Raw genomic sequence first — 121,481 nt, 5'->3', positions numbered from 1 at the left:
CCAACAAATATTGGGGAAATGGAAGTCCCCCATTACTACTACATCATGCTTCCTTGAGACACTGGCTATTTGCTTTTCAAAAGTTTCATCCTCGTCTTCTCTTTGATTGGGTGGCCAGTAGTGGACTCCGGTCACCATGTTCCTTTTATTCTTTGCTCCATTTATTTTAACCCAGATGCTGTCGATGGGACTACCAAGCTCATCCTCTTGTATTTCTGTGCAGAGATATGTGTTTTTAACATATAGTGCAACGCCACCTCCCTTTCTGTTCCTCCTGTTCTTTTTGAACAAGTTATATCCTTCAGTTGCTGTATTCCAGTCATGAGAGCCATCCCACCAAGTCTCAGTTACACCTATCAAGTCATAATTTCCCTCCTGTATTAAGAGTTCAAGTTTGTTCTGTTTGTTTCCCATACTCTGGACATTAGTATATAGACATATGCTTCATAGTCTGGCTTTCTTCCTACATGTTTGTGAAGACTATTATTGGGTGCTATTAGAGCTGTTCTCTCCGTTGCGGTGCATGAGCCTTCGTCCATTGTTACCCCCAAATTTACATCTCCCTTCCCCATAGGATTCAGTTTAAAGCCCTCCTGATGAAGTTCTTCATGCTGTGGCCAAACACATTCTTCTCAGCCTTTGTGAGGTGCAACCCATTCCTTGCCAACTTCCTTGCCATCTTCTAGGAAGTACAGCCCATGGTCCCAGGATCCAAATCTCTCTTGTCGGCACCACCTTTGTAGCCAGTCATTCACTCAGAGTATTTTTCTTTCCCTTTCTTTCCCTCTTCTAACTACTGGAAGGATGGATGAGAAAACTATCTGGGCCCCAAAGTTCTTGAATTTCCTTCCCAAAGCTTCAAAGTCTGACGTGATTTATTTGTAGCTCCGCTTGGCGGTATTATTTGTTCCCACGTGGATGAGAAGAAAGGGATACCTGTCAGTGGGCTTTATGAGTGCAGGCAACCCTTCAGTCACGTCTCTAATCCATCCTTCTGGGAGACAGCATACCTGGCGAGTCCACGGGTCTTCGCAACATACTTGGGTTTCAATCCCACGCAGCAAGGAGTCTCCCACTACTATTACTCTTCTTGTTGTGTAGGCCTTGGTTTCATCGCCTCTGCTTGTCTGACCTTCAGCCTCTTGCTCGCTCTCATGCAGGTTCCCCTGTAATTCTTCCTCTGCAGGCTGTCCTCCACTCTCATCCTCAAGTACCTGGAAATGGTTTCATAGCTCCATTGCTTCCACTGGTGCAGAGTGGCTTCTGGTTCTTCTGCTCCTGTCACCCTTTTCCAAGGAGTATCCTTAAACAAGCCACTGTGGCTTAAACAAGCTGCCTACAATGACTGTGTAAACTGGCCCCAGAGAGTAAGGACACCCTGTTGAATGGGATGAGGGGAGGGGAAGTGATCTCCAAAACTTGGGTGGGAGGTCCCTTCCTCTCGTGGAAGGTTGGTTCCAGCCGTGAGACATTACTTTTAACTACCCAGTTATGTTAATCAGATCACAAAACCTTTCATTATATTTTAAAATTATTAATGAAAAGGGTTTTCTTTCTAAGATCCATAAAGAATACTTCCTGATGTATGAGGGGAAAGGTTGCCAGTTTGGGGGTGGGGAGGGTTTCAGGGCTCCTGTATCTTTAACAGCTGGGTTTTACTTCTCTCCAACTCCGTACCAAGAAAAAAGAACCATCAGCTGCTAAATTTCTGCTATTAAAGGTATGTAGAAGGGAGAACCCAGGCAATCTGGCAAACTAGGAGTTCTGTGTAACTTGAAAACTTAAAGTAGTTGGTCTAGTCCCTGGGGTCATGCACCTACAAAAAAGGATCAGGTTCCTTTAAAAGAAGATGGAGTTTTGGCAGATGAAGCTTCTCTCACCCCTGCGTGACAAGTTGGACCTTCCAAAATTCCACCCAATTATTACAGAGGGGTGATGCAACCTCCCCTGCTGTTTCAGTGATCCAGTTCTTACAATCAAAACAAGCCAACAATCAAAATAGGCCGAGGGTTACTAGAGGGTTATTGTCCCTTCAAACAAGCCATGCTGCTTGTTTGAGGTCAGATGGGTTCGAGTGGATTGTGAGGCTAAGGGTGCCCAGCATGCGCTACCAATTTAAGCCATGGACTTTGCTCGTGTGAACCAACCTGTGTCTCATGCCACTAAACAACCACCAGCTGCATTGGCTAAAGCATTGAATGCCCACATGCAGGGGCGGATTCATGGTAAATGGCTTGCAAGTATTTTCAGCGTTTAAATGTACAAATAAAAGGATGTATATTAGCTTAGATGTCACCTGTCCTACTGTGATGGTTCTGTATCGCACATTAACAAAGCAACATGCTTAAGAAAAGTCTGTTTCAAGCAATATGAAATGTTATCAGTAAAATCCGTCTTTGGAAAATTCCAGCTAGCAATGCCCTTTAGTAACCTGTATGCTTCTGTATTTCTCTCCTAAGTAAGGGAAGGGAATGTATGTCCTCACAAGAAGAGTTGACCCTATCTGTGAAGCTCTATACAAACTTGCTTCAAGTAGAGCTGTCAACCAGTTCAATAAAGTTTAGCTGATCAATTAGTTAAAAAGCAAATTATGAATTCACTTTAAATAAATGTGCATTTTACCCAAACCTCAATTTAAGAGGGTTTTTTTATAGGATAGTAAAGAGTGTGTAACATAACTTAAAACTAAACAAAAGGTAGCATTCATTGTTAGAAGGAAAGTTCATGTTTAATTTTTATTCCCTATTGTAACAACACAGCCACATCCTATGTATACATAGGCCAAGCTGGACATTACATGTCCTCTTCTTTTTTACTTACTGAAAGCAGCATTGGAAGATGTAATTGGTGTGAGTGGAAAAGCGGGACTTGGGCTCCTGAATTATTTCCTTACCTGCCATTTTCCCACTCTAAATTCCCCCTATAAACTCCCAATTATGGGGGGAAACATATGGGATCCCACCTCTTTTCCCCGGCTGGGAGAAAAACAGCATGGGGAGGGTGATTTTGAGGAAATAGCCATACATTGACATTATAGGGGGAATTCCTCCTAAATTTCAGAATTGAGCACATTGTTTTGTCAACAGGTAATCAGTAGCTTTAGGGGGAAAGCATCACTCTAGCTATGATAGTTTTTATAAAAATGTACTTTGAATTTAGCTGAAGACTGCAGTCCTGGAGAGAGACTAAAAACACCCCCTTATAGGCTGGCAAGCTTACGGCATCACCATTCAGCTACCCCTTCCATTGCTGCTCAGTCTACAACTGTTCAATTGAGTTTTCACTCTCTTTTCGGCTTTCCTTGGGGGCCGTCTTCACAAGGGATTTGGTGCGAAGTTACTGCAGTCTGAGTTCCTTCATGATAGATGATGTCATCACCAATCCAACCAGCCACTTCCCTCTTGAAAAGCCACACTGTCTGAAACTCCTTTTACTCTGATTTTTTTTTTACTGAAAGTGGCTCTCTGGCAGTTTTGCCACGGTGTGCCATGTCCATCCTGCATTAAATCTTGGGCGTGCCTCTATGATCTGGCAGTGACATGGTCAAGGGGGTGGGATGCACCATTCCCTCTGGTTTCCTCACTCAAAATAGTTTTTCCCATATCCCCCCTTCTGTACACATTTACTTGTAAGAAAGAAAGAAATCTCGCTCACCTGCCGTGAATCTCAGATCTCAATGCATACAGAGCCACGGTAAATCGCTAAAGTGTTAAAGCAGTTAAGGGGTTAAAGGCTAACTTTACTAATTCACCCTAAAGTGCTCTTTCGATTCTCTGTGAAATCGCTGTCTCCTATCTCGATGCTGTGCTTCTTTGATGTTCTATAGTTTCTCTGTTGTTGTGTAAAGATCTCCCACCCTGAGATCTTAATGATATAGGGCGGGATACAAAGGCTTTAAATAACAGTGGTTTTAAATAAGTCACAGTGACTTCCTGTGGTTCAAGATCTCGGGAGCTTCTTATCTCATTGCGAGCAGGGAGAAGAAAGCGTGGTAGAAAGGGTGGTGGTGAAAGCAATAATTCCACAGCAGAGGGCTGGAATGGGGCAAAATTGGGGGCCTGGGCTGTTCTTATGGGAAGCCTTCAGATGCTGCACTCCAGAATCGGAGATTTTAACTTCTCAAGGCAAGAGTGTGCACACTGGGGGAAAAGGAGGGGGGATAATGTAATAGCAGGAGGAAACTGCCAAAAACTGGATTTTAAACATATAGTATTTTCTTGCTTCATGTGTCCCTGATGGACCAAAGCCAATTCCATGAAAATTCAAGTAATCCTCCAATGAGTTTCTCATTCTGTTGTTGTGAAAATCCCCCCTTGGTAGCTCTGCTCATGCTGTTAAGGCAAGCAAGTTGAAGTCTTTTATATGGGCAGATGTGGGTTGTCTTTCTCTAGGTGCTGTTACTGTGCTGGACACCTCCCCTGTGCCTCTCCTTTCCTTGATCAATCTGCTGTCGCTTTTTAGACCACACAAAGCTTACTTTGATGCAACAGGCCTTTTGAGGACAAGCAGCTTGAGTCCTTATTTGTTGGGAGATATGATGGGGGGGGCACCGAGGACTCTGGAAGTTCTGCTGGTAAGGAAGTGAGGGGAAAGTACTGGAATAGATTTTTGCGTGGCAGGGAATGTGAGGTATACCAGTTATAAGGAATGTTGGCGGGTGAGGTGGTGGCTATGCTTTAAAAGGGAGCCTTTTGCTCTTAACTGTACGTGTGTGAAGCATGCTGCGCTCAGTGGTGAGCAATGGGCACTCTCCACATGGCCAGAAGCACTTTATTATATGGCTGGAAATAAAAATGGCTAATTATTAGACAACAAAATGAAATTCCGCATGCAGAAGGGCCCCCAGAATGTGAAGTAAATTTAGAAGGGAGGCACAAGTAAAAAACAAAATATTTCACAGCCACTGCATTAAGAGTATCCATCTCATTTATAGTAAAATGGCAACCCAATAAGAGCCCACCAGAATTTCAAGGATACCATTCCATGGGTTTAAATCAACATTGGTTCATTAGAAAACCCAGATCTATCGAGATGACTTTTCACCCCAGATAGCCGACGAACCAACTCTTTCGTAGAAGTTCTGTTTCACAAACCCCGCCACTGAATTCTTCCATGGCTTCTGCCGGCCCACTGGAGAAGAACAGCCCACCTTTTAGTTTCAACACAGGAGGATTTTTCACCCTCACCTATGTCAGGCATGGAGAAGCCTACATATAATGGAGGAGGATGGTGATGTCTATAGCCCCACCAATGTGCATGGTGCTCGCTTCACTAAGTCACATGAGGAAAAGACGGGTCCTTGCACCAAAGGGCATTCAGTCTAAATCTGTACTGGGAAAAAGGATTGGAGACAAATTCTTTATTGACAACTCTTAGCCACGGAGCCTCCAAGTCCAGAAGCAATATACCAAAAGGCTTGAGACAAAGAAATGGATACCATCGTCGTTGTTCCCTGCTTGTGAATTTCGAGAGGCACCTGGGTGGCCCTCATTGGAAGCAGAATGGTGGACTTGATGGAATCTTGTATTGAGCTGACCCAGCAAACTATAGGGATGGCGGAGAATTTCTCCCCGAAACTAAGGGGGGCTGAGCGCCAACTCGAGTGTTCGGCCCCCCCGAACAAGTTTCGGGGAGAAATCCTCTGCACCCCCCCGCACCCCCCCCCGGGATGGGACTTACCTTCCCTGAATGTCCCTCCCGGTGGCGGGTCCAGCTGGCGGTTCGTCGGGTGTTCGAGCGGGGCGGGAGCGGCAGCTGGTCTTTCGACCGGCTGCCGCCGCCACCATTGCAATCAAAGAAAAAAAAAAAAGTCCCCTGATAGGCTATGTGACGATTCACGTAGCCTATCACGGTTAGATTTGCAAAGTCAGCCGTGATAGGCTACGTGAATCGTCACGTAGCCTATCACAGGTGACTTAAAAAAAAAAAGTGTGTACGGATAATGGCGGCCCCCATAGGGAGCGCCATTCCCGTTCCTTATTTGGTCGCTGTAGTCTACGTAAATGTTTACGTAGACTACGGCGAAAATAAGGGCAACGCTATTTGCGTTGCCCTTATTTTCGCCGTAGTCTACGTAAACATTTACGTAGACTACAGCAACTAAATAAGGAACACGAATGGCGGCTCCCTATGGGGGCCACAATTCGTGTACGCGCTTTTTTTTTTTTAAAGTCACCTGTGATAGGCTACGTGACGATTCACGTAGCCTATCACGGCTGACTTTGCAGATCTAGCCGTGATAGGCTACGTGAATCGTCACGTAGCCTATCGGGGGCGTTTTTTTGTTTTTTTTTAACTTTCGCGTTCGCGGCCGGGCGAGGCGGCAAGCCTCCTCCCCGGCCTGAATTTCGGCCGGGCGAGGTGGGAAGCCTCCCCCCCAGCCTGAATTTCGGCCGGGCGAGGCGGGAAGCCTCCCCCCCCAGCCTGAACTTCGCGGGGGGAGCAGCGAAGCGCTCCCCCCCACCGCGAACAAGCTGCGAGAAAAGGTAAGTGACTTTCGTCCACCCCTAGCAAACTAAACCTTCTGGGCTTGTGAAATAGCAGCACCCAATGGCACCTCTCAGAAAACAATATATTTGGGAGTTGTAGGCATGTTTACTCAGACGTATGTCCCATTATGTTCACTGGGGCTTACCCTTAGGTGAGTGTGCACAGGACTGCAGCCTTAAACACTATTGTTAGGGGATTCTACTTTAACTTTAGGCAGTAGTGTGTCTACCCAGAAAGAAGAGGTAGCAGCAAAGGCAGGACTTTGGGCTCTTTCTAGTTCAGGTCTAATTGCATGGCTAGAGTGTTGGACTGGGACTTGTGAGACCTGGGTTCTAGTCTCCACTTGGCCATGAAGCTCACTGGGTGACTTTAGGCTAGTCACTGACTCTCCGCCTAACCTACCTCACAGGGTTGTGGTGAGGACAAAATAGAGAGGAGGACCATATAAGCTGCCCTGGGTTCCTTTCAAGAGGAAAAAGGGTGGGGTATGAATGTGATAGATAGATAGATAGATAGATAGATAGATAGATAGATAGATAGATAGAGTTAGGTAAAAACAATACCTGTTTTCACTAGCTGTGAGTTGTAGCACTCAACAAACATACTGACTTTTATCTAATTTTATTTACATTTAAAACTCCTTAAGGGTGCAATCCTATGCATGTTTAGACAGAAAAAGTCCTACAACTCCCAGTATTCCCCAGCTAGCATGGCTGGCTGGGGAATGCTTGGAGTTGTAGGACTTTTTTTCTGTCTAAACATGCACAGGACTGCACCGAAAGGTTTGTAACCAGGTCACCCATTTTAAATATAAACAGAATTGCACTCTAATTATGCATTGGGAGTGGGGGAAATGTTTGAAATTAAGCCACTGAAGTAACAAAAGTGTTTAAATTTCTTACTAACTTGTGCTCACAATGAGCTATTTTTCCATTCTGCCTGATGAAGAATCTTGTGTGAGTTAAAAGCTTGTATCATGTCATACGCTACTGGAGTGAGCGTGAGAACCTCACTGGAGTGAGCGTGAGAACAAGTACTGTACATAAGAAGCAAAACGTGACAGCATTTAAGTGGGTCATAACAAGTACTGTACAGACATTAAATGTGATTCAAAACCTTGAGAGAAGGTCCTTGTAAAAACTTACTTTACTTCTATAAAAAACCCAAACAATATTTACAAGATAACATGATATGGTAGGTGAGCGTAGAACATATATTTAATCATACAAATCGTGTTAGAGGTAACAAGCACAAACAATTTCAAAAGCTTTCTAATATGCGAAAGTTCTAAAGAGCATGCCTTTCTGAGATATATCTATATCTATATCTTACTTAAATGATCTTTCTGAGATTTCCCAATGGAGAAGAGAAGTCAATATAATGTGGAAAAGATCTTTCCTGACCCAAGAGGCAGGGAGGTTCTGGTTTGGAAGGACCTGTCTGTTTGAATTTCCTCTAGGTAATTTCCTCTATACTCTAAAATCTCAGTATTGTGGACAATCTCTAACTAGAAAAATGCTTCTGATCATTACTTATAAACAACGAAGTGTCTAAAGTTCAAACTCTGGATTATATCCAGTATTAGTCCTACTTAGAATAGACCCATTGAAATGAACAGGACTTAAATTAGAGTAACATTGGATACAACCCCATAACTTAAAAATAATGTTTTTGTCTAGGTCACATGGAGTTCAGTCTTCTACCCCCTCCATCTCAAGGAACTGCTTTGCAGTTCCAAAATTATTTTCACTGCATGAGTACGAAATGTCTTAGCATAATATAAATAAAATATTAGGGAGGCTAACTTAACCAAGTTCTTTTCATTTAAGCTCTTTTCAAAGCTGTTATTTTTTCTTCCAGAGATAGGAATGCAACAGGTAGAGGGCAGGTGAGCAAGGTCTAATCTTTGTTTTGTTTGCAAACACTGATTAGCAAAGGCTGAACTAAGAGGAAAAAGCTAGCTGAACCCAAGGCTAAGGAAAAAGCAGAGATCTGCGAGCTTTGAAAACAGTGGATATAATTCATATTTCATATCCTTTCTCTTACATTTCTCCAAGATTATAGGCAACAACCATCATCCTGTCATGAGGCAAAGCAGGCTGTTTAAGCAGCAAGAATTTTACAAAGCTCATTCTAAACAAAGTGAACTGATGGATTAAGCCGGAGTTGCAAAGACTTCTGGGATTACAATCAATCTATTCTTCCCTAATATCCTTAACAATACTAGCAAGGAATTACACTGGTACAAATAATTCCATTAGATACTTTGTTCACAAAATCAACCATTCAATCAATAAAGAGTAGCAGTTTAAAGTGGGCCCCATCCCCTCAATAAAGCAGAAGGGCAATCCATCTAACAAAGAAGGTATTGAGAGAGGGGTGTGATGGGTGTGACACCTCCCCATGGAGCAGAACCTCCTTGGCCAATCTCTGCCCACAAAATAGAGTTGCCAACTTTTTAATGGCCCTGCAGCTTTGCTTTTAACAGCAGCCTAATGCAGTTCACCTGCTTAGTATCTGCTACTTATCCATCTATTGTTAAAGGTACAGGAGGAAAAATAAAAAGATAAAACAGATGGCTACATGTCCTGCAAAGCAAGCAAGTTATGTTGTAAGGTTCCTTCTGAGTTACCAACTGTTGACTCTGCTCTGACAGCTAGTTTCTGTTACAGTGGTCCGATCTGCCGTTAAATTCCTACATTAGCAGATGATCCCCATAAATCAAGCTGCTGTTAAGAGCACAAGAGCAGTTTTTTCTGGTCAGATGACAATCCTAATTCTTACTGGAATCTTGCATTTCTGGTTTTCATAGCAATGGAAAAACAAGTTATACAAATATGCTCAAATGCAACTGTTCCTGTAAGACAAAGTGATAAGCGTGAAGGAATAATTAAGGGTGTCTCTACATTAACATCCCACAGCCCTACCAGACCATTTTGCTTCTGTTTCTCTGGCAAGGTTAGGATGGGCTCCTTTAGACGATGATGAAGGTGAGGTGGAATTGAAAATGCCCCTTTCTCTGCAGCCTTACTGGGGCTTTCTGTATTTTTCAATGAAACAGCACCATCTAGTGGCAGAATTATTGCAGTACACCAGCACTACACGCTGCAAAAATGGCAGTGGCCACCGCGGGGAGGGGGGTTTAATTCCAGCTTATCTCCAGTCTTTTTTAAGGTGGGATAACCAGGAAAAACCACTGAAGATGTCCTGGAGGTTGATGACATCGTGTGAAGGACCTGCAAACTTCTGAGAGTGGCCAATCACGAGAACGTGATAAATGCCTCCTGCAGAAATTACCTAAGGCTCTGAGATGGGAAGTTCTAATACAGATCTGGGTGTTGAAGGGGTAAATAAAATGCATGGCTCTGTTGAGAAATAATATTAGAATCTCAGTATGAACTCACCTCTAGCATGGAAAAAGAGTCAGACTAAAGATTGCTAAAAGTGTCTGTGTATCCACCAGAGTGGGTTTCACAGGGCATTGATCTAGTTGAGCCGATCTAGTTTGTTTAAAGATTTTTAGCCTGCCTTTGAGGGCACATTGCCCTCACAAGGCAGGTTACAAAAACATGAGCATACAAATTACAATTACACACAGACAGAGCATTAGCTGCAGCAACTAATAATTTTAAAGTACCAAATGCAGCCTGGAATAAAAGTGTCTTCAATTTTTTATTTAAAAACCAGCAGCGATGAGGCCATATGTATCTCCCTGGGGTTGGCATTCCAAATGTGTGGAGTCACCACTGAGAAAGTCCTGTCCCTAGTATTCACCAGCCTAATGGCTCTTGCTTGATTGGCTATAAGAATTTAAGAAGAGCCCTGCTGGATCAGACCAAGGGTCCATCTAGTCCAGCATTCTGTTCACACAGGGGCCAACCAGCTGCCTATGAGAAACCCACAAGCAGGACATAAGTGCAACAGTACCCTCCCACCCATGTTCCCCAGTAACCGATGTACATGGGCATAGTGCCTCTAACACTGGTAGCAAATAGCCATCAAGACTAGTAGCCATTGACAGCCTTCTCCTCCAGAAATTTATCTGGCCAGAGGGTAGGACCTCTAACACTGATCTGAATGCTTGCACAGAGTCATACAGGTGTAGACAGTCCTTCAGATAACATGGTCCCATACCATTTAGAGCTTTAGTTGATCCAGTTCATCTACTCATCCAAGAAATGCATATCCCATCTTTTGCTAAAGTTTCAAGGCAGCTAACAAAATCACATAATACTAGAATTAAACATTAAACACAATAAAAAATAACAATTAAATCAGCAGATAAAAACAACACTGGACCAGTGACCAAAAATATTTAAAATGGTCAATCCAGTTAAAAGCGGGGGGGGGGATACATCCCAGATATAATTAAAAGTCATCAGATGCCATTAAAAGCTAGAGAACAGGGTGGGCTGTACCTAGCACCTAAATATAGTAGAGAAAGTGCTATTACATAATAGCTTTTATGGTTTTAATTGTGCACTGCCCACACAGACTCGGCTATTGGGCAGTATAAACATGTAGATAGATAGATAGATAGATAGATAGATAGATAGACAGACAGACAGACAGACAGACAGACAGATAGATGCTGACAGGCCACTCACACTTGGACTGAATCCATGGGTGACTTTTAAGCACAGATGAAGAAGAGACAGCTACCCAGGGATAAAGATGGAAGTATAATTCTTAGAACCCCAGGGCTGGTTTGGAAGCACCCTCACCACTACTTTAATCTTTCCAGGGCTGTGCTTTAAAGAAGTACCTAGAAATTCAATCAAAATGTTGGTCAGCTTTGGAGCAAGATCCAGCTCTGGGCACTGTCAACAGGCTAGTGCCCATGATGTCACTCACTCCAAGATATCCCCACAATCCATCGAGTGGTTTTGCAACTGTTTTAAAAAATGCTCCACTTTTTAACAAGGAGAAGGGAAAAATTAATAACTAAATACATGTATATGTCACACTTTAAAAATAGTTTAAAAGAGACTTCCGGTCGGAGCCTGGCAGCATTCTGTGGAGCCTCCGTGGGATGCTATCTCGAACAGCTTTTTAAAAGGTTGAAAAACCTTTTCATCTCTCCCCTGGAATTAAAAGGGGAGGCAAGAGCAGCATCTGGATGAAGTTTTGGAAGAATAGTCCTCTGTGCGAAAAAGCAGGGGGGCTGGGCTCCGAGACTAGCCTGCCAGATCTTAATCATTGCTCAAAGTTGTTTTGAACCTCCTATCTAATTAGGAGAAATTGGGGCTGACGTGCTGCATTGTAGTTTATGGATTAAGAAATACCAACAATATTTGAGGAATGGATTAAGAAATATCAACAATATTTGAGGACCTGCAAGATCTGTTTGAAGGGAAGGATGGCTACATCAAGGAGAAAAAAGGGATCTCCGCCTACCCCCCATACCTCCCTTGGCAAAGGCTCCGAGAACCAAAGATACAGGGGAGTTACTTGCTCTGATGAAAAACTTTGTCTTCGCAATTTGCTGAACAGGCTAAGAGGTTGGATACAATTCAAAATTCCATCACCACCCTGCAAGGGGCTGTGGATTTAATCAACACTTCTTGGCAAAAAATGGAGGCGAAGTTTAAGGAGCTGCAAGATCGGGTGGCAGCGAACGAGACTGCGTCACAAGCTTTATTCAACAATTTCTCTGTCAGAATCTCTCAACTGGAGGCTTTTGCACGCAGCAAATGTATGTATTATTGGTATTAAAGATTTAGCTACTGATGTAAATTTGTCTACTTTTGTAGATAAGGTTTTGCCTGAGATACTCCCTGTGCCATCTGATTATTCACTTGATATTGAGCAGGAATTCCATGTGTCAAATGCCAAAGGGACTGGCTATACAATTATAGTCCAATTTGCAAGGATCTCCACAAAAAATTATATCCTGCGTTTGGCAAGAGAGGGCGGAAACCTTTTTTGGAAACAAGATAAAGTTATGTTATTTCCAGATTACACCAAAGAAGTTGCTGATAAAAGAAGGCAATTTAGCGAGGTGAAAAATCTGGCAAAACAAATGAACTTACAATATCACTTAAAATATCCTGCTACATTTTGCATTTTTTCTGAAGATAAGAAGTTTCTAAATCACGAAATAGCGGAGGGAGGCGTGGCTAAATGGAAAATTGCGTGAGATTTCTGTTCCAGCCCCATGAACTGGAATCTACAAACATGTTTTGTTAACTGGCTATGTTTAGTCTGTAAGATTCAGGCTAGGCCAGAGATAATTGCTCATATATATATCTGTCCTTTGTTTTCTTTCTTTTCTTTTCTTTTTTTTCTTTCTTTTTTCTTTAAATCCTTTCTTTTTAAAATGGATATGATATACTGTACTTAAATCTACTGTTTGAGGGTGTATAGAAATGTGCACACATTTATATATATCTAGTATAAAATACATTAGTGGTTTATTATTATTTATCCTTTTTAATCTCCTTCCTTTTTTTTACTATTATTATCATTATTATGAGACTGGTTAGTAAGATTTTTGGCTGGTTAAATCATTAAGCTTTACTATTATATGTTAACTGAAAGGCAATATATGGTTACTGGAAATGAATTGTAGGCCTGCTTCCTTGCTATCAGACTGATGATATGATATTGAAATGTAAGGTTGACTATTTATGCTGTATTGAATTTTAATATTGCCAGTGTTATGGGTATAATTTTTAAGTAGAATGGGATTTGAAGTTTGTAATGGAGTTTAAATTTAATCCTTTTAAATAACGTTTTTTTCATGCTTTCTTCTTCCTTCTTTTGTTTTCTTTTTTTCTCTTTTTCGTTATTGCTGTGTTCTCCTAAGAATACTGTATTGTTGGGACTTCCGGTAAGGAGCCATGTCATTCTGGCAGTGACTTGTGGAGCTCCACAGGTCGCTTCTTTCAAACAGCTGTGAAAAGGTTGAGAAACTTTTTTTCCCCCCTGGAAAATAAAGGGGAAGCTTGCAGTACCATCTGGATGAAATCTTAGAAGAACAGCTGCCTTTGTGGAGAATGCAAAGGGGCTCAAAACTAAGGTCAGTTGCTGGAGATAAACACCTACTGAAACGCTGTTTTGAAACTCTTAATTAATTAACAGAATATAAGGAGGGCATGCTCAATCTTAGATAGTATTTGGAAACTTAAACTACCAGCAAGCACCACTTGCACAGCAAAAAGCGAAAGTATGGCAGTTGTATAAACCTAACCTGAATGAAAAGCAAGGAGTTGCCGACTTTTACAAAGTGAATTTAGTTCAAGAGGTTCACTCAAAAGAAGAAAAAAGAAAGAATACTAAGACTGTTTGCATTTTGAATAAGACAATCCAACTTTCTATTTCTTTAAACCATTGTTTGAAGGTTCTAATGTTTGAATTTATATGGCTGAAAGCTATGTTTTTACCCAGTTCCCTTTATCTTCTGCATGACCTTGAGAAAACCAGGAAGCCAAAATAAATAAATCTTTGGCAGAAAGCCTGGAATAGGCTGGAACAATAACATCTGAATAAAGGAGGACTATTGCTGACACCTGTTGGATGCTAAAAGACCAGCAGCTTATGAAAAATCTTTCTTCTTTTCATGTTTTTTTTTTTAATCTCCTTTTCTCCTTTTGATACTGAGAGAGATCTCTTTTGGCAATGCAGGATCAACAACTTACTGGATATCCAGATAGACTAACTTATAAAGGAAATAATGAAGAAGATAATTGAATGAGTGCTATGAATTTGGATAAACCAGAAAAGGATATCAGAATAATGCGTAGTAGAGCAAATACCTGGGAGTTACCTACAGAACAATCAAGTAGAAATACAAAATCCAGGAAAGGTTCTCTAAAAGAGACTCCGATGGGAGCTATCAAATTATCGGTGAAAGCAACATCTATAAAGCAAGTAAGAGGTACCTGAGCAGAAGCAAGATATACAAAAGTTGGCCTTGGATGAACAAACACAGAATATTATAGATGCTATAAGCAAAGAGATGGAGGCTTTTGAACTACGCATAAAACAAAGGATGGGCACTTCTGAACAACGTATAGAACAAAGGATGGGCACCTTTGAACAACGTATGGAAAAATGGATGGAAAGGCAAGTATTGGAAGTAAAGGAGGAGATTAAAGACACAAAAGAAGAATTGAGACAAGAATTTAAGAAATTAGATGATGCATTAAATCAAAGAACAGAAGAATTTAAAATAATGACAGCATGGAAGTACTGGAAAATAATGCAGAAATTGTAACTACAGAGTTAGAACGTGAGCAGGATGCCTTAGCTTGGCTTGAGCTTAAAGACAAGGAACACTCATTATGTTTTAGAGGGGTCGTGGAAAGTTATGGCAGTGCAGAACCTGACCTCAGAACGGAATTGGTAAAGACTATAGCAGCCTTTTTGAGTAAAGAAGAGAAAACCATGGAAATGGAAATAGATCGAGTTTACAGACTGACTTCGACATGTGCAAAAACAAAAGGTCTACCCAGAGATATTATTGTCCATTTTGTAAAGAAAACTACAAGGGCTTCAATTCTCCAGAAACACTATAAAACTAAATTGAAGATGGTGGGCAAAGAGATTATCGTCATGAAAGAAATTCCTGGAAGATTTCTGAGGAAAAGGAGAGATTATACATTTTTAACAACAATCCTGAAACAGAAAAAGATCATGTTTAGATGGGAATTCCCAGAAGGTGTGGTCTTCTCTTACAGAGAACAGAGATTTAAGTTGAACTCAGTTCAAAAAGCAAGAGAGTTCCTTCGAACTTATGGAAAAGATTGGACAGACCTACAACCTGATGTACAAGAAGAGGACAGTACTCAGGGTGCCACAGGTGGAAATTAAGGAAGTACCTTAATCTTATATTTTCTAAAAAATGGATTATAAATTTTTAACTTGGAATATTAATGGGGCGAATGCTCCTCAAAAGAGAAAGAAAATATTTTACTATTTACAAAAATTGAAACAAGATATAATATGCTTACAAGAAACCCATATTAAGAAAGAAGATACCAAGTATTTAATTAATAAAAAATTAGGTGAAGAGTTTATAACTGCAAGCTGAAAAAAGAAAAATGGTGTTGTTTTCTATATTAAGCCACATTTGGGACCAGAATTGGTACTGTCAGATGAACAAGGTCGTTTTGTGGGAGTTAAAATTATACTGAATGGTGTATCAACGTTGATTTTAGGGGTTTATGCACCTAATGACCAAAAAGCAGAATTTTATGAGGATCTCTTATCCAAACTCATGGATCTAACTTTTGACAGTTGGTGTTTAATGGGAGATTGGAATGGGGTAATGGATAGAATATCAGAGAAAAAAAATAAAGCATAATCAAGGGAAATTACCTAAAACTTTTTTTGAACTGATGGACAATTTGGCTTTAGTAGATGTATGGAGAGATAAAAATGGAAACTCAAAAGAATATACATATTTTTCAGAAAGACGTAAATCTTTTTCAAGGATTGATATCATTTTGACAACTAAAGAGCTTGCCACAAAGATTGGCAAAATACAAGTTCTGCCAAGATCATTTTCGGACCATAACCCTATATCTATGTCATTTGTGAAAAGAAGCACTACTTTTAGATGGAGATTGAATGAAATATTTCAGAATAAAAGTATTGTGGATAACACTAAAAAGAAATTAAGAGAATTTTTTGAATTAAATCTGGACAAGGGAACAAATATCCGAATAGTATGGGATGCAAGTAAGGCCTATATGAGAGGTTATTTTATACAACAAAACATGCAACTGAAAAAGAAAAGAGAAGAGAAGGTACAAAATATTCTAAAACAGATAAAGGGGAAGGAAGAATTCCTAATGAAAAAAACAGGAAAGGCAAGTGTCTTACGACAGATTAAAATTACTCCAACAACAATTGTCGATGTTAACAGTCCAGGATATGCAAAAAAAATTAAGCTTTGTAAAACAAATTTTGAATTTGCTGAATTATTTTTGAAATTTTTGAATTATAGACAGTTGGCCTATAAACTCAGAAAGGAAAAAGAAAACAATTGTGAAAATAAGCGAAAGCGGATTAGAATTAACCGATAATGTGGCAATTCAGGAAGCCTTTTATCAATATTACTCAAATTTATATAAAGGACAGGATATCTCACCAGAATTAATGGATAAATATATTCATAAACAAAATTTACCAAAAATTACTAAGGAACAAAAACAAATGATGAATGGCCCAATAAGAGCAAATGAAATGGTGGAAGCAATAAAAAAATTAAATTGGGAAAAACTCCAGGACCAGATGGAATATCAGGATTATATTATAAGAAGTGTGAAGAAGAAATTTTACAACTGTTGAAAAATATGAACAATATTTTAGAAAAGTGGGAGATACCGGAAATATGGAAAACAGCATATATAACATTAATACCTAAAGAAGGACAGGAGTTAACCTCGACAAAAAACTACAGACCAATCTCATTATTAAACAATGATTATAAGATATTTGCAACAATTTTGGCAGAAAGGCTCAAGAAAATATTGCAGGAGTTTGTATATGAGGACCAAAGTGGTTTCTTACCAAGGAGACAGATGAGAGATAATGTAAAAACGGTCTTGAATGTGGAATATTGGGAAAAACATCCAGAAAAACAAGCTGCTCTGATCTTTTTAGATGCAGAGAAAGCATTTGATAATCTCAACTGGAAATTTTTAATTAAGACTTTAGAAGAACTGGACTTCGGAGAAAACTTTATAAAATCGGTGAAATCAGCATATACCAATCAAAAGGTTCAAATAATTATAAATGGGGATCTGACTAAACCTTGTGAGATACAAAGAGGGACAAGACAAGGTTGCCCATTGTTACCGCTACTGTTTAGACTGGTTTTAGAATTACTGAACAGAGATATAAGACAAGATGATCGAATTACAGGAATAAAGATTAAAAAGGAGAAATATAAACTGAGGGCTTTTGCAGATGACCTGGTGTTTATGTTGGAAGAACCTTTAAAGGGAATTGAAATGTTAATGAAAAAATTAAAATAATTTGGAGCAGTGGCAGGGTTAAAGCTAATAAACAGAAAACAAAAATTTTAACAAAGAATATGAATGTTCAAGAAAAAAAAAGTTGATGGAGACGGCTGGTTTCCAAACTGAAAAGAAAGTAAAATATTTGGGAGTCCTTTTGAAAAATATGAATGGTATGCTTTTTCAAAATAACTATGTTAAAGTGTGGAATGCAATTAAACAAAACCTATTAAAATGGGAGAAATTACAACTATCACGTTTGGGAAGAATTGCAATGATCAAAATGAATGTATTACCTACCTAGAATGTTATTTTTGTTTCAAATGATACCTATTATTACATTGGATTTACCTTTTAAGCAGTGGCAGAGAGATATAACGAAGTTTATATGGCAAGCAAAAAACCAAGAGTTAAAATAAAAATTTTACAAGATGCAAAGGAAAGAGGTGGTTTGGGATTACCAGATTTTAAAACCTATTTTTCTGCCTGCTGCTTGATGTGGATGAAGGAATGGGTGATGTTGAAAAATAGAAGCCTTTTAGAACTAGAAGGGCATGAATTGAGATATGGGTGGCATGGTTATTTGTGGTACGATTAAACAAAAGTGAATGTAGATTTTAATAATCACCATATAAGAAGGGCTGTACTAAGAATTTGGAATAAATATAAATTAAGGTTCTATCAAAAAATACCATGTTGGATATCTTCACAAGAAGCAATGCATAGAAGAGAATTTGATAGTACGCATAAATGGATAAGATATAATGATTTACTGGAACTGTCACAAGTTAAAATCAAGGGAAAGCTCATTGGAAGAAGGTCATGTCTGCCAATGGTTTGCATATTTGCAAATTAAAGGTTTAAAATAGATGAGAAAAATTGTGGATTTGAACAAACAGAATCTGAGTTTGAAACAGCACTGTGTACAAATGATGAACATGTTATTGCTAAACTGTATAAATTACTGTTAAGGTATGAGACAGAGGATGAACAAGTAAAAGATTGTATGATAAAATGGGCACAAAATGTTGGTCATAATATATCAATGGAAGCGTGGGAAAATATGTGGGAAAAAGGTTTAAATTTTACTTTATGTACAAGTCTTAAAGATAATTTTTATAAGATGATGTATAGATGGTATATGTCACCGTTTAAATTGTCTAACTGTATAAAGGTGTTTCTGGAAAATGTTGGAAATGTGAAGACCAAGAGGGAACGTTTTATCATTTATGGTGGACTTGTAAAAAAGCTAAAACATTGTGGAGATGAATACAGTCTTTAGCTCAAAGAATATTAAAGACTACTATAGAACTAAAGCCAAAAACTTTTTTATTGGGACTAACAGATAAAAACGTAAAAGAGAAGGAGGGAACCCTCTTTCTCTACATGACAACGGCTGCAAGGTTATTGTATGCACAAAAGTGGAAGAATGAAACAATACCAACCGTGAGCGAGTGGATCATGAAAATGATGGAGCTGGCAGAGATGGCAAAACTTACTATTATAATGAAAGAAGGGTCAACAACTAAATTTATGTTAAATTGGAAACCTTTTATAGAATTTATACAAGAAATAGAGAAAAATGATATCCATGTATGTGGATTTTGAACTTTGAGATGGTTGATTCTCTTTTTGTTGTTGTTGTTAAAATTAGGAGAAAGGAGATAATGTCTATGAACTCAATGTATGATATACAACTAAGACAAGAACTAGGGAATAATAATAATAAGCATTTGTTGTGTAAGGGGAGCCAAAGGTAGATATCTTACAAACTTAAGATATATTTTAGTGTATGTATGTTGTTGTGTTGTTGTTGTGTTTTGTTTCTTTAAATAATAATAATAATAATAATAATAATAATGGAAATAAAAGAATACTGTATTGTTGGGAAACTGTAGTTACTGATTAGGTTGTTGGTACTGTTTATTTCCCCTTCATGGATCACTGCCTTGTTGTGGCGAAGGGGCTTGCGTAACTCAGTGAAGCCATAAGCTATGCCGTGCAGGGCCACCCAAGACGGACAGGTCATGGCAGAGAGTTCTGACAAAATGTGGTCCACTGGAGAAGGAAATGGCAACCCACTCCAGTATTCTTGCCAAGAAAACCCCATGAAACGTATCACAAGGCTAAAAGAGATGACGCCGGAAGATGAGCCCCTCAGGTCGGAAGGTGTCCAATATACTACTGGGGAAGAGCAGAGGGTATTTCCAAGTAGCGCCAGAAAGAGTGAAGCGGCTGGGCCAAACCCGAAAGGACACTCAGCTGTGGATGTGTCTGGTGGTGAAAAGAAAATCCGATGCTGTAAAGAACAATATTGTTTAGGAACCTGGAATGTCAGATCAATGAATCAAGGTAAGCTGGAGGTGGTCAAACATGAGATGGCAAGACTGAACATCGACATCTTGGGAATCAGCGAACTCAAATGGACAGGCATGGGCGAATTTAATTCAGGTGACCATCATATCTACTATTGTGGGCAAGAATCCCTTAGAAGAAATGGAGTAGCACTCATAGTCAACAAAAGGGTGGGAAAAGCAGTACTGGGGTACAATCTTAAAAATGATAGAATGATCTCAGTACGAATCCAAGGCAAACCATTCAACATCACAGTAATTCAAGTCTATGCCCCAACCACTGAGGCCGAAGAAGCTGAGGTTGATCGGTTCTATGAAGACCTACAACACCTTCTAGAACTAACACCAAAAAAAGATGTCCTCTTCATCATAGGGGATTGGAATGCTAAAGTAGGAAGTCAAGAAATCACCGGGATAACAGGCAGGCATGGCCTTGGTGTACAAAATGAAGCAGGACAAAAGCTAATAGAGTTTTGCCAAGAGAACATGCTGATCATAGCAAACACTCTTTTCCAACAGCACAAGAGGCGACTCTACACATGGATGTCACCAGATGGTCAATATCGAAATCAGATTGATTATGTCCTTTGCAGCCAAAGATGGAGAAGCTCCATACAGTCAGTAAAAACAAGACCTGGAGCTGACTGTGGCTCAGATCATGAGCTGCTTCTTGCAAAATTTCGGCTTAAATTGAAGAACGTCGGGAAAACCACTAAACCGTTCAGGTATGACCTAAATCATATCCCTGATGAATATACAGTGGAGGTGAGGAATAGATTTCAGGGATTAGACCTGATAGACAGAGTGCCTGAGGAACTATGGACGGAGGTCCGTAACATTGTTCAGGAGGCAGCAACGAAATCCATCCCAAAGAAAAAGAAATGCAAGAAAGCAAAGTGGCTGTCTGATGAGGCTTTACAAGTAGCTGAGGAAAGAAGGGAAGCGAAAAGCAAGGGAGAAAGGGGAAGATATACCCAACTGAATGCAGAGTTCCAGAGAATAGCAAGGAGAGACAAGAAGGCCTTCTTAAATGAACAATGCAAAGAAATCGAGGAAAACAACAGAATGGGAAAGACTAGAGATCTCTTCAAGAAAATTGGAGATCTCAAGGGAACGTTTTGTGCAAAGACGGGCATGATAAAGGACAAAGAAGGCAGGGACCTAACAGAAGCAGATGAGATGAAGAAGAGGTGGCAAGAATACACAGAAGAACTATACAGGAAAGATCTGAATGTCCCTGATAGCCATGATAGTGCGGTCACTGAACTTGAGCCGGACATCCTCGAGAGTGAAGTCAAGTGGGCCTTAGGAAGCATTAGTAACAACAAAGCTAGCAGAGATGACAGTATTCCAGCCGAGCTATTTAAAATCCTAAAAGATGATGCTGTTAAAGTGCTGCATTCAATATGCCAACAAATCTGGAACACTCAACAGTGGCCACAAGACTGGAAAAGGTCAGTTTACATTCCAATTCCAAAGAAGGGCAACGCCAAAGAGTGTTCAAACTACCGCACACTTGCGCTCATTTCACATGCCAGCAACGTTATGCTCAAAATCCTACAAGCTAGGCTTCAGCAGTATGCGAACCGAGAACTACTGGAAGTACAAGCTGGGTTTAGAAGAGGCAGAGGAACTAGAGATCAAATCGCCAACATTCGCTGCATCATGGAGAAAGCAAGAGAATTCCAGAAAAACGTCTATTTCTGCTTCATTGACTACGCTAAAGCCTTTGATTGTGTGGATCACAACAAACTGTGGCAAATTCTTAAAGTGATGGGAGTACCAGACCACCTTACCTGTCTCCTGAGAAACCTGTACGAGGGTCAAGAAGCAACAGTAAGAACCGGACATGGAACAACCGATTGGTTCAAAATTGGGAAAGGAGTACGACAAGGCTGCATATTGTCACCCTGCTTATTTAACTTATATGCAGAGTACATCATGAGAAATGCCGGGTTGGATGAATCAGAGGTCGGAATTAAGATTGCTGGGAGAATTATCAACAACCTCCGATATGCAGACGATACCACCCTAATGGCAGAAAGCGAAGAGGATCTAAAGAGCCTCTTGTTGAGGGTGAAAGAGGAGAGTGCAAAAGCTGGTTTGAAACTCAACATTAAAATAACGAAGATCATGGCATGTGGCCCCATCACTTCCTGGCATATAGAAGGGGAAGAAATGGAAGCAGTGACAGATTTTACTTTCTTGGGCTCCAAGATCACCGCAGACGGTGACTGTAGCCATGAAATTAAAAGACGCTTGCTCCTTGGGAGGAAAGCTATGGCCAACCTAGACAGCATAGTAAGAAGCAGAGACATCACCTTGCCGACAAAGGTCCGTCTAATCAAAGCTATGGTTTTCCCAGTAGTAATGTATGGCTGTGAGAGCTGGACTATAAGGAAGGCTGAGCGCCGAAGAATTGATGCTTTCGAACTGTGGTGCTGGAGAAGACTCTTACGAGTCCCCTGGACTGCAAGGAGGTCAAATCAGTCCATCCTAAAGGAAATCAACCCTGAGTGCTCATTGGAAGGACAGATAATGAAGCTGAAGCTCCAATATTTTGGCCACCTAATGCGAAGAGAAAACTCCCTGGAAAAGACCCTGATGCTGGGAAAGACTGAAGGCAAAAGGAGAAGGGGATGGCAGAGGATGAGATGGCTAGATAGCATCACGGATGCAATGAATATGAACTTGAGCACGATCCGGGAGAGAGCGCAGGACAGGAAGGCCTGGCGTGCTATGGTCCATGGGGTCACGAAGAGTCGGACACGACTGAACGACTGAACAACAACAACTGTTTATTTCATTTATAACAATAAAACATTGAATAAAAAGTATTTAAAAAATAGTTTAAAAGAAAAGCTAGGAAGTCTGCCAAAAGCACTGGGTGTGAGGGGCAGGGAGAGGCCAGAATGATGATGAACTCAGCGTTCAACTTGGTAGAATACATGCCTGTTACGTCAATTACAGCAAAGGGGAGAAGTCAACTGGACATCTCCCCACCCCATTCACGCTCCATATTACTCATATGCAAGTCCAGGGAGATAAGACTATAAGATGATCCCAGTTGGCGCAGACCCAAGATCCACTGAGTCCGGCCAGGTGGTTCTGGGAACCCCAAATGCATGGGGGAACCCAACCCCCCCCTGTCAATCATCTACCCTTTGGTATCAGAAACGTATCACTTCTGTTCAGCGGCTCATCCAGTACTCCGCCTAGCAGGCCACAACCCCTTCCAACCCCTTCGGGCTACAGCTGCAACAGAGTGCCGCCTTAGCCTCCCACCTGCACAGACTTCCAGAGCAAGTCCCCTTTCAGACCCCCTACCCACGTTTACTCCCCGACGCGGGAGGCCGTTTGCACGCTCCAGAGAGGACGGGCCCCGTCTGAGGGGGGCGCCCTTGCCCGGGGCGCGACACGCTCTCCCGCTGCCCCCTCCAGCGGGGCGGCCATGCTAGGCTGTCGCGGCGAGAACGACGAGATTTCTGGCAGCTTAAAGCGACCGCCCGTCGCCGTGACAGGAGCCTGTGCGGGCGCGCCCCTACACGGGCGTCCCGCGGTGCCTGTCTCACACGGGGCTTTGCCAGGCTGCCGACACCGGCCTGACCGCGAAGGGCAGACGGGAGAAGCGAGGCAAGCGGGGCTCCGCCACCGCGGGCGCCCCGAGGGAAGCAGAGGCGGGGCCCGTCTCCGCGGCGCAGGCGGCTTCCGGGAGCGTTTCCTCGCCAGCGTCAGCCGGCGCCGGAGCGCGCAGACGAGCGCCGCCTCTCCGCGCCGAGGCATTCGGCAGCCCGGGCAACCCCGGCGGGAGGCAGATAGGGCGCGAGGCCGCCGTTCCGCGGCGGGCGGACTCCGCATTTCAGGGCCGGCGGGGGCACAGCCGTCGCCAGCGGGAGGCCGGCGGGTCGGGGTGCGCGGCTGGCCCAGGCGCGCGCGGGGCCATGGCGCGCCGAGCTGCGCTGCTGTGTCTCTGCCTGTGTTGTGCCTGGACGCGCACCCAGGGGCAGGCGAGGCGGGGCGGGCCCCGGGAGCGCAGGGAGGCAGCGCCGGGCTGGGCCCTGCTGCGCGAGCACTACGAGAGACTGGAGAGCCACCTGGGCGCCGTGAGGGCCCTCTCCAGCAGCTGTTGGCACTTCGTGGCCTGCCGGTTCGGGCAGGAGCACTGCGAGGAGGAGGAGGAGGAGGAGGAGATGGCGGTGATGCAGGAGCGGGAAGGAGGAGGCAGCCGAGTCATTCTGGAACAGCAAGGTAAGGCGCCGGCAGGTCTTCCCCAAGAGCTGCTTGTGCAGAGCTCGCACCCATTCCAAGAGACGGCTCCTGCTTCATAGAATTCCGCGGAGTTCCTTGAACAGTGCCCGGTGGTGTGTTCTGGCAGATCTCTCTCTTCGCTTGGGGCCGCCTGTTAAGGCTGCAGTCCTGTACACCAGCGTTGTCCAACTTGGTGCTCTCCAGATGTGTTGGATGACAGCTCCCAGCGTACTGGATGGGAATGACAGGCGTCAGAGTCCAACACATCTGGACAGCACCATGTTGGGGAAGACACTTACCAAAGACTTCTGACTTGTGAGTAAATATGCAGAGAACTGCACTGCGTGGGTTGGATCCAGGATCCGCCTTCCACGAGAGGAAGGTCCCTGCTTGTGGAAGGTCCCATCACCCAGTTTGGGAGGATTTCTCCCTCCTCTACCACAGCTCACCCCATTCAGCTCTCCTGACTCTGTGTAGCACTTTTTGGGGGTGGGGGGGCTGCTGTGGGAAGGAGGGGCAGGGAAGTCCACTTCCACCAGCCCAGTTGATCCATCTTAAATCTGGATCCAACCCCATGTCTGTGTCCATCTGTACAGATTATATTTTTGAGCCTTGATTCAGATTATATTTCTGAGTGTTGCTAGCAGCGGGTGGATCATTGTTTCTGTTTGTGTTTTTTGTGACATTTTATAATTGTGATGGTGCATTTGGTATTATTTTACATATATTGCATATTGCACTAATTTTAGTATTATATATTACACTGGGCATTTTAACAGACAGACAATGAATCAATATTAGAAACAAACTGTTACTTAATTTGTCCTTTGAACAGGATCATGCCTGCCTCTAAGAAGTGGCCAGCAGAAACTGATTAAATGAGCAAGTAAATATGCTCCCTAGACTTCAGCAGGCTTTTACTATATAGTATAACTTCTCTGCTATTTTAATATATGCTTAATGACAAATACATACATACATACGGTTTATCCATGATTTTTGTAATGCTTTGCATGTTGCCTTGCATGTTGCATCTGTTACAGAAAGAAATGTAACAGGGAGAGCAATCCTAGACAATGTTTGGGGTCCATAGGATTTTTTGGATTCCTGGGTCCAAGGCCAGGACAGCGGCCCGACCTTGGACCCAGATTTCTGAGCCCCTCGTAGCTGGCGCGGAGAGAACCGTGCCAGCAGCCTCCACGAGCTTGCAATCGTGAGCTCGGAGAGGAGGAAAAGCAGGCATGGGGAAGGGAGGATATCTGTGCTATCCCCAGCCTTCGTCCCTCCTCATCCCCGAAGCCTCAGTGATTCCTAGTAGCACAAAGGGAAGGAGGCAGGGAAGAAGACAGCTAGAGCTGCTATAGGAGCATTGGTTGCTTTGGCCAAGCCAGTTTGTGACCCAGTTTTTCCAGCAGTGTAATGGGAATATTAATAGCCACCGCTGTGAAGCTGTTGTGTAAGGACGAATAAGAAAGGGGGGGGGGAAGCACAACCTTGTTGAGCCATGGGCAGAGGGGTAGCTCACTTTTTTCTTTTCTAATCACAGCCCACTTTCTTCTAGGGTGGAGTTTGCCTGTCATGAGCAAGCTTGTCTCCAGCTGGTACTGCAGCTTTGGCAAGTGCTGTGTGACAGGGGACTGCAGAGTGACCAACAACATCACAGGTGAAGACTCTGCTTCCCAGAGGACTCATTATAACTCCCCCAGCTTGCAGCACCCCCACTGAGGGCTCTAGCACACCTGCGAGACTTTGGGCGCTGGGGTTTTGTTTTGCAAAATACTATTTTTCTCTAAAAGACCACACTCTCAACTGCCACTGCCTCCCCCGCAGTGCAGAGCCCTTCTGGGTGCTCAGGAAAGCCCAGCTCTCTCCCTTTGGGAGTCCATCCCATCATCAACCCCACACACTGAAGTCGCCCTCTATCACTTTGTCAACAAAAACCACTCTTCCTCCACTTGGGAGCCAGAACTTTCAATAATAACAAGAGCTGGATGTACTGGGATGGAGCCATAAGGCAATCCTGTTTATTTGGGTCCGTCTGTGGGGCCCTTTATACCGGGGGTGGGCAGGAAGTAGAGCTCCTGATGTTTTAGACTTCATCTCCCAGCATTCCTGATCACTGGCCATACCGGCAGAGGCTTCTGGGAGTTGAAGTCCCAAAGAACTGCAGCTCTACTTTCTGCCCACCCCTGCTTTACACCAGGCAATCTGGTGCTCTCCATATGTTTTGAACTGCAACTCCCATCATCCTGAGCCAGCATAGCCAAAGGTCAGGGATTGTGGGAATTGTAGTCCAAAATCACCGAGACATTTTTAAATATGGTAAGCAGTATATAAGTCTATTAAATAATAATTTTTAAACCATCTGGAAGGCACCGGCTTGCCTTCCCCTGCTTTAAATGTTCCTCCAGCTTTTCCATGACCATCTGCTGCATAGTCCAGATGGCATTTCAATGGGGCAAAGCCACAGAATGAGCACTCCATCGGGGCAGCATCTGAAAATAATGGGAGCTACTGTCCCACGCATCTGGAGGGCACGAGGTTGGGGAAGACCAGTATAAGATATTGGAGGTATAAGGACAACCCTCTCAATGTTGGACCCATATCCACCCTCTGGCAGCCAGGAAGTTTTGAAAACGGAGTCCTGTCCAGGTAGGGGTTATTAATAATCTCAGTTCAGGGAAGTTAAGTTACTGAGGGGGTCCACGCCCAAGGTTCAGCTCCTTACTTAAAACTGCCAAATTGATCAGGGTATATGTTCCTTAAGGTGCAATCCTATGCATGTTTAGACAGGAAAAAAGTCCCAACAACTCCCAGCATTCCCCAGCCAGCACAGCTGGGAGTTGTTGGAATTTTTCCTGTCTAAACATGCATAGGATAGCGCCCTTGGCAACTTCTGCCCTTACTTTTGGGGAGAGTGAACCCTCCAGGTTCAAGCACACCTGGATTACCATCTGTCTCCTACATCCTAATAGGTTGGTTTTCAGCCCAGGCATGGTACTAAGCATTGCCTCTGTGGCTTTGGCCAACAATTGTGCAGTTGCACCCTGTCTCATTCGATCTTTCTGAGGACTAAAACATGAAGGCTGCAGTCCAGCTAAAGTCAGACCCAACTAAGTCCCATTGAAATCAATGGAGCAACTTAATAATGAACTTTCGGTCCTGTTCCTTTCCATGGGACCAAGTCACAACTAACTTCAGTTGGATGGGGCTGAACAAGAAAGCAGCAACTCTCAGATCAAGCCTGTCGTGGCCTTGCCCCATCGATAGAACTGGACAGAGATCCCTTTGAATAGTTCAAGTTCTTTGCAGCGCAAATAAATAAATCAAGCAGAGGACCTGGCATGATACGAAGCAGAGCTGCTTACAGCCTGCACGTTTATATATATATATATATATATATATATATATATATATATATATTCTCTTTCTCTCTTAAACTTCTCCAACAAGGCAACGCAAATTCTGTGACAAAGCAAGCTGAATTCTGCAGCCTAGATGAACCATGCACATTTGCCTGACCTGCTCGTAATTTATTCTGCTTCTGCAAATCTTTGGGAAGGTCAAGAGACTACACAGGGCACTGAAGCACCAGCCAAAGTCCCTGTTTGCTGCAGTGTCACTGGGCATTGCTCACCCACATAAAACATGCATAGCCATAAGGGCTAGAAACTTTCTGAAGGAAGAATGAATGCTAAGATGCTTTGGAAACTGGATTCTGGAGCCACCCCTACACTTCGTGGCTTTTCAGTGCTTCCACACCAGCCCCACATACATGCCCACAGAGCCCTGATCTTAGGGGATGAATTTCGAGCAGTGACCCCTTCCTCCACTGTGTTTGTTCTCTTAGCTCCAAAGTGACAGGCAAGTGATCCCCCCCGTTGCCCCCCCCCCACTAGGGTTGGAGCTGGACCTGAGCAGGAGACTCCATGGACAACACCTGGCAAAAGACGTTGTGCTGAAGGCCATTCAAGGCTTCCTGGAGACCCCACAGCCCGAGAAAGCGCTGGCCCTTTCCTTCCACGGCTGGTCTGGCACGGGCAAGAACTTTGCGGCCCGGATAATAGCAGAACACCTTTACCGGGACGGCCTGAAGAGTGACTGCGTCAAAGTCTTCATCTCACAATTTCACTTCCCCTATTCCAAATACGTGGACATATACAAGGTGAGGGGATGGGAATGGGGGGTTCAGGAGGAGAACAAATCACTATGCCAAGTGAGCTAGAAACCCCCTGGTGCGCATCGTTGCTTTGGGGTTTCCCAGTGATGAGGGAGTGCCCATCTCTGCTTCTTAACATCTTGCAATTTGCAGCCAGAGGTCCGTGGTACAATTCTAGCCTTCCTGGGTATCATGCAGCCTCCCTCAACCTGGGGCCCTCCAGATGCGTTGGACTACAGATCTCATCATTCCAAGCCAGCGTGGTCGCTGGACGGGCCCAGGTTGGGGGAGACTGGTATGATGCAATGTTATCCCCCAAATCTCGCCATCCCCCAAATCCATATTCATTTGATGTCTGCAGTGCTGCTCTCCAGCCTGAGCCCTGGGGGCAGGCCAAGCTTGAAGGAAAAACCCACATGACTAGGGTGTCATCTGTTCTGCCTCGCTATGTACTGGCTTCTGCCTGCTCTGCATATCTTTTCCTTCTTCATATTTAAGGGGCTGTTAGAAGCCAGATGTGTCAGCCAGGTGTCCAAGCGCAGCGTCAATCCCGACTTGCAGGGTGGGAAGCAGGGGCAGCTCTGGTCCATAAAGATCCCACCTCTCTGACCGGGCCCCCCGTCCAGCAGCGTTCCAATTCCAAATGTCTTTACTTGGCAATGGGCTTGGGACAGGATTGGGATTCTGTTTATGTCCACCCTACTACCTCCCTCCTTCCCTCTCCCCCCAAGACTGTGCTCAGGGACTTTAACATCCACACCAAGGCCACCATGACTGGGGCAGCACTGGATCCTCATGGTCGCCATGACACTCATGAGTCTGTCCTAGGTTATATCTGGCCCGATCCATGAGGCAGGAGGTGTTTGGAACTTGGTTTTATGTCCTGATTGCAGGGAGGGTGGTCTGTGGGTGTGGGAGTCAATAGTGATTCCCTTGTCATGGGCAGATCGCTGTCTGGTCACGTTTGGACTGCTTGCTGCCTCTGCACAGGTGGGGGACCGTGCTTAACGGTCTGTCCTCAAAGCCTTGTGCGTCCAGATGGTTTCCTGGCATCTCTGGGGGATTTTCCCACAGACACGACCGGTGGTCCTGCTGAGATCCGGGTCTCCCTGTGGTATGCTGGGCCATCAATACCATCTCTCCCACGTGACTTTCCCCAATTCCAGAGCTGTCTCAGCACCTAGGAAATCAGAGGATCTGAGGGCAACGAAACAGTTGGATTGACAAATGGGGAGCAAGGGGTGGAAGATGCAAGGACGGTTTGATTAAACACAGCCTAGAGCCCGTTATAAGGCCTATGCTGTGATGGTGGCCAAGGACGTTTACTTCACTGCCACCACCACCGCTGCATCTGTACAATGTTGGCTGGTGGAGGTCTGGCTGGAAGGATGCTGGGAGTCCTAGGACTTCTCTCTAAACTTGCCTAGGCATGTACCCTTAGGCTGGTTTACCAGCTGCGACCCTATCTGGAGAAAGAGGATGTGGCTTCAGTTACACACATCCTGGTTACATCCAGACGAGATTACTGTGACGCTCTCCACATGAGACTGCCTTGAAAGACAGTTCAAGAACTTCATGCTGGTCCAGAAGGCAGCTGCCAGGATGCTTATTGGAGCCAGATGTTCAGAAAACACTATACACTAATTCCAGACCAGTTGCATTGGCTGCCTATTCATTTCCAGGCTCAATTTAAAGGTCTTGACCTTTAAAACCCTGGACACTTTGGCACCAGGTTACTTAAAGGACAACCTCCACCCATGTGAACCTGCTCATGGCCTGTGGTCAGCTTCAGAGGCCCTGCTCTCTGGTCTGACACTAAGAACCATCAGATTGGCAGGTACCTGGAACAGGGCCTTTTCTGTGGTGGGCCAGCATCTGTAGAACACCCTTCCCAGTACATGCGCATCCCCCACCCCCGCCAGCTCACTGGCAGCTTTTTAAAAAACTGTTTTGTTCTGCTTAGCTTACTATTGATGGGTTTATGCTGGCTTTGTGTTTCTGCCGCTGTTTTAGTTGTTGAATTGAGTGGCTTGTTTTTAAAGTTTTTGCTGTCCGAGATGCTGCATGTATTAGTTGTTGTAAGCCACCTTATGAGGTTGTCCCCTAAAAAGCAGGACATCAAACTATTAAATAAATCTCCTGCGGTGCAACTCATGCCAGTTTCCTTCGGCCTCTCAGGTCGAGCTGGCAAAACAGATCAGCGAGATGGTGCAACTCTGCGAACAGCCATTGTTCATCTTTGATGAGGCAGAGAAGCTTCATGCCAGCCTCCTTGATGCCCTAAAACCCTATGTGGATCACTATGACAGCATCGACACAGTGGATTACCGGCGGTCCATCTTCTTATTCCTTAGGTAAGCTTTATTTGTATTTGGGGGATCAAAGAATAAATGGAGGATTGTCTTTTCCAGATGCTCTTGAGAGTATTAAAAGGCTGTGAGTTTGGGAAGGAGCAGCTCTTGGCCAGCGCAAAAATATGTGCAAGAAAATCTAGAAATGCATCTAGACTTCCATAAGTTAGGACACAATCCTGGGTACGTTTAGACAGAAAAAAAGTCCTACAATTCCCAGCATTTCCTAAGGCCTGCGCCCTTCGCATCCGATTGCGGTTTCTAGGAAGTGACACACCTTTCTTGCCGCTTCCATGAGTAGTTTCTGGGCTGCCCTCTCCTTTCACCTGGCGTGCAAGGGGGCAGTAATAAGGATATTGAAGCCCATAATTTTGGGAGCTACCATCCATCACATCTGGAGAGCAACAAGTCAGGATGGCTGGTGTACAGCAATCCAGAATGTCCAACCTTTTTTTTGTCTAGGCCTAAGTAAGCACAGCGCTTTCTAGGCCTGATAGTTTAACCATGCCATGTATCACACGCTCTGTCCACCTCTGTGACATTCCATCACCCTGGCTGCATCCCTCAGTGCTGGGATGTGGTGCAATGTGTCAAGGTGCAAGTAAAGCACCCTTGGTTCAAATCTCACCTCAGCCATACACCCATGAAAACAAACTTAGGCAAACAACTATTTTCTCAGACTCAGCACACCAATCTCCAATATGGGGGTAATAATCTGACCTCCTTTACAAGGTGGCTGCAAGGATACATATGGCATGCTTCAAACCGTTGAAACAGGTTCAAGTATTTTGTTAGTATTAAGGTAGCTGTAACTTTTTGCAAGCTAGTCCTTTTCCCCTAATCCTGGGCTCTATGATAAAATCCAATGTAAATCCTACTTAGAGTAGACCCATTGAAATGAATAGGACAAGTTAGCCATGATTAATTTTTTAATGTTTGTGAACCTCCCAGAGAGCTTTGGCTATTGGGCAGCATATAAATAAAAATAAGTATGGCTTATCTTGGATTCTACCTCTCTACTAGGCTTCTTGTGGTCCCCAGGGTGGTGAGAGGACTCCTAAAACGATGGAATAGGACAGGCTTCCCCAACCTGGTGCCCTCCAGATGTTCTGGACATCAACTCCTATCCGCCCCAGTCAACCTGGTCAAGGAGTTGTAGTCCAAAACATCTGGAGCGCACCAGTTTGGGGGAGGCTGGAATAGGGTATGCCTCCTACTCCAAGCGTGAAGTTAGGGAAAGTCTAGGAGCTTTGCCCCAATGGTGCCATGAAAAAGGCGGGGCAGGTTGTGTGATGAAGTTATTTTCACTGAGAACCCTCAATCCTGTTGGCCAAACACAGAAATAATGTTCTTTCTCCCCACCCAGTAACACTGGTGGCAATATCATCAATGAGGTGGCCCTAGATTTCTGGCGAGCCGGTCGATCCAGAGAGGAAATCACGCTGGAGTATTTAGAGCAGCACCTGAGGACAGAGCTGCTGGAAACCACAGGTGAGAGGGTTATTGTTCTGACATAGTATGCAATACTGCAAGCCTTTGGGAGCAGAGGGGGTGTCGGTCCAGAAATTCTGTAAGGACTGCTTCTCACATCATTCATATTTCCCCATACAGACTGCATTGTGTAGCTGTATCAAAACCCTTATTTTAAAAACACATGTTTAAAAACACCCTGCTTCATACATTGTGATGTGTGCACATGATGTGCCCTGTCCTGCCAGTTTCAAAATTGCCTGCTGTAGGGAGAAGAGGTATCGTTCTTCAAGGAACATGTCAAAAGTACACATCTAAGTACAAAATGTAAAATAAAAACACTTTAGTTAGGTCCACTCCACAGAAAGCAAGGAGTGGACAAGAGAACTGGACAAGGTTCTTTGTCAATAATGGTAAATCTGTTCTTAGAGGATGCGTTGCATCCAATCTTATCCATCCACCAGTGGAACATTCCCCCCCCCCCATCTGCTCCAGAGAGTTGGGGGTCTCTCTGGACTAAATTTGGAGGGAACTTGGGGGACTGTTTGGGAGGTCCTATCGCATGAGCAGAGGTCTGCTGGATTTCACCCAATGTGTGAAATGGCCCATCTCACATACAGGTTAAGTGGTCCTTGCTGAAAATGCCTAATGTATGAATTCTCAGCGGGGGAGCTGTTTGTCTGTTACAGCATAACAAAGAATCTTGCAGCACTTTGAAGACTAATTTGTTATGGCATATTATGGCACTATTACAAGAGCCCACTTCAGCAAATGCATGGAGTGTTATCCTGAGCTGCTGGTATATATACAGATGTTCTAGTGGGGTTGTGGAGGAAAGCAAACTGTGAGGTCAGAGGGAAATGAAATGCAGACTTTACAGACCATGATTACTACATTGTTCACCGTGGCCACAGTTGTTTGTGATGGCACAGACATCCTGCCTTGGTAAGCCAATTAACACATGCAGTGTTAATAATGTAATTATCGCTGGCTGTGCTTTCTGCATTTCATTTCCCTCTGACCTGTTTATTCCTCCCTCCCTCCCTCCATCTACCCACTGCTTAGGATAACACTTCATGCAACTGATGGAGTGGACTCTTGTTCATGAAAGCTTATGCTGTAAGAAATGTATTGCTCTTTAAGGTTCTGCAAGACCCTTTGTTGTTCTCCTAACATATGAAGCATCTCTATCAGGCAACATAATTGTATTTTCTGACATTCATCCTTTGTTGCCATTATCTCTCCTTATCTAGGAGAGAGAGGAGATCTGTATCATGCATACCTTATACTTTTTTTTCTTCTTCCAGAAGCCGGTTATGCCCACAACCACCTTCTAGAAGAGAACCTCATAGACTTTCTGGTACCTTTCCTGCCCCTGGAGTACCGCCATGTGAAGCTGTGTGCTCGGGATGCTTTCCTAGCCCGGGACCTTCAGTTCACTGAGAAGGTGCTGGATGAGGTCGCAAGAATGATGGTGTTTGTTCCCAAGGAGGAGAAACTATTCTCTGCCCAGGGTTGCAAGTCAGTCTCACAACGTATAAACTACTTTCTCCCCTGATGTCCTGAGGGTTTGGCTGCACAAAGGACTGCAACACAGCCTACTCTATTTCCTCTTGTACAAGGGCCAGGTACCTTGTAACATTTAATTGCACTGCAACTGGATATTAAACTTCCCTGCCATGTGGGGGCTGCTGGGCTGGAAAAAAGTGAGAAAGTTGAAGTCTACAATTGGAGGATACTGAAGAACTTGCATCAGAAAAGTGGAGGCATTATCAAGAAGCAAACACTATGTAGCTGGAATCTACATTAATGGTACTGCTGAAGAGGCAGAAGTGCAATTTTAGAAGATAAAATGGGACTTTTGAGCTAATCCTTCTCATCCTTAGCACTGAGCAGGTAACTAGGTTGTTCGTGGTGGGAGAAACTCCCAACTGTACGAAGAGTAAGACTTCTTCATTTTGTCTTCAGGACTGAAATTGCTTTGAGCAGTTGTTTGAAAGTATAAATGACTTTGTGCTATGCTCCTTCAGGGAGTGACTGAACAAGGAGCATTGGCTTGCAATACAAGCTACTTCCTCTTCCAGAATCCTTGTACTGAGATTAGGCATGAATAAGGTATCTTGCACCCAACCTGGAGGCATGGTACTAGGCGTTGTTTTCAAGGACTTAAGATCCTGCTTTTAAATGACACAGGGGCACTGCTGAATACGCTGGAAAACTACAGTCGCTTGCTGCTTTCCTGAGCATATGGACCCTGTGAAGAATGCACATGTGCAATTCTTGATTACAATTTTTCTGCCAAGGAGTTTAAACGCAGAAGGCTATGCTAGTTTACTCAAGGTATGTATGTTGGGTGTGCATGGGGAGAACTGGTAAGAAAAGCAGTGGAGGCTGGTGGTACCAATTTCAGTAAGGTTGTGAAACCATTCTGGTTTTCAGTCAGAACCAGCCAGAATGCTAAAGAAGCTGTCCAAGGTACTGAACCCCACTCTCAAAATAGGTTCAGCACCTTGGATAGCTCCTTTAGAGTTCTGGCTGGTCCGGACTGAAACCCAGAGTGGAGTCACAGCCCCATTGACATCAGAGCCACTGGTCTCCATTGAACAAAAGCCAAAATTGCATGATCCGGCTCCATGCACTTCCAACTCAGCACTGAACTTAAGCAATAAGCTTACAGTCAACACAAGATAACAGCAAGCGCTGTTTGCAGGAGCCAGTGTTTGCTGGTATTGCACACCAACATGGCACAGTTACCCACTCCAAGAGGCAGCACAGCCCCCCCACTGGCCAGATGCACCTGCCGCTCAGCCTCCCGGACATGAGGGTAGGGTTTACTTAGGGCAGGGGTGGGGAACATGTGGGCCCTCTGGATGTTGCTGGACTGCAACTCCCATCACCCTGGACAGCCTGGTAGTGGTGAGGCATGATGGGAGTTGCAGTCCAGCATCTGGAGGGACACACATTTCCCATCCCTGGCTTAGGGCTTCTGTACATAGGCCTGAACTGTGCAATTGTTTGCAGAATTCAATGTATGTTAATGAGCACACAGTTCAAGCTGCTGCCCAAAGGCCCTGCACAAATATTAACCCATGCGTGGATGTCCAGCAGGCCTGGAGGCAGGACAGACATCCCCAGCAAGTGGGGCTGGCGCAACCCCACTTCACCATACACGTTGCATTAATCCAAATTCGGACTCAGTGCTATAGGACGCAGCTGTCAGCAACTAGGCCTTTTGTTCTCGAATTCTGAAGATGATACCTCACTCATCTCAAAATGTGACAAGGTAGGAAATCATGCACCATCTGTATGTAGGTATCAGTTGCACGTGCTGTGAAGTCATGACCCGTTGTTTCTCCATATTCTCATCTGTGTAACATCTAATGAAGTACATGCATGTGCAACTACAACTTGCAATGATCTCCATCTGAGTTGCAGATGACTTTCTCCAAAGAGGTACCTTAGAATGGCGGTAGAGAGAACCTAGGCCACAGCTAAAAAGGGTAGTCTAGAGATTCACTAGCTCTATTTGCTTATCACATTTCATTACTGCTAGCGAGAGAAAATACTACAAGGTTGTATTTACCATCTAGGTTTTCCTGCCAAATGATAAAGCATGTGGGACCAAGGCTAAAACATCCACAACTGGGGAGGGGAGAAAGAACAAAACTGCACATGCAGAGCAATCACACTCTGACCTGTAGGTCAAGGACACCTTCCAACATAACTCTGGTGTTCAATACCACACCCAGAAGTGTGATCAGCTGCTGGGCCATTGAACACATGGACGTCTGGCACAGATTTGTGCCGGAAAACCTCAAATGAAAAATAAGAGTGACTTGGCAACCTGGCAAAGTTCCACTATTGCAGACTATGGCTGAAGGGGCACTGTTGGGTAGAGTTCCACCAATGTGATGATGTGGACAGACTTGGATTAGAGAAACCTGGATTCAAATCCTGTTAAGCTCACAGGCAGGCCTCCACTCACAGGCATCCTTCACAGGTTTGCTGCAAGGATAAATGGGATCATTTATGCCATTTATAACTGGGACGATGCCATTTGTGCTGTCCTGAGCTTGCTTGAGGTGCAGCAAAATACGAGCATGATACATAAGCAGCACTGCCTTGAGAGAAGGTCCTCTTGGTAAAATGATAAAATTGTTAACTGCATAGCACAGGCTTTTGGGGAGAATAGGCAGGCAAATTACATTATATGACAACTGAAACCCTAACAGGGATTGGGGCTTAACAAGGCCTAAAGCACCACCACCTTTTGCACACAAACTCCGGAGATGACCCATATACATACGACTTTGTATATATATAAGCTTTGTGTCAAATGTGATGTGACTAAGCACTTAAAAAAGGGTATTTGGACCTGGTAATTTAATGAACAGGATAGACAGAAACTTGGCAGAAGGGCAATTGGTGAGAAAATAGTGCAGGGGGAAGGTCTGATAAGGGCCCTACAGCTGCTTTTTGAAGAGAGGCACGGGCCAGTCCCAAGCACGAGAATTAAAACTATGCTTAAAGTCACATCTAGCTGACCCCCCTCAAGAGTGATTTACTTAGGGTTCTTAGGTAGTCTAGGCTTAAACATGCTTACATTCAACAATGTAAAGCACTGTGACTTTTCAGATCATTCTCCAGGCCCTTTCCTCAGGACTCAGTATATATAATCTCATTTGTATAGTGATTTCAAGTGTTCAAAGACCTTCACATTATCTTGCTGTAACCCTTACAACAACCCTGTAAGATGGGCAAGCATTACTGCCCTTATATTGTAAATGGAGGACAGGCTGAGAGATTGTAGCTTCCCTAAGACCATCTACTAAGTTGATGGCAGAGGTGAGATTTTTAACAGAGATATCATTTGTAGCTCAGTTGCTTAGTTACAAGATTATACCAGCCTTGCCTTTTGGCTTTTATCATTCTTGTAGCTCTGCAGAACCAATTTCAATTTCTGAATGGCTTCCTGAATGTGAACTGGCCTTTTGAGATCATGGCATCCAAAATGGAAAAAAATATTATTCCACAATATCCCAAGAGCACTGTTACTTCCTCAGGTTTGAACAGCTTGGTTAGTAAGATCCAACAAAGGTATTAGCCTTATATACTCCCAACCCATTTTCCCCATGTTTTTATTATCCATTCTGACCCCATAAATACATCTCAGCTATATTACTGCTGAGCTAGCCCATTTTAATATAGGTTTAAACTTTACATTTTTTCTTAAATGTCACCCCCCCAAAGCATCATGTGTCAAAGCTTATTTGCCAATAAAATATTGCAACTTTTATTTAAAACAAAATGCAAATTGGCAAAAATCTTTGTGGAACAACAGGCAGGGGCACCATCTCTAAGGGCCCTTTATTTACATCAAGTTAACACTGTTTGCAGTTCACAGTCAGGCAATAGTGAGAATTTAAATTAGAAAAAACCAAATATATTACAACAAATAAAAAACAAAACAATTGACAACACTGGTAGTGTGGGGTTTGTGTGTGATCAGCGTGATTTCAGTTCCAATTTTCTCCTCAGTGACTTCAACTAACAGATTGCCAGGTTGATTAGAATCCTTAAACCATCTTTTCCCCCTCTCCTCCCACCCGCCTCCCTGGAAGCCTCCCCCTTGCACCACACACTCTTGAGGCCTTTTGTCCTAGGCAACTGCAGAGAAATTAGGCGTTCCTAACATGCTACCCTTATGGAATCCAGGAAAAGGCCACATTTTCATCTCACGAGCATTACTCAAAACCAGTTGCGCAGAAGCCAACTGTATACAGTACTGAGTTGGGAACAGGTGGCAAAAAGTGAGCATCTTAGGCATTTCCCAAGACTGTACTTTGAATCACAGCTGTGCCTCACATGAAGGACGAGAAACGGGTATTTGCTAGTTGTTTGGGGACTCTGTGCTCCAACGGTGGAGCCGTTTGAGATGGATTTGGTCAGTATGCTCAATTACTGCTTAAGGCCAGTTTGCTAAATCAGCAAAATCAAGTGGTAAAGCATTTCCTAGACTGTGCCACTGAGGTGACAAGGAGGGGGGTTGCATATTCTTTCAGGTTAAAAGAAAGAAAGAAATAGCACGTCAGAAAGGCTAAGTTGAACCCATTTCTCAAAAACCTGAGTTTTGTATGTTGATAGAATTTTTGATGATCCCCAACATGCATCCTAAAGTGGTAACAGTATGGGAGAAACTTTACTGTTAGATTCCACTATACGTAAGAAATGGACCCAGCTACTGTAGGAGTAACTTCCTTTTTTCACATTGGATGGAGGAGTTAAGGGAATAATTAAGCCCCTCCCTTTTTTGACAAACACTCAAGGAGAGTTTTGAGTAAGTGAGCAACGATTTGACACCACCGATGCCCCTGTTCAGCCAGCCTCAGATTCTGCATAAACCCTGCTGCCTTCCAGGCAATAACCTGTTTGGAATGACTTCCAAGCTTAGTGCTTTGATTATTTACTACCAACAGTAGGTTTTAGAAATCTGGAACTTCCTACTCATTAAACAGTCCACAGGCAGCGTGCATGTGTCATCGCATGCTGGTGCAACATGGAAACCTTCCTAGAGAACATATACATTATCTACAACCCTACTATAAGGCCAGAGGCATCAGGGAAATATTCCTGCAAACTGCAATCCTTAATGCAAGGAGCAAGACAGTGCTCCCCACTTTACAAGTCCACAGGCTCAAGAATCTCCCCTGCTTGGCTGAGGCCTCCTGTGGATTCTATGTAGCTGTCTGCTTCTCAGACCAGCTTGTTTTTTCGTAACATGAACTTGCATTTTTTTGTGGATAACAGGGAGGTTGATTTAAGGACCAAATTTCAGTGCCACAGTTCTCCCCCCCCCCAATTTAAAAATGCAAGCATGTGGGTGCAGCAGCCTCCCTCCCACTAACTGTAATTAAAAGTGCAGCAAATCTATTTTGAACTGTATACAAGTTGTGCAAGGAAGTACTTGAAACAATGTACTGGGACTGGTTCACTCTTTACATTTACAAGGGTATCTGGCCACAGGGATCATGTAGAAAGAGAAACCCAAGTGTGAATGGCATGATTTCCCTACAAACTCTGGAGTCAGTAGTAAAGCAATCCATGCGGACAAGACACACGCATGTTGCACTGTTACACTGATCCAGGAGCACAGTTCTCTCACAAAAGATTCCTCAAATGCTAAGCTGTGATTTCATTCCCCTCCCCATGAACTATACTAGCTTCCTGCAAAGACAGTGCAAATGGTTCCTAATCACAGTTTCGTTTCTTGTACAAGGACTTCACCTTTCTTTATACACAGCCTATGATTTTAGCAGGGTGCTGCTGCCATTCATGCTGTATGCACAATCTCTCCTTCCTGCCAGACCTCACAGTCCCTCAATATTTGAGCCATTCGAGTATAATGAATCCAACTACCAAGACTGCAGTTAGAGGACAGCCAAGAATCAAAGCCAATCAAGGACGTGGGGGGAAAGACACAACTGGTTCCTGAAAAAGGCTTGGGATAAAAAAGTTTATCTTTCTCTACACTGAACTGCCCTGGTGTGGTTTATTCAGAGGGATTCAATACCACCAGGGAGACCCCCAAAATGCTTCTGGCTGGAAGGAAAATAGCCATGGCCGCGAATCCCAGGGTCACTCATGATAAACTCATTCTGAAAAGCCAAAGTACGGATCTGAGAGGTTTAACATTTTCACTCAAAGTAGACAAGAGTGGCTGAACTACAAAAGTGCAGAATGGCAGAGAAATGATCCTGCCCCTTACACCCCTGCAGCAAGAAAACTGACAACGGAGGAAGGAATCAAAGTGGAAGATCAAACAGGCTTTAAAAACAAGAGAAAACCAAAGGGTTAAGACAAGGCTTTAGTCTCTGTGCTATTTGGAGATGAGCAGCCTTGAGCACTATCTTCCATCTGGTGATAAATAGTGTACTTTTGGGAAACACATCGTTGAAAAATAGCTTGGTTCCATCCTGTTTCAACCACAGTTAAAATACCTTCTAGAACTACATCTAGACATGGTACGAAGTTCAAAATGGTGCATTGCCAGAAGTACATCTATGCTATGCCTTTCATTCCAGTTAAGGAAAGGTAGCTCTTAAAATGGATGCTGGTCTCTCGCTTTGCTGTAAACCTCTCAAGAAAGCTCCAAGATGGCAGTCTCCAATCTTATGCAAAAACATAAAAGTGGCCCTGCTTTTGAGTGACTGGTGCTCAAAAGGATTTAATGCAACCCAAAGTGCATCTCCTTCAAAATTGCCTCACTTCACATATCACCTGAGGTAGGGAACACAACTTTGTGCCTTCAAAGAATAGTTTATGTAGGACCAAGATAATAAGGACATGAAAGGAAATGCTGAGATGATGCCTGCATGCTCCAACCAGAGCTCTGCACTGGACCTGCAGACAACCTTGTCAACAAGTGGCTGTAGAAAATGATGCAGCAGTACTTCTAGTTTCCATTAGCAGGCTCTCTAAAGTTTAACACAGAATGACTGTGATTATGTAGGGAATGGAAGAATTAGCATCCACCCCTTGCAAGTGGGGGGGATGACACACCCAAAACATCCCAGTGAAGACTGAGCATGCTTAGTGGCCACGGAATGCAATACTAATTGTTTGAGGGTGCGGGGAATGGAGGGACTGGAATCCTGAAGAGGGGGCACTCCACACTGCAGCATTTTGTTGCAGGTCACACGTGTCTCTGTTCAATGGCTAATTTCTCCCACTCTTCTCTCTCCCAAATCCTAGAGGAACATTTCCACTAACAAGAGATGAACAGAGAACCAACTGAGAGAGAAACATGGCTGCTGGCACTTCCCTGTGTGTTTGCCTAAAATCCCTTCTAGGATTTTGTCTGTCTCCAGGGGAGATATCAGTGTTCTCAAGATTCAGAACATGGTTTACCCATGGCTACTTTTCACAATGAATATAATGTGTAGACAGGCTCTTAATCTCACTTTCTTTGCTTTGGGCTCACTCAGCCTGAACTTTGAAGCAAACTGGTCCCTTTCATTTTCCCACCACCATGCATCCATTAAAGCAGCAAGAGTAATTTGTCAGAGTTATTGTCATTCTAGTTCCCCAATAAATCCTGGGAGAAGTTGCTACCCCGCTCCACCGAAGAGAAAGCACCAGAGCATGACAATTTCACATCCTTCTCCCAACACTGAGGGCTCCATATAAAAACAAGCAACACAGCATTAAATTTTTAACTCTCAACACTTTAAATTAAAAAAACTGCCAAGTTTAAAAAGTTTAAGGTGCACAGCAAATCAGACCCTGAAAAAAATTAGACCAAAGCTGCTAACAAAGGATGAGAAGGTACTGACAAATGGGCAGGGCCAAATGGGCTGATTTTTTTAGTGTGGGGGCAGAAGATCTACGTATCTTCCCCCTTCCCACCAAGTACATCCTGGGAAGATGCATAGTCAAGAGCATAAGTGAGGCTTGTATTCATTTGGTTGATTTCTCTGAGGATGAATTCCCTTCCCATACCTAAGAAATATACATTACTTATCAGGGCAAATCCAGTTTCTCTCAGCCTTTCAATACAGTGACCTCAGCAAGGACTGAGTGACGGGAAAAATCTCTGTACAGTATACCAGACAACAGTGAGGTTTCATGTTCTTGCATTTCTTAGAGATGTCTCATGAAAAGCTGCACGCTGCAGACTTTATACATACTATTTAAGTTAAGTCTAACAGGTAGATATGTAGATATTATTTAAATCTGTGGATTTCCTCATGGGAGGGTGAAGAATCGCAGAAGACAGGATGGGCAATCGAAGTCTGCTCTGCACACTTACCTGGCTACAATGGCTTGCATGATGGAGTGGGCATCCCACTATCTCCACAGCTCAAATAATCCTGGTTCACATGTCATAACAACCCATGGTTAACAAACTGTGGGTTGTTGAAAATCAAGTGGGAGCAAGCAAGCGGCATCCTGCTAACTGGCTGCTTCCACTTAGCATCTGGATTATAGAACAACCCAGGAACCCCCTGTTCCTGGGTTGTTTCTGTGACATCTGAACTTGAAATGCTGGGTTGTTGGGAGAGTCAACAACCCATAGCTCTGGGTTTGGACATCACGATAACCCAGGAATAGAGCATCCCTGGGTTGTTTATTGAAGTGGGAGAGGCTGGGCAGCCAGGCTCACTCTCATTTCATTTTCAACATCCCACGGTTTCTTAACCATGGGTTGTTGCAGTGTGTGAACTGGGCCAGAGTGTCATATTATTGCTGGAGCTCCATGTAGATGCCCCACTTTTTTCTGATCAAAAAGAATGGGGGCAACTGCAAACTGGGTATCTGCAGCATGCAAAGCTATCTCCATGATGGGAAAAGGGAGCATGTATACGCCTCCACTATGTCAAGACTGACACTGCCATGGTCTGAACTGAACCCCAAACATGCTAGGATCTTTCACACCTTACCCTTTCAAGTGTGCAATGGGGGGTGGGGGGGCTTTCTTCTACCCTATTGGATTTTTTCCTTCCAGTAATGCTATATATGCAGGGCATTTCCTGGAAAACCAAACCATGCCTTGAAATTCTGAATAGGACAAAACTTCTAGGTCTGAATATGAATGGTATAGTAATATCACTGACTAGGTACTCTAGGAGCTCATTTGTAACCCTAGCAGCAGACATTATGGCCTCAGGTCTCTGGTTCCCTCAAAAAGTAGCTGGATTAGGGTCAGCATATTATTTTTTAAAGGAATGTAGAGAGCAGCAGCAGCATTCTGCAATGCCTTTAATCCAAGGTGGCCCCTCAAGGTTTATCAAAAGAGAAGGAGCCAATGTTGTACCAAAGTTCAAAAACAGACATCATTTAAGAGCTTTTGGACACATGCTGGTAAATTTGTGCTACATCCCCAAGCGACTCAAGTGATTCCCAGGTGAGATACCCCTGCTACACTACCAAAATGGTGATGATAGCCAGTTGAGGGGGGTGATCGTGTGAAATCCAGTGGCAAGTCTGCCCAACCATCACTTAAGAAGCTGTGAAGGAGTGGATGTGTGGGTGGTAAAAGACGCGGGGAGGATGACAAAAGGGATGCGTTTCAAATATCAGCTCAGTTTTTGCATCTCTGATTGCAGCAGCAAAACACACTACAGAAGTTCTACCAGGTGGACTAATGCACCACTTCCTGCAGCTCCAATCGTCATTTTAATACAATGGACCTTCCCCGAAACTAATCATCTTCTTGGGAAGGTTAATCAACCCCAGTTCCAATGGAGCCTCTGAAACTTTCTGCCATGGTCTCAGGAGGTCAAAACACGCAGTAGTGCAGAAAAGGAACCCCCACCCCCTCTCCAATAATTCTGGTCAACTGGATAGCATCACAGAGAAGAGCAGGACCTTCCCAAAACAATTCTTCTACCTCCTGGAAGCGGAATGAAAGCACAAGCTCCCCTTTTGTTGATGTATTTACTGGCTAGGGTGAATTCTTGACATTCTGCCCTTCTCAGCTGCAACTATATGACCCCTATAAAACTTGGCTTCCCTCCCATCTGCCCCATGTACTGAGATGAACCTGTAAACATGAGAGCTCAGTGATCTGAGGTACTTCACATAAAACTTACTCAAGTATCAGTCTTTCCATTCAAAAGCATCAATGTAGGAGGAAAAAAAACAACGGAAGAAGTTATCTTGACCCTTCTCCCTCCACTCTGTGTACATTTTTTCCTCCTAACCAGATGATTTGACAGTAGCTACCTCTGGACAACATCACTGATTTCTTGAACACAAGACAATAAGTTATTAAGTACAGGATTTGCTCCAGGCACGCTAGCAGCTGTTGAGGACACCTGCAGCTCCTGCAGGCTGAGTTCCAGTTTGCTCACAGCTTCCCGGAAAGCAAACTTGTTGCGTGTTTGGGGGATGCAGTCCACATAGCCTGAGCAGTAATCTAATAGTTGGTGCCCCGTGTCCACCAGCTGGCTGTTTGTGGTGGGCTCTGCAATGGCACTCGAGAGGAGGTCCGCACACTCCAGCAGCGCCTCTTTGCTGATTTTGTCTGCTGAGATTCTCTCCGCTGTCTGTTTGGTCTTTCTCAGCGCTACTTTGGCTCCTGCTGTGCCATTTGCTATTTTGGCAGGTGAGGTGGAAGACAATGACAGAGGCACTTGAGGTGGAGGCATTATGGGCCTTCCGACTTTTCCACCGGCAGGTGCTGCCACTGCCTTTTTGTTGCCCTCACCAGCTTCTTGCCCATGCTGTACCAATGCTCCGTTATTCAATTCATCTGTTGTGTCTGAGCACGTGGGAGCCTGATGTAGCAGCCTCATGACTGGTGGTGGTGGTGGTGGAGCACACTTTGGTTTTATGCGTCTGGGCCTGTCCCTGTCACTGGAAGCAGTGACCTGATGCTCAGATAAGAGCTTGAACCGATTCCCCTGAGAGTCTGTGCCAATGAGCTGCACGTCGGCTGGAGTATGCTTTAGAGTGGGCGAGATGAGGACGGGCACTTTGTGGTTATGAGTGGTTGGAAGTATTGCTGCAGCCTTGGCTGGAGAAGGCCAGCCTGGCTTTTCTTCACCTTCTGCCGACGACCCTTGACGTGTACTACTGTTCTTCTCTTTGCTCTTCAGGCTTGCTGTTGCTGTTGGCCCCTGAAGGTCCTTCTCTGAAACAGCTGCCTCCACGGAAGGGGCCCTGAGAGGAGCAGCTGTGGCACCTCTTGGCAGAAGTTTGGCTTTTGGTCTGTCTCTGGTCAGAGTAGGGACTTCTTCACACCTTTTAGGGAGCAAGTCGCTGGGCTTGATTGTGTTCTCCTCTGGCTGAGAGGAGGTGGACACTGTCCTTTCCAGCTGGACTTTTGACCTGTGGCAATTTCGGGGAAGGGTCATGGCCATTCTCTCCTGCTCAGGAAGGCCTGAGGACATGGAAGATGTAGAGTTGGACCGGGGGAAAGGCTTTGCAGCTTCTTCACCAACAGTGGTCCGCCCAGCGCGCAAACCCAGTGTCTTTTTAATCAGGCGTGGGGTGAAGAAGCCTGTGATGCCTGACCACCCGCTGCCAGTGCTTGTGCCTCCACTACTGCTAGTGCCACCACTGCCACCATCATCGCCACAGAAGTTCCGCTGTGCAAAGCCTCCCACATAGCACTTGGATGAGCAAAGGTTTCCATCCTGCTGGGAAGGGGTAAACGAAAATCCATCAATATGCTGCAAAGGACCAACTGCTGAAAAGTTACCTGTCAACTCATATTTCTTATGAGGCTGATTTTCCATCTCGCGGAAGGAGCTGCTGCGTTTTGGAGGTGTGGGGGCATTTTTCTTCTTCATAAAAGAGCTAAAGAAACCACCTTTTCTGTCTCTGGTAAAGGTTGTCTCTCTGGGGTCTTCTAACAAGCCACTGGGTGACTTGTCTCTCTGCTTGCGAGGTAGTGCTGGGGATCCACTGGTCTGCTGTGTGCTTCTGATAAAACCTAAAAAGAGAGGGAGAATATACACTTTCCACCATGTTGCCAGGTATTTATAAAGCCTGGAATTGTGACTCTACAAAGCTATGCAAAGCAACTTGTCTACCCTGTGTGGGATTATTGCAGAGAGTTGCTTAAGGTGTCACTAGACAGAAATAGGATCTATCACCATTTTAAAGAAGTTACTAACAGCTGCAGGCCCCCATGTTGGGGGGAGGGGTTTTAACCCTTTCTCTCATGTTCTTTTCCCAATTAAAATCCTATCCTCAATGGAAAAATTGCAGGCACACATATGATACTGTCACTCTTCTGCCATGGGGCAGTTAGCAGTTTGGGGAACTATACTGATAGCCCCAACCTCTGGGATGTGAGGCAGCTTCACCTCTTCCATCTGCTTCAAAGACTGCAATCCACTTACATTGTTCTCAGTCAACCCCACTGAGTTCTACAGAGCAGCGTCAGCCCCCCTCTGCACCTTCCTTAGATTCCATTTCTTAGTCTGCATTCCTTACCCGGCATGTACTGATACATGTTCATTTCACCCATTTTGTGGTGGACTACATATATAAGGCAACTTTTCCAGCACCTATACTTACGTTGCTCAAAGTCCTCATATTTAGAGGGGAAAAGCAAACCAACTTTTCCACTCTGAGAAAAAGTTTTTAACTTCCTACATTACCCAAGAGAGTAATTTAAGAGCTTCTTCCTGTATTACATTTGTAATTTAAACAGCAAAATTTGCTTGCTGTGAACGTTATCCTATTTTGCCCATGTTAATTCCACATGTGCTTTCAAACAGTGTCAATAAGTATGGAGTGCTCATCATGGCTCTTCTTTGGCATTCTGCTCTCCTTGTGTGGGTGAAGAGAGGAGGGCGACACAACAATGAAGCTTGCTCTAACCAGCCACTCACATGCCAGGAATAAGAGTGTGAGCTCAACTGCAGCTCTTAGCTCTCTTTAAGCTTTCTTCACCTGTTCTTTCATCATCGTGGCCCGCTTAAAATGGTCCAACCTGTAAGCTGAGTAGCTGGTATATGTCTGCTTCTTTCTTCCACAAAGGGCAGTATTCAGGGGTATCCATCCATCGGTGGAATAGATACCACCAGCAGAACACATTCCCCCTGCAGCACCCTATGTCCCCACCCCCACCCCAAATCTGCTCCAGAAGGTAGGGGACCCTCCAGAGCAGATCTGAGGGCACAGGGGTGTAGGGAGGTGGAGAGGAGAGAAAGGGGAACTCTGCTCATATGATGTTGGATGTCCCTCAATGGAAGAATTAGTCCCAAGAGGAAGAGTGAGGTGCCGCCAGTCCTTTCTTTAAGACACAGCCTTCCAGGGGCCAGATCCTGGACCACTGGAGATCTCATTTATCAAGATGTAGTACTCATAAAGCCTCAGATTTGTTATACCCAGCATACCTGGTGCAGAGCTGGAAGCAGAATGCTCTACAGTCTCCTGGGCTCCTTCAATATTCTCTTTGTTTTCTGCTTGTTTTTTCAAGGTCCTGGTCTTGGAAGGAAGCATGGGTAATCGGGGCAAATATGGAACTATGGATGAAGAGGATGCTGTCCTTCCAAGTTCTTCTGCCACTTCTGTAAGAAACATCGAGGGAATAGTTGGAACAGAGAGCAGCAAGGGAAGAGGAAAGTAGATCTGGGTATTAATGAGAGGCACTGCACAAGGGAAGAAGAAACATCACTGAGAAATTCAGTGAGACCATGAAGATATTATATGCAAGTATATAAAGGGATCAGGTTTAAGGGTTTCAAAATGCCAAAACAGGAAAAAAAAGCTACTGTAGGAGACAAGAGCTAGGCGCACATCCAGAACTAGGCACTGACAAGAGGCCAAGGAGTTCCAAGGTATGCCTTTTATGGAAGCAAGCAATTCCTTGCCTGAGATAAGAAATCAGAGGGGATGACAAACGAAGATGGAAGCAGAAGTGGAAGGAAATATGGGCTACTCATGTTTCTAGCTCTTGTGCCAGGGGATAGGGGAAATGGAAATGTCTTCTCTGGGGAGATGCACATTCTGTCCACAGGCGGGAGAACATGCATATTGCCCACAGGGGCTTTGTTCTTCTCTCCCCACCCCCCACTTTGCACAAGACCCAGAAGTTTGGGGAGCAGCAGCAAAAATAACTTTAGCTTCCTCCTTGTTGCTCCTGTGTTTTCTACAAAGCTAACCAGAATACAACTGAGGCGAGACACTATGATGTCACTGTGTACATAATTACTGATACTGTTTTTAAAGAAATCCATACCTATTTTGGATGCACAATTTGTTTTTAAATAAAGCAGCACTAAAGAAAGCAAGAAAGACCTACTGCAAAGTCCCAACACACTCTTCAGTAGGCAAGCAGTGAGGGTGGCTACATTTCAGAGGCTTTTTCAGGATAAGACTCCTTTTAATGGATTCCATTGCATCTGCTGCTTTAAATTTAACTAATTGCATTAGAGATAGTTTCTTCTTGTTTGTAAGCTCCCTTGATTAAATTTTATATAGAAATATGGGATAAAAACATTAGAAATATTAAGTGACCTATATGTCATAAGATATATAAATTTTGTAACCACCTGTAAAATCCACAGAAGGTCCAAATATTGTGCTTTTCATACTGGCCTGGTTCGCACAATCGCAAGCTGGTTAACAAGCCATGGTGGCTTGTTAACCACCCTGTGCGTGCCAGGGGGATTAACATAATTACCCACGGCTGAACGGCTTGTCATCTCATGTGGACCCAGCCAGGGTGGCTTGTTACCCACAGCAATAACAGTAAACTATAACAGTTCAGATGTGACAGTAAACCATGGTTTGGTTTTATGAGCATGAGCAGGCGCAGACCTCAGGTTCACATGCTTCCTGCCCTTTGCACATGAGGGAAGTTTAAACATGAGTTTAAAAGCTTCTGGTCATACTTGTGGACAAACTGCAGGTTCCTGGTCCATTCAAATACTGGAAACCGATTTGTTCAAATCATAGTCAGTTCAATCAAAACAGGATCAAATTGTGGTTTAATGTCCTGGTTAGTGAACTGTGGTTTGAATAAGGCACAGTTTCTCATATTCAGATGTATCAGGAAACTGCTGTTGCTTTAAAGTTTCTGTTCACATCTGCTCTCGCATACACGGGAAAAGTGGGATGAGTGTGAAGGCCTGAGGCTTGTGTCTGCTCATCCTCATAATGCCACACCACAGCTTACTGTTAGGCCGGAACCAGGCCAAAGTCTGGCATCCACGTTTTCCAGTAGAAATTCACTGATCTATCTGAAGGAAGTCACCCCAGTATTTTCATCTGTTAGAAAGGTGAGCAACCCCACCCCACCCCCCCAAAAGCCAGCGTATTTTCAGTAGTGTTTCTACTGGAAAGTAAAGAGTTTATAGAATGCTGGAAGCAAGATAACAAAAAGCACTCCCACCTTCAGAGATGCTGGAATCATGGAACATGGTTTCAAAGGCTTGGTGAGTCTCAGCAAATGAAGGCCTGTCTAGGGGATTCCATTTCCAGCCTACAGCACGAAAGAAGCAGAAAAAAGAATATTACCACCTCCCGCATTGCAGGAGGAGGAAAACTGCACGCCAGCAATGCACAACATCGGTATCTCCATTCACACTGTCCCTGTTAAAGAGCAAGAGCGGCTTCCACTGTTACTTTTTAGTGGCAAGGTTTTTAACATCCATGTCATGATCTATCACTTCTGTTTAGAATGCAGAGTCCTTAGAATGGTTAAATGAACATTTACAATGAGCCTAGGTGTATCAGACAAAGGGTTCATCTGATTCAGCATTCAATTTTGGCCAGCCAGATGTCTCTGGAAAATCCAAAAGCAGGAGCTGAAGGCATCCATCCTCTCCTCGTTTGTCCCCAGCATCTGGTATTCAGAGGCATGTCCATCAAGTTGAAGATTCCACTTAGTTATCATGGAGAATATCTAAACCTGTATTTATTTTATTTTATTTATTTCATTTCTATACCGCCCAATAGCCGAAGCTCTCTGGGCGGTTCACAAAAACTGTATATCTAAACCTGTATTTATTTTATTTTATTTATTTCATTTCTATACCGCCCAATAGCCGAAGCTCTCTGGGCGGTTCACAAAAACTAAAACCAAACAACACACAATAAAACAATTTAAAATATATAGAACATTGAAACCACAATATAACAATACAACCACAATAAAACCTAGCAGCAGTACAGGAGTTTAAAATACAGATTTAAAACAGCAAAGATAAAAGTTTAGAAAGCTAAAATGCCTGGGAAAATAAAAAGGTCTTCACCTGGCGCTGAAAGGAGTACAATGTAGGCGCCAGGCGAACCTCACTAGGGAGCTCATTCCAGAGCCGGGGTGCCACAACAGAAAAAGCCCTCTTCCTAGTAGCCACCCGCCTCACTTCCTTTGACAGGGGCTCACGGAGAAGGGCCGCTGATGATGATCTTAAGGTCCGGGCAGGCACATATGGGAGGAGGCGATCCTTCAGGTAACCTGGCCCCAAGCTGTTAAGGGCTTTGAATGTTAACACCAGCACTTTGAATCGGGCCCGGAAATGGACTGGCAGCCAGTGCAGCTGGAAAAGTACTGGCGTAATATGAGCTCGCAGGCCAGTCCCTGTTAACAATCTTGCTGCCCTATTTTGGACCAGCTGAAGTTTCCGGACCGTTTTCAAAGGCAGCCCCACGTATAACGCACTGCAGTAATCCAGACGAGAAGTTATCAGAGCATGGATAACTGTAGCTAGGCTATCTCTGTCCAGATAAGGGCGTAGTTGGTATACCAGCCTCAGCTGATAAAAAGTGCTCCGTGCCACTGAGTTCACCTGTGCCTCAAGTGACAGTTCTGGATCCAAGAGCACCCCCAAACTACGAACCTGATCCTTTAGGGGGCGCGCAACCCCCTCCAGAACAGGTTGAATATCACCTAGCCGGGCAGACGAACCACCCACTAACAGTACCTCCGTCTTGTCTGGATTGAGTTTCAGTTTATTAGCCCTCATCCAGTCCATTACCGTGCCCAGGCACTGGTTCAGAACAGCCACTGCCTCCACTGGGTTTGATGAGAAAGAGAGGTAGAGCTGGGTGTCATCCGCATATTGATGGCACCTCAGCCCACACCTCCGGATAACCTCCCCCAGCGGTTTCATGTAGATGTTAAACAGCATGGGGGATAAAATAGAGCCCTGTGGAACCCCATGGCACAATTGCCATGGCACAGAGCAATAATCCCCCAGCACCACCTTCTGGAATCGGCCATCCAAGTAGGAGCGGAACCACTGTAGTGCAGTGCCTCCAACTCCCAACCCAGACAACCTATCCAGAAGGATACCATGGTCGATGATTTAAAGCCATGTAAGTTAGTGGCTGGTTGGTGGCAATGAATTCCGTAAGTTATTTACTGCATAACACAGTACATTTTTTTGTTTGTTTTGAACTTACTGTACATCAACTTCATTAGTTTCTACTATTAGGACCAAAGAGGGATAAAAACATCTCCTCCTCTCTGTACCATTCATTCATAATTTTTAGTCATTTTCCTTCTGAACTAAAAAGGCCAAGTTCTTTAGCTCTGCTTTGTAGGGAAGGTATTCCTATCTCCTGGTCATTTTAGTTGTTCTTTTCTGTACCTATTTCAGTGTCCTAGCTTTTGAGATGGAGCAACTAGAACCATATCCAACTTTTGAACATGGCTACACCAGAGACTTATATAATGGCTTTACAACCTAACCACAGTCATTCATGCTTTAGGAACTTCCTGACTTTTAAAATCATTTTAACATGCTCTGCATGGGGATATCCTTAAAGTGTCTGAAAATTTCAACTGGTGCGAAATGCTGCCACCACGCTGCTGTCTGGAGCAAGGCAGCTTGAACTATCACCCCAGTGCTATTCAATCTGCTCTGGTTATTACTTATTCATTTCTGGGATCAATTTTAAAGTGTTGGGGGGTTTGCCTTTAAAACCCTAAATGGCTCTGGGTCTGGGAACATAAAAAACTGCCTTTCTCCTGATTTTCCTCCCTGAGTTCATTATTCAATATCTGCTTCAGATTCTTTAACCAACTGAGTTATGGCAAGGATCTATAAAAGCGGGACCTTTTTGATTGTGGCGTCAATCCTGTCGAATGTCTTTCTAGTCCCAAGACTGAAAACATTTTAGATGCCAAATTAAGATGTGACTTTTCAGAGGGGCCTTTGGAATGGGCTGAGGGCTGTTTCCTCTTCTGCTCTTTGTACTGGGATATTTTCCTTCTTTTTCAATCTGCTGTTGCTTTATTTTTGAAGATATAAATGTTTATTTTGCTGTGTTGTGGTGTTTTCTTTACTATTTTTATTATTTGTGATTATATTTTTTATTACAATGCAATTTTAGACTGGGTTGTAAGTCATGTGGGTTTGGGGTTTTTCTTTAAGAGAAGGGTCTATTTCACAATAAATAAATATTGTACTTGACATTTGCAATCTCTTCCTAATAATTCCAGACCCTGAATTTGCACTTTGCACTATTGTGACACACAGAGATGTTTTCACTGTGCTTTCCACTATGACCTAATACCCTTTTTGTATAGTCACAGCCAATGTAGACTCAATCAGCATATATGTGAAGTTGGGCTTTATTTTGTCCCAACAGGCATCACTTTGCACTTACTAACATTGAATCTCATCTACGATTTTGTTGTCAGTTTAGACAGATCCTGTAAGAGCTTATCAAACTCTTATGATTTTACTCCCCTATGTCTGGCATCATCTGCAAACCTGACACATCCAGTACTGGTCTTTACGATCCTTTCTATTTTCATCCATTATGAAAACTGGATTGGAAGTTGTTAAGAATGATGGCCTGTTTTCCACCATAAGGTTAGGCCAGGTGGTCATGTCTGATGTAACCACCTGGGACTGTGTGTACCTAGAGGCTCCTCAGCCCTTCGCTCAAGGCCAGGCGCGGTCCCTGCGAACTGGGAAGTGCTAATAGCTGGAGTTGGTGGGGAGGTCCAGCCTCTTGGAGGCCAGGGCAGTCCACCCAGGGGCTGAGCCAATGGTTGAAGGAAAATCTGCCCTAGGTTGCCAGGGCTGGGCTTTAAAAGAGGGGTGAGGTAGAGGCATGGTGTCTACCTTCGTCCTGGTGGTCCTGGACCTGCAGATGGATGGTTGCTATCCAGGAAGATCCATACTTATGTATGTAAGGATAGGCCAGGTAGATTTATTATTTTGCTTGGGTGTGTGTTCACGAAGCTTTCTGTATACAGTTAAGTGATTTGGCTTTGTACACTTACTGTAACTTGCTACTTCCAGTCTTTCCTTTCCCTCTACCCCTTTATTCTGAACTTAATAAACCTTTACCCAACCTTTAGTTGGTGTGGTCTCTCTGCATAACCTCAGTGCTAATTTCAGTGCCTCTTGGCTTAAGAGGGTGGCTACTGGGTATTTTGGGGGGCTGGAAGGCCAGGTTTGGCCAGTCCTATTTTTGGGATTGGGTCCTGAGCAGTCCTACCTTGCAGGGAGGTTGGGGCCGGTCCTGGTGGATCCTTCACAGAAGTTATAAATATCATCTCTAAATTGGCAATAGAAATAAAACTGTCTCACCTTCCTATAAACTGTTTGACTTAAAAGTCACCATCATATCAGCACTGAACAGCCTTTTCAGTTGCTTCTAAATGTAGGCTCCTGCTTGGGAAATGATGCCAGTAATATTACTGAACACCAAAATACACAGAACACCAAAAAAAGAAGTAAATAATGCCTCAGAATTCAAAGCAGATGAAGAATCCTGGTATTCCGTAAATTGGATAATCGTGCACAACTCTGCATGCTCAGTTTCAGGAACTCATTTTGGTTACTGTTTGTTTAATTTGTGTAACTTCAAGGTTACGGAATGGGTGGGAGCAGAACAATCATACACTGATTGGGGGGTGAGGCAGGAGAGAATAAGAGACTGATTAGGGAAAGGGAAAATTACTTCATGCTCCACCATCTGACCAATGGAATCCTTATGAAGCCCCTTGTTTCAATGGGTTGAATCCAAGAGTTGCAGAAGTGGAAGGCTGCTTGTGCAAGCACCCCCTTCTCCCCAGTGAAGCCTCTGCACTCCCCCCAAAAGATTCTCCAGAGGGTTAGATGACTGCCCAGTTTTCAGCAATTCCCCCACCCACTGCAGCCCATACTATTTAAGAGCCCCCCCCCAATCTTCTGAAGAGATTTTGGCTTTTGGGAGGGCTCAGGGGCCTGCAGTGGAGAGGCAGGAATGCTCCCTTGCATGGCTTTCCACTCTTGCAACTTCAGATCCAGTCTCATGGTTTTAACAGGAACATGGTTTCCTTTATCACCATGAGGTCATGATATGAACGGCAATCCTCTGGATTCTGTTCAAGCTGTTCAGTTAGGCAACATGAAGATTTCCACAAACCCCTGAGTAGAAGTCAGGGTCTATGGACCACTCCATCTGTTGCTTCTGTTATATTCTTTACAGAGGATGTCAACTGGTAACAGGTCTCTAGAAACTGTTTTGTGGATAGGGAACTGGTTGCATGCCAACAGGCTTATTATCATCAAATGCCAGTTTGATATGGCCACAAGGCCTCCATCTCCTACTGTGCACTCCCTTGCTATCACCCAGTTTTGAGTTTTGCTTCCAAAAGTAGAAATGCGAACACGATACTCACAAGCTCTCATGAGCTCATAGACCTTCGGTGGGCAACCTTCAGGCTGTTCCATCCGGTAACCTTTCTCCAGCAGATCATAAACCTGAGAGAGGTCAATGCCAGGATAGGGTGACATCCCGTAAGTGGCAATCTCCCACAACAACACTCCAAAGGCTGCAAGTTAAACAAGATTACTTTTAGCCAGGCCCTTCTTCACCACCTGTACCCAAATATTTCCTCTTTTTGAAGGCAATATTTAACTACTATTTATAAGGGGGAACCAAAATAAAACGCTGGGGAAGATTTGTAGGTTTGGGCAGGTATGTTTTTTGGGATGTGCCAAACTAACTAAGCTGGAACATATGTTCTTGAGCCTTGTTCTACTAACAGGGCAGAAGGGCAAAAATGAGGCCGTACAGCAGAGACAGCCACCTGGCCACAAGGCAATTTTATCTAGGCCCTGGTGGACAAAGCTTTATCAAGATGTGATAGAAAGTTTGCCAGCTCACAAGGTAAAACATGTTTTCACAACATACTTCAGTGTTACATTACTCTTTGGGTTCTACATAGCCCCAACTATGCCAAAGTGCATGTGCACCATAACTGAAAAAGACAGGATGCTTATGTGCAACTGTAGTTCTTCAAGTGGTCATCTGTGCATTCACGCATATGGGCTCTTCACCTGCATGCAGCCTCAATTCGGGAAACTTCTATAGCTGAGGAACGCTTCTGGCAGGAACTCTCCCCCACCAGCCTACTGTGCATGTCCTAGAGGGTTCCTGCCCGTACCCTCAGTTCCTTGAGACGGCCTAAGGTGGCCTCAGATCTGAGGGTAACACTACACCTCAGTACCAACACTGACACCGACATTGAAGCAAGGACGGTAGGTTGGTTGTGTGAATGTGCAGATCACCACTTGAAGAAGTACAGTTACAGGTAAGCAACCTGTCTTTCTTCTTTGTGGTCTCTGTACATCACACATATGGGAGATTAATAAGCTGACTTACCAGCAGTGGGTTGGTGCTCTATTGCAGGATCGATGACAAAATGGCTCGCCCAAAAGCATAGTCTGAACAAGCTCAAATGTCAAGCTTATAGTGTTTCACAAAGGTTGAGGGTTTTGACCATGTTACGGCCTTGCACAAATCCAGCAGTGGTACACCCTTTCCAATGGCTGTAGGTGTCACCATCCCTTGCATTGAATGCACCTGAACCTGTGTCGGGCTCCAGACCAAAAAGCTCATACACTAATTGTATTGTCTGAACTATCCACGAGGCTAATCTCTGAGACAATACTGAAAGGCCTGTCCTAGGTCCTCCGTAACATACAAAGAGGTGTTGGGTTTTACAAAAAGGTGCAGTTCTTGACTTGTAAAAGACTAATGCCCTCCAAACATCTAGAGCATACACTCTTATCTCCAATTCTGATGTAGGTGCTAGGAAAAAAGTTGCACTGGTTAACATGAAAATCCGATATCACTTTAGGTAGAAAAGCAGTATCTGGCCGCAGCACAACTTTGTCCTTACGAAATATTAGATAAGGTGAGTCAACACATAGAGCACAGATTTCGCCAGACCTTCTTGAAGATGCGATAGCCACAAGGGAAGTGACCTTCCAAGAAAGCAAAGAACAACCATAGTAAGCAGCTTGAATGGGTTCGATGTCAGAGGCTGAAGCACAACAGAAAGACTCCGTTGTGGTGTCAGCGCCAGTGCTAGTGGAAGAAGGTTCTTTAATCCTTGCAAAAATTGATGAACGAGGGGATGGGTAGAGGCAGGGAAACCCTGCACTGGACCTCTAGAAGCTGAAATCGCTGCTAAATAGACTCTTAGTGTTGAGTATTTCAGGCCCTTTTCAAAAAGGTAGTGTAGAATCAGAAAAATATAATTAACTGACCATAAGACCGGATTGAAGCCATTGGCTGCAGGAAATTTAACAAATGCAGTCCATTTACTAGCAAAAGATAATCTTGTAGCCAGTTTCCTTGCCACTTCCAAAACTGCTTGAACTCCTGATGGTATTGACAGACGCCTACTCACTACTGAATCCTCCACATTGTCAACTTCAGGGCTGATAGATCCAGATGCCGAATCTGACCTTGGTCCCAAGACAGCAGGTCTGGTTTCAACGGCGGACAAAGAAACTCTCCTCTGGACAGCTGTAGCAGAGTGGTAAACTACGCCTGTCTCAGCCACCACAGGGCAATTCGAATGCAGTCAGTGCGATCCTCTCTTATTTTCATGAGCACCCTTGGTAGAAGGGGAAATGGAGAAAAAAGATAAAACAGGTCTCCTTGCCACTGTAGGAGAAAGGTATCTCCTAGGGATGAGCAACCCACTCCTGCTCTTGTGCAGAATCTCCTGCACACCACGTTCAGCAGTGCTGCAAACAAGTCCACGGACAGGCAACCCCACCTTTGAAATAGCTGGCGAAGGATCACAGGAGACATCTGCCACTCATGAGAGGACCAGTACATATGGCTCAGTGAGTTCGCTAATACACTGTCCATGCCTGCAATATGCAGAGCAGTCAACTGGATTTTCCCCAGAATGGCCCAGTTGAAAATATCCATCGTCAGATCCACCGATCTGGAAGAATGTGTGCCCCGTTTGCTGAAGTGTACAGTTGTCTGTAAGAATTTGGATGTGTCTGCCATGTATGTACACCTTGAATGCTCAAAGAGCTTTAGATACTGCCAGTAACTCCAGGAAATTTATTTGGTGCTGTCTCTCCTCCCAAGAACAGAAAGCCACAATGAGCTCCCCATCCCAGCAGAGAAGCATCTGTTGCCAGTACCCAGGACAGAGACAGTTGAACAAAGGGAACGCCTTGACACAGATTTTTCAGGACCATCCACCACAGAAGAGTATGGGTGATGCTGTCCAGAACCGTGATCTGCAAACATACAGAATCAGAGGTTCCATTGAAGGTTCAAAGAAGCCAATTTTGCAGCGGTCTCATCAGTAGTCACACCAGGAGACCACGGATACTGTTGCTGCCTTATGTCCCAGGAGTTGTTGGATCATATGTGCAGTAGTATGACAGTGTTGATACAGAGTCTCGGCAAGAGTGGTCAGAGGCGTCGCCCAGGCCGAAGGGAAGTAAGCGCAACCGGTTCTAGAATCCAAAACTGCTCCTCTGAATCGGATTATTTGGGTCAGTAACAGCACTGATTTATCGTCATTCACATAGAGGCCTAATGCCCTCAGAAGATTCAGGACAAGCATAATGGCATGATTCAGAGATTCGTTGGAAGCCAAGACAATGAGCCAATCATTCAGGTACGGGTAGATCTTGATACCTTTGAGTCGGAGGTAAGCACATACTACCACCATGCATTTGGTAAAAACTCTTGGGGCAATTACTAGTCTGAACAGGAGCACTTACAACTGGAACACTTCGGTACTGATGACAAAGTGAAGGAACCTCTGGAAGGACGTCTCAATTACAATGTGGAAATAAGCATCCTTGAGATTCATGGCTGCAAACCAGATGCCCCTTTGAAGGAATAGAAGAATTGTTCCTAAAGTGGTCATTCTGAATCTCCTGGGAGTAATACAGGCATTCAGGTTTCTGAGGTCCAGTATAGGATGAACTCCTCCATCACATTTGGGAACTGTGAAATACTCGGGCGGGGGGGGGGAGCTGTCTGCTTGCTGGTATGGTATAACTTGCTAAATAGCTCCTTTATGAAGAAGAGAATCCATCTCTAAGCATAGAACTTCCGAGATGTCACGTGAACAGTATCCACAGGAAGGAGGACATTGAATTCTATTTAGCCATGACGGATGATGTACAGGACCCAAGAATCTGGTGTTATTACAGTCCTGACTGGTAGAAAACGAGAGAGGAGAATTCCGAAGATGGAGGATTGGGAAGGGGACAAGCTACGAGAACAGGTAAGTCAAAGCCGGTGTTTTGATGCCAGGTCAGTCTTTCCACGACTCTGATGAAACCTTAAGGAAGAGAATTGCTTCCTCTGCTGCTGTTGAGGCTGGTACCGAGGAGACTGATCTATAGTCTGCTGCAAGGGGTATGGCTGCTGCTGTCTGAACCACAGACAAGGCTTGTAAGATGGCTGTTGTTGTTGTCATCGTCGTCCCAGAACCATTTTCTTCACCGCGGATTTTGCCTTTGAATAGAATCCATTTGCTCGTCTGTTTTGGCATTAAATAGCCATTCTCCATCAAATGGTAGATCTTCTATTCTTGAGCACACCTCCGGAGTCAAGCCAGCCGATCATAGCCACGCATGGCTATCTATGCACGGCTTAAAGCAATCACCCCAACCAATCGGCCTGGTGACGAGCTGTGTTGATCTGCTGCCTTGAAAGCTTGACAGCCTCCACCTGAAACACCTTTGCCAGTTCCCTTGGATCATCCAGGAAGTAGTCAACACAGGGAACTCATCTTCTCCAACAGAAATAATTGGTAATGGGACATATTGGCTTGATAGTTTGCCACCCGCAGTCCTAATGCTGTCGAAGAATACATTCTTCGACCCAGAAAATCCAGTCTGTGCCCCTGTTTATCCACAGGGGATGCATGAACTTTCTGAGATCATCTTTGTGCAGCCTCAACTACAGCAGAGTTGGGTCGTGGATGGGAGAAAAGAAAACTGGCATCCTTCTCCTGGGCATGATGCATAGATTTGAGTCTCTTCGAAGGGCACCATTGATGACTGTGCCTTCCAAGATTGTTGAACTGTTTGAAGTAGAGTAGGAAAGAAGGGTATTGCCACTGGAGCAGATGCTTTGGAGTGCACTGCATCAAATACAGGGTCTTGTATACACTCAGCAGGTTGTTGGGCTTCAATGCCCAAAGACGACACCATCCTCAATACCTGGTCAGTGAAGCACCCCATATCCTCAGATAGAGAGGCTCTACCCCAAGTTCCCATGGTGTCAACGGGGGACAAGATCAAAGGTGGCATCGAAGAGTATGATGACAAGTCAGATTGGTAGTCATCTGTAGAATTGGGGGACAAGTCAGGGTGAACTGCCGCCTCAGTTCCAGGCTCTCCTGTTGTCACAGGCGAAGGTGGCAACAGAAGGTGGCAACAGAATTGTGATTCCTGCTCAGAATTTGGTATATCTTTTGATGGCTGCTGGTTCTTCACCAAAGAAGCCGAACGAGAAGGAACCAATAGCAATGGAAGGAAAACATCATTCAATGGTGGATGAGACAGTAATGCTGATGGGTGGGACAATAACGAAGCAAAGTCACTCCCAAGTATCTGGTACAGTAGTAATACAGACCTCAGTCCCAGCACTGATCATAGCGGTAGGATCTCTGAGGTGGAAGAGACCATTCAGAACAATGATCTCATTCCTGAGTTGGTGATCGGACCTATCCCTATATTGTCACTCATACTCAGTGTCTCTTCCTCTACGTGCTGATCTGGTCAACTCCAGTGATCGATTCCTGCAGTCCTCAATACCGAGGCGATAGCGCTTGTTCATCCGAACAGTTGGGGCTACCAAGGGCTCGAGGTGGAGACCGATCTCATATCTCACCTTCAGACACAGAAGTTGCTGAAACTGTTTCCATAGCCAGGGCAGCAGCCGACACTGATGGCGCCATCAATATAGGAGAATTCAATAAAGGAGGTGGTGCTGGAACCACAGGCTTTGACACTTGCTCCAATGTTTTCTTGGGTAATTCTTTTTCTTTTTTTAAACTCTCTGAAAAAGGTTTGGGATTTTTTGCCTTTTGGGGGAGCTTTTTAGCCACTGAGAGCATTAAGGGGTGCTCAGGAGTTGGTGGGTCCACTCGGCCCATGTCTAGAACCGAAGGGCAGGGCAAAGGTTTAGAAGAGGACATCATGGAAGACTCAGATGGCTTCTCTCTAACTTGTGGGTTTGGCTCCTTCTGCATTTCCACTGCTGCCAAAGCCTTTTTCCAAACCTCTGTTTTGAGCCTATCTACTCTATTCCTCTTCGCTTGTTTTGTGAAGGACTGACAAAGCAGTCAGGTTTTAAGACATGGGACTTCCCTAGGCAAAAGATACAAAGGGAGTGACCATCTATCTGTTTGTGGCAATTTACTGCCATATCGTACACATTTGTGGAATGGGGCCTTTAAGATCATATGCCTGTGATCTGTGATTACAAAGAAAACTAAACTACCAAAACTAACTAATTTAATTATATTTTTTTAGGAAAAGGAAAAAATCAACACAGATAAGAACAATGAAAAGAAAAGCCTCAGCACTCTTATTTCTCTAAACACTTTGGATAAAGTTCCCAACGAGGCAACTGACTAGGCAGCCGAAAGAGAACTGAGGGAATGGGCGGGAACCCACTGAGACATGCTCAGTAGGATGGTAGGGGAGGGTTCCCGCCAAAAGCGTTCCTCAGCTATAGAAGTTTCCCGAACTGAGGCTCCGCGCAGGCGCAGAGCCCATATGTATGAATGCACAGAGACCATGAAGAAGAAGTTCTTAATTGTAGATGGCACCAGCAGTACTCTTCAACCTCATTGTACGTGAGGTGGCCACTTTATGGGGTAAAATACATTTCTAGCTCCTGAACCACTGATTAGAGCTGATCCTGGGAATACAAAAATTGGTCAACCCTGACTTACAGTCTAGATTTACATGCATACAGTGACTGTACACAAGGAGGTTTGTTTTCTCCCTTCTTACCCCAAACATCTGATTTGATTGAGAATGTGTTGTAGGCCAGACTCTCAGGGGCTGTCCACTTGATAGGAAACTTTGCTCCAGCATGAGCTGTGTATGTGTCTCCAGTCATCAGTCTGCTTAATCCAAAGTCAGCCACTTTCACCACATGATTTTCTCCAACCAAACAATTGCGGGCAGCTAGATCCCTGTGTAAGCAAAGTTACTGCAGAATTACAATTGCTGGTGCCATCAGGATTTAGTCTAAACTTCTAATCCCAGATAAATATGTGGGCTGTCTTGACTAAAGACGCTGTATGATTTTACAGTTCAATATTGGACTGCCATCTGGGTTCATAGCCACATTTTTAGCCACTGTGGCTCTGGAAATATGACATGCAATGGTTGATCAATGTGTCAGAACTTAGAGAAGACAGCTTTGGTTCCAGGCATAGCTATCCCCCCCCCCCCCCACACACACACACACACTCTCTCTCTCTCTCTCTCTCTCTTTTATAATATCCAGGGATATATCCTTATCATGTTCAATATGGTCTTACCTAATCAAACCACTTTTGTCACTCAAAATGAAAAGAGGCTGTTTGTGCAAACTGAATGCTATCAATTTGTATGTTGTATTTTCAGTGCAGAATCCAGGACTGGGGAGGGGAGTTACAGACTGTAACCTGTGCAATGTCTATATTTATGTACAATTGTTTCAGAACTGTTTTAGCTTCTTCTGCCCCTACAGCATAGCTCTAAAGCATGGTAATGAAGTTGTACCCTAGTTAACACTGCCACCTTTCACATGGAATACTTTTAATCTGGAAGCCAGATTCCAGCTGAACATCAGGAAAAACTTCCTGACTGTTAGAGCAATATGACAATGGAACCAACTCCCTAGGGAGGTGGTGGACTCTCACACACCGGAGGCATTCAAGACGAGGCTGGACAGCCATCTGCCAGGGATGCTTTGACTTGGATTCCTGCACTGAGCAGGGGGTTGGACTTGATGGTCTTATAGGCCCCTTCCAACCCTAGTATTCTAGGATTCTATGATAAGTGCACTGTAATCATGGAAGTGGAATTAAGTGGAAAGTGACAGGAAAATTTTATTAGCTTCTAGTTACTACTCAATAGCCAATGACAGTAGTCATTGAACACAATAAATATTGTTATTTGCTCCTTTGAGATTTAAGCAGGGAACTGCAAATATAAGGTACTTGAATCCTATTTTATTCTGGCCTAAAGTGGTTTAGCTTCCAAAATTCATGCCTTTTACATGTGCCTGAAAGGGATATAATTTCGATGACAAACAAAAGTCTAGTACAACAGAAGAATGTATCCATCAACAGAGGCCCTTTCAAAGTACAAACTGTAATTATTCTTCTCCTCTGAGGGACTCTTAAATAGCCAAGCAAGTACAGCTGAAATGCAGCTCTTTGGGCAAAAACATGTGCAAATCAATTCATGGGAGAGGCAGATCTTGATGGCAGAGCCATGTGTTATTCTGCACTAAAATATACCATGAATGGTGCACCAATAATGCACTCCGTGTAAGTCAATCAAGGGGGATGTGCTTGATTTTACTGTAGCATCCTACCAAGGTTTATATTTCTGTACAAGGATTTGGCCCCTTCATGGATCACTGCCTTGTTGTGGCGAAGGGGCTTGCGTAACTCAGTGAAGCCATAAGTTTTGCCGTGCAGGGCCACCCAAGACGGACAGGTCATGGCGGAGAGTTCTGACAAAATGTGGTCCACTGGAGAAGGAAATGGCAACCCACTCCAGCATTCCTGCCAAGAAAACCCCATGGAACCTATCACAAGGCTAAAAGATATGACGCCGGAAGATGAGCCCCTCAGGTCAGAAGGTGTCCAATATACTACTGAGGAAGAGCAGAAGGCATTTCCAAGTAGCGCCAGAAAGAGTGAAGCGGCTGGGCCAAACCCGAAAGGACACTCAGCTGTGGATGTGTCTGGCGGTGAAAAGAAAGTCCGATGCTGTAAAGAACAATATTGTTTAGGAACCTGGAATGTAAAATCAATGAATCCACGTAAGCTGGAGGTGGTCAAACATGAGATGGCAAGATTGAACATCGACATCTTGGGAATCAGCGAACTAAAATGGACAGGCATGGGCGAATTTAATTCAGGTGACCATCATATCGACCACTGTGAACAAGAATCCCTTAGAAGAAATGGAGTAGCACTCATAGTCAACAAAAGGGTGGGAAAAGCAGTACTGGGGTACAATCTCAAAAATGATAGAATGATCTCAGTACGAATCCAAGGCAAACCATTCAACATCACAGTAATTCAAGTCTATGCCCCAACCACTGAGGCTGAAGAAGCTGAGGTTGATTGGTTCTATGAAGACCTACAACACCTTCTAGAACTAACACAAAAAAAAAAGATGTCTTCCATCATAGGGGATTGGAATGCTAAAGTAGGAAGTCAAGAAATCACCGGGATAACAGGCAAGCATGGCCTTGGTGTACAAAATGAAGCAGGACAAAGGCTAATAGACTTTTGGCAAGAGAACACGCTGATCATAGCAAACACTCTTTTCCAACAGCACAAGAGGCAACTCTACACGTGGACATCACCAGATGGTCAATATCGAAATCAGATTGATTATGTCCTTTGCAGCCAAAGATGGAGAAGTTCTATACAGTCAGTCAAAACAAGGCCTGGAGCTGACTGTGGCTCAGATCATGAGCTTCTTGTTGCAAAATTTCGGCTTAAACTGAAGAACGTAGGGAAAACCACTAAACCATTCAGGTATGACCTAAATCATATCCCTGATGAATATACAGTGGAGGTGAGGAATAGATTTCAGGGATTAGACTAGATAGACAGAGTGCCTGAGGAACTATGGACGGAGGTCTGTAACGTTGTTCAGGAGGCAGCAACTAAATCCATCCCAAAGAAAAAGAAATGCACGAAAGCAAAGTGGCTGTCTGATGAGGCTTTACAAATAGCTGAGGAAAGAAGGGAAGTGAAAAGCAAGGGAGAAAGGGGAAGATATATCCAACTGAATGCGGAGTTCCAGAGAACAGCAAGGAGAGACAAGAAGGCCTTCTTAAATGAACAATGCAAAGAAAATCGAGGAAAACAACAGAATGGGAAAGACTAGAGATCTCTTCAAGAAAATCGGAGATCTGAAGGGAACGTTTTGTGCAAAGACGGGCATGATAAAGGACAAAGAAGGCAGGGACCTAACAGAAGCAGATGAGATTAAGAAGAGGTGGAAAGAATACACAGAAGAACTATACAGGAAAGATCTGAATGTCCCTGATAGCCATGATAGTGCGGTCACTGAACTTGAGCCGGACATCCTCGAGAGTGAAGTCAAGTGGGCCTTAGGAAGCATTAGTAACAACAAAGCTAGCGGAGATGACAGTATTCCAGCCGAGCTATTTAAAATCCTAAAAGATGATGCTGTTAAAGTGCTGCACTCAATATGCCAACAAATTTCGAACACTCAACAGTGGCCACAAGACTGGAAAAGGTCAGTTTACATTCCAATCCCAAAGAAGGGCAATGCCAAAGAGTGTTCAAACTACCACACAATTGCGCTCATTTCACATGCCAGCAACGTTATGCTCAAAATCCTACAAGCTAGGCTTCAGCAGTATGTGAACCGAGAACTACGGGAAGTACAAGTGAGGTTTCGAAGAGGCAGAGGAACGAGAGATCAAATCGCCAACATTCGCTGGATCATAGAGAAAGCAAGAGAATTCCAGAAAAATGTCTATTTCTGCTTCATTGACTACGCTAAAGCCTTTGATTGTGTGGATCACAACAAACTGTGGCAAATTCTTAAAGAGATGGGAGTACCAGATCACCTTATCTGTCTCCTGAGAAACCTGTACGAGGGTCAAGAAGCACCAATAAGAACCGGACATGGAACAACCAGTTGGTTCAAAATTGGAAAAGGAGTACAACAAGGCTGCATATTGCCCTGCTTTTTTAATTTATATGCAGAGTACATCATGAGAAACGCCAGGTTGGACGAATCACAGGTCGGAATTAAGATTGCTGGGAGAATTATCAACAACCTCAGATACGCAGACGATACCACCCTAATGGCAGAAAGCAAAGAGGACCTCAAGAGCCTCTTGTTGAGGGTGAAAGAGGAGAGTGCAAAAGCTGGTTTGAAACTCAACATTAAAAAAACTCAGATCATGGCATCTGGCCCCAACACTTCCTGGCATATAGAAGGGGAAGAAATGGAAGCAGTGACAGATTTTATTTTCTTGGGCTCCAAGATCACCGCAGACAGTGACTGTAGCCATGAAATTAAAAGACGCTTGCTCCTTGGGAGGAAAGCTATGGCCAACCTAGACAGCATAGTAAGAAGCAGAGACATCACCTTGCCGACAAAGGTCCGTCTAATCAAAGCTATGGTTTTCCCAGTAGTAATGTATGGCTGTGAGAGCTGGACTATAAGGAAGGCTGAGCGCCGAAGAATTGATGCTTTCGAACTGTGGTGCTGGAGAAGACTCTTACGAGTCCCCTGGACTGCAAGGAGGTCAAATCAGTCCATCGTAAAGGAAATCAACCCTGACTGCTCATTGGAAGGTCAGATACTGAAGCTCAAATATTTTGGCCACCTAACGCGAAGAGAACACTCACTGGAAAAGACCCTGATGCTGGGAAAGACTGAAGGCAAAAGGAGAAGGGGACGGCAGAGGATGAGATGGCTAGATAGCATCACTGATGCAATGAATATGAACTTGAGCACACTCCGGGAGACAGCGGAGGACCGGAAGGCCTGGCGTGCTATGTTCCATGGGGTCACAATGAGTCGGACACGACTTAATGACTCAACAACAACAACACCAACAAGGATTTGGGTTACAGAACATAATTGAGAAAAAAAGTAGGACATGGAAATTGCAGTTGAATGGCCTACAGGATTTTTGCTAGGGTTGCAGGATGAGGGGAAGAGCTGGTATGATAACTAGAGAGACAGGTAGGTGTGCAAGATAAAATTTTGTTATTCTCTGTTACTACTGGAAGTGTTCTCCTGACTTTTCTGAGCCTGCACATATTTAACACATGATGTTTTCAAACTTTTCCTCAGATGACACAGGAAAGAACTTTTTATTTTCCCCTCAAATAAAAGGTAAGAGCCCATAATTGTGTACAAAGCCTGCAGAATATATTCAGCTTTTTCTAATAACATAGAAAGATCCCTGATGATTCAGACCAAAGGAGTATGTAGACTAGCATTCTGTTCCCACAGTGGCCAAGCTGATGCCTATGAAAACTCCACAAGCAGGACATAAGCACTTAGCACCCTCCCGCTCCTGTTCCCCAGGGACTAGCAATGAAAGGCATACTGCCTCTGACACTGAAGATAATGCACAGACATAGATAGCTTTGTGTCAGCTGTTCTCTCTAAGGTAATTTAACTGCAGCAATACCACTGAGATCTCACCAAATGTAGAACACCTTGCAACAGCTCTGCTTAAAAGCCCATAATCAAATCTTATCAAAGTTTCTCACCCTTCAGGGTAATGCAATGCACCCCCCCACACACACACACACACCCCACACACACACACACTCTCTCCCACCCTTCTTCTATAGAAGTCAAGATATTCTGCTGACCTGTGGATGAAGTTTTTCTTCTCCAGGTACTCCATAGCAGAGGATATCTGGGTAGCCATATACAGTAGGACAACAGCAGTCACCTCCTCTCGATTGCACTCCCTCAGATAGTCCAACAGGTTACCAAAGGGCATGTATTCAGTCACTATATAAAAAGGGGGCTCCAGAGTGCACACACCTGGCAGGAGGACAGTGGGATCTGGTAAGGTTTAAGTCTTATTCTAGGTACAGTCTTCAAATGCAATCCAAGCAGAGACTCCCCCAAATAATGGCATGCCAGACATCATTACAATCAGGTGGGGAAAATGTTTGCTCTCTCAATAAGACAACAGGGCCCATTCTTTACATCTTTCCCCAGTGGCATATGGAAGGATTTCCAAACAGGCATGTGGACACGCAAGGAGGCTTTATCCAGAATCAAACCTCTCTCCACTTAAAGAAAAGGAACTGATATTACGCTGAGCGTGGCTTTCCTATTCAGTGTCCATGAAGTGCCTCCAATTCAGGATTACAACTGCAGTGCAGGAAAAAACAGCTCCTGTCTTTTCTTCATTTTGTTGCAGGGATACCCTCGTAACTTACATTCACAATGACCTCTACAACCAATGACTGCAACACATCCAAGACTCTCCACTAAATCACACAGATATCATAAAATCAGAATTACATGAAAACAAATTTTTATGTTGCAAGTGGGATAAATGTAATACCCAACTCAATGACTAATTAAAATTTATCGCAGCAGCAGAAGACCCAGATAAAGACCAACACTTTCATTATTATATTTAACATTTATAGAGCAAGTCAAAATGTTGAAAGGTTTTCACATACATTTGTAGGAATCCTTATAATAGCTCCACGAAGTAGGCCAGTATTATCTCTATACTGCAGAGGTGGGGCTGACAGAGACTAGCCCAAGGCCATCTCTAGAGCTCACAGTAGAAGTGAAATTTGAACTGAGCACCTTGGTTCACACTTCATTCCTGTAGCCACTACAAGGAATTACATTCACTTCAACAGTGAAAAAAAAAACCTCGAGGCAGACAGGAAAAAGATCCAGCAAAGGGTGGGGGGCATAGCTTAGTGGTAATTTCAGACCCCAGCAGCTCAAGTTATATAGAGGACTGGGAAAGACATAAAAACATAAGAAGAGCCATGCTGGATCAGACCAAGGGTCCATCTAGTCCAGCATTCTGTTCACACAGGGGCCAACCAGCTGTCTACCAGGGACCCACAAGCAGGGCATGAGCGCAACGGAACCCTCCCACCCATGTTCCACAGCAACTGGTGTACATAGGCTCACTGCTTCTGGTACTGGAGGTAGCACATGGCATTGAACTCTTGGAGAATCACTTCCAGTCAGAAGAGACAACAGTGGGCAAGGTGAACTATGAGTCTAAGTATGAGACAGCTTCCAATACTTCCTTCAGGCTTTATGGTTCTATCTGACATCCATTCACCCTGTGAGGGACTACATACAACTGCCTGGTATTACTGGCTGGGGAGAAATTAGCGATTAGCTGTCCTAAATCATGGACAAGTCACTATAACTTAGCCCCTGTTCTCCATTTATAAAGTGGGAATAATAGTGACCTCTCTTATGGTTTTATGACAAGCTGGACTGTAAAACGCTTTACATATTAGCACAATTACACAATCACTGAATAACCACAGCTCCAGAACAGACCACTGTGTCTCAGTGAAGACAAAACGCCTTTGCCCAGCAGTGGAATGTGACATACAAGCCCTGCCATTAGTGTATTTCATAAGGGGTGCAGTATTGGTTGAAGTCACTGAAGTTATTTGCATTCCCAACTTTAAAAAAAAAATTTGCCTCACCACAGCCATGCAAATCCCAAGCACAGTAACAGACATTATCAACGGTATACAACGTAATGTATCAAAATACTGAGAAGCATTCAGACTATGTAGGAGCAACCATCGACTATGCATGCCAACATTAACAAAAGCAAAACAGAGCAAGCTGCCAAGCCTGTTTCACTTGAGCCTTGTTTCAATAGATTTTATTTCCTCTAAAACACCCCTTTCCAGCACTTAAATGCCTATTTATGTCCTATTCTGTGTCAGAATTAGTACAGGATTTGTTCAGAATTGGTCTTAGGGAGGTAAGGTTCCCAGAAAGCATCAAGAAAACACTAAACATCTCCATGAAAAGGCTGGGACACTCATTCATTTGAGGCTTTGGGAGAGCAAGGCCCTACACCCTCAAAGCAACTTAGGAAAGCAAGCAGCCTGTAAAAATAAGGTGTTATCCCACTGGTTCCAAACACAGCCACCACTTCTAGGTAGATGGCATTGTGTGCGCACATCACAGTAATTCAAGTCTATGCCCCAACCACTGAGGCCAAAGAAGCTGAGGTTGATCAGTTCTGTGAAGACCTACAACACCTTCTAGAACTAACACCAAAAAAGATGTCCTTTTCATCATAGGGGATTGGAATGCTAAAGTAGGAAGTCAAGAAATCACCGGGATAACAGGCAAGCATGGCCTTGGTGTACAAAATGAAGCAGGACAAAGGCGAATAGAGTTTTGCCAAGAGATCACGCTGATCATAGCAAACACTCTTTTCCAACAGCACAGAGTGGGCGCTATTGAGTGAGAGCTGGACTATAAGGAAGGCTGAGCACTGAAGAATCGATGCTTTCAAACTGTGGTGCTGGAGAAGACTCTTATGAGTCCCCTGGACTGCAAGGAGGTCAAATCAGTCCATCCTAAAGGAAATCAACCCTGACTGCTCATTGGAAGGTCAGATACTGAAGCTGAAGCTCAAATATTTTGGCCACCTAACGTGAAGAGAAAACTCACTGGAAAAGACCCTGATGCTGGGAAAGATCGAAGGCAAAAGGAGAAGGGGATGGCAGAGGATGAGATGGCTAGATAGCATCACCGATGCAATGAATATGAATTTGAGCACACTCCGGGAGAGAGCAGAGGACAGGAAGGCCTGGCGTGCTATGGTCCATGGGGTCACGAAGAGTCGGACACGACTTAATGACTGAACAACAACAACAACAACAAGATGAACCCATCATCTAGAAACAAAATGATTTCTAGTTCTCACTGCTACAAAGGAAAGTGGGAATACATAGTAGCTATATGTATCTAATTTATCTAACTTCTGTATCCCATATATTTCTCCTTTATCCACAATCTGTTTTTTCCAAAACAGCATTCCCTCTTAAAAAAAATTCAAATCCTCAACATCTATCATCAGAAGAAAGTATGAAAAGTAAATGTAAATACCAAGTTCATGCAGATTGCAGCTACGGGGCAGAATTCAAGACTCCTTGACTTTAATGCATTTTAAATTAAATTTGCTGAAGCTCTTTGTTCTAGGCAGTTGTCAACTAAGAGATGAGCTCTAAGCCTACATTTTATTTAGTTATAGCATTTTTATCCCACTTTTCAGCCAAAAAGGCTCCCAGAGCAGCTTACAAAGGTAAGTAGTAAGACAGTCCCTGCCTGCAGGCTTACAATCTACAAGACATGACACAAAAGGAAAAGGGATTGGGAGGGAGGAGGAAAAAAAGAAAATTCAGTTGCTAGATTTTTAGTTGCAAAGTTTAGCAAGTCATGGAGTTGGATCTAAGCAAGTGAAAGAACAGCTGCTTCCTCTTAAGTCCTCAGGAGTGGCAGTTGGTAGCAGGAGGGAGGGGGGCTTTCAGCTGGAGCTGTGACCAGGCACAAGAAGGGTGCATAACTGCTGCTTCCTCTCCCTCTGTAGAATTTAAACCATGGTGAACAAGCAGGATGACTGCCTGTACTGCCTCTAGACCTGCTGATGTCTACATGCTGAGCATAACACTTGCACAGGGCCCATATTCACAGAAGTCCAACCTGTGTCGATCTAGACTGTGAGGTGGTTAACTTGCATAAAATTCAGGAAACAACAGCATAGTTGGGGCCTCTGTGCATTTTGCTTTAGGTGCATAGGGTCGATGTAAACACTACGTCCTGTGTGGCAGGCCTGGAAATAAGCCAATCATGCCCAGTGGACAAGAGAGGCAGGCACAATCTCACCATATGCAGGCTCTACACACTTAAGAGCTTTGTCTGAACTCGCCCAAAGTAAATAAAACTTGGATGCCATACCCCAACTGCTCTTGGAGTGCAGTTTTGAGTGCAACAGTATTACTGTAAACAAGTATAATTTTGAAACAGAGAGCAACACAAAAACACTGTGGTTGAGTTGATGCACTCACCTAATAACTGCACCAAGTTTGGATGCTTGATTTCCTTCATAACAGAAGCTTCTTTCAAGAACTCCTCCACCTCCATAGTATCTTCCTGAAAGTGTGATAAGACATCCCTCCTCTTAATAACCAAAACTAATTTAAACTGAAACTAGGGAGTCCAATTTAACAGTATTTGCAAAAATAATTGTAGAGCTGTAAAGTACAGCCAGTTAAGTATCCTATTTGACACTACCGCTAGTGTAAATTACATTGCACTAGCATAAGCAACCTCTAGTACAACATCAATCGTGTTTGCTGGTGCCAGGAAACTCATCACGCCAGCAAACACCACTGGTGACTTACATTAGTGCAACATAATTCACATTAGCAGCAGTGTCGAATAGGATGCTGCCCTCTCATTCCTTCCCCAAATAAAAAGGAGTTTAACTCAAAAGGAAAGAGTGTGATTCAAGCTTCCGATCACAATTTTTACTAGCCTGACCCACCAGGCTATACCCAGGCTGGGATAATTTAGAAGTGCAAGGTGCAACTTCCGAATTGATGCATGGGAGCGTATTTTGCTGCTTCATGTGTTGAGGTTTATCAGATCTACGAAGGGTAACTTGAGCACTTTACTATAAAGAGAGCACGTGATAGAGAAGGGTTTGTATCCAACTCCTCCAGCCCTTGTTTTCTTGACTACCAACTACATGATGTGCAAGGAAGTACTTACATGCGGTGGGAAGATCAGGTTTTAGGCATCACCACCACTGCCATCATGACTTTCTGGACCTTTGTAAGTACATAAAGAGTCCTGCTGGATTAGACTAAAAGTCAATCTAGTCCAGAATCCTATTTTCAGCAGTGGCCAGCCAGCTGCTTCCAGGAGGCCCACAACCAGGCACACAGCAATAGCTCTTCCCTGTTTGTCCCAACAACTGGTATTCAGAGGTACACTGCCTCTGAATTTGGAGGTTCAATTTAGCTACTGTGAAATATAATTTACCACCATTGCTCGTGAGAAGCTTAAGAGCTGGAGGTTTAGACTCTAAACTTCAGAGGCTGAAATAGGGAAGAAATAGGCACCAGTGTTTCTCAGGGGCAGGGAAGGAATAAAGGACAATTAGTTTTGCATATCATGTGCAAGGGATGCCAACAATTTTGGAATGCTGGCCAAATGAAACCCATGTGGGTTTAGCATCTAATGTTTTCCAGTTCATCTTGGACATATTGGAAACTAAATTTTATGAAATGTAGATATTTCCTTTAAAACTACCAAATGAGAACACATCATAACCGCAAGCCACATCAGGTGGTAATGGAACTTCTCCAAGAGGGCTGTAGGTGACTCTTACTATACTATCTCAAATAGGTGCTAAGGCTCAATGCTGCCTGAAAGCTGCACACACCATTTTGGAAGCCCTGCTTACTCTGTGAAGGAAAGCTTCTCTGCACAAGCTCAGGTGCATCCTTATTGCTCATATGTTCCTTGGCTAAGCCTTGGTGAGTTCTAGCAAGTTAGGCTCCAGATTATGGGACAGAACAAGATTGAGGTGCAGGACACAAACTCTTAGGTCTGATGGTATGTTTTGTGTATAAGTAGGACATTTTTGGTGGGTAACTAACTTGTTAATGAACTTGGAACTACTGACATACAGAATGCAAGAGTGTCAGGGAATTTTAGTAGCAACCCATATCATCTGCAACCAGGCAGAGAACCTCAATTTGTGATAATATAGCCTTTACAAGCTCCCACCATAAACATCCAAACATCTTTTTATTTTGTTTTTTACAGCACAAATGTCTGAGATTCATGGCATGAGTAGGTGGCATGCCTTGCAAACCTAGCAGTATACTGCAAGTTACTACAATCAGTCAGTTACATTTCAACACCACACTGGGTACAATTCTCTCATGAACACAAGCATACCTTGAGTGTTTTCACAGCAACTGTGAGGTTGTACTTCTTCCATACCCCAACGTACACTTCACCATACTGTCCTCCTCCAAGCTTGTGCTTCATGGTGATATCCGTTCGTTCCATCTCCCACTTGTCATGGATGGGAGACACTCCATAGACTGTGGGCTTATTGCACTTTGGTGCTGGGTAATGCAAGGTTGTCACCAGGCCATCAGCTACTGTTGAGTGATGGTGAACTAATTCTGCCAATGTATTGAAGCGGCTTTCAGCTGTCACATACACCTGTTAAAGAGGGAGGCAAGAGACTGTGTAAGCTGGGTAACAAGTGACAGGAAGGCCCAGAAAAGGAGGGTGGGGGGAAGCCCCAGAAAAAAAAACATTTTTCCCAGACACCTGAAATGGAACAATTGGAAGTTGTGAAAAACTGAAACATGATTCTGAAATAATCTCTTTTTGGAATGATCAATGAATATCTTTTTTTAAAGGTTACAGTCAATTCACACTTGCAAACCTCTTCAATCCAAGTTCCAAAGGTAGCAGTGCTAGTGGTAATGGCATTTCTATTGTATCTAGCTGGATTACCAAACAACCTACATTCTTAGGACTTTATGTTGGAAAAGTACTTTCAAACGTTGCAGAAGACAGAGCATCTTCAAATATTTAGTCCAGGCATGCTATCTGCGAGTCTGCAAAGCATATTGCTCCTGCAATATGGTGGCAAGGCCTTCAATATAACACAGGCTGATGTATCACTTCCCACTTGCTTTAGATTCCTCCATCTTTTGCATCAAGTATGAGAAACTGATGGAAAAGTTTGAAAATATTCACACACATAATCAAGGAACAAACATCTGAAATACTTGAGAAGCGCCTTTTAATTCCTACAAACTTTCCATTGTCTAAAGTCCACGGGCCAAAAGTCAGTACCCAACACTGACACTCCATTTATGCAATTGATGTAGCGCTAGCATAAATGACCTCTAGTGCAATGCCAATAGCATATACAGGTATGGCATGGCAGCTATTGGTGTTCCCCTAGAGGCCACTTGCACTACGTCAATTGCATAAGCGGAGCAGCAGCACTGGATACTGCCTCATGAAGTATCATCTTCATCTACTTATCCCATCAGGCTAAGCTTAAAATGAGAATCTATGGATCTATAAGACACTATTTTAGAAATAAATGTGAATATTGGTAGTATTTTCAAAGACAGATTTCCTGGGCTGGAGAAAGATACAAATAAATAAATATTGGTTCGAACTACCTAATTTTATCCAGTATTGCCATGACACTTGTAGCCCAATCCTATGCATTTCTACTCAGAAGCAAGCCCCACTGAGTTTATTCCAAGGTAAACATGCATAAAATTGCACAATATATATGAAGGGATTCAATATTATAATATTTAACTCATTATCTAAATGCATTGCTACTTTTTAGTTACCTTATGCAGAGTTTCTCTCCCAAAATATGAGTTTCATAAGAATTTAAGAGCATTGATGCTGGATCAGACCCAGAGTCCACCTAGTCCAGCATTCTGTTCACACAGTGGCCAACCACCAGTCGACCAGGAACCCACAAGCTGGAGATGAGTGCAACAGCACCCTCCCACCCATGCACCCTCCCATCCAAGCACATAGGCTCACTGCCTCTGGTACTGGAGGTACCACATAGCCTAGTAGCCATTCCTCCAGGAATTTGTCTAACCCCCTTTTAAAGCCACCCAAACTGGTGGCCATCACTACATCTTGTGGTAGTGAATTCCATAGTTTAACTATGTACTGTGTGACAAGTACTTCCTTTTATCTGTCCTGAATCTCCCACCAATCAGCTTCATAGGTTGACCCCGGGTTCTAGTATTTTGAGAGAGGGAGAAAAATGTCTCCCTATCCACATTCTCCACACCGTGCATAATTTTGTACACCTCTATCATGTCTCCCCTTTCCCTCCTTTTTTCCAAGCTAAACAATCCCAGCTGTTGTAACCTCCTCTCACAGAGGAGATGCTTCAGCCCCTTGATCATTTTAGTTGCCCTTTTCTGCACCTTTTCCAGCTCTACGATATCTTTTTTTAGGTGTGGTGACCAGAACCATACACAGTATTCCAAGTGTGGTCGCACCACAGATTTGTATAAGGAGAGGATGATATTGGCAGTTTTATTCTCAATCCCTTTTCTAATTACGCCTAACATGGAGTTTGCCTTTTTTACAGCGGCTGGCTGCACACTGGGTTGACATCTTCACTGACCTGTCCATCACAACCCCAAGATCTCTTTCCTGATCGGTCACTGCTAGCTCAGATCCCATCAGGCTATACTTGCAGTTGGGATTATTTGCCCCAACGTGCATCACTTTACACTTGCCTACATTGAACCACATTTGCCATTTGGATGCCCATTCTCCTAGTTTGGAGAGATCCTTTTGGAGCTCATCACAATCCCTTTTTGTTTTAAGCACCCTAAATAATTTGGTGTCATTCACAAACCTGGCCACTTCACTGCTCACTCCTAACTCCAGATCATTTATGAACAGGTTGAAAAGCATTGGTCCTAATACAGATCCCTGTGGGACCCCACTATTTACTTCCCTCCTTTGGGAGAATTTACCATTTATTCCTACGCTCTGCTTTCTGTTCTTTAACCAGTTACTGATCCATAAGAGGACCAGTCCTCTTATTCCATGACGGCTAAGTTTTTTCAGGAGTCTTTGGTGAGGGAATTTGTCAAAAGCCTTTTGGAAGTCCAAGTAAAACAATGTCTACCGGATTTCCCCTGTCTACATATTTACTGACACTCTCAAAGAATTGAGAAAGGTTAGTGAGACAGGACTTACCTTTGCAGAAGCCGTGTTGATTCTTTTTCACCAGGGTTTGTCCTTCTATATATATGCTTGCTAATTTTATCTTTAATAATGCCTTCAACCAATTTACCCGGAACAGATGTTAAGCTAACTGTCCTGTAATTTCTCGGATCCCCCCGGATCCCTTTCTGAAAATTGGCGTTATATTGGTCATCTTCCAGTCCTCTGGTACAGAGGCTGATCTTAGGGACATGTTGCGTATTTTGGTTAGAAGATCAGTAATTTCATATCTGAGTTCTTGTTTCTTCTGTTTCTGCAAGCTAATGTGGAGGCTTACACACTGTCTGTGCTCAGACAATCCTCCAAAGTGTGGTTTGGAGGATCATGAACAAGCACAGTGCTCACACATTCCCTCCTCCTCTTGTACATGGGATTTAATTCATTACTTCCTGGTTTAATCAAACTATAATTTGTCAATATGTCCGAACCAGCAAATAATGGTCTGAGCACTCCCAACAACCCAGAATTGCTGCATTAAAGTCTGAAAAGCCTACATGCTGCGACAGAAAGAGTCCCATCATCATGTACTAATGCCAAGTGGTACACAGGAAGCAGAGGACAAGAGGGAATGCTGTGAGCATTATCTACCCTCACTTTACATAATCATGTATGAAATTAACATGAAGAAGGGTTTCTTGTCTAGGTATACTAGCAACAGCAACTGATGGTCCATGGGTAAAATAAAGAGTACAGAAGTCCACCATTCCTAGCAACACATTATTTTGGCTGTTATTAGCATGGAGGGAAGGGAAAGTGGAGGCTCATCAACTCAATGCTTGCTTGGTAATGATCTGGCCCAATGACCAATCTAGTTGCTGATCAACAATTTTGAACTAGAAGATTATCCCTTGATTAAGAAAGCTGGTTCAGTCACAAGGGGAAGCCAGAGTTACAGAACGTATACATGTCCTTTGCTCTAATTAATGACAACTTGCATTTTCAGGATTCCCTTTACCCCAAATAGCTGCCTGACAAATGAGCAATAAAGACAAAAGATTTTCCTGTTTCACTTTCATAAAATGGGGTTCCCAAAAAGGATTTACCTTGGCATCTGTGGTGGTATTGATCCTGTAGTGGTAAACACGTCCCTCGTACCTGAGCGAGATGGACAGTTGTCCTGGACTGCTCTCACTTTCCCGAACTAGGAAGCTGCCATTAATTAGGCTGCTCAGCAGATACTCAGCTGCACTGCGTGACACTGGTCCATGATACCAGGAATGCTTTTCCAAGCTGTTCACTGGGGTGATGTAGTTACTTGGCACCCATCCCTGCCCATTCTTAGAGCGTACCTCACTCCATTCACCATTCTGGTTGTAACCCAGTACACGTAGCTTCTCACCTGAAGCACAAAGGTAAAAGGAGATTTATTTTTTAAGATTTAACCTACCTTATCTAGATAGGCAGTAATCTAGTTAACACAAAGGATACCCCAGCAAAAATATACACACTTATTTTTTAAAGAAATACTAATAAAATACCCTTTACTTAAATGCCTTGCCTAAACAAGCAAGACTTAAAACACCACTAGAAGATGTTGAAGCCATGGAAAAACTTGAGGGGGTGGGGTGGGGGAGTCAAGAGTAAGAATCAGAGGTAGGGAGCATGCACAGAGATCATATTTCTGTATGCCAGTGGTGTTTTCTCACATCACACACACAAGATATGCCTAATAGAAAAATCTCACTGATATGAGAAATTATAGCACAAGATAATCCGTAAACTATGTGGGTACTTCATTACTTAATAAGTAAGTGACAACTTTAGGTGTTTTTTTCCCGTTTCCTGCCATTTCCATCACAAGATATGCCACCATGTTGTGCACCAACACAACTTTCCCAACAGTGATCAAGGGACACACGCAGAACACATTATACAGCATCCTAATCATGAGGTTATGAAGGCAAGAATTATCCAGAAACAAGATACAGCCTTTTCACCAGGTGGCATTAGCAAAAAGCACATCGGACCACTGAAAGAACTTGGCCATCCAGGAGCAGCAACAGATCTATGAGGATCCAAGTCCGCATGCTCAAGTTACTGTGGGAGGCTGAACTCTATAGATTAGAAGAATTGCTCCCCTACCTAGTAATATGAGCTGCTAATGACCTCAGTCTTACTGGGACTCAGCCAAATGTTTGTTTGCATCATTCCATCATGCCAGACTGAGTAAGAATTGAGACTACAAGACTTATTTATTCCAGTCTACATTTGGTGCTCAAAAATCATTAGGTGCTGCTACAGGTAGGTGCACACGCTTGCGCTTAATTGTAATTGTATGTTCATGCTTTGGTAATATTATAAACTGCCTTGTAAGGGCAGTGTGCCCAGAAAGGCAGGTTGAATTATTTTTTCATAAATAAATAAAAACTAATAAGTAGACTAGACAGGCCTTTGGTCTGATTCAGCAGGTCTTTTATTTTGTTCTTGAACATACAATAAAAATAAAGTATGATCAAAATAAAGTAAGACAGCACACTTGTACATCTTCACTTTCAACTGAATTAGTCTCAAAGGAGTTCACAAGTTAAACACGGTAAAATACATCTAAGAATTAGAATTCTAATGAGTTAATAACAAAAAGTTAAATCAAACAACCAGCAGTTGGACCGAAACTCAACGTCTCAGCTTCTAAGAGCGCCACAGAACAGCCAGACTTCCTTTCTCCAAAAAAGGCAGTAAAAATTGCCATTCTGGCCTCATTCCGTAATTCAGATACGACCACCCAAAAAGCCGTGCTCCTAGTTGATAACAATCTAATGTCTGAACGTGATGGTACCTGGAGCAAGGTCTAAAAAAAAAACAAGGGTGAAACCACTTCTTACCTAGGATGCAGTAGCAAAGTCGGTAGCCTGTCACCACAGCAGGCGCAAGATGACTAAGTTTCTGGCTAGAGAGAGACTGGACTGACCTGGCTATTCAACAACTTGCAGGTGCCATGATGACAGAGAAGCAAGTGCACAATTATCATTTGCTACCACTTTTGTAATCTAATCATGGTAAAAGCAATGCAAAAAAGACATGCAAAACCCAATAGGCCTGCAAACAGTTGTCTCTAGAACACATGCTCTTGTTGTCTTCACCAGCTTAATTCACCCCAAATTCACCCAGGGAAACCTGTGCTCACAAAAGCAGTGGCAGAAGATATTTGGGTGCAACAAAATCAATGGCTGGAATCAACTTGCTGTATCGCAAGTCAGCCAGGCATGCGGCTATCAAGTTCAATGGAATTCCACAGGATGGAATTCTGGAATCTGGGTGGCTCTATATGTCCCTGTGGGATGATCAACTCAACTGCGGCATGCAAGCTCATGTGGCTTCATGAGGTAAAGGCATCTTATTGGCATCCCAATAACTGTCACCTGTTCCTGCTCAAGGAATGCATATTTCAGTAGCTGTCTAACACCGTTCAGATAAAAGAAAGGACTTTCACAGTTCTGTGAAATAAAGCTACGAGACCAAGCAGAAACTTAAAGCCTCATTCAAAGAGTAATTTGATTTCACTCCTTTTCAAGGACCTGAAAGAAAAATGAAGGTTCAAGGAGTCCCAATTTAAGAAGTGAAGCAACTAAACAGGAACATCTCCATATGGTCAAGGCCATAAGACAGACACAGTTCGCATCATATTCAATGGCTTTTCTCTCTTGACAATTCCTTACATGGCTCCCATGCCTTCATCTTTCCCTTGATTGCATGCCTACAAACAGCCACTGCTGTGGCATTTGTCTTCCATAACTTCCACAAAAGCCCCACTGTACTACTCCTGCCTCTAAAGCCCCACAGGTGCTAAAACAAGGTTCTCTCCTGCTTGCTACACACCCTTGCATATCCAACCCCAGAAAGTACAGTTAGGTTTACCTTTGGTGATGCTGAGTGTGTTGTCACCACTTGCTACAAAATCATAAAGTGCAACAAAAAGATTGGGGTCGCTCTCAGTGGCTCCAAGCAGGTTCTCCTTGGAGCTCCACCTGATAGCTTCATTCAGTGCCTGGGGTTCAGTGTCACAACCATAGGGGCGGTGCAGAGCCTCTGAGGAGGAAAAAAGAAAAAGCTGTTTAGCTTCTATATCCTTTAAAATCACATTGAATTTAGTCCTGAGCAACAAATAGGAACCAAGATTTTTAGGTATAACTTGATAACCAATACAACAGTAGGGGCAATTTATGACATTTTGTTGCTTGAAGCAGAAGACAGCAAGTGGCATCTCCTCTACGCATTAATGTGGAACACAGTCCACTGGAAAGCTCTCATGCACAAGCCTCATTGAAATAGACAAGGTCTGCACAGAAGCACAATGTGCCCCATGTATCAGATCTGTCTCCCACTCTGCTGCTTCTTAATAGCACCCCAAACCCACTACCGAGGGTACCCTTGCCAGCTGGTAGAGCTCCCTCTACCTACTATCAAAGCAAACACCAAAAAACTAACTGAGCAGATTATCAAGCTGTTGGAAAGTAGCAACAGTCTTAGGTGAAAGATTAACTCCATCGGTTCCCAAGGTTACATGACCAAAATGATGCTTCCATGTAAGACCGTGTACATGCGTACACAGAAGTAATACACTTTTTGACCTGGTTATGGGACTGAATCAGCCTTGGATGCCCCGATGAACAACTTTTATCAAGAGAGGGACAGGGGGAGTGCAACCCTGCCAATTCTGCTTGATCTCTCATCGGCTTTTGATACTATCAACTATGGTATTCTCCTGGATCAACTCTGTGGGATGGGCATTGGAGGCACTGTGTTACAGTGGTTCCAGTCTACCTGTGGGGTCAATTTCAGAGAGTAACATTAGGTGACCATTCCTCAGGCCCTTGGCAATTGAGCTATGGGGTTCCACAGGGTACCATCCTGTCCCCAGTGTTCTTTAACATCTGTATGAAGCCACTGGGAGCGGTCAGTAAGGGTCCTGGAGCCAAGTACCATCAGTATGCTGATGACACACAGCTCTATCTCCTTGTGACATCTGAATCAAGTGAGGCTGTGCAAGTCCTAGATCAGTGCCTAGACTCAGTAATGGGCTGGATGAAGGCCAATGAACTGAAATGGAATCCTGGCATGATGGAAGCCTTATGGGTAAGTGGTTCCTGGGTCTGGGAGATAAGCTCATTGCCTGTTCTGGACGGGGTTGCACTCCCTCTGAAAGATCAGGTTCGTAGTCTGGGGGTACTCCTAGATCCATCACTGTTGCTAGAGGCCCAAGTGGCCATGGCGGCTCCGAGTGCTTTTTACCTGCTTTGGCTGGTTCACCAGCTACAGCCTCTCCTGGACAAGGATAGCTTGGCTGCAGTGGTCCAGGTGCTAGTAACCTCAAGACTGGATTACTGCAATGTGCTCTATGTGGGGCTGCCCTTAAGGCTGCTCCAGAAGCTGGAGTTAGTGCAGAACACTGCAGCTTGGCTGTTATCCGGAGGCTGCCCCTTTCCAGCATGCAACTCCTTTGCTGAGGGAACTGCACTGGCTGCCTATTTGCTACCAGGCCAGGTTTAACGTTTTGGTACTAGTGTACAAAGCCCTAAACAACTTGGGACAAGATACCTGAGAGCGTGTCTTCTCCCTTATCAACCTGTGTGGTCACTGAGGTCATCAGAAGGCGTGCTCCTGGTGGTTCCACATGGACCTATGGTCTGACTGGAGTCCACCTGGAGAACAGCCTTCAGTGTGGTGGCTCCCACCCTATGGAACTCCCTGCCTCTGGAGGTCAGCTAGGCGCCAACACTGGGTTGTTTTCGGCGCCTCCTGAAAACAGCTCTTTTCAAGGAAGCCTTCCTTGGTTAACCAGCCTCAGTTTTAATAGCATTCTATGTTGTTTTTAAAGAATAATCTTAATATCATATTTCTTTTTATCTTTTGTTCATTTTATCTGTTGTTGTTCACCGCTCTGGAATCTATATGATGTGGAGTGGTATACAAATGTTGTAATAAATAAATATACAGCATACAGAAAGCCATTTCATACAGACCAAGAAGAAAATATATTTAAGAGAGAAAGCTAAGTATTTTCCAAGAGGAGAGAACAATTGATGATTAGCATTCTTAGTTATTGTATATTTTGACAATTCTATTTTAAAGACAGTATACTGGTTAGAGAGAAAATCATGCAACCTCAGGGCTGTTATGTTCCTGATCTGCCAGGTTCCCCAGTTTTCTTTTTGAAAGGCTGGACAAAGCAGACTTCAACAGTGCACCCCTTGGCCTTTGGAGTGGCCTACCACCTTTACCACCAAATTCACACAAACACACATGCATGGCCTTTCCGCACATCATGGGTTATTTGAAAGTTGTCTATCCCTCAAAAACCCCTGCCGCCTGAGTTCGTATGACACACCAAGCCACGGGGCCTGTGGGTGCCATGCAAAAGTGGTGCCCATGGGTGCCCAGCACAACACAACAGTTCTCGCAGGTAAATTAAGACACAGTGGGCTGTCATGCTGTGCAAACGAGGTCAATTCCACTGAAACTCTGCTGGGGAAGACATTATATGAGGATAGTCATCCCGTGTGCCACCTTCTCCATTTTAATTGCACACTTAACAGCCTAAGCAGCTGCTTGGTGAGCTATTGGGAGTGTAACTATCCTAAGGAAGGTGTCACACTGGGATGACTCTCCCCACATGCAGTCTTTCCCATTGAAATCATGTGGGGATGCTCGAAGTGAATGCAGCATTTGGGGATGTTGAGGGAGATGGGGAGGGGTAGAGAGTAAGAGCATGCTTTTAAAGGGGGCAGGGGCAAGTCTGTGCATGTGTGTTTGCCTGTGTGCTTGTGCATGTATGCATGTGTGCAGATAGGGCTCATCACCACATGCAAACTTCAGGGACAAAACGTTTTCTCATCCCTGTTTTAAACCCTGTACCTTTTAAGATGACAACCCAAATGTCAAAGTAAGGCAAGTGTAGCTTTGAACCACAATAGACACAGTACTCGATTCCTAATAGCAAGTGTTAATCTCTATCGATGTGTCTCAGATTATATATTGCAAAACCTCTGGACCTGTCCTCTTGCACTCTAAAGTGTCATGTACATTGGTGGTGCCAAAAACATAATAATCTAAGAATCCAGTCCCATCTGATATAAGGATAAATCAGGCCTCACTGTTAAAACATGCAGCTGCCATGTAACTGAAAACACTCTCAAGTAAGAGCAGAACATTAAGACAGGCATGCTAGACCAAGGCCAGACAACTCATTCTCTGGATGAACAGAACATTTGTTGAAGAATACTTTCTGAGGGGGAGGCAGAGAGAGAGATTGCTCAGCAAGCTTCTGCTCCTCATCTTCCCTGAGGCAGTGGCAGCAGCAAGACAGTGAAAGGTTATGAGGGAAGGAGAGAGGCATCAGCACTGATGTGGGAAAGGAAGGAAAGGCACAGAGCCATTCCCCATCCAAAGTGCCAGACATCAACAACTGACTCTGTACTAGAGCAAACAAGCACCAGACAGACTTATGCCACATGCAGCTCAGCCACAGCAGAACATATGCAGGAAAGGTAAAGCCCAGTCCAAAGGAAACAGTAAACAGCAGCACACCACCTGCTGTTGCCTATTTCACAGCATGACGTAGCACTGCCCACATAAGGCCATTTCTAGTCCCATGCTATGCAGCATCATGATCAAGAATTTGAGACAGATATGCATAGCTTCAAGCTGCCAACGCACACAAGAAAACTACTACTAAAATCTAAAGGTATTTCAAGTCATTGCATTACTTTCAGGAATGTTCACATGGCCCACGCATGGAGCAGTAAAGTGCCTTCCACTTGCATTACTGAGAATATTAGCAAGAGGGTATGTGAGCAGCCTTAATGTCCAAGAGCTTTCTTCACATATCACCTTCATCATTCTATGGCAGAGGTGGAGAACCTGTGGCCCTCCAGATGTTGCTTGACTCCTACTCCCATCAGACCCAGCCAGCACACCAACAGCAATGATGCAAGTTGTAGTCCAACAACACTGGGAGGACCACAGGTCCCCCACCCTTGATCTATGGTATGGCAATAAACAAACTCAATCACACACACAATTCAAAAAGTAGTACAGATCAGCCACTTACCTACTACAGCAGGGGTAGGCAACCTGATGTCCTCCAGATGTTTTGGATTACAATTCCCATAATCCCAACCACTGGGCATGCTGGCTGGGGTTTATGGAAGCTGCAGTCCAAAACATCGGGAGAGCACCAGGTTGCCTACGGCATATCAGTCTCACAATAGGAAAAGTTAGCAATTCAGTTTGCAGCTGCATTGTCATTTGCTGGTGAAACATCTCTGCCTCCCCACATTTTCCTCCTTTCATATGCTTCCTCCAGTATGGCTTATTCCCTGTAAGAATCTTTTCATTTACCTTGTTCGCAGTCCTCGGGATCATTTCCCACAATAGCACAAAATAAAGGAAAAGCAGCCTCTGAGCATTTCCAAACAACTAAAAGTCAAACCCTACACACAGTTAAATGATATTATTTATTAATCCTCTCAAGAACCAGAATAACCACATCAGCAGTTTTGATGAAGATAAATGTGCATTGTACACAGAAACAAAGTAAGAGTCGTATGCAATATTACTTTCCAAACATACCTCTCCAATCGGATAAAGAAGGTCCAGAGGCTTCCTCACAAAAGGAACACAGTTGCTCATCATTCTCTTTGCCAAAACTGCTTGACTGAAGAACCGTCCTCAGGATCATGTTGCCTCTTACAGAAATCCAACACAACTGCCTAGCACAAATCAGAATGCTACTCCCTGGGACATGGCATGCCACACACATGAAACTAGGCAGGACTGTTGGCATGGGAGGGGAAGCAAATGAGCAAAACATTCCTCTTTTCAGCAACTGGAAGCTTTAGGACATGTGGAGCTTTGCCAATAGCTAAGAGGCAGGGAATGAACTACAAGTTTAAACATTTCTGGGACTGCCAGGACGTAACAATGAAACCTTATTTATTCTTAATTGGAATTTATGGTTGCTTGAAGGAAAAGAAGGCTTTCCTGAGCATAGCTGAGCAATGCATATTAAACACATTTTCCAACTCACATACAACTACACCAGCATGTTGATACAAACTCTCCAAGAACTACCCTTTAACAAGCCAAGATTTAAAGATTTATTCACAAATGATGTTCCTAGTTAAATTCTGTTGCAAGCAGATAGACAATTAGCTCACACAAGCAACCAAATGGAAGGTTAGTCTTTTGCAAGAGACAGACTTCTGGCACCAGCTGTCCCAATCTGCTTGGCCTTCACACTTGACACACAGAAACTGATTTTAATGACAATGGAATTGGGCAATCATGAGGAGATCTATTCAGGTATTCCACGTGCTGTGTACACCGACATGTGAGCCAGGAATGGGGCCACAGTGTAGCTTCACCTCTGGCATCACACACATTACATAGCCCCGCCCCACACATAGATCTGGTTTGCACATAACAACCCACAGTTCACAACCCAACAACAAACCATGGGTTGTTTTCCTGGGTTGTTCATGGTTAGCAACCCATACTTAAACCATAGTGCAGGATCCTCACATAACAACCCACAATTCAATGACAACCCATATGCAGGGTTGTTGTTACGTATGAACCAGGCCACAGAGTATGGGTATTTGCAGAGAGGAGGCCTCTACCTCTGTACAGATGCCCATGTTCTATACACAGATGAAAGGAGGTGGGGCTACATAGCTCTTGCCTTGCGTATTGGTATAAACAGTAAGTGGAATGTCCGAGTAGGACTAGGGTGGTGTTAGAATCTCCAGAGTCCTCACCCAGCAATGACAACTATCAGCAAGGTTAGGCAGGCAAAGTAAGCAACCACTGGAAAGGAGAATGATTTTCTACTTGCTGGGACTTCTACAGGCACCAAAAGAAAAGCCCAATTCATGGACTGCTACCTGTCAACACAGCTAGAGTTGGTGCGTTTATTAGCCAAAGGGTCCAGAAAGGATATGCTTCTGTGGTTCAGCTAGCTTCAAGCAAGACCTATTACCCAAGTAGATTTATTTTTTATTATCTGCATATTTGTATTAAAATATTGTGCTGAATATTTTGCAAGGCTAGACAGTAGTGATGTTACCTTTCTACCAATATTCAGGGGACAGCAAGACTTCTCCAACACAGACAATACAGTCTCTATTTCTAGACAAGGTCACTAACACCCGCCCCCCCCCAAAAAACCTGAGTTGTAAGCAGAATATTCAACAGCCAGCTTCGTTGAGTCCAAGCTCAATTTAGCCTTTCCCCCTTCTGTCTGAAGAAATTATTAGTATGTTTAAAGAGAAGACTCCCTCTTCCGCACAGGCAATACCTCAAACAGCAAGAAAGGATTTGGTTCTGTCTTTTGCGACCAGGCAATTCTGAACATGAATAAATCAAAAGAAAGCATCTGTACAAGCAAAGTCACACAAAAACATTAAGAATTTCTCCTTAGCTTAGCTAGATGAATACTTCTAGTAAAGATAGTTGTTAATATGGAGTTAGGATAGCAGTGTCTCAGCTAAATAGTTAAGGAAAGAATGCATGTGTATAAAACAGAGGTACACAGACTATACCTAGATACTGGCTGCAGTGTTTTTTCACTGGGTTTTCAGCCAACTTAATAGGCTCAATCAAAGACAAGGAACCCTATTCACAACCATGATACTAGCGGCTGCCAAGTGTCCAAGGTAATAGAAAACCTCACAGACTGAGGAAAGGGAATACGGAGCCCTTCAGTGTATCACTTCTTCTCACAATCTACTCTAGTAATAGAGATGGCATTAATGCCTCAGTGCTTGAATCAGAATAGAGGTGGGGCAATAATGCAAACAATGAAGTCACAAGGATTCAGGAAAAACATATCTTTCATAGCTAGTCATACCAGGGGCAATCCAGGAATCTGCATGACTGCAACTGACTGCAAGCACAGAAATAAATATTTATACCATTGCAGTGTATGCTATGGGGTGGTGGGAATTCTCATCCCTTTTAGTGATTCCAAGTGTGATGCATGGCTGTCATTTCATGTTAACATCAGGCACAAGGGTATTAGCTTGTGAATGCAGTGTAAACAGAAAACCATGACATGCTCTGCTTTTTCTTTTAAAGCAGGGGTGGGAAACTTTTGGCCCTCCATATGTTTTGGCCTACAACTCCCATCATCCCTCACCACTGGCTAAGCTGGCTAGGGCTGATGGGAGGCCAAAAACATCTGGATGGCCACAAGTTATCCACATCTGTTTTAAGGGATGGTTTTTGTTCTTTCGGATTCAGAAGGAAAAAAACATATTGATAGTTGCCTCTAAAAGCTTAGAACAAAGGTGGGCAGAAAGCAGGTCTCTAGATGCTTTGGACTTCAACTCCCAGCATTCATGACCACAGGCCATGCTGGCAGGGGCTTTTGAGGGTTGAAGTCCCAAACATTTGGAGCTCTACCTTCTGCCCACGCCTGGCTTACAACACACAGAGGGCCTCTAAGTAAAGGTTCTAACAGCTGGAGAGGGGATGTCTTCAAAGTTACCAATCCCTCTAATCCTTCTTGTTACAGATGTACCCCTTATGGAATCTTCTATGAGAAACCATACTGGGTATTTGTCAACAAATTATATTAACAGAACTAGACCAAAAAAGTATTGTCCATGGATTCCAAAAGTTTGGCATAAATAGCAGTCCACAAGAGAGTCAGAAAAGTATGTTCCTACCAGATTCAATTATATCAACAGCAGATCAAGCGTCTCTGGGGTCAATTGCCATATCATTTCATAGTGGATATTATCTGGTCCCACAGCTGTGCCCATATGGAAGATCTTGTATTCTTATGTTATGCCCTCCAACTACCTGAGCTCTGCAGTGTTTTCAACTGTCAAATAAAAAATACCCAATACATTAGACTTTCCATCTCATGGAGAAACACAATTTTCCCCAGTAGCTAACATTCTTCATTTCTAGAAAATTCTGGGCACTTATTACAACTTGATTCTATGCATGTTTACTCTATTTGTTCAGTGGGATGTAGCTCCCAAATAAGTGTGCATATAAGCAATATTGCTTAGCAACCCTGCATGTGTACAGAGAGTCAAACAGAAGTCTTCTCTGATCAGTCACAATTATGCCATGCAAAAACACAAATGGAGTGCATGACCCAATATGCTATTAGATTGTATAGAAGTTCTATTCTTTGCAAGCTAGTATGTTTTAATCGATCATGGCATCTGGCCCCATCACTTCCTGGCATATAGAAGGGGAAGAAATGGAAGCAGTGACAGATTTTATTTTCTTGGGCTCCAAGATCACTGCAGACGGTGACTGTAGCCATGAAATTAAAAGACACTTGCTCCTTGGGAGGAAAGCGATGGCAAACCTAGACAGCATAGTAAGAAGCAGACATCACCTTGCCAACAAAATTCTGTATAATCAAGGCTATGGTTTTCCCAGTAGTAACGTATGGCTGTGAGAGCTGGACTACAAGGAAGGCTGAGCGCCGAAGAATTGATGCTTTTGAACTGTGGTGCTGGAGAAGACACTTACGAGTCCCCTGGACTGCAAGGAGGTCAAATCAGTCCATCCTAAAGGAAATCAACCCTGACTGCTCATTGGAAGGACAGATGTTGAAGCTCCAATATTTTGGCCACCTAACACGAAGAGAACACTCACTGGAAAAGACCCTGATGCTGGGAAAGATTGAAGGCAAAAGGAGAAGGGGACGGCAGAGGATGAGATGGCTAGATAGCATCACCGATGCAAAGAATATGAATTTGAACACACTCCGGGAGAGAGCGGAGGACAGGAAGGCCTGGCGTGCTATGGTCCATGGGGTCACGAAGAGTCGGACACGACTTAACAACTGAACAACAAATGTTTTAATTCTTATAGCAACCTATTAATATGCATGCTTGTTCAGGAAATATATGAACTGCAAAATAGAAAAGCCAACTTAAAATAGTCTGGATTTAAAATTAAATCCCAACATCTGCTCATTTGAACCCCTCGCACAGAACTGGACTTGAATCCACAGCCTACTATCCAATATGCCGAAACAGTAAGTACTCAGCCAACCTTCCTCCGCAAGTTAAATGGAATAAATAGTCCACGCTGAAGGAAAAGGACCCACTTATTGTTATTTTAAGAGTCTTCCCGCCCCCACAGATGAACTTGGCTGCTATTACATCATCCCATCTTGTGACCACAGTGGTGGTGTGAGTGAAATACCATAAAGGATTGGTCAGGACAGCATCAGCTGTTTGTCCTGGGAGGCCTCACTAACATTTGTCTCCACTACACCTGTCTTTTTGAATTGCCAGTTTTAAGATTAAGTTGTCTATATATTGCATGGAGTAAGAATGAGAAACCCACCTAACATTAATACAGAGCAAAGGAATAGCTTACTTGCCTTCTATACAAAGGTTAGCCTCCACCTAAAATCAATGACATCATAACCTTCTTGACTTCTCAGAAAAATAAAGTCTCAGTGAAAGCTAACACAGCAAGGAGCACAATTACAGACCTTATCCTCCTTTCTCCTGCCCTGCAATATGAAGAAATGAAACCCAGCTAGTAAGAAAGCCCTTCTTTTCCTTGCCAAATGGGACCAGAAGACGGAATGCATGAGCATTCTTATTCCTCAGTGCTCAGGAAACTTACCCAAAGACACCATTTCTGTACCCTGGAAACAGGGATTTAAGGTTCTGGATACTTGTCAATCATCCTGTCAATACTGTCATTGGACAGCAGTCAAACAGTCCATAAAGTCAAGGGTAAATGATAGCTTCCTTTTGTAATTGCTTCACAGTACCATCTGATAACAAAGGCAGGAGTGAGGACCCCTGGTTCCCCAACCCATAGGAGTCAGGATTGCATCTCACCACTCACCACACTCATTTAGGCACCCTCTGCCCTGCAACTTCCTCGGCTGAGCTTCTACCCTCTTTTCCTTCTCCTGTCAATCAAGCTGCATAATCTGGCATCTTCCACTAGCTATGCTCAATAACTGTGAGCATGTCTGAACCGTAAGAGGAGTAAAAGAGTTACAGAGCAGATAGCAAAAATCTGCTCAAGCAATCATCACAGTAGCACAGATCGTAAGTGCCAAAGAGTCATGACTCCCACAAGTGCTGTGAAAAGTGGGGAGGAGGGGAAAGAGAAAACACGTTCCCTGAGATCTGGCACAGTGTTTATCAAGCTACACTCTGGAGTCTTCTAAAAGGCAGTTTTTGAAATGTGCATGATTCTGTTTTTTGTTACTGTTCTGATGGTTAACTATCTGGACTATAACAAACTCAACTATTTGGCCAAGTATTTTTGACTGGCCAAATGCTAACCATACAGGGACCACAGAGAAAAGCAAAGAATACAGTGCATTATGAGATTGTGTTCATTTCCAAATGATACTGACTGGACAAGAACTTGCCTCATGATCCTTTCCCTGGGTGCTCTTGAGATCTCACATTAGGAAGGTATAAATAAACAATGAATGTTGCATGAAGCACTGGAGAGGCGAAGGCAGCTCCCTGTTCTCGTCCAGGGTAAAGGATCGAAACATGTACATACTCAGCTTCCACTGATACACTACGGCTTAAATCTCAAAGAGCGTATAGGACTGTAAATAGCAGCTGTGCATCAGCACTGGGTACCTGACAGCCAGCAAGAGATAACAACGAGCGAAGATAATTTTTTACTGTATTTCTTTTCTTCAGTGGTTCCAAGTATTGGGGCACGAGTGCCTCTCTACACTGACGCTTAGGCTCAAATAAAGTTCACAGGTTCACTCTCTGCTGTCCCTATAAGAAGCTTTTATAGCATCAGTCACTTTCTGGCCAGATTGTACAGAGGAGGGGAATAGAGGAGGCAGGCTATCACTATCAGTAGAAGTATTGAATGGATGGCTGTTGATTGGCCCTGCATTTAAGAATCTCCTGTCTCAGGTAACCCACTCCGACTCTTACACTGACTCCCCAGCAGCTGAATTAAACACAGGTAGGAGAAGGGGAAGTGAACTGGCCTGGGCAGCACACTGACATGATTTTCCCCCTTTCTGGGTAGGGAGAGGGGAAGTGAATAGGGAAAATATGGGGGCAGGATCTCTGTGGGAAATTAACTGCTTCACTTTCTGTAAAATGGGTGTTGTGTTGCAGCAACTGGGATACATTTCTCCACACTGCAGGGTGGGAAGAAAGGAGGACACTGCAATAGGACCAAATGATGCCTAGATGCAGCTATTAGTGCAATACCCTCTGGGGTCTGAGATTTCACTAGATGGTACACATGCTCTCAATTAATTTCCACAGCTATAAGGATTGCTTCTTCTTAGAACTTTGATTCTCAGTATGGTCACTCACACCAGACAGCAGCAATTTCATGCTTGCACAGCAATCACATGGAATGCAAAATACATACAACCCCAAGACACAGACACACACAAATATTTATTTGTTTGCTACAATTGTATCTTACCTTTCCTCCAAGGAGCTCAAGGCTGTGTATGTGACCACCCTCCATTCCATTTTATCCTAACAACACTGTGAGATAGGTTAAGCTGAGAGTCAGTGACTGGCCCCCCAATAACCAGTGAACTTCACGGGCAAGTGAGGACTAGAACCCAGATAAAAAGAGTTTGAATCCCTCAAATGAAAATGCTATGGATTCCAATGATTCCACCCCACTAGCCAAAAATCCCTAAATATTAATAAATGAGTGTCTCTTCCAGTAGAATTCTACAGTTCTACTATCTGAATGTTTCCCTTAAGTATTTTTATGCTAGACACAACAAGTTGAAGACTGACAGAAAGATAGACATACATCACAGCTATGTGCTTGTTAGAAGATAGATTCCATCAGTATTTAGAACCTCAGTCTGCCAGGAGTACATAATCCCAAAGTAATTCCATGCAACCTGAAAGAGACAGCAAGCTTTAAACATTTTGGTAAATAGAACAAAGGAAACCCCCACAATCATTTTCATTTGTGGTTGAAATTGTATCCTATATTTGAACTTTTAGGTTTTTCAGTGGGGTCTCAAAAACACACCGCACAGAACTGGCCTGTAACATATAGTTTAGTATTCTAAAACTGCTAGGGAAATATTACAATACAGACCAATCTGTCCAAAGTGGAAAGTTAACCAAGCACAGTATTGTTTGGTATAATAAAGAGGGGTTTGTTGTAAAATATGCCCAAAGCCTTTTCTATTGGACACTGTTAAAAAGCTGTTTCCACAGCAGCCTTTAAAGTCACTCACAACTCAGGGATCTGGGTGGATGTTTACCCTCCTAACAGAAAAGAGGCACATGAGCCACAGTATTTGCCCTCCCATACTTAGTATCCAAATATCTGTGTCTGTAGATGGAATACTTTCCTGGATTTTTAACTACACAAGCCAACACATATTTCCTAGCACATGCTAGCGGAGCTTTTATGACTGGTATATCTGTGCACCTTTTAAGGTCTGCAGCATCCCCTGGTGGAAGAAGGGAGTAATTACCTTCCAATATGTTTCAGTACTTTACAATTATTTTTACAGGACTCACATATACAAATGAACACATGTCTTTGTGCAACATTAAATCTAGTTAGCTATGAGGGAAGGCTATACTAAGTAAGCAAAGGGAGGAAGAAAAGTACCTTTCCAACTGATTTCTCAGCTAATTAGCTGCACAGTACTTGTTATACTTGGATCCAAAGATCCAGCGCACTAACAGAAAGGCATGTCCGCTCACATGAGGAAAGGTCCCTGACTTTTTGCCAATTTCCTCATGGAAGTCAAGAACCAAGCTGCTGTACAAAACAAATACTGCACTGTGGAATACTGTGCCAGCATTACATATCACCTCTATCACGTTCTGACAAGTGGACCGAGCGGGCTGTATTCCTTCAAATCCTGGGACAGTATTACCACCACCATGATATACATAACATTTAGAAGAACGAATGGAACCTGTTTGTCCGCTTTATTTTTTAAAAAAATACACTAATATTCCCCCAGAGTTGTGTACTGACATTTAATGCAAAAATCCACAAGCATATGGGCATTTCCCATGAACAGGAACAGGAAGTTAGACCTGAAAAATATCTGTCTACTCTTAATGCCAATCTACAACAAGGGATCAATTTCTGTTTGTTTACCTCTATATATGCCCTGCCCATTTTTAAGAGCTAGGGTGACCAGATGGAAGGGAGGACAGAGTTCCTGTATATTGATAGCTGTATAGAAAAGGGAATGTTGGTACCTGATGAAATTCCCTCTCCTACGTTATTAAAGGTAAAAGAGCTCTGTCTTCTTTCACATCTGGTGAGATTCCCTCTCAATTGTTTTTTTTTCTTCTTTTACATCTCTATCTAATTCTCTTTTTGAAACTTTAAGTGGTGGTGCAGCCCAGCCATTTGTGGGTCTCAGCAATTCAATTGGAGACAAATGCTCTAAAATTGGGATTGGACATTTGACCAAATAATGGTCAAGTGTTTTTAAAGCACTAATTTTATTAGAACAAAAAGATACTTTAACCCAAGTTTTATATTTATGATAATTAAAAACACAAAGTAACACTGTGAAACAATGAAATTAACTTTAAAAGTTATAATGAACAAACAAGTAACAAACTATATATTTTTAAAAAGTAATGCAATGTACATAACCTTGATATCCATGGTGGAAGAGAAGTGGGATATAAATGCAGTAAATAAAATACATAACTTTTAATATTATTTTTAATGATATTAGGTAACGTTTCTATAAATGTGAGTGATTCACTGAAAAGTTCTTCTCTTTGGCTTTTATCGTGGGACATCATACTCCACCTACAGTTACTTTAAAAATGAAATTATTATTTATTTTTGTTTTATTTACTTAGGGAGCAATCCTATAGCTGCTAGACAGCAGCTAGACAGCCACAGGATATGCCGTTTTCCAGGAACCGAATGCTCCGAGGTCGATTCCCAGAGGACCGACCCCCCCCCCCCGCCACTAAGGCAGCGCGGAACAGCCCCATCCTCCATGCTCGCAAGAGGAGTGCAGAGCAGCCGAAAAGGGGCATGGCTGAGGGGGTTCCGGGGCGGGGAGAGCGTAGCTGCCTGTGCGACACATCCTATGTGTTGTACAGCAGCCTCCCTCCCCGCTCTGTGCTTCCACAGCTACACAGCTGCAATCGACTGTCTAGTCGAAAAAGCAGGGCAGGAGAAGTGCAGAGGGAACAATCCCCTCTGTGCTTCTCCTGCCCTGCTTTGGATAGGCAGTTGCCTCTTGAGTTCGGAGGTGGCCGCCTCTCTATATACGATTGCGCCCTTAATACATTTCTATAATGCCCTTTTTCCAAAGCACCCAAGGTGGTTTACAATTTTTAAATACTAAAACAAACAAATGTTACCACCACCACCACCACCCCATCAGAATATAGTTCTCTCAGGCTAACTGAAGGTCTCTTCTTCAAGAGCTAATAGCACAGCTTAGGGGGCCTGGGCTCCTCTTCTTCCCTCTTTCCTCAGGGCACCCAAGGAAACTGAGGGAGGGGCTGGCCCAATAGCCTCTCATGCCACTGATGGTCCATTCAGGGGCTGATGATATAAAAAGCCCAAGCCAGGGAGGGTGTACGACATTTACAACTATTTCAATTAAAAAAATAGCTTCAAAGTATTATTATTATTATTATTATATTTATTTATATCCCGCCTTTTCCCCCAATACTGGGACTCAAGGCGGCCTTACAAAGTTAAAACTTCTACAATTAAAACCTATGAATAGAAATATAAATACAACTGTACAAAAGTTAAAAATGTAATTAAATCATCAATATTAAAATGGTAAAAATATTAAAACATTAAAAGACAATCACATTTTCACAGGTCCAGACTAGTTATCCCCAAAGGACTGCTGGAACAAAAACGTTTTTGCATGCCTACGAAAACATATCAAGGAGGGTGCCACTCTCACCTCCCTGCGAAGGGAGTTCCAGAGCCTTGGGGCAGCCACCAAGAAGGCCCTCTCCCGCGTTCCCACCAGGTGTGCCTATGATGATGGCGGGATAGCGAGAATGGCTTCCCCTGAAGATCTCAGGGCACAAGTAGGCTCATAGGGAAGAATACGGTCTTTCAGATAACCTGGACCCGAGTCGTATAGAGCTTTATAGGACATAACCAGCACTTTGATTTGTGCCTGGAAACAGACTGGGAGCCAGTGAAGCTGTTTTAACAGGGGAGTTGTATGCTCCCTGTAACCAGCCCCAGCCAGCAGTCTGGCCGCAGCTCTTTGAACCAGCTGAAGTTTCCGAACACTCTTCTGAGGCAGCCCCACGTAGAGTGCGTTACAGTAATCCAAAAGGGATGTAACTAAGGCATGTGTCACTGTGGCCAAGTCAGACATCTCAAGGAACGGGCGCAGCTGGCACACTAGCTTTAACTGTGCAAATGCACTCCTGGCCACCGCTGAAACCTGGGCATCCAGGCTCGGGGCTGAATCCAGAAGTACACCCAAGCTGCGAACCTGTGTCTTCAGGGGGAGTGTAACCCCATCTAGCACAAGTTGTAACCCTGTTCCCTGATCTACCTTTCAACTGACCAGGAGCACCTCTGTCTTGTCTGGATTAAGCTTCAATTTGTTTGCCCTCATCCAGTCCATTACTGCCGACAGACACCAGTTCAGCACCCCAACAGCTTCCTTGGAATTAGATGGAAACGAAAAGTAGACTTGGGTGACATCTGCATACTGGTGACACCGAACCCCAAAACTCCGGACAACCTCCCCCAGTGGTTTTATGTATATGTTAAATGGCATGGGGGACAAAACAGAACCTTGAGGGACTCCACAAGCCAGTGGCCAGGGAGTCGAACAGGAGTCCCCCAGCACCACCTTCTGGGTCCGCCCCTCCAAGAAGGAATGCAGCTACTGTAAAACACTGCCTCCAAGTCCCATCCCAGCAAGGCGGCCCAGATGGATACCATGGTCGATGGTATCGAAAGCCGCTGAGAGGTCCAGCAGAACCAAAAGGGACAAACTCCCCCTCTCTAGTTCCTGGCGTAGGTCATCCACCAAGGCGACCAAAGCAGTTTCTGTCCCATAACCAGGTCTGAAGCCAGATTGAAATGGATCTAGGTAATCTGTCTCATCCAGGAATCTCTGGAGTTGGGAGGCCACCACACACTCCAATATTTTGCCCAGAAATGGAATATTGGAGACTGGCCGATAATTATCCAATATAGTGGGGTTCAGGGAGGGCTTTTTTTTAATAAAGGTCTCACCACCGCCTCCTTCAAGCAGGTTGGAACTCTGCCTTGCCTAAGGGAAGCATTAACCACTCCCCTTACCCACTTGGCCAGTCCACCTCTGGCTGCTTTTATGGGCCAGAAAGGGCAAGGATCTAGAACACACGTGGTGGCTCTCACCTCTCCAAGGATCCTGTCCACATCCTCAGGCTGTACTAATTGAAAAGTATCCAACAACACTGGACAAGCAGGGGCCAAAGTTACATCCACTGGGTCTGTAGTAACTATAGCATCCAAGTCAAAGCGGATCCGAGCGATTTTGTCTGCTAAGTGCTGAGCAAATTGTTCACAGCGGGCTGTCGAGGGGTTTAAATTATCCTCTTGCAGGCTAGCATATAAAAGACCCCTAACCACTCGAAACAGCTCCACTGGACGGCTCTTGGCAAATGCAATAGTGGCAGAAAAAAATATTTTCTTTGCTGCCCATACTGCCACAGAGTAGGCCTTCAAATAGGCTCTAGCCTGTGTTCAATCGGATTCACTCCAAGTTTTCTGCCAACGTCGCTCCAGTCGTCTTCCCACTCGTTTCATCACTGCTGGCATCCTAGAAAACCAGGGTGCTGCTGCGGCTCCACTTCGTGAGAGAGGACACTCAGGAGCGATTGTGTCCACAGCCCTGGTCATTTCTCCATTCCAGAAATCGGCCAGGGCTTCGACAGAATTGCCTGCCAAAGCAACAGGAAAATCCGCAAGAGCCGTCAGGAAACCATTCAGATCCATCAGCCTCCTGGGGCGGACCATCTTAATCGCCTATCTTAAGTAGAGTTTTTAATTCTTTGAACATAATGGGGTTTAAATATTGTGTAGTTTTATTTCCTACTCAAATGTTTCCAATCAAATACTTTCTTTTGGAAGAACTTCTGAGATACTATATAGCATGTACATTTAACACGGTGTAGTTTTTCGCTATTGTTTATTAAATGCAAGTTAAACAAGCATGCTAGACCAGTCCCCAAAACCCACAACACTGGTAGACGTGTTCTAGAATGCACTCTCAGTTCAGCTGGAGCAGCAGTGAGGACCAACAGGACTGGCTAGAACCTTGCATATGTGCCTAGAATCTTCTGCAATGTACCAGGATTCTGTTATGCTCATGCATGAGACAACATGGAAAGAGATCCCTGAAGGCCAAAAGCTGGACAATGATACCTCCAGCATCAGAAGTAGCATGCCTCTGTATACTAGTTGCTGGGGAACATGAGCAGGAGAATGCTATTGTGCTCATGTCCTGCTTGTGGATTTCCCACAGGTATCTAGTGGCCACAATGGGGAGTATCCAATGCTGTTATTCCACAAACTCAAATAGCACTAGCACAGCTCCACTGAATCTTTCCATTGTGCAATCAGTTGCCCATTATGCTTGCACAACATGTTGCGCAAGAGTTATGCACAACTGCTTGTGCAACCGTGCTTCTGCAAACATAACTTTAGCTGGATTCTCCTTTTGTGCATAGTTCAGAATCTAGTTTCCACTAGCACAAGATCATTTACACTAGCGGAATGACAGTTGGATACTGCCCTGTGAGAACAGAATGCTGAACTAGACAGGCCTTCAGTCAGAACCAGCAGGGCTTATTTTCACCTGAACTGCAAGGTGTTTGATGTGCAGATTCCTATTTCAGATGCATAGAATTAACTTGGAAAAGTAAAAGAATCACAAGCCATTTTTTGTCAACTGAGACTAGCCTATATCCATCTAGGAGCCACCTTTTGATAATGATGTAAAAGCTACAGATATAAAAAGAAAGTTTTTCAAACCTATGCTCTTAGAAACAAATTAATCCTAAGGCAAATGAGCAATGTGCATATTTATAGGGCCACACTAAAACTCAGTAGTCTGAATTGGGATCATCCCAATGACAGAGCCAAAATCTTCAAAATAGTTCACCTAGAAGAAATTAAAAGACCAGAAAAGTCTGTTATAACAAGACTTCTTTCTGCATACCTTCAAACAATGAACTAAAAGCCATTCATGAACATAAGCTTTTGTTGTGTTCCAGTTTAAAGATTATTCAAGCACTAATGAAAATACAATGATTTAATCACACTGGAAGTTTAAATAGAAATTGCCATTTAGCCCAAGGGCAAGTATATCCTTACCCATCCTAGCAAAGACTCATGAAACCATGCCCTACTCCCAACAGTGGTAGCTGTATGCCAGAACTGCCCTGCCTATTGTTACTGCTGTTTGTAGGCTTTTCTCAAGCAGCAATATAACACAGAAATGATGTTCCAGTCAGTTTCACTGTGGCCCAAAATTTTCTCAAAATTCAAAGTTATAGGACAAGTCTCCTTAGTTCTGTAGTGTATAACAAAGCAATGGAAAAACAAAGCAAGTATTCTGACAAACCCTATTTGAGGACTAAAGAGACAAATACAGTTGGTTATACCCCTTTTCATCTGTGTGTTCAATCACGAGGGCTAGGATATTTTGAATACCTGACTCTAGTATATGCCATTTCTCAAATAGGAACACCAAGGGCCTCACCTATAACCGTAGCACCTCTCAGACCACATTCGCATGGCTTGTTGTTCTAGGATTTCAGGGTGGTTTGTAAACCCCCAGCGAGCCATCATCAGGTTTGTACTTAACAACCCATGCCCAGTGAGAGTAATTATGTTAGTTAGGCAGCTTGCAACCAGCACGTGCAACCACCATGGCTTATTTTCCCTCTGTGATTGTGCCAACCTGCCCTCAGTCTTATATGACAACATGGAGAAGATGGAATAAAAAAAGAATAGGGCTCACAGTGGCATAGGAAAGCAGCTGCCTGAGCTAATGAAAGTGCAAAGTTTAGGTGCTGGGTAGGAGTAGTATGAATATTTGATTTATATCCCACCCTTCCTTGCAAGAAACCCAGGGCAGCTAACAACCTATATAAAACAGTACAACATAAAACAGCATTAAAACCATAACTCTAAAATTACAAACATAATAAAATACAATAAAACTATCACTAAAATCGTTACACAAAGCCAGGGATACCTGCATGCACGGATGAAAATTGGAATTCAATCTTTCTCCTTGCCCCTACAGTTTCCTAATGAGGCATAGGGATTAACAGTAGAACAAACAAGTAAAGCTTGTGAGAATTTGAGCATTTTATTTCAAACTTGGTAATCCACTATGATATGATGTCGGACTATCAGATGGAAACCTGTAACCTATCCTTAAGACTTGCACCACGAACCAATAAGAGAGCAGAGGTAAACTGTATCATTGTTACATCTGTGAAACACCAGAAACCACGACATTGCTACCATGTTGTAAGTAATATATTTAGGATCAGGGTGGTCTGCATGAAGGCATTTTAAATAATGATCAGAATAAGAGTTCTGTTAAGACTATTACTATTTTCTAGAAGTTAAGTACATTTCTTGAAAGAAAAAGCCCACCCTTATGTTGCAGTACCACAGGGATGGTGACGCTCTGGCCTGCGGGCCTAATCTAGCCCATGGAAGGTCTCCTTTCAGCCCACCAAACCTCGCTGCATTCCTCCAGGGGCAGGCTTGGCCTCTACCCCCTACCCCCTGGAGGAATTCCCACTGCTATTTCTGATCCGAGTTCTGAGATAACAGTATGGATGCTGGTGGTGGGGAACTCTTCCCAACTTTGGCTGAGTCTGTCTCTGTGCTGCATGCAGCCGCCATGGGCATGACGTGAACTGCACAAAGCTGGGGAGTCACCAGCACCACACCTTCCTCCACTGGGGAGGATGTGGCATGGGGGTAGTGTCCCTGGTCTAGGTGTATTGGTCCCAGGAGCGTAACCAAGCCACCTGTAGTGTTAGAGAGGCCTAGAGATCCATAATGCTTGCTTACATTCATTATTAGTGCAATCCCCTTCCTAGTAAGCCTCTGAGCATGTGAAGATGAGTCAAAGGGCTGATAGTGCAGCCTAGCACATTCCAAACTAATGAGTAGAATATCTAATCAAGGACTTTCTTCTGTCTAAACATGTATAGGATTGTGCCTTAAATGGGCATTGCCTAACAATGGATGGAAATGAGCTACAACTAGAAGTCAAATTAGAGCAAGGGTAGGCAGCCTGGTGCCCCACAGATGTTGTGGGCTGCTGGCTAGGGCTGCTGGGAGTTGTAATCCAAGACATCTGGAGGGCATCAGATTACCAACACCTGCATTAGTGCATAACCAGAAGGCTGATATTTCAAATACGTTTTTGCTTGTGGAAAGTCTGTTTCTGTATAGTACTGTATATAATTCCCTCAAAATTATTTTAACAGAGGTAATAAAGGCCAGAAGCAAATGGAGGGCCTGCCTTCTGTGGGAAGGAAGAGGGTACGAACCTCAGGACTTCAGTTCAATTCCTCCTGCTACTGTAAACTCCCTGCAGGTGATCTTTGGTAAAATAGAAAGGGATCAATTTTAAATATAAAACTTTAGTACTCCGGGTTCTGAAAGTTGTTAGCAGTGTTATATTTGTAAAACTATATAACACGAGGTAACATATTACGGGTTTGCTTCCCGATTAGTATTTCTATCACCATAACAGAAGCAGGTGACTGTGGGGAACTGCCCATTCTGCACCACAATGGTTGTTGTTCACACATAACACTAAACCATGGTGCAGTTGCGAGGAGCTGCTGTTTCAAGGAAGAGACTGGAAGCTTCTGCTTCAGTTTTTGATTAACTGCAATTCTGTATTATGACCCAACCATAAACTGTGGTTAATCTACCGTAGTTAAAATTAACAACAGTTTGTCTGGGTTTGGACCTTACAACAAGCGACACACTATCCCTACGGCCATGGGTACACAATCCCATGATCTAGTATTATGTGCAAATGCAGGCACAGTGTCAGGACACTCACCAAATGGCATGGAGTTTCCATAACCCCCCCTTTCTAAGCTCAGTGACCAGGAACTTCAAAGGGAGATCAAGGGAATCAAAAGGCTCCATGACTCCTCACTGTGCCTCTTAACAGTTCAGACAAAAAACTGAACAGGTAGTTGAACTTTCTGAAGGGTCCAGAAATTTTGGCTGGCATAGTAGTCATTTGGCATGACCCTGCACCAAAGCCTCATCTCTGATATCACACTTCTATTCAGAGGCAGGTGTCATTGAAGCACACTGCTCAAGTCAGAGAGAATCTTTCCCTCTCCACACAAGAGCTCAGGGGAAGAGTAAGGGAATGTCCATGTCATGCTACACAAGTATTCTCCTGATCACAGCATAAGGGAAAATCCCTGTCCTGAGCAAGGGCTCCCACTGCAGCCTCCTCCTCACCCCTTCCCACCCCAGCAACAGCAGTGCTAATCTTATGAACCATCACCTCCACCCTTTTTGGCACAGGCTGGTGCTCAGTGCAAAAGCTATCACAGGCCACCCTGCAACAATCCCTTTTTCAATCAGGCAAGGCTAAAATGGATAGGACTGTGCTGGCTGAGCAGCTGCAGCTCATATACTGAGCACAGACTAGTGCCAAAAGTTGCTGGAAACAGAAGGCAGTGGCAATGGCTTATATGCCATCACTGACAAGCAAGGATTAGGCAGGAGGTGCACAGCTCAGCACATGTATGGGGACCAGGGGTGGGGCTGCCACACTCAGCGGGGGAAATGATCTGCTTGTCATTATAAGCACATTTGTAGAGTCCTGCATTTGACACACAATAAAGGATTATGGAATTCATTTCCTTGTCAAATGCCTGAGCAGTTCTGGCCCTGCAAGCTGGCTGGCTGGGACACTGTCTGGGAACCATACGTACACCACACTGAGCCCTGCAGACAAAAATCAAAGTGTACTGAATAAATGGACACTCTTGCCACATCACATCTTGCCGTTCTGGATCTGTTCAAAACAGGAACTGCCATCTGAGGGTAGATTCAAAGTATCTGTAAATTGACTGAAGATTGTCTCTTTGACTGCATAACAGAGTAACAGACAATCCTGACAATATGCTGTTTGCTGACTTGTGTTAAACTGATTGTGCGAACCAAGGGTGGGCATCTTGTTTTTGGATTGAAACTTCTATCAGCTCTACCCAGCACAGCCAGTGGTGAAGGAGGGGCACACATTGCCACCCCTGGTGTAAACAGTCTATCTGTGAAAGAAGTATAATGTGGCAATTGTAAATTCATGTAAAACTAGAACCTGCAATTTGTATTTCCATGGAAAGGAGACTCCATGACACTTGTTGTGAGCTGCTTTTGACCCTTTTTAATACAAATCAAACAGCATATTGTAAGAACTGGTTTGTAAACTAGCAGTTTCGAATAGTATAATCCCCATCCCACAAAACCCAGCTGGGATTTCACAAAACTGCAGCTTTCCCCTTATCAAGTGCAAAAGAAGCTGATAAAAAACCAGAGTGAGCTAACCAATAAGAAAATTGACTTGGATTTGGGTGCAAGCATCACCTCTGCCATAGGCTGTAGGCAAACTGCTTCCTCTAAGCCCCTGTTCTTTATCTGTAATAGGGAAATAATGGCAACTTCTCTTTCAAGATGATTGAGAGGGTGAAACAAAGATGACAAAGTACTTTTGCTATATCAGTGAGTAATAGTTGCTAAAGCCATGACTTTCCTAAAAAATAGGAATCCAGGAAGGCTCTGTGGGCAGGATAGGTACGCTCAATTTTTTTTTTTTATTGCATTTATATCCCGCCTTTTTTCCTCTTGCAAGGAACCCAAGGCGGCTTACATTATCCTCCTCCTCTCCATTTTATCCTCACAACAACCCTGTGAGTTAGGTTGGGCTGAGAGTCTGTGACTGGCCCAAAGTCACCCAGTGAGCTTCCATGGCTGAGTGGGGACTAGAACCCAGATCTCCCGGCTCCCAGTCCAACACTCTAGCCACTACACCACACTGGCGTGTACACCACGCTCAAAAGGCCAAAGTTTCCCCCCCCTGGTGTAGAAACTAGTAATTGATTTTGGTGACAAGTGGAAACTCCATGTTCAGAAACTTCATGCCATCTAATACCAGATGCTGGGAGAGCAACAGCAATGGAGGGCTGTTGCATTTCTTTCTCTCTAGTGCTCTTTCCAGTAACATCTAGTTGGAGATAGTGGGAAAAAGGAACCTGGGCTAGATGGAACTTTTGTGTGATCCATCAGGGCTTTCTGAAGTACTACACAAACTGTACAATTACTACAGTTTGTACAATTCGGTAACACCAATTTTCAGAAAGGGATCTAGGGAGGATCTGGGAAATTACAGGCCAGTTAGCTTAACATCTGCTCTGGGTAAACTAGCTGAAGGCATTATTAAAGATAAAATTAGTAAGCATATAGAAGGCCAAGCTCTGCTGAAAAAGAATCAACACAGCTTCCACAAAGGTAAATCTTGTCTCATTAACCTTTTACAGTTCTCTGAGAGTGTCAATAAACATATAGACAAGGGTGACCTGGTAGACATTGTTTATTTGGACTTCCAAAAGGCTTTTGACAAAGTCCCTCACCAAAGACTCCTGAAAAAACTTAGCAGTCATGGAATAAGACGAAAGGTCCTCCTATGGATCAGTAACTGGTTAAAGAACAGAAAGTAGAGAGTAAGAATAAATGGTAAATTCTCTCAATGGAGAGAAGTAAATAGCAGGGTCACACAGGGATCTGTATTAGGACCAATGCTTTTTAACCTGTTCATAAATGATCTGGAACTAGGAGTGAACAGTGAAGTGGCCAAGTTTGCGGTTGACGCCAAATTATTTAGGGTGGTTAAAACAAAAAGGGATTGTGATGAGCTCCAAAAGGATCTCTCCAAACTGGGAGCATGGGCATCTAATACGGTTCAATGTAAGCAAGTATAAAGTGATGCACATTGGGGCAAAAATCCCAACTTCAAGTATAACCTGATGGGATCTGAGCTAGCGGTGACTGATCAAGAAAGAGATCTTGGGGTTGTGGTGGACAGCTTGATGAAAATGTCAACCCAGTATGTGGCTGCTGTAAAAAAAAAAAAAGGCAAACTCCATGTTAGGCATAATTAGAAAAGAAATTAAGAATAACACTGCCAATATCATTCTGCCCTTATACAAATCTATGGTGCGACCACACTTGGAATACTGTGTACAGTTCTGGTGACCACACCTAAAAAAAAGATATTGTAGAGCTGGAGAAAGTGCAGAAAAAGTCAACTAAAATGATCAAGGAGCTGGAGCATCTCCCCTAAGAGAAGAGGTTACAACAGCTGGGATTGTTTAGCTATGAAAAAAGGAGGATAAGGGGAGACATGATAGAGGTCTACAAAATTATGCACAGTATGGAGAATGGGGATAGGGAGTCATTTTTCTCCGCCTCTCAAAATAGTAGAACCTGGAGTCATCCAATGAAGCTGACTGGTGGGAGATTCAGGACAGATAAATGGAAGGACTTCTTCACACAGCACCTAGTCAAACTATGGAATTCACTACCACAGAATGTAGTGATGGGCACCAATTTGGATGTCTTTAAAAGGGAATTAGAGAAATTCCTGGAGGAAAAGCCTATCAGTGCCTACTAGGCTTGATGGCTATGTGCTACCAGAGGCAGTGAGCCTATGTACACCAGTTGCTGGGGAACATGGTAGGAGGGTGCTGTTGCATTCATGTCCTGCTGGTTCTGGATTGGTTCTTGGTCAACAGCTGGTTGGCCAGTGTATGAACAGAATGCTGGACTAGATGGACCCTTGGTCTGATTCAGCCAGGCTCTTCTTACATTCTTACTATCTGAGCCTACACTTGCAAGGCACCAGAAGCTAGTGTAGTGTAGAGGCTGTGTAATAAAACAGGAAGTTGTGAGTTCATAAAAGACTCACCTCGGCCACTGTCTATAGCCACTATCTCAAGCCTCAATCTTCAAATAACCCATGATGCTGAGGTTCATATGACACAACAAGCTGTGGCACACCTCCCCCCCCTGCCACTGCTTGTATATTCAAAATGGCACCCAGTGCACATCTCAGAGCCCCATGGGTTAATTTAACCCATGGTGGCTTATGATGTGCGAACCAGCCCACTGACAGAACTGAGAGATACTACTAATACATGTGGAAGTTTGTTTGAATATACATTCACCTCACTGGTCCAATATGCATTTATTTTTTTCCAGCTGCTTCAGGCCACTTAATTTAAGAGGGGTGGCCTTGGCACTGCTTTTCTCTACCATAGATTCTGCTTTTGGAGGCCTTGATGATAAGCCTGGCTTTAACATTATCTTCCTTTACTTTCATATACGCAAACATTGTGAAAATCCCACTCCTCAAGAGAGACATGACATTGTTTATTCCTCCTGTACCAAAAGCTTGTACAAGTACCAAACTTCAGGTCCAGGAAGGAAATCTGGAAGTACACTCAGCATAATTGCAAGCAGCTCCTGTAGTAGGAACAGCCACATTAGAGCCTCATTTTCTCAGTCACAACATACCTAGTATCATATAGTAGCTACCATACATTTTACTTCCAAACAGTTTACAAGTGTTAAACACACAGCAAAGTGTCTTTATTACACAGGGTGGAAAACTGTCACAGAAAATGTGTATTGATTGCCTGTGGCGTGCTATGGTCCATGGGGTCACGAAGAGTCGGACACGACTGAACGACTGAACAACAACAACAAGGCCCTAATGGTATTACTACCACAAATTCCATTTGACAAAAAATATCTGAGTAAATGCACACATACAGTTGGTCATGAAATATACTGTAAAACATCTGAACAGTAACCCTTAAGAAAGCAAGATGGATTGTCCAGTAATTCATATTTCTCCATTTGCTATTTAAACAGAAATATCTTTAAGTTTTGCTAATGCAGCCTCCTGTGCCAGCATTCTGTAGGCCTTGGATGCAAGCCCATACACACTCTAATTGCATGCTTACAGAATAGTACTCTGGGAAGCTCAGGGTCTTATGCTGTGATCTAGCCCAGCAACCTACTATGGGATGTGTGCACTGAGGCCTCATGCCCATCTCCAGGTAGAGTGAATACAGGTGTGCAACACTGGTAATTGGTAGGCAATATGAAACTTCTGGATTGGCCAGGCCTGGTCTGGTATTAATAAAAGAAACCTGGCTTTCTGCCTTTCTTGGTTGTGGACCGCAAGCTGAACAGACCCTTCAAGACTAGATTCAGGTACGGTTGCCCATAAACACTAGCCCAGCCCTAACACCCAGGCTCTTCCCCTTGTAGGGTGACATGGGGGGAGACCCCAATGTTTGTGTAATACTGATGCAGAAGTTTTTTAGTTGTACAAAGCTCATCACCAGATTGCCCAGAAAATGAGAAGCATTTCTACCTTAAACTATCTGCACTGAACACAAGTAGTGATCAATCAGCAACATAACCCCAGCTGGAATGCTCCTACTCCAGTAGAAAAGATGAAAGATTACTCAGAAGGTTCCAGTTTTGAGAGAAAAGATGAGAGTATTAAGTGCCATCTAAAACGGGAATTCTTGGGTGGTGGGATCAAGATATTGGAAGCAAAAGCAGTACTAGACACAGAAGATGTAAGAATAAGGAAGGTGGGTGAAGACAACCAAGGGAAAGAGAAATTCTCCTGCCATGGCAAGTGATTTGCTAGTTCTCTAAATGTACTCAAGGCTTGGATTGCTAACTGGCACAATTAAAAATTGTTTAAATGCAAGAGCACAGCATGGACAGCATTCTTTATAATAGGTTTTCTCCCAGCTGACAAAGTTCTAGTTTCTAAAGCATTAATTAGCTTTAGGTTCAAGGGCCAATTCCAGGAGAGCTAGAATATCTCTAAAGTGATGCTATAAGCCTACTCCTGCAACCGTAACACACTTAGTAGCTAGTTAGCAGCCCCACATGAATTCAGCTATGGATATGTGAATGAGTGGGGGAATTAAGCAAGCTAGTTTACTCCAACTTTGTGGCCAGTAGTGCCTGACTCTATTGGACTGAGAGCCTTACATGATGCATAAATACAAAGGATTTTTATTGTAACAAATCAACAAACATCTCTGGAACAGTATCATAATACCTTGTGACTAAAAGTTACAAGACAGTAATTTTTAGCTGGTCCTAATGAAGGTATTATACTCTTTCTGCTTCAATTTTCTGTATTAGACCATCAGAACTGCCTGTATTTTCTGTAAACTCTATGTTCCTTAATTGCAGAGCTAGGGAAAAGATGCTGGGAAGCAACCTCAACTTAGAAACTACTTTCTTTGTTTGATGTCAACAAACCCAGAGTTGTTCACTTATTGTGCTTGAGATAAAAATCACAGAGCTAACAACCCAACATGTGAACTGAAGAAGGTGCACAGAATCTCTAACCAAAGGAAATGGGAAGCACTCTTCATTCCTGCTTGTCCATGACAAAAAAGGGGGAGACACTGGAACTCCAGCATTACAGAGCTGATAAAACATGCTCAATCCACCCTTTTTGAGGAGTGTGAAAGAAAGCCATGAGTCCTGGCCAATGGAAGGGGACTTCCTTCCCCTCCCCTGCATACAGTGCAGACAGAACAACAGAGTAGCAATTCATGCACTCCAACACTTTAGGTTCAGATAGTTGCACTGTTTGGGCCCATTTCAACCATTACACAGACACAAAAAGAGGCTTGCCACTGCACATATTCTCAACAGAGGGCTGTAACCAAGCATGGCTCCTTTAAGTGCGTACTGATATGATGTGGAATTAGTTAACAAATTAAAGGTTGGAATAAAACTATCTTATAAACTTTTAAAGACCTCCACTCCATCACATCCTCTATTCTGCAAGTTATAGATGTCAGACATAGGGAGAGACAAAAGTTGTTGCTATAACATACTACAGGCTCTTTGGGAACTCCCCAAATTAGCCTTTGGTAATTAAGACACTATTATTTCCCCTTCAAGGCACACTAGGGCTGACTTTATGCACAGTGGATCCTCAACCTCAGCTGACGTTTCAAGAATAGCAATCTTTTCCTGACCCATATACAAAAGCAGCACCAGACATAGTTTAAATCCCAGGCATCCCACCCTGCACACTGACCATTACTCAGACCATGACCCTGCACACTGAGTGTCACTCAACCCATGACCACTAGCTATTTAGCTAATGTACCAGAATTTCTTGTACTCACACCAATCTATCATTCTAATGTATATGTAGGAATGATAGCTTTGAGGTTGAGGCCTGCAGAACAATATCTGTGGGAGAGTATTGACTGCTAGGGACCCAAAGGAAAACAGTCCATGCAGGGAAGGTTCCAACCAGCATGCGTATAAAATATCTGAAACATTTGCTTTTCATTTTAAAGTTAAAACATATGTAACAGTAGTAGATCACAACACTTGTGGGTCTATTAACAATTCTTATGTCGAAATTGGCATATCAGAATTTCTTAATGAATACCTCTGTCCTAGGGCGTGGCAGCATAAACAGTCCAAAAAGAGTTCATTGCAATTATATTTAAAGAGGTTTCAGAAACTGACTCAGGTGCCTTAAACTGACATCCTCACCAAGATGCAATGCCAAAACTGGATGCATTTGCCAAATTACAAATGGTACCAACCCTCTCAGTCTGACAGAACTTTATGTTAAAACAAGTTCCTTTCCCAGGCTTACTATAGATATTAACATGTTCAAATTCTGTCTTCCCAATATAATTACTACCTGTAAACTGTAATAAAGCAAGAATTAAAATCAATATTTGTCTTTAGGTGTGCTTTGTGTTCAGCTGTAGAATGTCAGTAAATTACTTCTGATACCATTAGTAATGCAAAAATTCTTAGCCTCTTATTCAATCAGATAAGGGCAATTCCAATTATAATGCCTATCTTGCACTAAGGAGCAACTATTTACAACCTCCAAAATTAACTGAACACACCATCTTAATGATGCCATCTTTGCACCAGGTCCAGACAGCAAGGTGCAGAGAAGGAACAGCTGAAAGGCGGTTGCTTACCCGCTCCCTGCCAGAAAGAACACTTAGCTCCAATTCCTGGGACTGCAAAGCAGAAGGGAACACTCTTGCATTATCCATCAGCCAGGGGGCTAAGGAGTGTGTGTGTGTGTGTATTATTACAATCTATTGTAAGCCACTTTGAGGATCATTCAGTCAAAAGGACCACTGTACTTGCTAACCTGTTGTCTGTCAAGCCACTGTCCAAGAAAGTACCCTGCAGGAGTGAGTGGCTGGCAATCCCACAAGTGTCTTTTCCTATTAGTATCTACTGTACCCTAGAGGCTCTGCAGTAAAAGTTATGATATAGTTACATGTTTCTTTGTTGCAATGGAGTGATAGACAGGGATTCCTTTTCCACCCCAGTGTGGATTGGCTCCAGCTAGCCTCAGCATGAGGCTCTGAGAAAGAGCAGGCAGGGAGCTTGATGGGATCAGGCCAATGGCCACTCCTCTCTCTACTCAATCAGGTATCTGAACTGTAGGGCCAGGTCTCTCAGGACACACAAGTAGGATGAGTGCAGCTGCCATGGTGTATGAAGCTGTCAGTTGGTGGGGAGTTTCAATTTCCAGAGAACCCTGGAGTTGCTCGAAAGTGTTCCTCAATGAGGAAAATCAGTAAATATGGGCAAGCTTCCTTAAAAGACTTTCACACCAATGCTCATCTTCCCTTGCAATGTACACTCACAGAGAAGCCATCAGTGTGCTCTACTCATAAAATGCAGAGAAAGTGTGTTGGACAGACCTGAACAGATCTGGCCTGTGTTCCCTATAACACACCCAGAATTCTGTGAAATACTCAGAGGTTCCATAGCAGTCAAGTTTACATGGAATGGGTTTTTTAAGGCAAAAATTTGAAAACCACCACTTTAAATTAGGATACTTCTGTATCCTACAGCAGTAGCATCACTCTAAATATAAACACAATCAGCTCCCCTTGGTCAGGTACTTGCTATCCACCTACAAGTTGAACATGAAGCAGCATCATAGGTATGGATCTCAATTTAGAGATCTGCAAGATCAGAATGCAACAGAGATAGCCTGAACTTAGAAGTTATTGCCAAACATGGTGAAGTACATAATAGGTATTTCAAATGACCAAACTCCATTCAAGTTTGGAAATTATCTGGTGGCATCTAGCTAAATAGATATCCTTTGGCCAACTACAAGCTCAGACACAGAATATCCTAAGCAACTAACTAAAAAATGGTGACAGGTGCCTACTTGGGCTTTCCATAGAAACTTTTAAAGAGACAGTTCTGACCACCAACAGTGATAAAGGAGAAATGTTACATGAACTTAGAAGAGAACACAATGTTGCAGAATTGCTACTGTGCTACATAAAGCCTCAGATCATGAAATAATAGTAATGAGAGAAGAAACCAACAATGCTTTCTTACCTTGCTGAACCAATGTGTTTCTGAGTGGCACTACATCTCTCAAAGGCATATCACAGCCTCCCAGCTAGAGATGCCAACTTTCTCTCAAGAGAGCCAACATTCTCAGTTCTCTTCTACCCTCATCCCTGCCAGTAAAGGTCATCGTGAAGCAGTTTGTTAATCTAAGAACAGCAGAGCTGGCATTGCAATCGCTCCAAAGAATGCCCGAAAGGAGGCCCGATAAACAACCACAAAACATCAAAATCTAAAATGACAGAATGTCTGGGGCACCTTCTGGGCTGTGTAACATGAAATATCAGTTGCTGCACTTTGCAACAGGAACCTTACCAACATTAGCACAACTTTATCGTGTCAAAGAAGTCACCTTGAATGGGATCTTGTAAAAGAGGAAGAAAACCCACCAACTGATAGGGAGGCACTAAAGGATGAGAGAAAGTTGAGCAGGGATACCACTTCAAGAGTGTTGCATATGTCCAAACAGATTTTGGCAAACAGGGAGGACAAGTTTCACAACAAAAGGACCAGAGGCCTGCTGTGGACTATATTCAAATTGCAAACAAAACCGTGCATTTGTTGTGGCTTTTTAAACAACCTCCTAACGGCTGCAATCAAAACAGGTCATTGCAAAGGGATGTGTGCTTTTGGCATACACCTGTAATACACATTTAAATGGCCTTAGAACAACAGTCATTTAGTGTGTAGATCCAGCAAGCTGACTAGAGATATTAGTGACTCCAAGGAATTATCAGATCTGCTCTAAATTCCGGAAGGGTAGCCAAGTTGTGTGTTGTGGAACAAACAAGAGCATTCTCTGGCACTTACGGCAAAATCCTATACCCGTCCACTCAGAAATAAATCTCACTGATTTTAATAGGGCTTACTCCCACATAAGTAACTACATGATTGCAGCCTTAGAAGACTAACACATTTACTATGGGCGAAGGCATCCGGAACTAAAGCTTACTGTATCAAACACATTAAGTGGTCACCAAAGTACTTAAGCAGTGGTGTGAAATCACAGAATGATGCTCACAAGTTTAAGAGGAATTCTGAAAAAGAATCAATTAAGTTTAATGGAAAATAGGTTTTCGTTGACGGCTATAAACCATGATCACTGAACTGGAACCTCCAAAGCCACAGCATACCTGTGAACGTCAGATGCTACGAGGACACACCAGGGAGAGAGACTGCTGCCTTCGTGCCTACTTGGGCGCTTCCCAGAGGCATCTGACGGGCAAGCTAGACTGTACAGACCTTTGTCTGATCCAGAACGACAATTCTTCACGTTTTTAGCAGGGGCGGGGGCGAACGCCAAGCCTCCCTCAATGGCGCCTCTCTGGAGATGAGGAGGAAGCCCCCCCACACACACACACAGCCTCCGCTTCAGTGCCACACCCACTTGCTTCCAGCATCGGCGGCAACTCCCTCTCCCCCCTCCCCCCCACCCTTCTTTCGTCGCCTCAGTCCGCTTCCCACCTTACCGTGCTGGGTGAAGATATTGAAGCCGCTCTCGGCGCCTCGGGGAGCGGCCGCCTCTCGCCTCCGGCTGGCGGGCCTGGCTGCGCTGCCGCTGCTCCCCCGGAGCCCCTTGGGCTGTGGCTGTGGCTGGGAAAGAGGCGGCGGCGGCTGCGGAGGCTGCTGCTGGAGCGCGGCGGCGCCCGGCTCTCCGACGCGGCCCACCTGCTGGCCCATCCCCGTTCTGCTCCCGTGCTGGGCCCCCGCCAGAGCCCTCGGCCTCCTGCTCTCGTTCACATGCCGCCGCTTCTGGAGCCGCACCCGGCGAAACCCGGCTCCCCACAGGGCTGCCTTGCCTCCTTCCTCCTCACAACCGTCCTCCGGACAGGCCCTCACGGACTCGCCCCCTCAGCCGCCGCCGCCGCCATCTTAACCACAGAGCTCAGGGGCCGGAGACAGAAGGACTCCCTCTCGACCACCCTTCCCACCTCCGGTCCTCCAGGGGCGTCCGTTGCTCCGCCTCCTCCTCCTCTAATTGCCGCCCCGCCTCCACGATTGGCTCCGCCCCCAATCCCCACAGCCCCTCTGTTGTCTCTGGCCTGCCCCGCCCCTATGCCCCTCCCCCCATATTCGGCGTTCTGGGAAGACAGTCGGGGATGGGGGAAATAAATTAAAAGATACATATAAGACGGATAACTATTCTCATATCTAGGATGAAAAACCAAACATATTAAGGGCGCAATCCTATGCATGTTTAGTCAAAGAAAAGGCCTACAACTCCCAGCATGCCCCAGCCAGCAAGGCTGGCTGGGGCATGCTGGAAGTTGTAGGCCTTTTCTCTGTCTAAGCATGCATAGGATTGCGCCCTTAATCATGATTTAATGTGACTAATACGTATTCTCTCAGGTCTAAGATACCCAGGAGGAAAAGCCAGATACACTGAAATTAATGTATTGATATTCAATAAATTGTTTTTTAAAACATCCATTAAGCGCAGAGGGATACATTAGGAACAATTTCCTTAAAAGGAAATCGTTTTTATGTGTTCCCCGTTCAGTAAAAGGGAATTGTTTTGTTTTAATGGAAATATTTTTAATAATAATTCTTATGAAATATCTTCTGTTTGTGTAACATGTTCAATCTACAAAGAATGCTTCATTGGGCAAAATGGGAAGGTATATTTTCAGGTTTCCTTTTACAGCAGCAAGCCTAAGTATGCTGGCATTCTTCTGAGTAAGCTTGCTGAAGATTGCGTTGCATAACATGGCCAGAGTGGGAAAGGAGATGGACATGTGTGGAGAAATGCTTACTCACAGGTGACGAACTATGCTTGAACATAATCATTTGTTCTGAGTGAGTTCCTAGTTGAACAAAAGCCAGGAAACCATCATACAATCAGTGGTTGGGAGAAGGGGGGGGCGCTTCTGGGGAACCCTGGAATGCCAGATTCGGATCCTCGGAGAGCTGGGTTTGGCTGCCAGGCCTGAGGTTCTACACCCCTAACTTAATAGCTCTGTTGCTGAATAGGGCTGTAGCCAATAAGTTGCTGAATAGGGTTGCTGAATAGCCCTGTTGCTGAATAGGGTTGCTGGATAGCCTGTTATTGAATAGGGTTGTAGCCAATATGGTTTTTTTGAGGAAATAAGCAGGAATATTTAAAAAATAATAGAGACTGTCAAGTTGCCTTGGAAACGGTGTGGGACTTCTTCAAGGCTGTAATTCAAGGCAAATGTATCACTGTGGCTTCATGTTATGAAACAGTGGGAAGCTGAGAGTGCTGTTATACTGAGTCAAATTCAAGGAATAGAAAACAGGCACAACACATTTGGAGGGAACAAGGCACAGCTGTCTCCGCAGGAACAATCAAACCTAGATCTTCTGGAGACTAATGAAACACTGAAGGAGTTGTTATATCTCCAAAAAATGTTTCTCAGCAAGAGGCACAAGTAAGTAAGTTTTTAACCAGATGCCTTTGTGCTAAGCTTATACTGGGTAACATGGCATCATACAAAAGGAACACCATCAGTTAACCACTAGAGAACCTGGAAAACTTTGCCAGGTATTATTCAAAGCTTTACTCATATGAGAAACCTTCAAGTGAGGCAGTGGGAGAGTCAGTATGTTAACAATCAAAAACCACTTTCTAGGGAAAACAGTTTTTATGCATAGGGAGATTACAAGTAAAGGAGTAGTGATTATAATTGTTAAAGGCTTAAAAGAACAACAAGGCCACAGGAACAGAGTGCTTCCTAGCATAATTTCTAGCAAAAAATTTTAGAGCATCCTAACCTGGCTGCCCTACATAATGGGATTTGCAAGAGCATGTGATTCCAACCATGTGGAATCCTTAAACCTATCAACCAATGTCCTTTTGCATGGCTGGCTGGGGAATGCTGGGAATTGTAGGTCTTTTTTCTGTCTAAACATGCATAGGATTGCGCCCTTAATTTCCATTCTTGCTACTAGATTAAACAAGATCATAGGACAATGCATAGGAAAAAGCAGTTACATACCACACATAAAGGCACATAGTGAATAAACATTAGGGACAAATGTAACAAAAACACACTTCTTTAACAATACTGTCTCTCAATATATATATATATATAAATTATTTGGTTGTTTAGAGAGAAACTATCTGTTAAAGCATATGAACTTCAGCATAGGTTTCCTCTAGGCAATCAAGGTCCTCTGATACCCTCATAGGTCATGTAAAAATGAAGGCCAAAAAATGGCCTTGAGTGCCATTTTTTGGTAGAAAGGCAGGGTACAAATCAAATCAATACACTTCAGATCAGATTGCTTCCAGGTAAACCAGGAGACACAACAGGGGTGTCTTTTCCTTAGAGATATGATTTGCACTTTAGCAGCAGCCATATGAAGTTATCTCAGAATTAAGCGGGTTAGCCTGGGCACAGATGAATACAAAATCTATTTTTTCACAGATGTATGTATTGTATTATTATTTATTACATTTATATCCCACCTTTCTTCCATCATGGAATTCAAGGTGGCTACATGTGGTTCCCAGGTCGTGTCCCCTCCAAGCACTGACCGGACTCAGACCTGCTTAGCTTCAGCAAGGTGTCTGCCTCACATGCCTTCAGACCACGACATGACCATGATGCTGTCCTCTATATGACAAATCCAGGCACCAGAGGAAATTGCCTAGAGGAAACCTATGCTGAAGTTCATATGCTTCAAAATTATTGAAGCAATTATTGAAGCAAAAATTATCGATTATTATTGTTGTTCAAAATAAAGTAATGATGTATGGTGCAGTCAGTGTATGGATTAAATCAATTACGGCAAATCTGAGTTTCTATCTGTTAACATCCTGCACTGTGCAGGATGCCAGCTCATCAGCCTGTAGATACAAGACCCTGGAGGGACTTGGGCATCCACATAACCACTGCTCAGGAGGATCCAATTAATTCTATGAAAATTAGTTTGCTCAGCTAAATCTGGCCTATATAACCAAGGTACTTTATACCTGAGCTGGCTCATGTACATACAAGCAGTCAAAATTATCATCCTTCCCCAACCTGGTGCCTGCCAGATGTTGTGGACTAGAACTCCCATCAGCCCCAGCCACAGGGTCAGGACTTCTGAAAGTTGTAGTCCAAAACATCTGGAGGATGCCATGTAGAGGAAGGCTGAGCTTCTTTTGTATTGCCAGTTCCCACTTCCCAGGCTCCAAAGGTTTTTACTCCAGGGGCTAATCCATGAACACTCCATGTCCAACATTTGGTTTTTGAGTCAAATAAGTATTAATAGCTAGGTGTCTAGAAGTCTCACTAGTTTTTGAGGCATTTCCTATTTCAGGGGTGTTACCTCATATTTCTATAAACATGGAGTCTCTGGTTGAATCTACACATAGCAGTTTTATTGGCACCCATTGGTGTCATGTGCAGCAATAGTTATCATTGCAGTATGATAATGGTAAAACTGCTGTGTAGATTCAGCCTCTGAATGTTGGTCAAAAGGACATTTCCTATGTGAGCAAGTGACTGAAAGATCTAGTCATAATAATTGAAATGTGCCTTGGAATATGGATTTCTCCTCCCTTTCCCTCCTTCTCCCTTAACTTAATAACTTTCATAAACTTTGCATGGCAGTCTGGCTGTATGAATAAGGTGGAAGGTGAACTGCCTGGGGTTAACTGGTAAGACTCAGGTTACAGTAGTACCATACCTATCCTTTGGCTGTCTTTACATGAGGCATTTATAGTGCATTCGTGATTGGCCATTCACGGACGTTTGCAGTTCCATTACATGACGCTATTATCCAGGGCCCCTCCTGCGTTATCCCTGGCAAAAAATGTAGTTAAAATAGACAGTTTAAGGGTGCAATCCTATGGCCACTAGTCAGTGGCAAGACGGCCGGCCATAGGATAGGTCGGTTCCCTGAGAACTGACCTCCACCCCCTCCTGCACTGCCTCATAGGCAGCGCAGAACGGCCCTGCACTCTGCGCTCGTAAGAGAAGCACAGAGCGGTGAAAACGGGGCATTCCTGGGGGCGGGCCGGGGCAGGGAGGGCAGAAGTGCCATTCCAGTGCTTCCTAGGTGTCGTCCGGCATCTGCCCCCACCCACTCCAACTTCCTACAGCTAGACAGCTGAAATCGTCTTGTCTAGCCATGAATGCGGGGCGGCTGAAACGCGGAGGGGACAATCCCCTCCACACTGCTCCTGCCCTGCAATGGATAGGCAGTTGCCTCCGAGTTCTGAGGCGGCCGCCTATCCAGATAGGATTGCACCCAAAATGAGGTATTTAAGAACAACGGGGTGGACCACCATTTTTCAGCCACTAGATGGCACTGTTTTTCATTGAAAGATATACGGGTTGGTGAGAAAGGACATTTGGTCGCGTTCCTTGTCTAATGAGCCACTTCTCATCGCGCCTAGGGATGGCGGAGAATTTCTCCACGAATCTCTGGGAGGCCGAATGCCAACACATTCGGCCCCCCAAAATTGTTGGGGAAATTCTCCGCCCCCCCCCGGGATGGGACTTACCTCCTTCGAATGTCCCTCTCGGTGGCGGGTCCCGGTGGCGTTTCGGCGGGGGCGGCGGCTGGTCTTCCGACCGGCTGCTGCCGCCGCCATTACAAAGTAAAGTAAAAAAAAAAAAACATGTGATAGGCTACGTAACGATTTACGTAGCCTATCACGGCTAGATTTTCAAAGTCAGCCATGATAGGCTACGTATATTGTTACGTAGCCTATCATGGCTGACTTCGGGGGAAAAAAAAGAGCATACGCAAATGGCGGCGCCCATGGGCGCCGCCATTTGCATTCCTTATTTGGGCACGGGTAGTCTACGTAAAGATTTACGTAGACTACGGCAAAAATAAAGATAGCGTTGCCCTTATTTTCGCCGTGGTCTACGTAAATCTTTACGTAGACTACCTGTGCCCAAATAAGGAACACAAATGGCGGCGCCCATGGGCACCCCCATTTGCTTACGCGCTTTTTTTTTTTCAAAGTCAGCTGTGATAGGCTACGTAACGATATACGTAGCCTATCACGGCTGACTTTGAAAATCTAGCCGTGATAGGCTACGTAAATCGTTACGTAGCCTATCACGTGTTTTTTTTTTTCTTTACTTTTTTATTTCGCGGCTGGGGAGACGGGGCGCTCCCCCCCAGCCTGAATTTCGGCAGCGAGGGATGGGGCGTCTCCCCCCCGGCCTGAATTTCGGCCGGGAGGGGCGGGGCGCCTACACCCTGGCCTGAATTTCAGGGGGAGAAACGGAGCGCCTCCCCCCCTCCGCGAAGCAAACTGCGGGACCAGGTAAGGGACTTTCGTCCATCCTTAATTACGCCACAGAGATGGAAGAAAATGCTTTGGGGGCTCCTGGATTTTCCTTTAATGTAGACATCCCATAATATCAGTGAGGGATTTTCTCCACTCTGCTGTGTGGAGCTACTGGATTAATTTACCTCAATTGGTGGCTGTGTCCAAAAATACACCCCTTTTGGGTTTGAGTTGGATACATATTCCACTAGAATATTGACAGGGAACCTCTTGCCCATTGGCCATTTGGGGCATAAACTGAGCCCATCTAGACTGCCAAGGAATGAGTGGAGTTGTTGTTGTTCAGTCGTTAAGTTGTGTCCGGCTCTTCATGACCCCATGGACCATAGCACACCAGGCCTTCCTGTCCTCCGCTCTCTCCTGGAGTGTGCTCAAGTTCATCTGGCGTCATATCTTTTAGCCTTGTGATACGTTCCATGGGGTTTTCTTGGCAAGAATACTGGAGTGGGTTGCCATTTCCTTCTCCAGTGGACCACATTTTGTCAGAACTCTCCGCCATGACCTGTCCGTCTTGGGTGGCCTGCACGGCATAGCTTATGGCTTCACTGAGTTATGGAAGCCCCTTCGCCACAACAAGGCAGTGATCCATGAAGGGGAATGAGTGGAGACCCCTCCACAAAGCACTCCCCCCCCTTGTGAGAGGTGGGCACTCTATTTTCTCTCTGTACATGGAGAAAGGTGCTGCCCCTTCCACCATGCACATAGGTTGTCTCTATACAAGCTATTTATTGCACACTCATGATTGGTCACTCACGCAGGTTTGTGGGTCCTTTGCATGACATCATCAACATCCAGGATATCTCCAACACTTCTCTGCCTTTATCCCACTTTCAAGAAGTTTGGAGATAAGCTAGTAATAAAAGTTAATGGAGCCATATCAGCAGTGTGTAATGCCAGCGTAGCACTATGAACTTTCCTCAGTTCAAACCACATGTCTGCCATGTAAATGCTTGAGGAAAATGCCTCCCTGCAATGAAGGGAGACAGATCTGATCCCCCACCTCACCAAGCTCAGAATCAACATCCATTAAGTCCAGTGGGATTTACTCCCAAGTAAGTGTGCCAAGGGTTGCAGACTTACAGCACAATCTTATATCTACTCAAAAGTAGGTTGTAGCTTTCCTGGGGGTTGTGAGGAAACAGTACAGCACAAGTTAAGTGACAAAAACAAGACTCCCCTGCCTCCTTTGCACACCTGCCAGGGAGGGAGGGAGGTACTCCCTTGATTCAAAGCAGGTGTCTGCTGTGTAAAGGAGGCCATCTTAATCCTGCAAAGAAAGTGAAAGCAGAAAGCCCCAGTAAGGATGCAGGTTTTTTGCTTAATGTAGAGACACCCACAGAGGAAAACTGAGTGTCTGGCTATGGAGGAAGAGACATTTATATAAGAACATTTATCTACTGCATTCCCATGTTAAAATCCCAAAGCGGTTCACAACATATCACAAAACAATACATCATTAAAAGCATAGTAGTTTTCTTATTTATTTACTTACTTACTTATTTATTACATTTCTATACCGCCCAATAGCTGAAGCTCTCTGGGCAGTTCTCAACAATTAAAACCACAAAATACACCCTTAGATACATTATAGAAATTTTAAAGTTTAAAACTACAGTATAAAATAAAAGTAAAAACTGAAATAAAACCTAGCATATGATAACAGATTTAAAACAACAGAACTAAAAGACTAAAATGCCTGGGAAAATAAAAGTTCTTCAGCTGGAGCTGGAAAGAGCACAACATAGGTGTCAGGCGAGCCTCTCTGGGAAGCTCATTCCACAACTGGGGTGCCACAGCAGAAAAGGCCCTCTTCTTGATAGCCACCCACCTCACTTCCTTTGTCAGGGGCTCCTGGAGAAGGACTACTGAAGATGATCTTAAGGTCCAGGCAGGTACACATGGGAGGAGACAATCCTTCAGGTAACCTGGCCCCAAGCAGTTTAGGGTTTTGAATGTTAATGCCAGCACTTTGAATCAGGCCTGGACATAGACTGGCAGCCAGTGCAGCTGGAAAAGTACTGGCATAATATGATCACATTTACTAGTCCCTGTAGATAAGTTAATGGTTGGGAAAAGCCAGGGTAAACAAATTAGTTTTTAGTAATTGTCAAAAGCACATGATCATTGGTGCCTGTATCACAGAGGGGAGGTCATTCCAGAGGGAGGGCACCAGCAGACAGAAGGCCCGTTGCTGCCAGATGGGACTGCAGGGTGTGGCACAGACAGCAAGGCCTCCCTGAAGATTATAGTGCTCTAACAAGTTTATACAGGGTGAAACAATCTTTTGACCTGGTCCTAAGTTGTTTAGGGCATTATATGTCAATAACAATACTTTGAACTTGGTTTGGTAGCAAACTGGCAGGCAGTGCAGCTCTTTCAGCACAGGTATTATGTGCGCATGGCAAAACACTCCATTCACCAACCTTGCTGTAGCATTCTGCACTACCTGCATCTTCTGAACCAGCCTCAAGGGCAGCCCCATATAGAGATTATTACAGTAGTCCAGTTTCAAGGTTACCAATGCATGGATCACAGTGGTAAGCTATCCCTGTCCAGGAATGGGCACACGTGACGTACCAGCTGTAGACTAGAGCCAGTAGTGGTGTTATTTAGCAGACAAGATAATTACTCACGTTCCTCAAGTTAGGAGAGAACTGATTTTGCACTAGTTCACTGCAGGCAAACTCAATCCCTGCACAGTAGAAGCCAGCTATTTCCCCATATAGCTCTTCTGGCTGAAAAAAGTCCAGGAGCATTACAGGGCAATCCTATACTTGTCTACTCAGAAATAAAAACCCATTGAGTTCAGTGGGATGTACACTTAGAAAAGCGTGTATAGGATTGTGGCCTCAATCATAAATCACAGGGATCATAGGCTCTAGCTATTTTCATACATTTTTGGGAAAAATGGCACCCATTTATTAATGTTGTGGATTAAGAAAAAACTCATACTGTATAATAGATCTGAATGACTGAAGACCATCTTTATTTTGTAAAATGGAGAATGGAGTGAACATTCTTTATTGCTGTTTGTTATGTGTCAATGTCAGATGCATCCAAACTCCTGCTATTGATCTTCACTAATGAAACCCCTTAACAGACTAGGCATGGTTGAGCACCTGCCAAGAGCTGAGACCCCAGCAGGGGCCCACTGACAAAAGCCCCCTGGAGTTGCTCCTCCTCTTTGCCACTGCGACCTGCTTGCTTATGGCCTCACACTTTGGCCCAAGCAGTGGAGGTGGCGAGGAGGAGGGGGAGATGCTACTGCCTACTCGCTCTCTGCCTGTCAAGCAAGCAAGTGGTAGCAACCGTGAGGAAGGGAATGGGAAGCAAGAGCAGCTGGTGACAGTCCTGGTCAGAAAGTAGACTCACTGAGGGTAGGGGCCCATTGAGGGTGCCTTGCTCAAGGGCCCTCCAAAACCTGGAGCTGATATTACTTCTTAACACCATTGCTCTAATTTCTGTTACTGGCATGTACCTGATCTATAAAAAGAAATGGAAAACTTTTGTTTACTTCTGTATCTGTATTGGATAAAAATGAAAACATTCTGAAAATAAAGTTTAAAAAATACAACTCACTAACAGGAAAGGTCAAACAGATTTGTTCAGCGTTTCCAACAATTAGTAGAAAGCAAGGACCTGTAGAGGCTGTTCCAAGTAGTGCAGCCTCAATTCATGATACAATAGGGATAAGTACCTGGGAACTCACGGGGCTTCCCATACAGAGCTTCTCCACACCAGCAATTAATTGCACGCTTGTGATTAGCCACTCATGGAAGACTGCGGGTCCATTACACCACGTCGTCAACATCCAGGGCCCCTGCTATGCCTTTTCAGGTTTATCCTGCTATAAAAAAAACACCGGACTAAATCAGTTTTTTTTTTTTTTTAAATGAGCATAATTGGTAGTGTGTAATGCCTCCATAATGCTATATTTCAGCCACTAGATGGTGCTGTCTAAAGGAAATCATAGGAAAAGTGCCTAAACTGAAGGTTTCAATTCAAACCACGTGGTCGCCTGTGTCCGCCCATGTTAATGGAGTTGATTGTAATCCCACAAAGAATCCGGAAGCAGAAAGCCCTTTTAAGGAAGTGGGATTTTCCATTAATGTGGAGAAACCCACAGCCAGTCCTTGAAACTACTCCTCCAACAAACTCATTTTAGGCACCTCAGCTGTTTCCTCCTCACATGACCCAAGAAATAAGAACTCTTTGCAATTCTGAGAGCCTTCTCCTTTATTGTTTGTTTGTTTATTTTCCCCTCCTTAAGGAACCCAAGGCAGCTTACATAATCCTCCTCCTCTCCATTTTAGTCTTACAACAACTCTGAGGTAGGTTGGGCTGAGAGTCTGTGGCTGGTCCAAAGTCACCCAGTGAGCTTCCATGGCTGAGTGGGGACTAGAACCCAGATCTCCCAACTCCCAGT

At 43.9% G+C, this 121,481-nt stretch overlaps 2 protein-coding genes across 7 annotated transcripts; one reads left to right on the top strand and one right to left on the bottom strand.

The window, feature by feature from the left end:
* Window positions 1–23,347: 23,347 nt before the first annotated feature.
* Window positions 23,348–48,872, top strand: TOR3A (torsin family 3 member A). 5 transcript variants are annotated; one of them, XR_014790399.1, is made up of 7 exons: window positions 23,651–24,058; window positions 25,620–25,721; window positions 27,958–28,223; window positions 30,396–30,571; window positions 31,935–32,059; window positions 33,346–34,378; window positions 46,974–48,872. XR_014790399.1 is itself a non-coding variant. In XM_084851245.1 (6 exons), exons 1-6 carry the CDS (start codon window positions 23,752–23,754, stop codon window positions 33,594–33,596), a joined length of 1,227 nt encoding a protein of 408 aa, XP_084707371.1. In that variant the 5' UTR covers window positions 23,348–23,751; the 3' UTR covers window positions 33,597–37,488. The 5 variants fall into 5 exon arrangements, 3 of the variants coding, with proteins under 3 accessions (XP_084707371.1, XP_084707370.1, XP_084707369.1); XR_014790400.1 differs by having other exon boundaries at window positions 33,349–34,378; window positions 46,974–47,776; XM_084851245.1 differs by lacking the exon at window positions 46,974–48,872 and having other exon boundaries at window positions 23,348–24,058; window positions 33,346–37,488.
* ABL2 (ABL proto-oncogene 2, non-receptor tyrosine kinase) lies at window positions 41,245–111,677 on the bottom strand. 2 transcript variants are annotated; one of them, XM_084851241.1, is made up of 11 exons: window positions 111,267–111,677; window positions 79,180–79,350; window positions 76,368–76,663; window positions 72,475–72,747; window positions 70,572–70,656; window positions 66,348–66,525; window positions 60,751–60,935; window positions 54,126–54,278; window positions 48,891–48,980; window positions 46,891–47,145; window positions 41,245–45,476 (listed from the first exon to the last, which is right to left on the bottom strand). In XM_084851241.1, exons 1-11 carry the CDS (start codon window positions 111,475–111,477, stop codon window positions 43,759–43,761), a joined length of 3,615 nt encoding a protein of 1,204 aa, XP_084707367.1. In that variant the 5' UTR covers window positions 111,478–111,677; the 3' UTR covers window positions 41,245–43,758. The 2 variants fall into 2 exon arrangements, with proteins under 2 accessions (XP_084707367.1, XP_084707366.1); XM_084851240.1 differs by having other exon boundaries at window positions 46,891–47,064.
* Window positions 111,678–121,481: the final 9,804 nt, after the last annotated feature.

This window comes from Heloderma suspectum, chromosome 4 (genome assembly GCF_057233095.1).
Source record: "Heloderma suspectum isolate Gila_16-S chromosome 4, 16-S_ref, whole genome shotgun sequence".
In the NCBI taxonomy this organism is placed as follows: Eukaryota; Metazoa; Chordata; class Lepidosauria; order Squamata; family Helodermatidae; genus Heloderma; species Heloderma suspectum.
This window is presented reverse-complemented; position numbering and strand designations above follow the sequence as displayed.

Excerpts from the sequence above, each read along its gene's own strand:
- TOR3A (XM_084851245.1), top strand. The coding sequence starts at position 23,752 with ATGGCGCGCCGAGCTGCGCTGCTGTGTCTCTGCCTGTGTTGTGCCTGG. Across the intron at positions 24,059-25,619 it reads AGTCATTCTGGAACAGCAAG|GGTGGAGTTTGCCTGTCATG; the intron begins GTAAGGCGCCGG and ends ACTTTCTTCTAG. Across the intron at positions 32,060-33,345 it reads AGAGCTGCTGGAAACCACAG|AAGCCGGTTATGCCCACAAC; the intron begins GTGAGAGGGTTA and ends TTCTTCTTCCAG.
- ABL2 (XM_084851241.1), bottom strand. The coding sequence starts at position 111,477 with ATGGGCCAGCAGGTGGGCCGCGTCGGAGAGCCGGGCGCCGCCGCGCTC. Across the intron at positions 60,936-66,347 it reads AAGAAAAACTTCATCCACAG|GGATCTAGCTGCCCGCAATT; the intron begins GTCAGCAGAATA and ends TTGCTTACACAG. Across the intron at positions 47,146-48,890 it reads TGATTCCAGCATCTCTGAAG|TGCCTCTCATTAATACCCAG; the intron begins GTGGGAGTGCTT and ends TCCCTTGTGCAG.